This window comes from Medicago truncatula, chromosome 4 (assembly GCF_003473485.1).
Source record: "Medicago truncatula cultivar Jemalong A17 chromosome 4, MtrunA17r5.0-ANR, whole genome shotgun sequence".
In the NCBI taxonomy this organism is placed as follows: Eukaryota; Viridiplantae; Streptophyta; class Magnoliopsida; order Fabales; family Fabaceae; genus Medicago; species Medicago truncatula.
The window spans coordinates 43,147,099-43,289,250 of record NC_053045.1 but is presented as its reverse complement, the minus strand read 5'-3'; the positions used below and the strand labels follow the sequence as shown (position 1 = coordinate 43,289,250).

Sequence of the window (142,152 nt, the reverse complement as noted above, 5' to 3'; positions counted from 1 at the left end):
ATGGGGAAGGAGATGAAGATTTGGGTGTTCTTGTGGTTGCTGCACTTGTTGTTGTTGGGTAAGAGAAAGAATGATTCTAATAGAGAGGAGAGAGAATGGGAAAGTGAAAATAAGACGAAAAAAATATTCAGTGTTGATGGTGTAAGCTAAGAATCATAGAACTTCATTATCTAATGGTTAACATCCATTTTGCCAAAAAGAGAGAAGAAAAAAAAAAGGGCAAGTCTCCTACGGTAGGAGACCTAAAGAGGTCGCCTACCGTAGCCTTTGCCTGAGTTTGATATCAAGTTTTCATTCTTCTCCTTTTTCGGTGTAAGGGTAGTTAATGTTGTTCGCGGTGCGGTTTGATTTGATTATGAGACAAAAAATTATTTGATCTCAATATTAAAATATTTGCTTTTCGGTTCAGATGTTTCTCTAAAACAATTCGATCCGACCTAATTTAGTCTAATGCGATTTAATTTGGATCGATTTTCGATTATCCTAATTAAAATTACAAACAAATTGATAAATCATGCATGAATTTACAAGAATGCATGTCATATTGCAAAAGGAGATTGATGCTTCTGAATCATTGATCTTTCTAAATCATTGATCTTTGCGTCAGAAACGTCTATTATTATAGAATCAAAAGAATTTGGCAACGACAATCTTGTGATATATATGCATATTTGCGTTGACAGAGTACAAGAATCAAACTTTTTTTTAAGAAGATAAATTAGTCCATCCAAATTGACATCGGAGAGAGTCAAACATGAAACCTTGAAGAGGAACACGCTCTCAGGTTACAAGAATCAAGCTTAAGGAGACCAAGTTGAAGTATAATTTGTTAAAAAAAATTAATAGTATACGTAAGAAATTACAAGATATATTCAAAGTTAAAATACATAAAAAAAAAAATAAAAAAAAAATAAAAAAATCATAAGAAATTCAAAGGATATAAGAAAAATAAGTATCTTGAGGCTTATTAGATAATTAGCAGATAAAGATTTTTGAAAAGCGAAGAAAATATGGAACGAAAATGTAAATGTAGGAGGGGATGAATTCATCACGATGAAATCACGAACAATGAATTTTGGCTAGTAGTCAAGAACATGCAAACAAATCACATGCAATGAGTTGAAATTTCTAAGAAAAATTGCAATGAAAAATCCTAAATTGAGATTCTAGTTCAGGAATAGTGCTATTTTGTAAATTGTAGACAAAATCTCATTTTCTTTTTGCGTTTAAGAATTCGAGTAAGAATTAGTGTAATTAAACCTAAAAACTTAAATGTTTGAGTTCCACAATATTGAATCAAAAAAAGCTCATTATACCGTATATGTTCACGAAATATAAAGACCAAAAAATATAACACATACTCTTTCTTTTCTTTATTTTAAGAAAAATATAACACATACTTTTTTTTTTGAAAGATTCTTTTTTAACACATACTTGTATCCTTAAAAAAAACACATGTATATATATATTTTTTAAATGATTGGGGGGTTTACTCATTATAAATACTTTTAGATTATCTTTCAAAATGTAACCAAAAAAAGATTATCTTTAAAAAAAAAACTTCAATTAGATTTAAAAAAATATATATAACTTTTCAACAAAAGTGACAACTAGGATACCTATGGAAGAATGGTGGATAATTTACCAAACCAATACACATTAGCCACATAAGCACATTTTCAAGTGGTATCCATGAACTATCTTCAAAGGTAATTTAGAAAAAACCAAATTCTATGTTTAAGGAAGTTGTTTCCTGAGAGAAATAAGAAAGGTTGTTTCGTAATTAGAGGAAAAAAGGGAAGTTTGTTTCGGAAAAATACCAATATATAGGCTCTTTTGTTACACTCTTAAAAATTGCTTGGAATAGGCTTTTTCATCGTTTAGCAGCACCAATATGGCAACAGCAGTTAAGCACCTTTCATCGATGAGATTGAATGACAAGTCGAAGAACTCAAAGCACCGTGGAGGAAAGGTTACTGCGATTGAAACATCTGAGGATAAATGGAATATTGACCTCTCTAAGCTCTTTGTTGGTCCTAGGTTTGCTCATGGAGCTCATAGTAGGCTTTACCATGGTTTGTATGAAGACGAACCTGTTGCCGTCAAAAATATCAAGGTACCAGATGACGATGAACACGGAACAATAGCTGCTACATTAGACAAACAATTCTTCACGGAAGTCACGCTTTTATCTCGCCTCCACCATCCAAATGTTCTTAAGGTAATTAGATTCAACTGTTTCTCTTCTTTTGTATAGTTTTTATTTATTTAATGGAATATAAATATATAAGGAAAGTTAGGTAAACCATACAGAAAATTAGGGATACTATTTTCTACATCCTATGGGAAATTGGTCTAATTATATTATGCACTTCATACATACTTCACATCATGTATAGAGAAATTTAGTATTACAAGGAAGGTGTTTTATACATGATTTCTCATATATATATATATTGATCTGATTGTGCAGTTGGTAGCAGCATGCAGAAACCCACCTGTTTATTGTGTTATCACAGAGTATCTATCGGAAGGTTCGTTGAGGAGTTATTTGCACAAGTTGGAGGGAAAAACGATTTCTCTACAGAAACTAATTGCTTTTTCTTTGGATATTGCTCGTGGAATGGAATATATACACTCTCAAGGCGTCGTTCATCGAGACCTTAAACCAGAGAATGTCCTTATTAATGATGACTTTCACCTTAAAATTGCTGATTTTGGCATTGCTTGTGAGGAAGCACACTGCGAGTTACTTGCTGACGACCTTGGTACCTACCGTTGGATGGCACCTGAGATGATCAAGAGAAAATCCTATGGGAGAAAGGTTGATGTCTATAGTTTTGGGCTTATGTTATGGGAGATGCTTACCGGTAGAATACCATTCGAGGATATGACTCCCGTCCAGGCTGCTTTTGCTGTCCTAAATAAGGTATGTTCCTTTGCAATTAAGTCATGTCAATTTGCGATATGAATGGTGAAACCTTGTTAATATTTATAATGACATATCATTCTTTATGTTACAGCATTTTTTTATGAAGATTCCTTCACTTAATTATATGACAATTACAAAGATTTGTGTTTTTTTTCTTTTCAGAATTCAAGGCCTGTTATTCCTTCAAACTGCCCACCAGCTATGCGAGCTTTAATGGAGCAATGTTGGTCCTTGAATCCGGACAAAAGGCCTGAGTTCTGGCAGGTTGTTAAGGTGTTAGAACAATTTGAATCTTCGCTTGCTCGCGATGGAACGTTGACCCCGCTACAAAATCCTTGTGGACTTGATCATAAAAAAGGGCTTCTTCATTGGATTCACAAGCATAGTCCTACACATCAACATCATAGTAGTGGTTTTGTGGCTAAACCAAAATTTACATGTATATTCTGAGTGTTCTGACTTGTGTAGTACACTAGATCCAATATTGTAATTAATATTGAATGGTTAATTGAATACCAACCCAATGCAGAAATAGGTTGTTACAGTTTCAGTCTTAGTTAACATTCATTTGAGAGTAACATTGATATATAGGCTTTGTACATTGAGGCGAAAAGCATACTTTAGTTTCAGTCTTAGTTCTCTTTTTTGAGAGTAACATTGATATATAGACTTTATTTGTTTTACAAGTCTAATAAGGTTATTTATCTTTTCTCCTATGTATACTCAGTGAAAGTTGGTTCATAACTGCTTATTTTGCTTTTTCCTAATTGCAATCTATGAGAATTGCATAATCAACCATAAGCATAACATTTGATTGTACATGTACTAAAAAAGATGGTTTACACTATATTAAATGTGTAGATAAATAATAGTATGCAATTTTTTCTTATAAAATTGTTTAGATAGTGGAGGCATTCTTTCATGTAAGACATGAGAGAACTGGTTTTTAAAATTTGAATTCAAGTATTAGGTCCATCCGTATATTGCAACTACCGATTCAGTTAGCTTATAACTTATAATTATGTTAGAGTAAGATTTTTGTTAAGATTCATGGGTATTAAAGTAATTGGAGAGGATATTTGTAGCTGACATGGATTAATGCTTTTTACTTTTATACTTTTTGAATGTCTCTTGGTACATAAAATGAATGCACTGGTAATCTACTGTATACATGTGATTTTAAAGGTTAATGTTACTGGATTTTTCACTTTTAGTATATGCAGTGTTCTTTGCCTTCAAGTTTCAACTACTTGTGGTTTTCAACCAACATGTTATTCTGTCATTCAATGCTAAAATATCATAAAATTCAGTTAGTTGTTTTTTTGTTAAACTTTGTGAACAAGTCACATTCATTACGCTTTCAGTGTAAATAACACTGTAAATGTTGTGATGGTATTGGTTTTTAACACTTTTACATGTGTGTCTTAAGTATGTGCATTGAATCTGTAGGAGGTTGCATCATGCATGTGACGTCGTCCCTTATGGATCAATAGAATTTCGATCAAATTATCATGTACAAAAACAAGAGCAAGAGCTTGTTTGTATAATGTTTCATACTGTATGATGTAAAATTGAATACGGTGTTAATTAGACCATAGGCTATGTCAATGTCACGATGTTATTATTTTGTTGAAATGAAACGTATTTGCTGACCTTTTTTTCTTTCCCTCCATAAGAGGCATTGCCAGCATTATTTATCACGTTAAATGGAACCTTTTCTATTTATAGACTAGACTAGTAGACTTTTCTTTTTCCTCATTTGGACCATCTTAGACGTAGACATTATTGAATTGAAATTTTCTAATTGCGCCTTCTTCCAAATGACAAAACTTCTAAAAACAAAGACAACAACCTTCTAAAAACTAAGTCAAATTTTGATATGACCAAAAGGATTTGACTAAATCAAATATTATTATATAAGATATCTTTTCATATTTCTCATTTAAAAATATGGGACACTATATTTAAAACTTTTGAAATAACACAAAATTTGAGTTTAATTTTTATAGAGATGAAAAGTTTTACACCGTCAGCGAATCACAATCAATTATATATGTCACTTTAAAAATAGTTATGATTAAAGTTAAATGTTTTTAATGATCTGTTATGATTGATTGACAATGTAAAAGATCTTTACACCGACCGTGTATATAAATTAAATCCCACAAAATTTAAAGGCACATGACAGTTTTTAATAAAATATCTTCTCATATTTTTCATTTAAGAATATAAGACGCATATATGTAAAACTTTTGATCCGAGATCGGAAGTCAGCTCTTTGGCTCAAGTTGGTTTTTGGCCTTTTGTTTTGTGCTCTTTCGGTGGATCGGAGTTCGAGAGGTTGTGGAAGCTGCATGTTCATTCAGTTATGAGCTTTTCGAATGTGGCTCAGTTTGGTGTTGAAGTTTGGGAGTTTTATTTTGAGGGGTGTTCTCTGGGGTGAGTAGTGACGATGGGTGGTTGCGGATACTGTGTTTACAGTGTTTGTTTTTGTTAAGGTGGTGATGTGTTATGGGGGTTATCTTCAGGGGCTTTGTCCGGGGGTTATGGTGTACCGTCTATATGTGGCACCATTTGTATCTTGTTTCGTCCATACATTGCGTCTTGCGGGGGGATGACGTTTAATAATATTTGTTGATTAAAAAAAAATTGTAAAACTTTTGAACCCTTAAAAAAATGTAAAACTTCTAAAATTACCCCAAATTTACAACAATACTTCTCTTTTGACACACCCCAGCCTTCATTTTGTACCAAAAAACTCACTCTTGTAATGCCAATTGCCACCTCTTAGTCATTTCACACGTATAAAGAATTGTAATTAATTTTGTATATGAAAGAGATATTATGAATTGTTTTACAAAATTGTTCTTGATAAATGGTATAAGAAAGATAAATTAAAGAATTGAAAGAAGATAAAATAATAATTTGTCAAGGGTATAATAGAAAAAATATTATTAATGTTTCATTGGTATTGTAAAACGATTTATAATTTAAGACAATTTTTTCTCAAATGAACTTATAATTTGGGATTGAGGGAGTAGATGGAGCAGTTGTTTGGACATTTCTAGAGTCATGAATTTTGTTGTGGCGATCTCACATCTTTAGGGAGGGTAACCATTATGCAGGTAAACTAGTTAGCATAGGTATTAATACTTTTTGTTATGCTTGCTAGATGAATTTGCCAATTGTGCAGTGGAAAACTATCTTAGAAATAAGCTAGGTTTTCCTAGTTTTAAATTTATATCTTTCCTAGAAGGTTTGGTTCAGGCCCTTCTCTTTATGTTTAAGTGGTCAATACATTAAAAGACGAATCTTTATAGAAAATATAAGTCTAATTTATTGGCAAACCAATTTTTGTTCAGACTTTATTTAGCTATTGGTCAAACTCCAGATTACTAGACTTATTCTCTGATAACCGAAGGATTAACACACAAAAAAAAAAAAAAAGTGACAAGGAGTAAGAAAAGAAAAAAGAAATAATCAAATTGGCCAGACCTTTTTTTTTCGTTTGTTTAAATGCACTTTTGATGCACCTATTATAAAAAATTGGTTTTTTAGTCCCCCTATTTTCCTTTTTGTTTTGTGAATTTTGGTCCTTAATCTCGTTTTTGGGTCATATTTTGATTATGTGATCTATTCATTTGAGATGTAGAAGCGCTTATTAACCATGTTTTTACTTACGTGTATATTCAATGTGACCTAATAAGCATTGTGACGTTATAAGTGAATAGACCACAACATAAAAAAAATGACCAAAATAAAATAATAAATCAAAATTCATAAAGGAAAAAAATAGGGGATAAAAGTTTTTTTTTTATGGAATAAATATTTTTTTGGTTAGATATAAATATTTAGTTTGAGAATAACTCATTGCATTATTTTTTACGGGAAATTAACGAGTTTTTCTAATTACACCATGTTTAATCCTGGTTGCACCCTAAAATGACAAGATTACCCTTCCATAAAATTTAATTTTCAAAAAGCATCTTCATTTTTTCTTGGTTACACCATAAAATCCCTCTTCAGTTTAAATAGGTTATGTAAACTGGATTTAAGTGTACATACTTAAACTCAGTTTAAATATGTTATGTAAACCGAGTTTAAGTGTACATTTAAAAGTTCAACCTTGTTCAATGATTCTACGTAATCTCAGTTTAAGTAGTACATGTAAACTTATTTTAAGTAGGTCATGTAAACTAAGTTTAAGTGTACATACTTAAACTCAGTTTAAGTAGATCATGTAAACTTAGTTTAAGTAGCTCATGTAAACTGAGTTTAAGTATACATATTTAAACTCAGTTTAAGTAGGTCATGTAAACTGAGTTTAAGTGTACATCTAAAAGTTCAACCTTGTTCAATGATTATACATAATATCAGTTTAAGTATGTACATACTTAAATTCAGTTTAAATAGGTTATGTAAACTAAGTTTAAGTAGATTATGTAAACTAAGTTTACATGAACCTACTTAAACTGAATTTAAGTTAACCTCAACAATGTAAAACTGAAACTGTCGTACAGTGCAGTTGAACAAGAAGAAGAAAATTGAAACCAGCGTTATTGAAAAAGAAGAAAAAATTCACTTATTTATATGCAATCGGGTATGAATGAAACATGTTTTGATTCACTCTTTAATCTTCCATAGAGATTAATTGAACATCAGGATTGTTTGATCGTTGGTGGGTGAAAGAGAGTGGAATTTTAGAGTGACAATGAATGAAATTAAGATTTTAAGAAAATTTATATAAAAGGACAAATTTGGTATTATCAAATACTTTTTAAAAAAACTGGATGTAACCAGAAATATACAGGGTGTGAATAGAAAAACTCGAAATTAACTCATTACATTATTTTTGTTTCCTTTTACAATTATTTTATTACTTTTTTTTTACAAAAATAAATTATATTCATTTATTTAAATTGATAGAGTACATTGATACAATGTAAATTTATTAAAAATAAAAAAGATTAATCCCCGAACAAACTCACAACATGGACGACGAAAAAGTCATTAATTGAGTCTACATTGGATCGAAGTTGATCTGACAGAACCGAACAAATATCTGAACAAAACAAGAAAGACAAGTAACGCCGCACAAAGATGACGAACAAATTGACGTCCCACTAAGACGATAAAATCATAAAATAAAAAACGAAATACAAGTAAACATCACTTATTTCAACATAAGGGAAAGAGAAGAATGAGTTACAGAGGTGATTTAGGGTCAAAATTTGACCCTAAATCATCATCTTTGGTAGATGAAGGAGAAAAAATTAGGATTTTGGTTACGATCGATTATTTTATTACTTTTTTTTTATATAGACAAAATGGCAAAGTCATCATAAACTCAGACACACAAAGTGGATGTGTTGGGGTTCGAACCACAGTAACGATGATTGGCCTAACAATTTCGACATTTTTATCCTAACTTATGAGACGGCCTATAATTTTATTACTTATTAATTCAATTAAATAACCATTACGTACTAATATGATTTCCTTTTATAATATAGGAGCATGTATTAAATGTTATTACCTTTCAAAGAAAAATGTATTAAATATATTATCTTTTTGCAACAAAAAAAAACTATTAAATATTATTAATTGACACGGAAATACATCATTTGATTCATGCGTAAAATAATTATATACTTACTGACATACTATATAAATTAATATCTTAAATGGTTTTTTTATCAAGTAGTCTAGTGGTTGGAGCTGACAAATTTTAAATACGGAAAAGTGGGATGATTAGGGTTCAAATCACGACTTTTACATATATTATGAATTGTCCTACCAATTGTTAAACTCAATCAGACCAATATTATTTATGAAGAATAATATTAATGCATAGGTGCCGCATATATAATTTACTTATAAAATAATTGGCAAAAGAATAAAAATAATTTATCTCATATAGTTAATTCCGTCCCTAAAAAAAATCAAAATAGTTAATTCCTTTAATTTAAATAATTAATTCCTCTTTTCATCACAATAAAAATTTAAATAATTACATTTATGTTCTTATTTTGAATATTTATCCATTTACTTCGTGTATTTTTTTAAAATAAGAAATTCACTTCATGAATTTAATTTGAACATTTTTTTTTAAATACGTCAGTTCAAAGTTCCTTCATCATTTGGTCAAAAAAAAGGGTCCTTCATAATAATTTATGTCAAAGAAATTACAAAAATTTATAAACTAAATAAAAAAGGGAAGTGTGTAAACTCACGATGCATAGATAAATTATGGTTGCAGGAAAAAAAAAATGCACGTTAGTTTTTTAGGATAAAAAATGTCTTCTATTGAACTCGACATGAGAGTTCTGATAAAAAAAATTGTTAGTCGTTTTTTTGTTAGGGAAAATTGTTAGTCATTTTAACCATAACTTTTTTTTAGATAGTAATTCAATTTAATGTGGTTTAATTTGTATTTTTTTTATACCGCTAACTACAAACAACTAGGAACCGTATGATGTGAATTGGATGCAATTTTATTTTAAAATTTTAATACCATTACCCCATATTTCGTGTGTGAGTTGTGCTTTGATTTCTCTCGCAAGATATATCGATCCTCTTACTAAAAACACTTGAGGTGTTGACTTTTTTTTTAATCAACAAAATTTTATTAATAATCAGATCCATGCACAAGACGAACAGAGATCAGATAAAAAGTACAAACAAAAGGCGCCGTATATAGACGGAACATCCGAAAATAAAACACCAACAAAGACACATATGCAATCAACACTCGTAAGGACAACACCCACCAAAATAATCAACCCCCTAAAAATGACTCCTAGAGTAACCAACTCCTGAAAAACGGCATCCATAGTTGATTAAGTATAAAATATTTGTCCAGTGTTAAATGACCATAATGTCACTTTAAATAATTAAATGTCACCATTTCCTCATTGTTTATAAATATTCCTTAAAAAAAAAATTAACCGGTGAGTTAAAAAAAAAATCATCAATCTCTATTAGTGCTTATTTTCAGCACTCCCGTCCCTTCACAAAATGCGTTAATAAGAGGTAATAGAGATTGAATATATTTTTTAACTCACTGGTTTTTAGAAGAAAAGACTCTAATAATCTAAAATCTTACCGGAAGGTAAATAAAGTTTAACAAAAAATCATTTTTACTCGGAGATTGAACTCGAGTTCTTTCAAACGATTCGTTGGGTTAATTATTTGGTAAAAATTTAATTTATGTTTTTTGAAAGTCTTTTAAAATTTATTTATGTTATAAACAAAAGTGCAAAAAGAATTACGACATTAACTACTATAATTTTCATATTCCTATTCAGAATAGGAGTATAATTTTCATTTCCTATTCTGAGTACCACCCTTTCCAAATTTCAAACTGGTCTTTAACTCCTATATATAGTTTTCAATTTCCTACTTTCGGTACAATTTCGACATTAACTCCTATCGTTTTCAATTTCCTATTTTCAGTACTTCTTCCCCTAATTTCAGCTAATATCTTGCGCTAAAGAATCAATTAAATTTAAGAAAAATTGTTTGTCGAATCAATTAAATTTAAGAAAAATTGTTTGTCATGACCAAAAATTGCAATGATTATGGTGATCAGCTCCTATATAAATCAAGTCTCACACTCGGTCACTCTCACAACATCATCCCTTCCTCTCTCATTTCCTCTCTTTCTAGGTTATTTTCTCTTACAAAGAAAATGGCCAAAACTCTTGCAATGTTGCTACTCTTACTCCAATTAACCTCGTTCATTGCATTTGCTGAAGAGCTTGAATCTCTTCACACACCAACACAACTTCACCCACCGGCTAAATCCCCTCACCACTATCATCACAATCCTTCACCAACCCCTTCTCGTTCCCATGTTCACGCTCCTTTACACCCTCCTCATCATACTAAACCCCCAACCCATCGCCATCATCAACATCCTCCTGCTCACGCCCCTGTTCAACCTCCAACACATCACCACCACTCTCCTGCTCATGCCCCTGTTCACAAACATGTTCCAGTTCATCCTCCTCACCATGCTAAACCTCCAACCCATCACCGTCATCAACACACTCCTGCTCATTCCCCTATTCAACCTCCAACACATCGCCATCACTCTCCTGCTCATGCTCCTATTCACAAACATGTTCCAGTTCATCCTCCTCATCATGCTAAACCTCCAACCCATCATCGCCATCAACACCCTCCTACTCATTCCCCTGTTCAACCTCCAACGCATCACCACCAGCCTCCTGCTCATGCCCCTGTTCACAAACATGTTCCAGTACATCCTCCTCGCCATGCAAAACCTCCAACTCATCACAACCATCAACGCCCTCTAACTCATGCGCCTATTCAACCACCAACACATCACCACCCTCCTGCTCACGCCCCTGCTCACAAACACATTCCAATTCACCCTCCATTCCACGCCCATGTACCTACTAAATCTCCAACTCCCAACCCTCACCCCCGCCATCATCACACTCCTGCTCTTGCCCCTGCTCACACACCACTGCGTTCAATTTTCCATCCTAGAAGCTTAATAGCTGTTCAAGGTGTTGTTTATGTCAAATCTTGCAAGCATGCTGGAGGTGACACCCTTTTGGGTGCTACATCTATAATTGGTTTGTCTCTTAACTTTCATGATTGCTTTGTTCTTTCATATCATTTTTTTTACAAATTAGTTTTTTTTATAGATCTTTTATTATACACCGAGCATTTTTTACGCAATTTTCTTTCAATTTTAGTTTTCTTCATCAAATTTTTAATAAAGTTGCATGATTACCGAGAATGGACATATTTTGTTGGATCCTTTTTCATTGATATGACAATGTTATGTACCCTTTTTAAACAATAATGATCATTATTATTAATGTTATGGTGTTTTGAAATTGAAGGTGCCGTTGTGAAGCTCCGATGCAACAACACCAAACAATATGTGGTCTTAAAAGGAAAAACAGATAAGAACGGTTATTTCTATATTAAAGGCTCAAATAACATCTCAAGCTATGCAGCTCGCAAGTGTAATGTTGTATTGGTCAGTGCACCAAATGGACTAAAGCCCTCAAATCTTCATGGCGGTATCACGGGTGCCGTTCTTAAGGCCAAGAAGTCATTTGTATCTGAAGGGCATCCTTTTATTCTCTACAATGTTGCGCCCCTTGCGTTTGAACCTAAATGCTCTCATTAAGAAAATTAGAATTCAAGAAATTTTGGATTTATAAAGATTGATGTCTTTTAGTGATAGGAGCTTTGTTTCCACTTTCATAATAGTGACATCATGAGTGTGTGATGGATGGTTTTTGTAAGAATGCAGCAATAAAAAAATGTTTATCGTTTTTATTTAATTTGTTTACTCCAATTTATGTTATTCAAGAAGTAAGAATGAATATCCAAGAGCGCTTTAGATGAGATGGAACAAGTCTCTTCTAGCTTAACCAAGGTTCTTGGTTCGTATTCAGCCTTGGGCATGCAGCAGAGTTAAAACTCTTAGAGAGAGTCCGCCGCCCATTTGGGTCCCACAATACTCGAGGGATTAGTCTCCGCAGTTGCGCGTGAAGGATATCCGGTTTATAAAAAAAAAAAGAAAAAAAAAAAAAAGTAAGAATGATGAATTCAAACAGTTTTTTTTAGTATTAAGTTAGACGACTATTATTTATGAATGACCTAACATATTTAATCCATTGTCATAAAAATATATTCTGAACTTGAATATTGTCATATTGACAACATCTCTACAGATTTCCTCTAGAATAGTTTTTTTTTTTTTAATAAATATTAAGAGACTTTACTTTTTTTTTTTTGAATCAATTGAGCACCTTTGCTTATTACTCCAAAGTTAGGATATTTTGAGAGGACCGTTAATAAGACAACAAAGAAATGTTCACATGAGTGATAATTTGAAGATGCCCATATTTTAAGACAATTTTGATATCGTAGGTGTTTATAATGTCGTTATTTTTATTTTTTTGGTACAATATAATGTCATTAATATATCTTATTTTATCTAACAATTTATCATATCTTGTTGTATCATATTCTTCGCATCAAACAGGAATTTAAAGTTTTGAAAAGTTTTTTAGGTTTAGTAAAAAAAGATTTTTTGAAGTTATTTGTAACATTAATCTAATAACACCCGCAATAGAGAGCTCTCACATTTGAGTTTATAAGCGGTTCTTGCATGTGCGCTTTATTCATTTTATGCCTAATAGAACTTCATTTCTCAAACTAAGCTCTTCAAAAAACAAAATGAGCCCTACTAATAATTCTATATATTATATATATTTTAAAATTCATTCATTTTAAAATTTTACTAAATGTGGTCAAAAAAAAAAGTGAAGAGATAGAGAGAGTATTAAGAGTTAAGACGGAAAAAAAGTTCACATTAGAGATAATTGAGTCAACACAATTTGAAGATGCACATATTTATATGTGAATCAAGAACCGGTTGTTTCCATAATTATCGTTACTATTCATATATTTTTTTCAAGGGATCGTTACCATTCATATGATAAGCTAACCGAATATTATCATTATTTCTTTTTAATGGCAAATATAAAAAAGGAAGAGTTCCGTGAGCCAGTTGGTAGGACAATGCATTATTATATGCAGTGGCCGGAGTTCGAACTCCGAACACCCCATTTATTCACCTTATAAGATGCATTTTAACCACTAGGCTACCTAAAAAAAAAAAGGAAGAAACACGTGATAGAGTACATACATATGAAGAAGTACTCAAGCCAATCCATAAATAAAATAAGAGTAGAGTAGTGATATATGTACCACCATTGGTGACAACTTTGATGATAACTATTATTTTCTCTCTTTTCACTGGTCAAAAACAATAGAGAGAAAAAGGTCCAGAGAGAATAAGAATATAATGTGAGTATGAGAGAGAAAGTTATCAAAAAATTATCATAAAGTGGTTGTACAAATATCATTTCTCATAAAATAATAGCCAAACCAAAACAACACAAGAAAATTGTCTAACATTCTATTAGAAACATCCAACCACAATCAAACAAGAGGAAGAATAGGATTAGAACCCCCACAGTCAACAAACCTCTAAACAAAGCCATCACGTTACACTATCGATGTCAACACAAAATGGATTCGTGATCGCACTCATAGAAATAATAGGTGTGGCCGGAATACTTTCCTAAAAACCACTTCTAATAGGTGAGTTTAACCATATCTATCATAGGTGAGTTTAACCATATCTATCAACTAGAACACGAAAGTTCCCTACCCAAAAAAATGCGAACATACAAGAACTTTATAAGGACCACACAACAGTTTGACATAGTAGTAAGAAACCCAACCTCTCTTAACATAAAACTAAGAATGCTTGCTAAATTCGAAGGTAAAACTGACCCTCACTCCAATCACCCAAGCACATAAGACCATCTCCAATGGGAGGGTCTTAACTATTTAAGACCCGGTACCTATTAGGTACCCCCAATTGAGAGAATCTTTTTCAGGGTCTTATAAGACTTGGGGTCTTACTTAAGACCCAAACTTTTAAGCAGGACACGCACTCTTTTAATATTAAAAAATTGAAATATAATGATATAAAGTTATTGATAGTTGATTAGTGGATCCCATTTAAGAACTTTGTGTGAGATCTGGGTTGGAGTGATTGAGTGCTTATTATGTACTACTATTAAAAAAGTATAAATAAGTAATGTGTATACGTGGGACTCATTTAACAACCAAAAAATGGATATCTCCATTGTGGATGCTCTAATACCACATATCTCACATAGATAAGTACACCTAACAAAAAAGGTCATAAGTCGACACTATAGGTTCATATAGAAAACACAAAAAAATGCCCCTAAGATAAACTATAACCCTTATAGGAAAGAGATTATGGTGATTCGAAATCCTATCATAAAGCGGTTGTCAAGATAAATTCTTCACCTTGAGACTCCCACATCCTTGAAAGAAATCTCTCTCAGCCACCTATCCGCCTCGCTAGCTCTCCTATGAAGGAACCTATAAGTAGACCTCACCGAGTAGATACTGGAACAATTATTACTCCAGACCCAATAGCGCAAGCTCTATGTATGGGAGAGATGTGTCAGGTATTTCATGTTGGTAAATCCCTTGGCCATAATTTGTACGTTAGTTCGTCATATTGGAACGTTTACAATTCGGTGTTTGAATCATAGCCGAATAGTATCTGTTCCAAAGAAATTCAGCCTAGTTTTTTGGGCCCTGGACTACGGACAAAGGTTTTTGATCTACATGATTTATAATCAATCTAATGAAGAACTTTTAAACATATCATGTTCTAAAATTCAATTTTAATTTTTGAGAATCATGTTTTATTTGTTGGGTTTTTGAGAATCATATTGTTATTCTCCCAAAAATAAATCCAAACACGATTATGTGCTAGTATATAAAAAATTCTCAATACATAATTTATATACGTAATGTGATTTTTTTTTTCTATAAATTTCTTCCACTTTGAGTAATTCTATCTGAGATGTATTCGATCCTAAATGTGTATGCTTCTCTCATTATGTGTTTAAATCTTAATTGTCAAGTTATGAGAAATGAGAATCCAACCTTTCTTACTAGACTTAATTAATCTCCACTGGTATTCTAATTGAAAACTAACATATCAAAATTCATACGTACTATTAATTTTTTATTTCATATTTAATCCTCCCAAAACTAACTAATTCTCAAAAATTTGATTTTCTTTTCTAATTTGAAACCATTGATCAGCATCTTTTCTTACTGTTAGACTCTCAAGAAACCAATGAGGTGATTGTATCCATCAACGTTTGAAGTTGAGAATAATGATGAAAAGTAAGCAATTTTTGGATAAAACTCAAATTTCAAAAAACTGGCTTTTTTAACGGGGTTGCCACAAAAGCGTCTGGTCTACAAATTGTGCCCATCATGAATCACATTATCACAATGGGGATATGCAATTCGTAGGCTTATAGGATAGTATAGCATCCTAATGTATACTTATGTTACGAACATAAGTATAATCCTTAATTAAACATTTTCACTTCGCATGGAGGATTCTTCACAATAGTCCCCAGGTTAAAAAGAAGTTTACTAAAAAACATGTGTTGATCGATCCCCTATGTCCCCTTTGCAAAGCAACAGAAGAATTAGATCATATTTTCATGAATTTCTTGTATGCTAAACAAGTTTGGTTGTGCTTCTCTTGTATTTTGGTTGAAGGGCATTTCGATATCTTTCATTGATTGCTTGTGAAACATTATATCAAATATCTTTGTTATGGATTTTGATATGCTCATAACAAAGTTTGTTTTGAAGGAGAAATCTTGAAGCGAATGTTGTACAAAAAGCTTGGAATATCATTAATAAAGATCACAAAATATTTTAACAAAAGTAGATAACCACCAATAAGTACAAAATACATGGAGTAAGTTAGCCCGTCCACGAGAAAAAAAACATACCTACAAAACCCCAAAAATTAACATTAAGATGCTGGGATGGTTCAAGATTTAAACGTACAATATACTATAAAAAAGGTACAATATCAGGAACATTTTTTTTTTTTTAGGTTTTGAGAAGGATGATGGAGTACTGACAATAAGTAAGCCAAGCACGAGGCACAAAAATATTCTCACAGTTCTTAAATGGAGATTGGTTTGGAGTGCCCGCCAAGAAACGTAAATAAATGTGTACAGTAAATAAACAAACACTGTGATTAGTTAATGTTATGAAATATATGACTAATTAATACTCGTTGAATAAAAATATCAAGCATATTAAATGAAATTCTATCTCAAAACTCTTCAAATAAGACAAGACGAGTGTTTATCCCAAACCCCCTTCAAATAAGACTGAGTGTCTAACTATTTAATACATCAAATCCAACAATTAGAAAAATTTGTAAAGAGTCTCTTATTAGATAAAACGATGTATGATTATAAGTTTATAACTCGGAGCAATCCATGCATTGCAAACTAATTTTATAATAGTTGAGTTAGACCCAACGTAAATTTTGAGATGGTATTAGATCACTGTTATTGAAAATGCTTTAGATGTCTAGCTTTAGGTGTGAAAAAGTGTGTTAGAGTCTCACAATGGAAGAGATAAGTTATGGACAAGAGTTATAAATGCATACAATTTTAATCTTACAAAGTTTGATAAAATCTGAATTAAATCCAACCTATATTCTATAAGAACATCCAACGGTATGGAAACCTTTTTTTTTTGAATCGGCAAATATTAGTAAACGCCATCCCCGCAAGACGTAAGGTATGGACGAAACAAGATACAAATGGTGCTGCATATAGACGGTACACCATAACCACCTAAAAATACCCATGAAGATAAACCCACCAAAACACATCATTTTGAAGAATTATTTTAAGTTTCCAAATGACTTTCAGTTCAAAAAAAGAAAAACCAGATTCTTTACACTGGATTATTCAACCATTTCTTTCGTGATTATTTTTTTCCAAACAATTTATTCTGTGATTTTGTGCTACATTTTATGCTCCTAGCCTCTATAGTATTCCCTCACTCCCTCCGGCCCTGTTTACAAGAGAAAGATCACTTTTTAGGTACTCCCTCCGGTCCTGTTTACAAGAGAAAGGTCACTTTTTAAATACATTGAATAATGTATGTATCTAGTCAAGAACCTAAACCAAATACATAAATTATTTAATGTATCTAAAAAGTAAATTATTTTTTGTAAATAGGACCGGAGAGAATATTAGTATTACAATAGTACATAATAATAAAACAAGTTATTAACCTTTAAAAAAAGAAGAATGCTATTACCAACGTTCTTGGAAACTTCTACATTTGCCTTGCAAGAAGTGCGAATTCCAGATATTGGATAACCAGTACCTATGCATGTGCTCTTCTTCAGCCGTTTGTCTGTGCCAAGCCAGAATAGTTTTCTTTATCATCCTTCTTTTGTACTACTACAAAATTATTAAGATTTTCTTCATTTAATTAATCTTTTCAATAATGATTCAACAAGTGTTCAAATTTCCACAAAATAAAACTTTCATAGTAAAAGTTTGGTAAAGAACTTCAAAGTGTTAAAATTCTAACAAGGGTGGTTTGGTTAACTTATAGTATAACTTGGGGAGACTATGACAATACCCAAGACAAGGCATAAGGTGTTAAAAACATTTTGCTTTATTGAAAGCTTGATGAACGAAAAAAAAAGAAAAAGTGTAGAGTTTATATATTGCAGAAACCAACATAAACAAAATATATATAAAGGTAAACCTAATCGATTATGATGAAAATCGTCTTTAATAGAAATCTGACGTGCTATCGCACAAGCGAGACTAAAGATAAAAATACATATATTAGCAATACGATCAATACAACAATTTCCTTCTCGTAAATGTGAGTGACCTCAAAGTTATATTTCTAAGCAAATCAAAACAGTTTTTTCAATGATTATATAAATTCTAATAAATGATCTTAGACGGCATAAAAGTCAAGTTGACAAGCTAAGAATCATATTCAAGTCAAAGATGAGTCAAATATTTCTCATAAGCTAACTCAATAGCAAGGATAACATCCATAATTTCAACATTTAAAACGTACAAAATACCAATATTAGAAGCAAAATATCCAAGAATTAAGGAAAAAATAGAACAAGTGTTAAAATTTCCTTAGGTTATTTCCAACAAAAAATACTATTGTACATAACATTTCTTATAGTTAGTGTAGATAAATTGGGTCTATAATACTTATTCAAGACTAAAAAGATGTTCACACCAGTGATCATGTAGACAACACAATTTGAACAATGCCATAAATATTGAACGCGAAACCAATTAAACATAGCATTAGAGCATCAAAAATTTCAAGTTAAAAAAATGAAAATTAATTTTGTAAGTTTGAAAAAATAGGAGACAAAAATACAATTAAATATTTTTAACATTTACCCATTGTCCTATTGTTTTCCTAGTTTTCGGAACCCCTTCCCCAAATTTCTGCTTATATCTTGCACTAAAAAGCAAAAATAAAGAAACAAAATTATTTTAAAAAATAACTTGCATATAAACAAAAACCACAATAAATTTGGGCACTAGGTCCTATAAATCAACCCTCACACTCTCTCATAACACCAACATCACATCCTCTTCCTCTCTCTTTCTAGGGTTACTTTCTCTTACACTTTGAGAAATGGCTAAAACCCTTGCAATGTTGCTACTCTTACTCCAACTCATCTCTTTCACTACATTTGCAGAAGAGCTTGAAACTCTTACCCCAACTTACCCTCCTCACACAACACCAGCTCCACTTCACCCACCGGCTAACGCCCCTCACCACCATCACCACCACCACATTCACTCACCAACCCCTGCTCCTACTCCTACTCCTTCTCCTTCTCCTATTCACACCCCTCTACACCCTCCTTACCATTCTGCTCCTGTACCTGCTAAACCACCAACTCACGGCCACCACCACCATCATCCTCACCCTCCTGCTCCTACACCTGTCCACACACCTGTTGCTCCAGCACATCCACCACTACACCCACCCGTTCACACCCCTGTTGTTCCAACTCACCCTCCATTACACCCACCTGCTCCAGCACACCCACCATTGCATCCTACTCCCCTCCCTAGAAGCTTTATAGCTGTTCAAGGTGTTGTTTATGTCAAATCTTGCAAGTATGCTGGTGTTGATACTCTCTTGGGAGCTACTCAAATTCTTGGTTTGTTTCTCAACTTTTATTTTAACTTCTCTCTCTCTGCTTAAACTCTATTTTCATGCTAATGTAGTTTTTTTATGTCTTTTTATTTCATAAAGTAGTTTTTTTTATATCTCTCAGTTGTATCATTTTCATGTTCATTTTTATGTTTTTTTTCTAGATCTATTAAGATAATTAGCATTTCCACTGTTTAAACTATGAATATTGGATATAAATTAGATTCTTAAACTTTAGCATATAGATCTAAAATATTATTATAGCCGTAGATCTACGAGATTAATGGCTAAGATTCTACGAGACGACCTAATAACTATTCCCTTTTTAGGTTTATTTGTGATGTTAGGGGTACTCTAGGAAAAGGTTATAAATTCAAATCCCATTTTTTTGTACATCTAATATTACAGATCTATGTCTAGCTTTTTTTTTCTTGTTAATCACCCACCAAGATAGAATAACACTTTTTCAAATCCAAAATTTAGATATATATTGGCGATTTTTTTATTTTATGAATGATCTATATCAGACTAAAAAATTTTCGAAGTTACAAGTGTCATAAAAGAAGCCATGACTTGTCAAAAAAATAAGTAAAACTATGACAGCACACTGTAAGCAAAATCTACTTAATTGACAGGAAAGTATGTTTAATGTTTCAATACAAGATTATTTTATGTTGTGAAATTTTTTTTTTAGGAATTACTTCGGTCCTCCATATTTTTTTAACGTAGTACTACATTATAAAGTAATTAATGTACTTAATATTTTACTATTGTATAAATATCTCTAGATAGTAGTACGGTAGTACTTTGGGTAGGGGTATTTCCGAATAGAAAAATAATAACTTTGTCAAAGTTACTTTGACGAAGTTTGCTTGACCTATTCTCGAGTTCGAAAAGTTTTAAATATACATAACTGTACTAGTGCTTTGAATTTGAAATTGAAATAGAGTTATGGGACAATTTTTTAATCTGAAAAAATAGACTTATATTTTAAGGAATTTAATTTCGTACGAAAAGAAGTAAACATAATGATTTAAATTAACTTAATTACGTAAAAAAGTTATGTTCCCCGGATAACTTTAATCATTGTTTGCAATTAAGGGAACAGTGTGGATTTGTGTGTTAAGAGAGGAGAATCCAAGAATGGTAAAGAAATAAAAAAAGCTTTAAGCCAAAGCTACTTTGTCGTTTTAGTAAAGCTGCACGCTTACTCATAATAATACATTATTTTGTTGGGTCCTTTTGCATTGATATGACAACGTTATGTACCTTTTTGTTACTAAACGACACTAACCATCATTTTTGTATTTTGAAATTGAATTGTAGGAGCCGTTGTGAAGCTTCAATGCAACAACACAAAGTACAAGCTGGTCCAAAAAGTCCAGACTACTGATAAGAACGGTTATTTTTTCATTGAAGGACCGAAGAACATTACAAGCTATGCAGCTCACAAGTGCAACATTGTTTTAATTAGTGCACCAAATGGACTAAAACCGTCGAACCTTCACGGTGGTCTTACTGGTGCTGGTCTTAGGCCCGAGAAGCCGTTTGTGGCTAAGGGTCTTCCCTTCATTCTCTACACTGTTGGACCTCTTGCATTTGAGCCAAAATGTCCTCGTTAGACTATTAGAGTTTTAAAATTTCGAGTTTATATAGATTGCTGTTTTTTAGTGTTAAGAGATTGGTTTCTACTTTCGTGTTAAATTATGGTGTTTGGAGCTTGAATTATCAACGCATAATAAAGAGTGACATTTATGTGTGTGATTGATGTTCTTGTAAGAATTCAGTATTAAAAAAAAATCTTTTGTTTATCTAAGTAATATGTTTTCCTATACTTAGAAAACTGTTATGTTCTCACTTCTCAGAAATTATTTTAGTTGGGTATACTTATTGGGTTTAGTTTATGTTAGGAAAGCGCTCTCACAATAATGTCTAGAACGGCAAGTAAATACTTTTTTTTTTAAAGAAATCAAAATGAAATATATTAAACGAACAAGAGACTATCTTTCACAAGATGTACTACAGAAGACAACCAACCAGAAATACAACAAATGTTCCACAAAATAACAATTAACCAATACCCGCACATAGAAATAGGATTTGACACCAATTAACAACTTTAGCCTTAAACCACCATAAGGAGATAAGCTTAACATTCTCCAAAAGCTTAGCTGGAGCGTTTTATGTTAAGCGAAACAACCTATCATTTATTTCCTTCCATATTACCTATAAACTAGCAAACCAAATCAATTATATCAGAGAGCACCGAGCTCTTGCAAAACCTGAAGATGTGTCAAACAAATAAAAATGATCCAGTATATTAGCGGGATCCGTTGAATAAACAACAAGTCATTTCTAACCAACTGTTAAAGCTGACCAAACATAGGACAAGTCAAAAATAAATGGAACTCTAATTGTTGATGCCCACAGCCTGAAACACATGATTGAGCCTCAGAAGAAATAATGCCTCTACGGAACAGGCTGGTCTTGGTAGGCAACCTGTTCCGAAATAGACGCCAAGCGAACAGTGAAACCTTCGAAGGAACATCCTTCCTCCACAACTGCGCCGCAGGGACATGAGTAGTGGGGAGCAGCCCTGATGTGAGTAGGCGATAAGCCCCACTTACAGAGTACCCCGCAACCGGGTCAGGATTCCACCTCCAATAGTCATCTGAATCAACCTGCAATAAAATATCTGACAACATATTCTTACACTTCACTACCAAATCCTCCTCCCAAGCCCACAATCTCCTACGCCACTTCCAAACCTCCCCTCCCTCATCCCACCCCCAACGAGACATCTGAGCAACATTTGCCAATATATTCTGACAACTCATACAAACGGCAGAACCTAACACATAAAGGCACCTCCCCTATACACCTATCCAACCAAAAACAGAGTACTAATACCATTTCCCACATTTAGACCACTAATACCAAATAACTTGTATAACTACTTTACTAAAAAAAAGGTAGTATAAATACTATAAGTTAGTAATAACTATAAGCTGGTTTTATGATCTTGCCAAACAAATCTAAAAACATTATGATTTCTGATGAGTTTGTATAACTTCAATGAATCTAGGTCAACATATTTCACATTACTGTATTTATCGCAGAAAATTGCATTTTTCTTTCTTTTGTTTTGAATCTTTTTAACATGTATAAAATGAGCAAAAATGTTACTCATTTTAAAACCTAGGCCATTACATGTTTCATAGAAATCCAATATTCATTCTACATTTTGGGAGAGAGAAGAATAGAGAATGATGTAGAATGAATATTGTTTATAAAATTTTAATAATAGTATAATCTTTAAAAATGTTAAAATCCTCATCACTCAAATCGGATGAATATCAAATTAATAGTGGGTTTCGATTGGATGTCTTGTAAAGATCAACATTCATGTGGTCTCTGAACACTAGCGGAGCCAGGATTATTATAAAACGTGGACAAAAAAAAGATTTAAATGTATGTTTAGTTTCTGCATTTTCGTCCAATTTTAGTGTTGGTCCCTGCGCTTTTTTTTGTTTGGCATTGGTCCCTGCACTTTCTAAAACTTTTGGCTTTATTCCTTCTGTTAACTCTCAGTTAGAAAAAAATCCAAAACTATTAAAAAAGCTTATAAAGAATAATTTGTTAAAGAATTATTAAAAAATCATTTTTGAAAAATGATTCGTCCACGTGATTAGTTTTTTTAATAAAATAAACTTTATTTTATTTTTTTATAATTTTTCTCAATAAAAATAATAAACAAAATAATAATATCATTGATCGTTGTTTTGTAAAAAAAATTCTCAATGACCAATACCAAAGTGCAGGGACTAATATCAAAAAGTATTGAAAGTGCAGGGACTAATGATATTTTTAGATAAAAAAAAATAATGAATAAAATAATAATAATTTTTTTGATATTATTTGTCTTTTAGTGTGCCACGTGGCGTGGAATGATTGGTCCACGTGGCACCCCGTTAGTTTTGGATTTTTTTTTTAACTGAGAGTTAACAGAAGGACAAAAGGCAAAAGTTTTATAAAGTGCAGGGACTAATGCCAAACAAAAAAAAAGCGCAGGGATCAATGCCAAAATTGACTGAAAGTGCAAGGACCAAACACACATTTGAGCCAAGAAAAAATTGCAACACTTTTATAGGGGTTTATATAAGAAATTGCAAGCAAATAATCAAAAAATCTAAAGAAATTGTTCAATTTATAGAGGTTTATATAAGAGATTCAGAGAAATTTATATAAAAAATTACAAAAAAATTGGGTCGGAGACTGGACAGCTGTCCGGGCTCGTCGGACCTTAGAACCGCCCATGTCTGTGATCCTAGAGTTGTATGTTCTTCTCCACAGAAAAAAGGATTTCAAAGGATATAAATAATTTTAGAGATACAATCAAAATTAAAGACGATTTAAAAACAACAAATATACGAAGTTGATATTATAACAGTTAGCACACTAATCAGTACAAGACTGCACAAATGCATGGTTTTATTGCGTACTAAAAATATCGATACTACGAGGACTATGTTGATTGCCAACTTTTTTTTCATAAGATGATCAGCTAAAGAGATCAATATTTAGGGATTTGACTGCTTGTATGAAAATTTAACAATAAATAAGGGTAGCATAGGATTTTGATTCATCCGAATGATAGAAACTCCAATCTCAATTCTTTTTGTTTTTTACGAAAAACAAATTTCTATAGGTGAGATAAATTGATGTAACCAATTTTCCCTTTCAGTGATACATAAGTATGTTTTGAAACTCTGTCACCGCCCATAGGAGTTACAACAACAGACATAAACCCTGCATCCTCCATTCTTTGTTGTAATGACAACGTAGAATCCCCTTCTAACACCGAGGCTACCATGCCGGACTTTACCCATTGTCGATCAACCAGTTTTGATGTGTAAATTGGAATGAAACTTGATGTTGCATCCGGTACTTTTTTGCATATATCAAAAACCCTTGTAACCTCCGCTCGACCCTCCATACATACCCGAGGAAGAGGTTTGACAGGAACCTTCCCTCCCATCTCAACCTTCCTCACCTCACACTTTACTCCCTCTTCCTTCCCTACCGTAATATCGTCTTCCACCTTGTGCGGTGTTTCCCTAAGCACACCTTATGCGGGGGACTTCATCGTTGTTTGTTAATATATATCTCATTTTGGCTTGTGCAAAAAAAATAAAAATAAATAAAACATCTTATTTTCATCGTGAAATCGTTGACAAAACCCATTAAATTATGGACCCGTTTGTTATAGCTTTTTTAAAATAGATTTTGGTAGTGTCAGATGTTTTTGTTATAGTTTTTTTAACAAAGAAATTTTTAAGGAAAGTTTCAAATGAAAAATCTGTTTGAATAGTTTATATTAAAATGTCATTCTAAATATTTCATCATTTGGTTATAATTTTTTTTATACTAAAATTTTGAAAAAGTCTCTATCAAAAGCTATTTTTCGTAAAAATCATTTTTGAAAGATGTCATTTTAAAAAAATATGTGATTTTTACCATGTAAAATCTCGAACAATGAATATTTAACTTAGTGAATGTTAAAATATCTTTTTTAACTTATATCAAATGAGTTTAAAATAACTTTTACTATTTTTGAGTAAATTTAAAAAAAAAAATCCATTTTTAAAAGCTTAAAGGAAAATGCTTTTTTTTTTTTAAAATCTAAAACAAACGGACACTGTATTATATATCCTATATCATTTCAAGAGAAATTAGACTATTTTCAATGTTTTGAATCCCTTGTTCTATCTTATAGGTCTAACACCAAACTTTCATCTTTTAGTTCATCATTAGAAGTCAAGAATTATGAATCATAGTCTTTTGATTATCCCAATCTCATTTGCTAAAATCAAATTTCACCATTCGGTCATTTGTTCGATATCTAAGAATGGATAGTTATAATTCTATAATGCGTACTTAAAAATGTTGCTTAGTAACAATACGATAAAATTAGAAAGAGAGAAAGCGAGAAAAGGTGAATGACTTCACAAAGGCAAGACGAGCACCAACATTAGCACAACCCCAAAATATGAGAAGACGATGTGGCATGGATAAAATTTTGTCATCTGCAACAAAACGTAAAATAACAAAGAGGGAGGTTGACGAGAGAGGCCAACCAGAGGTGGACGGGATAGAATGGTGAAAGCTAAAACAATTTTAGTGTAGAGAGGCGGAAAGCATGATACACGAGCGATGCATGATTTTGTAATTCTATCAGGTTTGTAAACCACCAAAAACTAAGGATTAAAATAACAAAGTGAGAGTGAGATAGGATTAAAAATAGGTTAAACTTATCCTTTCATGTTGCTGCAGCAAACAACTTATTAAGCCATGATGAGATATTTTAATCATATATTGTCTCCTTATCTTGGAGTTCAGGTATGCTCCATTTACCTCATGCTTCATTCAAGGACTTGGATGAAAAGACATGTGACAAAAAGATTCGAGGGTTGAGATTTAAAAATAAATAAAACTTGTATTTTTTTAATAAAAAATCAATTTTTGAAGGATAATAAAAAAAATTAAAAAAATTAAAATTCATAAGAGGTTCCCTCTTTTAATATTCGTTGTACTGTTACTCTCCCTTCTCATCACCACCAATAGTGCTTCTAAAACATTTAGACTATTACTTTTACCACCTTGGTGCCTTCTCGCGCGCCCTGCAAAATTTCCAAAAATACCCCTGGTCCGGATTATATAATCCGGACCAGATTGTTAGTGATTTTTGGATTATATAATCCGGACCAGATGTTATGTGCTTTTTTGTGTCTTTCTTTTATGTCAAGGGTATCTGTTGACCGTTGTATGAACCCCACACAAGCTGCAATGCTATTGCAGGGTTTATATGAAAGGTCAACGATGATCATGACACCACCAACACCTTAAAAAACTAAAAACATTTGAAGAAAATGGAAGAAAAGAGGTGAAGTGGAGAATGAAAGTATTTGTTGAAGATGGAAGCCTATTTATAGCTTAAAACAAGTCATAGGTCATTACTATAGTTAATGAAAACGTGTTAGTAGTTGTAACCGTCCAAACTCACATTAATGACTCTCTTTCAAAAGAATCCAATGCTGAAGCTTTCCGGATTTTACATTCTGGAACCCCTTAGCCCTACAGGAAGTGTCAACTTTTCTCTCGTTCACCATTATCGCATTAATCCGGAAAATATATTTCGAAAAACAGATGTGCATTCCGGATTTTATATTTCGGAATGCATTAGTCATGGCTGGTGGTCTGCACCACACGTTTTTGTCGGTGGTCAAGTCAAAAAAACGCGTTTTACCACGTTTTTTGACTGCATTTATGGCCTCCCGTCCGTTTTTGACCCACCCCTCCCTATAAATAGCCTTCCAAACCCCACCATTTCTCACACCATCCTCTCCCACTATCTCCTCCTCTTCTTCCTTCTACAACTATGGTTTTCCATCGTTGGCCTTTCATAGATAAGGGCCTCGTTGAAAACTTTCAGGGTTTTTATGAACGGTCAATGAGGATGGAACCGCGCTACAATGAAGTGCGGTTCATCTGAGGGTCATGTGGGTCAGTGTGATTGTTAGCTTGGTCTGTCTAGGCGTAAGTTTGAGCTCCCCCCACCTCCTTCAGGGGCATTGTTCTCTTCTTCCTGCCCTCCTCTTCCCTCCTCCTCCGGTTTTCCTCCAATAGGGAAGCTACTGCTATGTCCTATCACATAGCAGTGGTTAGACTCTTAGGATATTCGAATTAGGCTCTTAGGAGATTAGAAATAGATTTAGGATCTTATGTAATAAGCTTAAAAAACTTGAAAATTATTGTAATGTATTGTTCAAATATTAATAAAATGAGTTGTTTTTATGTTTGTGTCTTTTTATTTCTGTTTTTGATTTTATTCGCATTTTATTTTACGAATTGTAAAGTTTAAAATTGCAAAATTTCTAGTAAAATATTATTCCGGATTTTCAACTCCAAAAACATCTGCAAAATTCTAACAATACAATCAAGAAAACGAAATCCGAATCAGAGGTAAAATGGGAAAGAAAAAAAAATAGGGCACGCGAGAAAAAAGTAAAACTCAAACATTTATAGCTTAAAAAATTAGTTACGTTTTTTTTTTATTATCAAAGGCAATAATACTTTTGTTTCTCTCAATTTTATCACGGTCGACTGTATTCTACTATAAAATAGTGACGAAAACATGTTATTAAAAGTGAAAAGTAAAAAAATCTAAGCCAAATAGTTTTTTTTTTTTAATAAATCTAAGCCAAATAGTTGGTAGAAAAGATATCGTATTTTTTTTTATTTGGTAGATAGACGAAATGGCAAAACCATTATAAACTCACACGCACAAGTGAAGGTACCAGGATTCGAACCCCGGTCATGATATCCGGCCTAACAATTTCGGCATTTTGCCAGTTGAGTTAGGACTTCTGGATGAAAAGATATCGTATTTAGTTTATGTATATATTAAATCGTTTTTAGTTTAAATTTTCTCAAAAAAAAAGTATTTTTTTAAATTAATATATATATATATATATATATATATATATATAGGATGTATAATATGAGAATGACTATCTTATATAAGAATGGTGAGAATGATCATCAACCATTAGATTAAAAATAAATGGTTGAGATTAAAAAGTCACATATGCACCTCACTTTATTATATAAATTCTCATAAATTCATCTTCTTCTCCCCTTAATCATAGTTAAACGAAATTAAATTAATATTCCAATCAAATTAAAGAACACACATGCCTCCATTATTCTATCAATTCTCATCATCTTCTCCAACTCACAGTTTCATTTGTTCACTCACCATGTTCATCAGTCTCGAGCTTCGATTTCAATTGATAGTAAACCGGCCTTCAACTTCTTCTAACTTCATGAAAATTACAGAGATTTTAAAACTGTTTGTATCAATTTTAAAAATTTTAACAATTATGATTGGATAATTTAAGATAAACCCACATCAATTTTAACAATTGAATTATTTGGGATTATATGCTTTGAGAATCAACGGACTAAGAACGTTAATACAAAAGGACGAAAGCTATTTCTTTTAAATTATTAGAAACCAACATAAAATATTATGATCAAATATAATAGAAAGAAAAAATAAAAGGAAAGGTAAATGAGTTGTTTTCCGAAACCCAGACTCAAGTAATTTGTGAAAAATGATTGTAGATATTTTGGGTTGAAGAAGATGAAAAGGGAAATGAATTCATGAAAATTGATATAATAAAGTGAGGTACGTTTGTGACTTTTTAATCTCAACTATTTATTATTGATTTAATGGTTGATGATCATTTTCACCATTCTCATATAAGATAGTCATTCTCATATTATACATCCTCAATATATATATATTAACGATGATGTGTTGACAGTTTAAAATAATTTTACACTTACAACCATTCAAAATACGTAGAATTGTTGAACAGAACTTTACTTGGCACAAAACTTTTGGAAAACATCACAAAATTTGGTTTCCCTCTTAACCTAAACCTTTACTTCCCACAAACCCTATACCCAATCTGAGAAAGCACAATCTTCCTCACACGAGACAGCAATCCGCTCTCCATCACCACCTCTCGCCGCCGCCGCTCTCTCTTAATCACCACAATTGAACGGTGTTTTGTTTACCCCAATCGATCCGGCGATTCTCTCTCCAGGTGTCGATCTTTATATCTTTTTACTCTCTTTCTTTGTTGTAATCAGTATAATTATCTCTTTCTTCATACACATTAGGTACTATCTGAAGCAAAACCTCAACGTAGGTTGTGAAAGTTGAAACAAATAGCTCGTTGATTGCAACCTATTATGCTATTGGAGCATCGAAAAAACACCTCTATCTTTCTCACTTGCATAATTCCAAACACTGAGTTGTGTCTATCTTATTTATATCTTTGATACACCACTTCACTCTGTCACCAATTTGCTTCACTCAATTTTTCGGTTCTTCGCGTTTGACATTGAAATTTTAATTTTGAATTTTTATATTTGTTTTAGCTGTTTTATGTCGGTTAGTTATTTCAGAATGAGTGTTCATCTTCTATTCGCCATTTAGGATTTTGGGTTGCAAGATTTTGAATTTGTGCAATTTCTTTTACCAGTAAAGGTGCATTTAGGTTTTCATGGTGATTATATGCAGTTTCAGCATGATCCCAGATTAAGCTGAAGTGTTTCCTTTTGGATTTACAGGATACCCGTTAACGTGTACAGTTATTTTTTCAGATTTGCTCTTCAATAACGATGGATCCTGGAAAATTTGACCCAAGACACACTGGAGAGTTGTTGAAGTACACTTCCTATCTCCTTTCTGTGTTTTTCATAATGAAACTTATCTGCTCATTCTTTGACCTGTTTTTTTGAACTGATTCTATTTTTATGTTTATGGTGAATAGGCATATGGATAAGCAGAATGAGGTCCTTATGGACGCATACAGATCAATGTTGCATGAATTGCAAACACTTCAGGTTGTTTTATTTTCACACAATCTACGAAGCACTAACACAGACACACGACACTGAAATGGACTCATCGAGAACGTTAAATTTTTTAAAATAGAATTAGTTGAACGTAATACATGTTTCGGTCTTGTGTCACTGTCGGACATCGGAAATGCCTTTCTCGGGTATTGAGATTTGTAGTCTTACATCACTGGGTGTGTGTATTTTGCCTCTTACTCTTGGTTTTATTCTCCTATCAATTTAGGAAATGGCATATTTGTTATACTGCTAACAGTGGCAACAAGAAATGTGGCTGACATTTTCGAGAGAGAAAAATGATGTCATTAGAATGTGATACAGTTTCCTGTTGGAAAATACACAACTTCATGATTTTCGCTCATTTGGTGTCAATCTTTTGACACATAATAATCATGCATATTGATTTATCTGCTCTTTGTCTAATTTATTTTCTACACGAGATTGAGATGCTTATACCACAGTTTAGACAGCTCCTTTGTCTTTGCAATGTGAATAGTAATCTCGTGGTAAGTTGTATTATTCCAGGGATCTAGACCACTTGATTCCAGTCTCTTGCAGTAAAAGAGTCTTCCCTTTTGATTTATCACATATTTGTTGATTTATCTTCTGTATGATATGTTTATGACACATTTTAACATATGATTAGAACTTCATTTGCAATTTTTCAGTTGCCTTAGTTACTAATATATTAACTCAAATGAGGCGGAGAGGAAAACCTTTAAAAATTGATTGTTTTCTAGCCTCTGATTCTAAGCTGGCTCATAAACTTGATTGTGATTTTGTGATTTCACTCTATCTCTATTTCCACTTTTTTGTTGTTGGATATAATGTGAATAGGATAGTTTTGTTTTCATTTGTTGTGTAATGTATATCAATATCCATGAAATAATTAATTAGAGTCATACTTTTCTTTGGTGATTATTATTTTGAATACATAAATCACATGACACCTACAAAACTTGAATCCCCTAATTTTGGAGTTCTGGTTGTTAGGTGGAAGAAGAAATGCTCATGCGAAAGCTTTATGAAGTTATGTCCGTTCATGGTCTCACTAAACAGGTAAAGCTCTATCTGCTTTATCGCTGATTCTCAGTAACCAGCCTACGAATGATAATCCAGATATTTGTCCAAAGAATTGAACTAAAATTTGTATTAACCTTTTTGGTTTCTGGTTACTGATGATGCTGCAATTGATGATGTTTGGTATTTGTAGTCCTTGTGCTGCGGCAACATGTATAACGGTAGTTTGTACCAGCACCCTTTGTTGGGGAGTTGTTCATAATGTAAATTTAAGTGTCACATATATGTCAAGTATTTAAAAGAATCATAGGTGGCTGGCGATTGAAAATTTGAAATATTTGAATTGCATAATTCATTAAATGCACTGTTCTTATACATCATTAGTTACTAAACGTTTGAATGATGATGAACAATAAATGAGTTTCTCCTCAACTGATAATTTTATGAGGTGGTTTACCTCTTTTTTTTTCTTCTGTTTTTTTGGAGGGGTGGAGTGATGATAAGTAAAGTTTATCTCTTATTCTACAGAATAAATGCTAAAGTTTTTCTTTAACATACTAGCCCAAATTTAAAGTATATCTCACGAAAAATATGACTTGTTTAAAGGCCTGATTTCCGTTACTTGTTGTGATTTGTTTACCCTCCCTTACATCTCACCAATGAAAAGAGAAAGAGGCAGGGTTGCATCGGATGTGTGCTCAAGTTTTGGGATATATTCTAGCTTTTAAGTGGATTATTTAGGTTGCATTGACAACTCCTTTATTTAACCTTTGTACAGAATGAAGGCAACTCCAACACTTCCCATAATAACGCAGGAGCTGAACAGTCCAATAATGAAGTCAATACAACTCATGAGGAACAGTAAGGACAGTTCTGGTTCAACACAGATCACCCACAGTTCTGATGCAGTTAAACATGCATGACATTGTTGATGTATCATTTAGTGGGTTGAGCATTGTATGGAGAAGACTTATAGAAGCATCAGTGAAGAAAGTAGATTAGGTGACAGATTGTCGAATAGTTATTGGAAGACCAAAGTGTTTGCACTATTCTTTTTACTACCGCAAAGAACCTTCATCCATCCTGGTCAATTTTCTCGTAGATTTGGGACGGTGTTTTCTTTTTTTGTAAATAAAAGCACAGTTTTTTTTTTCTTTCTTTCTGGGCTGCAAGAATTAAAAGATTTTTATCTTCTGTTGTTGACACTTGACACCAAAAAAATGTTTTATGTTTAAGCTTAATGATTGTGGAGTGAAAGTCAACATGTTTTTTGTTTAAGAGTAATTTCCTTTGAATTATACCCTTTTAAATAGGGCCTAACTCTGCAAAATAACCCAATAAATTGAACATTGAGTATTACACGAAATTGAAAATGAAAGTTACTCTTTAGGCTTCCAAATTTTTGAATTCTGCACCCAACTGAAAATACAAAATTACCCCTACGTGAGTTAACTCATGCTGCGTGAGTTAACTCACGCTAGTGTAAATCTCTACGTGAGTTAACTCGCGTTAGTTTTAATTTCTAAGTGAGTTAACTCACTTTAGTTTTAAACAATCAAAATACAAGTCTTACCAACCACACAGTGTATGTCCAAGTAAGTGAATGAAAGTGACTAAGAATGAGGGAGGGATAAAGGTTTTGGTCATTGGTGGTGCTTTACTGTTGCCCTCTGTTATACGTGTAATATTTATTGCTATCGAATTTATACAATTGAAGGTCAATTGGAGAGCTCAAATTCTGTTTGTTTAAAACGAATGGGCCATGTTAATTGAAGGAGATGAAATAAGAATTGTATTTGAGAGCTTACAAACATGTTGGTAGTTTTGTAGGGCATGCACCTCTGTGAATTTTAAATTAATGAACGGAACATAAGTTGCTGTTGAATCCATGTGAATGAAGAAACTTTTGTCTCTGATCTTCTACCTCCCAAAAATGACTAGCATCCTGAAAATGCTATTTTATGTCAGAATAAGAAGAGAATAATTACATCCATTTTAGGATTAAATAGTTTTTTAGGTTATTTTTGCTTTTATACCTCAGAGACAACATTTGATGACCTTTGCCCTTGTAGAAAAATTGAAGCTGAAGTATCCAAAAGGTAGTCATTAGCAGCTTGAAGATGTTGGTTGGAGTCATGCATGGTTGTTGTATCAGCAAAAGGGGTGCCTTGGAGTCATTGTTTAAAACCAACGTGAGTTAACTCACGTAGAAATTAAAACTAGCGTGATTTAACTCACGTAGAGATTTATGTTAGTGTGGGTTAACTCACGCAGAATTAACACTAGTGAATTAACTCATGTAGGGGTATTTTAGTCTTTTCAGTTGGTAGCGAGCAAAAATTGTTGGATGAAGAGCAGAATTAAAAAAAAAAATCAATCCATCCTGAAACTATCCATTTACCATAAGTGATTCTTTCGATCTAAAAAGTGCCGAGTAACACTTAACTACTGTTGGAGAAGTGTTGGTCAATCAACGCCAGTTGCAATAATGAGAAATTTTGAAAGTGAGAAAAGTAATTGTCAATTGAAATAAGCCAAAAGCCAAAAGTAACATTTTTAACGAAAAAAAAAAGCCAAAAGTAACATTTTCCTCATTAAATTATATTCTAAGTTTTTATTGTAACATTTTCCTCTTTATATCCCCCTCTTCTTAACATTTTTTACTTAAATAGAGAAGAAAGTATTCATGAACTAAAGTGTAAGTTTTTTTTTTTTTTTTTTTTAAAGGCGAACTAAAGTGTAAGTGACATTTGATTAAAAAGAAAGTGTAAGTCAGCTAAGTAACAAATATTGGAATAGTCATTTGCCTAAAAAAAAAATATTGGAATAGTCACTTGTAAGTTATCAAACTATCAGTTAAGATTTGTGTAAAAGAATTTGAGTTTAAATTCTTATTAAAATAATCATCAACAAAACTTTATCATAGCTGAACTCCAAATAACCAAAGTCTACTTCCATTAAAAATCAAAGGATTGAGACATACTATTTATATATTTTTAAATAGCCAAAGAGAGACTTACAAAATTAATGTATGAAGGGGACTCGTTAATTCATTGGATAAAGCTATGGTAAAACGTGTTTTGTGGCTACATGTAGCTCTAAATATAGTCTATTTCTACGATTAGAGCACCTCGACATTGTGCTAAGGGTTGCACTTGGACTGTGGTCCCTTTACCATTTTACTACATTTATTATATAGTCTTTTAGCTTTTGGTTTATATAAATAGGGGAATTGGATCCACCACTCACTTTCACTTTTTCTTGCTCTTCTTTGTAGCTTAGGATTCGGGGCATTGTGCATTAAGTATCAACCTCAATGTGGGCATCAATAAATCTGACTTATGAAAAAGCTAGGTATTTCAAAAGAATGTCATCTATACCTCTCAACGCCCTCCCCTCGATGCCATTAATAATTAACAAATTGTTTGTTTTCCCCAACAGTCAAAAACTTAAATTTTTTTTTTTTAAGTTTTTGTAAAATATTTTTTGTCATGTAATCCATATAAATATATCACTTTTTGATTTTTGGATTGGTTGTTTTAATTTTTGTAAAATTTGCTCTTATTAAAATTTATCCCTATAGTAGGTATATAATATTTGGTTTTTTGGTACAAGTAAAATATTTGATTTTAGGTCGTCAAAATAAAAACTTAAAATTAATATTATAGGGTCAGTTTGAATATGAAGGACAAAAAAGGCGTATTTATAAGGTTTAAAAACAAAAAAGATTTCAAAGGACTAAAAATAAAAAATAGTATTTTGCAATGACATCATATTTAAATCTATAACTTTCCAACAATATTATATTGGTCCTATAAAATAAGTAATATAATCTCCTTGAACTTAAATCAATTGGTAGTTAGTAGAGATATTGCATATTATATGCAGAGGTCGGATTCGAACCCCTAACACCACACTTTAATACATTTAAAACATGTCAGTTCTGACCCATTTCACTCTAAATTGATCTTCTTTTTGTTGGACAACTAAAACCATAGGATACTCCCTCCGTCTCACAATTATTGTCTCTTTAGCATGTTTTTTTTTCTCAAAATAATTGTCACTTTACAATACCAATGCAACATTTATTATTATTTTTTCCAATATTATACCTTTATTTATTGAATTTCATCCAACTTAATTACTCCACTAACTACAATTAATAAGAGTGTTCTAGTAAATGCAATTAATTTTACCATTGAAATTAACATAATTAATCATTTCCTTAATAATCGTGCACAAACCTTAAACGCTTAATATTGTAAGACGGAGGGAGTAAAAATTAGAAAGAGACCATTGTGTACATCGACACCCTAACTAAATTCTTGAAAATATGCTTATTCCATTGGAATTTGATTTGCCCCTTATGAATTTACTCAAGGTAAGAAAGGGGCAGAACTAATAATAATCATTAAAAGGAATTTACTAATACTCCGTTCCGAAATATAAGCAAAAAATACTCATTTTCTTTGTCTTAAAATATAAGCAAAAAAGACAAACTTTTATTATATTTAATCTTGTTTTTTAAAAAAATCATCTTTTTCAATAAAAACTTTTGTTTATTCTCATGAAATTAAATACAAATTACATTTAATTTTCTCTCTCTTCCATTTTTTCCATAACCAATAGCCAATGAAAATTGTTTTTACATCTTTCCATGAAACTTATTCTAAAGAAAACACAAAAAACTATGCTACAAATTCTTATGTTTTAGTTTTCTTAATAAATATGATTTTTGTTTTTTTATTTATAATTTAGGATGGATGGAGTACTGTACTACTATTTAATTCTAGGAAAGTGAATGCTACTACTAGCATTGACATATTGACAAATAAAAACAAAATCAGAACTCCTCATGTGTAAGACCTTAACATGGACGGATAACCAAAACATTTGTCTAATCTAATCTTTATAAATTTGGAAAGGTTTTAACTTTATATCCCGATTCACATCCTTTTTCTTCTCTACCAAAGAAACCAGATATAGTTTTATTTACAAACTTTAGCAACTAGATTATGCTCTACATAGATATCATAGAGGGTGGTGGGGACATTAAATAAAAGAAACTTTAACTTATGAACATGTATGTACCAAACAAATTTATACAAGACAGGACACTGTAAGAGTGGGACATGTATTATGAGTACTAGTACTAATTGTTAGGGGTAAATTTGGAATTACAATGGTTAATTTAATAAATGGATTTTGAATAGATGTATCAAATCAAAATATTTTTTTAGGTGGTATCCAAAGTTCGAATCCCACACTCTGCATATATTATTCAATATTCTTATCAACGGAAGTAAATTCACGAGGACAATCAAATTAAAATATAATAATAGGGTACCATTAATGTAAAAGTGGAAGATGATATAATAAGAGTCGTCCCAAACAAGGCACAAGGATGAAATTGCCCGTGCTTTGGCGTAGTCAGATTCATGATAATGTCATGGGTTCAGCCTGAGAGTCAATGGAAAATATTAAACTATTTTTTGACTCTTTCTGTTCAATATGTCATATTATAACAACAGGCCCCCACTAACTCATGTTGCCCTAAAATTCTTAATATCACCAATGTGACCTAACCATATGGAACTCTTTCAAACAAAACCCACCCTCTTTGTAGGCGCGTTTAATATGATGTAGTTTTCTTGGTTTAAAGCTTAAGATTAACCTTAGTTGGAACAAAGAACAAACTCATCCCTAAAGCACATACATAGCTCGTACCATTTAGATGGATGCCATGGCATCCCTTGGGTTTTCAATATATATCATATTAAATATGTTATTTTAGTAAGTTTTCAGTTGTCGCAACGGTAAGCTAGTCTCCTCGCGAGTTTGACACTCACGCCATCTTTTTTTTACATTTTTTATTCTAAAAAACTGCTAACAGGGATTCGAACCTGCACCCACTTGGTACTTTCAAACAATTTAAACCACTGCGGCAAGTGATTATTTTTATATACTTTTTGAAACTGATTTACATATATATTTTATGGTGGTTTAACACCTCCAATAAATTTACTCAAGATCCGCCAGTGATTATAGAGTACTATGGCACAATGAATAAACCTCATATATATATAACTTAATATAGTGCAATTACATTATGTTAGATTCTCCATCTAAAGATACGACAATATTTACTATAATAAACAAAAGAGTTCAAGCTGATAAAAGATTGAATTAGATTTATTTCACACGTGAGACTTAGACCATCTCTAATGGAAGGGTCTTTAACATTTAAGATCCAATATCTGTTAGGTGCTTCTATTTGAGAGAAACTTTTTTAAGGTCTTATAAGATCTAAGGTCTCATTAAGACTCTCAATCTTAAACGGGACTCACACTAATATTAAAAAATTAAAATATAATGATATAAAGTTATTGATAGTTGATTAGTGAGTCCCATTTAAAAAAATTGTGTGAGTTGCTAGGCTAGAGGGATTGAGTACTTATTAGATATTACTATTAAAAAATTATAAATAAGTGACGTGTACGCGTGAGACTCATTTAAGTATTCAAAAATGAATATCTCTATTGTAGATTCTCTTATGATGTGTTTAGTTTGGCGTTGAAGCAAGCTTTCTCATGTTTGGAACCCAATTTTGCCGTGACCTTATGAAGCTCAAATTTCTAACTTCACCTCAAACTCACCTTTTTTACTTTCCCACCGCTAGAACAAACATATACACTCGAAATCTCTAAAATTACAAAGCCAATAATCGAAGCTGACTGATTTTCTTACAAACTACATAAAACATTTTCCAAAGGGTTGTTCCCTTTCTCCTTATGAATCACATATTGATGGAGTTAATTTTTATATTATATGAAATGAAACTCGTCTATCAATAACCATCAACAAATAGAATGTTAATGTAGAGTCTTGACAAGTTAAAAAAATAAGATTGCAACGTTTCCGGTCTAAGAACAAGTTATTACGTGTTATCTCGTTGCTCTCATATATCATGAAAAAATTATGCAATATAAAGGACTTTTTTTTTAAATAGTAGTAGCGTGTAAAGAAAGGTAAAATGCATAAAGTCCATGAGAAGTAAATGCGCTGAAAATTAAAGTGCAGGTAATGTAAATGTTTAAGAAACTAGTTTGGACACCGGTGCCAAGCACGGGCTAGATTGTCGACTATTTACTTTTATTATATAAATAATAATTAAATGGAAAATTCATTGTTTTTATACATAATATATTAATAACACATATTGTTATTGTGTTATTAATTAAACATTGTATATTAATATCTCTCCATTAAGTGTCAGACTCTTCGTGTCTGTGATCCACCACCTAGAACACTCCCGCTCCCCTACAACGTTGAACCAGGATATCATACTATAATTGGACTTTTTGGAGGAGCAACACTAATGTGGATCGACACTTCGGAGAAAGGGCAACCACACAGTGAAAATGAGACTACAATTTCATCAAAAATTTATGGCTTAAGTATGATTTTTTCACACGTTTGATGTTCAACTTGCACTCTTTCATCTAATGTTGAATTTTAACTGACTTTTATTACATCATAATATCACCTCCCTTAAGTTTGACGGAATTCTAACCCGTGCTTGACACGGGTGTCCATGCTAGTTTACATACCAAGTCATCAGGCTTAACTCCACCTCACATGCACTTGATTGCTCCTTTCCATTTTTATGATTAAATAACATCTTTGGTCTGTTAAGTTATTTTTAGGTTTTGTTTAGGTCCAATAAGTTAGTTTCGATTCATTTTGATCACTTTAGTTAGAAATTTTATACAATTTTGTCCATAAAATTTTTTCCTTTAATTTTGGTCTTAAAGTTATGAACATATAACACTTTAGCCCATTAAGTTACAATTACTAAGACATTTTGGTTCTAGACCGGAAGGACTTAAGTGTCTAAATTTTGTAACTTAAAGAATTAAAGTGTCTGATATTTATTTAAGTGACCAAAATAAAAAGGAAAAAACATAGAATTAAATTGTCTAACATTTATAATTTAAAGAAGTGACAATCACATCTCAAACTAACATATACATAGGAGAGATCCCAAGTTTGAACTCGATAACAGCACAAAATATCAAACAAATAGATTTGACTTTATCAGTTATGCTAGATTTTGCAAAAAGTTAATCAATTATTAAAAAAAAAAGGTTATATTATTGATAAGGAATGATGAAGTGGTAAAAAGTTTGATTTTTTTTTTTCTGACCCTCTTGTCAAAAAAAAATTCATGTCTGACCCCTATGAATATTATTCACCAAATGATCCACTTTCTTTTTTTGTCCTTTTGTCTATTTCCGCCTTTCGAAACGGCGGGAATGAGCCGCTCTCTGACACATGTCAAATCCTGACTGACCATGCAGGTTTGACTGTTTTTTTTTTTCCATTACCGCCATTTGAAATGGCGGGACTGAATTTTTTTTTCTTTTTTGTTTTTTTAAAACACAAATAATAATGATAAATAAAAACATAGTAATGATAATGATGATATATTTAATTTAAAAACACTAATTATTTTATTCATAAGAAATAAAAACAAAAACAAAAACTACTTTCTCCGCAGAAACCATTTATGCCAATGTAAACTATGACCTCCCGTAGCACATAATTTATCTTTTTTATTTTGTACGGGTCGTTGGTTTTGCTCTTCCTCTTCCTCGTGCTCTTCCTGTTCCACATCCTCGTCAGGAATTTCAACATCATAATTAGTTTCCATAATGACTTCATTTTGCACTTGTGAAGCTGAGTTGGTCCAGATTTCATTAACGAGATCATCGTCATAAACCCTGCTGCCAAACTTTCTATGGTATTAGTTTGTGAATTTGGTCATTGAGGTGCGTAGCTTGTTTGGGGATAGTTTACAATGTGTGGAGGGGTTGGTAGGTTGAACGAGGAGTATTGTGATTGGTCTGGGTAACTGGTTTGTATGGTGTACTGAGTTGGATTGAAGTCATCAAATGAATAGTTTGATGTTCGGGAGCTTTCTCCATGATGACTTTGTTGAGAATAACTTGGATATGGGATTTGGGTGTTATGTAATATATGGGATTTCAAGGTGGACCTACGAGCGGGGTGATGTGATTGTGGGAAATTTCAAGCTTTACATCTGCCTTGTTTCCATGTCATAGCCGCGTGTTCTTCGTTTCGCCATGACTACACAACCCTTATTCCAGCTGTGTTCAAAAACGAGATTATTTACTCCATCTACAACACAACCTTCAAAGTAGTCCAGGACAAGAGTTATTGGCTCCCATACGACGGTCCCGTGCTTTGCCATAATCCAAACATGCGAAGACTAAAGAAAGGTCGACCCAATAGTACTCGCATAAGGACTGAAATGGACGAGGTGGTCATAGAGAGGACTCCGACACCGAGACAGTGTGTGTTGTGTCGGCATACCGGTCATATTATGAGAAATTGTCCGAGTATAAAAAATCGGTAGTTAATAACGTTATGTATTATGTGTTTAAATAAATTACTATGTTTTTATTTATCATTATTATTTGTGCTTTAAATAAACAAATGTTGCCTAAAAAAACAAAAAACGAAAAAAATAAATTAAAATTCAGTCCCGCCATTTCAAATGGCGGTAATGGGAAAAAAATAAAAGTCAAACCTGCATGGGCAGTCAGGATTTGACATGTGTCAGAGAGCGGCTCATTCCCGCCGTTTCAAATGGCGGGAATGGGGAAAAGGACAAAAAAAGAAAGTGGGTCATTTTGGTGAATAATATTCATAGGGGTCAGAAATGATTTTTTTTTTTGACAAGAGGATCAGAAAAAAAAAATTCAAAAAGTTTAAGCAGATGATAAAATTGAAAAAACAAATGTTGCGGTAAAACTTAATATATTTTGTCCTCGAGAGCTTAGCTCAGTTGGTAGAGACATTAATGCATAATATATGCTAGGTCCGAAGTTCAAACTCCGCCCGTCATAAACAAAACTTAATATCTTTCTCTGTAAACAAAGATTAAATTACAAATAAAATTGTTTATACAAAATGGTAAAATCGAAAAGAGAAAACACTTAAAAAAAAAAATATTTCCGTTATACATAGTAATTAAATTACAAATAAATTTTATATACAAAATGGTAAAATCGAAAAGAGAAAAACACATAAAAAAATATATATTTCCATTATACATAGTAATTTTTTGTGGTGGTCGGGGTTTGAACTTCAAACCTTGCATATATTGTGCATTATTTCTATCAACTGAGTTGAGCTCATGAGGACCGTTATACATAATATAAATACACGCATTGTTATTTTTTTCTTGTGATTAACATAATAATTTGTTATGCATGTAAAGAGATGATTTGTTCAAAAAAAAAAGATGATTTTTTTTTTTTACAATTTTTTTTGTCAAGTAGCCTAGCGGCTAGAGAAAATCACCTTAAAAGTGAATAAATTGGGGAGTCCGGGGTTCGAATACCGATCCCTGCATATAATATGCATTATCCTTTACCTAGCGAGTTAAGCTCATGGGTAGGCATGACAATGGGGCGGGGTGGGGACGTGTTTTATCTTTCTTGTCCCCATACCTTACTTCCATATAATTATTCGTTACCTTATCCATACTCAACGGAGATATATATATATATATATAATAAAAGTATTTTTTAGCCCCAAGTGCAATGTTGTAATGCATTATCCAGTAAAGAGATGTTGGCGATTGATGACTATGGTGAAAGAGAAGAAAGAGGCCGAGAGTGTGAGATATGGAAGGAGAAAAAAGAGAACTGCGATAAGTGATCATCACCTGAAAGACTGAGACTCCGGCTCTGTGGGTGAAATGATTTAGAGTTTGAGTTTCTTTTTATATAAAAGGGTAATAAATTGATTTCCTACATTCTTTGATGAGTTTGGGTATGAGTTTGGGGTAGGTACCTATATCCCCGTTACCCGTCCCGTACTTATGTTTTAAAATTAGAGAAAACCCAAACCCATATCCAAATCCAATCAAAACGGAGAAAAGTCCCGGGACTTTTACAATTATTATTTAAAGAGATGACTTAGAAATTAAGAAATTCTATTCATTGCATTCAAACTATATTTCTTATGTATTGAATGTTATATATTTTAAAAATGATATTTAAAATATATTGTTTGAATAGATGGTCAAAGTAATGAATAGTATACACAAAAAAAAAAAGTTAGTAATAGTATGAATATGGTCTCCTTCAAAAAGTATGAATAGTACAGTTATTATATTTTGGCAATACTATACACATGATAAAGATACAACTATATACAGACTGCCAACTTTCATTAATATATACATAAACTAGCCATTGACCACTAATTATAACTCCTAGTCCAACTATGACTTTTCTAATAAAAATATATAAAACAAGTAAAAAGGATAAATTAAATATAGAAAAATATCATTACATGCAATAAAATATTCTAAACTTTTCATGTCTTTAATTCGAATAAACCAAATCTATTTTATTTCTTTTCACACATTTAACAAATATGACCAAATTTATTATTTTTCAAATTTCTCGTGAATCAATACAAAGAAGTAATAATTTCATATTACATTCAGTCAATAGAAACAACTTTTTTTAAAAAAGAAATTCAATACATGAATAATTCCAAATACGTATATGAAATATTTTACTAACAAAATAGAAGATTTAATATAAAAAGTAAACAAAACTGACATTTACAATGACACTATTACCCTCCCTTGGTCTTATGATCATTAAACAAATATGACCAAATTTATTATTTTCAAATTTCACATAGATCAATATAAAAAGTAATAATTTCATACTTCATTCAGTCAAACAGAAACAACTTAATTTAGTACTACATGACTAATTCCAAATAAACATATGAAATATTTTACTAACAAAAATGAAGAATTAAATATAAAATGTAAACAAAAATGACATTAACAATGACACTATTACCCTCCCTTGGTCTTATAATGCATTAAACAAATATGACAAAATTTATTATTTTCAAATATCACACATGAATCAATACAAGAAGTAATAATTTTATTCTACATTCAGTCAACAGAAACAACTTTTTTTAAAAAAGAAATTCAATACATGAATAATTCCAAATACGTGTATAAAATAATTAACTAACAAAAATAAAGATTTAAATATAAAAAGTAAACAAAAATAACATTTACAATGACACTATTACCCTCCCCTTACAATTTATATATATGTATCTATCTATAGCTCACTCACTACAAAGCGCGTAGTTAGATGAATTAGTTTTTCAAGTCTCAACAGAGGGTCCTACAAATACATTTCTTACCAAACCAAACCAAACCAAACTTACAAAGGGTACCCTTCAACATAGTTTCATTCTACCCTCTCTCTCTCTCTCTCTCTCTCTCTCTCTCCAACAATGGAGTCAAACAAGAATAACATGAAATCACCAAGAAACAACACTTCTCTTCCTTCACCACGCTATAGCCACAGTTCATGTAGCAGTAGCAACAGTAACAACAACAATCATCATCATAACCCACCTTCACCATACCCACCAAAACCAGTCACCAGATCCGAACCGGGTAACCCATACCCGACAACATTTGTTCAAGCTGACCCATCTTCATTCAAACAAGTTGTTCAAATGTTAACTGGATCCACTGAAACAACAACAAAACAAACATCATCAACTTCCTCAAACAACAACCTGCGAAACCATATTCCACCAAAAAAATCTGGTTTCAAACTCTATGAAAGAAGAAACTCTTTGAAAAATCTTCACCTAAACCCATTACTTCCTGTTTTCTCTTCAAATTCAAACAACCCTTCAAGCTTTTCACCTAGAAAACCTGAAATTCTGTCTCCTAGTATCCTAGATTTTCCTGCGCTTGTTCTTAGCCCTGTTACACCTCTTATACCGGACCCTTTTAACAGAACCACCGTCTCTGGTCACCGATGTGGAAATGGAAGTCCTAAACCAGTTTTGAACATTGAAGCTGAAGAAAAAGCTATAAAAGAAAAGAAGTTTTTCTTACACCCTTCACCTTCAACTACTCCAAGAGACTCTGAACAACCTCGTTTGCTTCCTCTGTTTCCAACTACTTCTCCAAGAGCTCGTTTGGGTCCTTCTTCTTCTTCAACAAGTACTTGAATTGAGTTCAATTGAATTTTTCTTATTTGTTTTTTTTTTTTTTTTAGATTTTGTTTTAGATTTTTATTTAAATTAATGGCATTGATGAGGTTGAGAGAGAGAGATAAATTTGTAATACAGAATCGAAGAATCTTTGCTTCAATTGTATGTAGAAGAATTATGCCTTTTTTTTCTTCATCAATTTTCTTTACCTCTTTTAATTTTTGTTTTTTATTCTATTCTCTGGTTTTTTCTCTGTTGGGTAACTGAAAGGTTATATATAATTAAGAGAGATTTAAACAGAAATTTTGACTCTTTAATCTTTCTCTAAATAGTGCACTATTTAAGTATTGAAATTGAGAAAAGACCGAGTCCAAATTGAAAATTTGGTCAAACTAAAAAATGTTCAATTTGAAAATGTGAATGGTAGTAGTAATTTTTTTTTTAACTTAGCTACATTTTCAATTGAACCGTTGAGCAAACATTAATATAAACATGGAGCATTACATGTGGCCACATTTGTTTCTTGATAGAGGCATGTTTGAATTTTGTTGATCCAATTCAATTTAGTTGATTCAACTAGAAACCATTAATAATGAATAATGACACCAATAAGAAAAAAGTGGGTTGATTCAGTTAACGTCAATGGGAAAAGAAAGTAAGCATTGGACTAAATAGCTAGCTGTCAAAGAGTAGAAGAATGGGTAAGGAATCTTGACCCTTTTTGTTGTCTTTCCAAATGAGGGGAAGGTGCCAACATGAAATGCAGTGAGTACAGGCATTCTATGTGATTGCGTAGAAAACATCCACTACTTTTCATATTACTAGCAACTCACTTCATGACTCTCTTCCCATCTTAACATGTTCAATTTAAGGTAAAGTAGATCCATAACTCCGGTTTTCTACGTAGTGAATATGAAATAATAATTAAAATTACCCCATTTGTGTAGTAGGACTAATACCAACATGATGTGAGTGTGACCATTTAAGCAGTTCAAAAATCGAACATGAGATTTTGAAGAAGAACATACTCTTAAGTCTCAGGTTTCAAGTCAATATTATCAGATCAATTCAAGTGAGTTTAAATATTTTTCAAATACTAGTATGATGGACCACTTAGGAAGGTGATCCATAGTAGAATTTATTTTAGCATGTTAATTTTATTTTTTTTTGATGATGTAGCAGCATGTTCATTTTTAACTTTCAATAAACCTTCAAATTGAAGCAATGTTAAGGAGTAAGTCAAAGTACTACTCCCCCTATTTTGTTAGTAATCTGTAGGTTAGACTAGAGTAATAAATTCCATTCCATTCACTCTTGGTGTGAACTGTGAACAGAAAATAAGTACGATGTGTGTGTGTGTGAGCCGTTATAGTCTACTCTTTTATTTTTGTAGGGACCTCAATTTTATTTTGAATGGAAAAAAAAAAAAACTTTTAAGAGACATGAAAAAAACAATGATGCAAAGATGGTTCGTCTTTCTCCGATTAAGTATTTTAATTACCCTTTTTGACTCGAAGTAGACCACAAGTGTCGTGAATGGGGACATGAGAAAGTGAAGGAAGGAAGGGAAGTGGGACTTGTGATGATGAGAGGAAAGAAAAAGATGGGGATGTAGTGATGAAAATGGAGAAAGCCTCCAAACATTGTTTTGAGATTATCTATATGCGTTGTTATTTTGTTTGTTTGTGTCTAGTTATTGTGTTATGTTTACAAATATGTGATAAATAGTACCATCTTTGAGGACTTATGTTTTTTTTGTAATTGAGGACTTTGTAAAGTTTGATTGATTATGTCGTCAGAAACTTATCTCAGTTAATAAAGATAATATATAAAATATATGTAAGGACTGATGTTCAAACTCCAACACATAAAAGCTTTATTATTTTTTGACAAAATTTCAAGCCTTATTAGTATTGATTTATAATGACCTCTTTGAATGTTATTTTTTTTTTGGGGGACCTCTTTGAATGCTCTTTTTTAGATAATATAAACCGTTCTGTATATCTTATTTTACGATGAAGAAAATTCAAGCTTGGCATCTTTGACTATATAACCTAATTAAACCTTTTAATTCATTGGAAATGGAGACACAAAATGCATATATTGGCCAATAGAATTGTTTGTGGTATGTCTGTGAACTTATCTTAGTTGATAAAAATATTGTATAACATATATATGAGTCGAGGTTTGAATGTTGCACAGTATATTTATTCATTTTAAAATGATTACATTTTAATCACTAAATTGCTTGATAAAAAAAAATAATCGTTTATGGTTTTATGAATCGATTTTTGGGTACAAATTATTTAATTCAAATTACTAACTAAATGTTGCTTGCTAAAGTGATAGTAAGTTCCCATGAACTTAATTCAGTTGGTAAAAACAATGGATAATATATGAACGGAGTTGAGTTCCAACTCAAACATACCACACATTTAAAAATATATGAGCTCTAAGCATTAAACTACTTTAAAAAAGAAAAGATATCATGTATCATGTGTTAATCAGAGTTTGACCATAAGAGAAATTATTTAATAAAATATAATTATTTTTTTCTTGAAGTACATTAAAATATGTGATCTTAAACAAAGTGACAGGTACACTGTGATGTCTTAGTGGTCAATATATTAGTTTAAAGGTATATTCATGTTGACCAAAATGTAATTAATTATAGCAGTACTTTGAGACCGTGTGAAGACAAGAACATGGACACATAGTTGGCACCATTGTTTGGAGGTGTAAGGTAGAATGCAATTTTAGATTGGATTCATTCATGGTGATGACGATCACTTTAAAAACTAGTAGCCCACTTGGTGGTGAGTCTTTATCTGCCGCCAAAGCAGAAATTTTTCCACTTTTCAGAAATACAACATGGACGAACAATAAGGAAAGGGACAAAACAAAACTTCATGTGCTATTAATGTAAGGATTGAACTCTTTTTTCTTTAATCGAATGGTGAAGCTGTTAAAGTATAAGAAGAAATGACTTGACTTACCTTTGCAATAATAGTTAGAAATTGTGGTGGTTGATTAATGTTTATTTTTATTTTTATGCATACCTACATAAATATTAAGTATAAATCACTAAAAAAAGAAAATATCACCAACCCATCTTGTATCGTCACTTTGCAACTGTTTTTCTTCTTCTCTAAACAAAATTAACAGATCGCTAAAAAGGATTCACTCTTATGTGCATTTTGACTTGTGTGGTTATTAAACCTTATTGCTAACAAATGTTTATTTTTATTTTTATGCATACCTACATAAATATTAAGTATAAATCACTAAAAAAAGAAAATATCACCAACCCATCTTGTGTCGTCACTTTGCAACTGTTTTTCTTTTTCTCTAAACAAAATTAACAGATCGCTAAAAAGAATTCACTCTTATGTGCATTTTGACTTGTGTGGTTATTAAACCTTATTGCTCCATGATGTTATATGAGTGCTTCATGTTGTAAAACTTGTGTTAGTCGATTTAAGACCACCATTAAAAGTACCATGTATAGGCTGCATCATAAGTAATGGTTATGTAAATTGGAAGCAAATAAAGAAAACAAAAAAAGAAAAAACAGTTTTCCACCACATGAGAGAGAAATGCTGCACGATATTTCCATTTTTTTTAACATAAATAAATAAAAAATGAGGTGTTAAGTTATTAGTGGTTGTTTGTAAAATCTTATGTGTTAGGTGTGTTTGCATGCAATAATTTCTCAAGTTTATAAACCTTTATCAAAATAAAATATACAAATTTCAACATTTATCAAACATCCAATCAAATTTTTTTTTTTTTATCAGGATTCAGGACTTTCTCCGTAATAAATATAAAAAAAATGCGGATTCTTTTTCAAAAAAGTATATCTATTCAGTTTTTTTATCAATGAAAAAACAAGAATAAATTAAAGCAAACGAAAAATTACAAACGAGGGATCTTAGTTTTCGAAGTATAAGCTATATAATAACTCGAGAGGGAATCCCTCAAAAATTAAAAGAATAAAAAAAACATATCTCGAGAGGGAAGAATGATAAGTAGGGATAATCGTGAGTTCGAGCAAGTCTTGCATATGCACAAACCCAAATAAAGTATATTTGAGCACACACGTTATTGATAAAATTTAAAAGAGAAATAAGTATTTTTCTTTTAAATTTTACCATTCATGTGTCTAAATACTTTTGATTTTGGATTGTGCCCAACCAAGTATTTCTCTCGTGAGTTCATGAGAAGTGAAACTCCCAATTTAGCTAATCAATCAACATAAAACTAGGGTTTTATAAAACTGGAAACTGGTTTAATTTAGCTAATTAATCAATCAAATGTACTTGCAGAAAGTACGATTTTGTAAAACTAGGGTTTAGTCTGTTTAGGTCATGCCTTAAGAATGCTCTCAAGGAGGGTATTTATAGTTGTAACTGGGCCCATTTATCCGCTAACTTAGACCGTTAATTTAGACCGAAAGTCAGCTTGTCTGAGGTAAGCATTTAACGCGTCTAGCAGCTTCTAAAAGGGGTTAAAGGTGGTGCCCACGTGTAGGCTCGCCTAAGGGCTTTTGAACCCTTATGAAGGGTGCTTTAGCCCTAATGGAGGGTGTTGTGCCCTTATCCGGGTTTTTCAAATCTTATAGGTGGAATTATAAAGAGCGTAGATTTGGCTAAGTATAAACCAAAGAGGGTGACCACTGTAAGAAAATACTTCTGTGTTTCTTTTTTTAAAATAAACCAGTTTCCAATTTGAAATGGGTAGCACTTGGGTGATATTGGGGTGTCAATGTCATGTGATATTAGTCAACCACAATGTTACAAGTAACTTTTCTCTCTCTCTCTCTCACAAGGTTTTTTTGTTTTTTTGTACACTTGTGATATTGTGGTTGGTCAATGTCACATGTCATTGAAACCCAAATGTCACCTAGGTAGCATGAGAAATAGAGTACAAAATATTGTATAGTTGCATGCATCTTGAACCATCAATGAAGACCACCTTCATTTGAATCATTATGAAAATTAAATATGAGTTTATGCCAAACCCGCATGGCCTTAGGGCAATCACGCAACATATGTAAAATAGTTTATGATAACAAGAAGTACTACATCTATAACAAGAAGCATCCAAAGACATATGTTGAATGCAACGAAATTGATAGATAGACAACCTCACATGCATAACAATCCATGTAAAATGACATATATTATCATTAAGCTTAAGTTTTCATATTCAAGACCAACTCATAACGACCTTTAGATTAGGTCCCGATATAGTGGTTAACCAGTAATATGTTGATTTAGTGGTATAAGTACTTGAAATAGATGACTCCTACACAAAGATGTCATCAAAGTCATCACTAATAAAAATCTCCATCTTAATATCTTAAAGAAGAGGCGTGAATATGATATCAAAATTTCAGACCCAATTGTAACAAACCTCATTGATACGAAGGTTAGGGTGTTCTGTTCCACAAGAGAAACTTGCTCACAATGCCGGTCATGAGGAAGCTATTTATCTTATCAAATAGAGGTAGAGTTGGCGTTGGTATTCCAAACAATGAGGAAGAGGAACTAATTTATAGCAATTGGAATACTAACGCCAACTATACCACTATGCCGGTCATGAGGAAGAGGAACTTGCTCATAGTGGTAGAGTTGGCGTTGATATTCCAATCGACCAAGGTTCAACTTCCGAAGACTCTTTTAATTAATTGTTTTCAGCATGATATGACCTCAATTTGGGCTTAATTTATGATGGATTTGAGGTCCATATGTCATCATCGATACAACACGGATCTCACTCACGTGAATCTATTTTTACGACCCCCACTTGCATAGTTTTATGTCCTATTTCCATTTCCCATCAAATCAAATTTGGCATTTTGGGCGAAGTTTTTGGTTTCCTCTTGTTGCAACTTGGGTTATCAGAACAAACAATGATTTTGATCGAGATGAACGTGTGTTAAAAGCCACCTTAAGCAAGTACATGATGGAATCTTTGCAACTGATATACTGCTAGTGCTAGCAGTATAGTATATTGTTCCCCATTTTCAAACACAAATTTATTACTACATTAATTCAAGTTGGATGTGCAACAAAAATTTAAGGTATTACTACATTATTTTTTTATAATTGATTCTCTAAATTAATCGATAATTTTTAATTCACTAATGCTCCTTAGCACGAAAGCAAAACACAAGAAAGCGACGAAAAGCATTACCATCAATTTGTTTTTACATTTTTGTCCATCATTTAAAATGGAATTTACCAATTTACCCCTGTAGGAATATTGAAATTGCACTGCTCGTGTGTTTCGTAGTTTGCTCGCTTTGTACAGTATATCATTGCTCTTTTTAATTATGTCATTGAACTCCCCTAAAAAATTATGTGAACTAAATAGTTTTTAATCGGGCCCTTAAACTTTTAAATACAGTGATCAGATTACAAAGAAAGTTTTTCATGGACACATCTCAAATAAATATTATTTGGGCACACTCACATAAAACTAACAAAATTAAATAAAAAGTATTCAGTCACATCAATTGATATATTGTAATTTTTTTTTTTTTAATTTTTCTTGCTTTTGTGTGTGCCTAAATATTTTTATTTGGGTTTGTGCCCAACCAAGTGTCGCTCCTGATTACAAATCGTTTCAAATTTTAGATAATTGGTTAGAAATCACCACTAAAAATTTGTTATTTAGTGACCGATTAATTTCAGTCTTCATAGCAACCGATTTAGCTATCAAATTTTGTAACCCCCTACTGAATGAGTTTGTGACCGATTTAGAGATCAATGTAGAAAATATTTCTACCAACTGCTATTGTTGGTATCAGATTTAGTGAACGATCTGACATTTATGATATTTAAATTTGTCATTAAATGACAAATTTTTTACACTGAATTATTTAAATGTTCATTGACACAATTTTTTCCCTACCTTGTTGTAGTTTGAGTCTAAAGACGTTGGTGCTATAAGAGCAGAGAGATGTATACAAAGAAAGAATCGTGTTTATGTTGATTTTGCGTTCATTGAGCATTCTACAAGATACAACTTTGTTACCAACATATCTATTTTACTCATACATATGAAGATTGCTTTATTCATGATGATGGATTTTTTTTTTATGAAAAACATGGATGAGAGAATGTCGACGTCTCGTCTAAGATAGAGAAGATCCACAAAGAGATTAGCATTTACCTACCTTTAAATGCACTAGCACGACTCTACCTCAAAACCTCTTGATCCAAGACCTTTTATCACTTGACCAAACCTTTAAAGTTATGAATTTGAGACTTCTGTTTGTGAAAATTATGAGATACATTTTATATGAAGAAGTCTCAATATGAATGTTTATTCATGAGTCTTTATATCAAGTTAAATTGTAACTCAAAAACATATTTGAATCTTAAAATATAAGTTCAAATAGAGTCACGAAAAAAGTTCAAAAATTCGAAACCAGATCTTTCAAGCTCTCACATAGTTGCTTCTCGTTGAGACCATCAAGAATTCTAATAAATTTTATGTTTCAAATTAGAGCAATGCTATTTGCAACGAACTACAAATTTACGAACATATCACAAAATGGTTACCATCGTTGGATTTCGTTTGGCAGAAAACATAATAGTCGAATAAAAATAATAAAATCCTCTACAATTAACATTACAATGTGGTCATGAATCTTGATCCTTCATGAACATATATATTTCGTGATCCTGCACGAATCGATAACTAGTATCCGAACGTACATTGAACAAATAAACAGAAAAATAATAGAAGAATGCATAAATAAAACTTGGGAGATTCTCAATTTCATCTTCAATATAATATATAATATAACAAAAAGAAGGGAAATAATTATATTCAATTATTACAATATTACATACATAAACAAGAACAAACCACTTTGTTCCCTTAATTCATTAATATCCCACGAAATTAGAACAAATTATTTTCAACAGATAAAAGAAAATTACAATATGAAAACTGTAAGTTGTTCAATGGATGCCTAGGAAACTGTGGCAAGAAATATGTTATTCTTCAAGATCAGCCACAATATTATTATGAAATTTATTATTATATTATATAAATGTACCATGAAATATTTTTGTTCCTGATTTTGTTTGCACCATTTAATCAGAGTGTTCTGGCACAATGTGTGATGGCAGTGCAACCACGGCGGTAAGGGTTAGCCTGACCTCTAGCGTTGCAATCGTAGTAAGATTGTCCCTTTTGACCACATGGGATATTATTAGCCTTAAGGGCACCATAGCTAATGTATCTTCTTTTCCTGCCGGCCAATGTTCGACGATTTGATTCAGAATCCATCAACATTTCATTGTCATCTCCGATTAAATCACCCACGCGCACGGATGCAAAGGTAAAGTCATGAACCTTAGAAGCTTCAGCAGATACCATGGCAATGAGCATGGCTAGAAAGAAGAACATAATCCATGACTTGATGTTTAACATTTTAGATAATATGGGTAAGGTAATGAAACTTTTTTGTTTGTTTGAAATGTAGAGAGAATAGAGAATAGAGAATAGAGAATTGCCTTTGCCTCTACCCTTCTTGATAGAAGTGGGAAATAGGAGGATAAAATAGTATGCAAGTTAGAAATTAGGTTGTTGTGTTATTTGTGACTTAACGTGATTATGGGTGAATGTTGATACATTTCCCCATTTATTTCTCCTACGTTTTCTCTTCTAAGTTTGGTGAATGGATCCGTTGTTGTTGCTAAATATAGATATGTCCTGGACCTTTTCTAGGTCACTAGTTCAAATGCATGATGCATGTATTATCTATAAGTTGAAGCCCACATGTTTCTCTAACTGATAGGAAAAGGTAATACCACCAATACATAGCTAAATTTACAATGTAGGATACTAAATTTGTATGGGGACTCCAAAAGTCCTTCATATCCATTCATTATGTTCTACCAAAGGAAGTTTATTCGATCAAAAGTCCTTTATATCCATTCATCATGTTCAATTGATGTCCAGAATAGCTATGGAGTATTATTTTTTGAGGGGAACTATTATTGATTTATTGTTATTATCATTATTTATTTAAATTATGGTTATCATTTTCTCTCTTAAAACACATTAATATTCTAATTTCATGTTAATTCAACATTGACCAAATACCACGTGTAGTCATTTAAGTTAAATGTTTATAATAAGTTAGTCATTTAAGTTATTTTTGTTACAAATTACTCCTTTAAGTCAGAATATATCTGCACCAATATTCTATTTTCATTAAACTCAGTTAAAAATGTATATGAACGTTTAATGTTAAGTTGGTATGTCTAAATTCATCGCTCTCAAAATTAGGGTTCATAAATGTATTATTCAGTCTTGATTTGAAACAAAATTGATCGATTACTTGATTTATAATATTTATCTTCAAAAACAAAAGAAGAAAATGTGAGTGCGTAATCATGTTTGATGTCAAAAACACTTTTGAACTTACCACCTCAATGCTAAATTGTCCATAAACACTTTTTAACAAAGTTGACTGAAAAATGGTAACAATATAAATATTCTATAATTTAGGCTCTGTTTGGATAATCTAAAACTAACGGAGCGGAACGGAATGGAGTGGAATGGGACGGGACGGAATGGAACGGCATGGAATAAAAATTTCATTACATTGTTTGGATATTTCAAGACGGAATGGAACTAATTTCCCACTCCATTGTTTGGAAAGTGAACAGAACGGAACATGTTATAACTTTTTTATTCCAATTTTACCCTTTAGTTTAAAAATATTAATGTGTAATCAATATATGTTTATTTTGGCATCAAGTAACACCCTAATAAACAAGTACATAATAAATATGGGTAATTGAAAAAAAGATTCAGTATTGATTAGTTAGAATAAACAAGTCAATACATGTTCATAATAAGCATAAACGGCAAAAAAAAACGTATAATACTAATTAGTTAGAATTGAAGATAATTGTGCAGTGCATAATAATGATTCTTACATAATTTACAATTGTTGCATGGTAATTTGCCAGTCAATTTCTCTGCGGTAGTAAGTAAACATGTCGGAAACAAAATGAGGAAGTAGTATGAATGAAGTATGGGAAAGGCAAGAAGAAAGAAGGCAGTGAACAGAAGAAGAAGAAAAAAAACGACGAAAGGAGGAACATTAGTTGATGAAATAGAAAAGGCAGGGGCATAGTTGTCATTGTATTATTTATGTATTCCATTCCATTGGATACACCCCAAATTGGAGGAAATGAAAATTTGGCTTAATGGGTGGTATTGGATTGAATGAGTTACATCACACTCCATTCCATTCCATTCCTTTTTTGCAAAACCAAACAATGGAATATGGTTTTATCCCACTCCATTCCATTCCACCACTCTCCATCAATCCAAACATAACCTTAAAGAACCAACAATCTACAACAAAAAAAGAAACTTAAAAATTAACTTGGTATAAATGACCGAAGACGACATTTGATTTTCAATATTTACCAAATGTTTCTTTTTTCTTCTTCTATTATACATTTGTCTATTATATATAATTTTTTATAAAATGTTTTTTTTTGTTCTTCTATTTTACATTTGTCTATTATATTTACCTAATGTTTAAAGGACCAGACAACTGCCGTGCTCCGCTGTCGATCGTCGAAGATCCATTTTATATCGGCGGGATTACTATACGTCAACACTGACTGGTGTTAACCACCACCACTCCATTATTTTCATATTTTTAATTTTAAATATTATTTTTTAATCAAGATTTGGGGTCTAGGTGCCAACTTAAGGCAAAAGTTATGGTGCATAAGTTATTTCCTTATGCACCGTGCATAAACACATCACAACCATAAGATTTTTTTTATTTTGAACAAAAATGGTTTTGGCTCATTTTGGGGGTGTAGGAAGCAATTATGTTGGGATTTATGCACGGTGCATAAGGATTTCCTTATGGTGATTTGTGGGCTAACATGATTGGAGACCTTTTAATCTGATGATTTTTAGCCCCCTACCGTGTGGGTTGAGGACATAATAAATGCACACGGTTTTAGATCTCGACCGTTCATTTGAGATCAAATGGATAAGATTAAAAACTGTGTATTTTTAATAAAATGATACCGGCCACAAAATTTTGATTGGACGACTCACATAATTTGTTGTGACAATATAAAATCTGCTTCTTCTTAAAAAAACAACATAAAATCTACTTCATGAAATGGTAACGGGGCGGGGTGGGGCGGAGACGAGTTTTAACACACCCGCCCCCGTTTTATAGTACCCAACCCCGCCCCGCCCTCAGACCTGTCCCGCCCCCACCTACGAAAAGTCGAAAATTCAAATAATCTATATATACAAGACGAAAAACCTATTTAAACAAAAAAAAAAATTATCTACTCGTGAGCCGTTCCGAGACTAAATTTGAATTTTTTATTTAGGGGTAATTTTAAAATTGTATTTGTTTAGTAACCAAAAAAAAAATAAAAAGTTAAGTATTTGTTTTTACACTATGAGCGCTTCACAATTTCGCTGAATCCAAAAGTTTATGTGCTTAATTAATTCCTTCCCGATCTCTAATTCTCCATGCTTTTGCACTGCAAAATAAAACCCTAACTTACTTCAATTTGCATTACAAAATGGACCAAAATCACAATTCAGAATCACAATCAAGCTCCAGTGAAGTATCTTCAGCAACAGCAGTTTTCCTAGGAGCTCTAGCTCCTGGTGTTAACGTCTCTACTCTCTTTCAATTTCCTTTTTTGTTCCTATTTTCACGAACTTTCTTTATTTACTCATTTTTTTCGCTTATTGTTTCAGGGGCCAACATGGAATACATTAAAGTCTGCGTTTTTAATGTTGGGTCTTTGTCTTGCTGTTATGTTGGGTTTAGCATTCTCTTCCAGTGATTCTTGGTTGGTGTTTCACGTTGTGTTCCTTGTTCTTATTTCTGTTACACTCTTCTTACTCCTTAGCTGGTAATTTCATTCTTACCCTTTCACAAATTATCTCTTTTTTTCAATGTAATTGTTGTTAAATTGAAATTGGGATTTCGATCATGATTCATGTTTGATATGCAAGGTTAACCAGAGTATAGACGCCTATCATAATAAACGAAAGATAAAATAAAGTTAAATTGTATTCATATAAGTTAGAAGCTTTTTTCATAAGCTATCTTTAAGAGCTTACTAAAATAAGCTGAAAACAGCTTATGACCGGAGGATATCCGGATCCTGAAGAAACTAATCTAATTAGCCAAAATGTAAGGAATGGGATACTATGCAGTCACTCGTCTTTGGGTGAAGATCAGATAACTAATTTTGAATTGTAATTATTTACTCAATTTTTGAACTGTATTATAAAGCTGGTTTGTTGAAACTAGGTTTGTGTCATCTGATCTTTCACCCAACAGTTGAGATCTCATCTCTTTTTACTGTGTGACTACATGTTTTCCTTGACTGGAAGAAATCTGGATCCACAAGAAACTAGTTTAATGTAGCTTTTGATAGACATGTTAGATTGGTGTAGAGGGGGATGTAAGTTCTATTCTATATTTGCTTGCTATGTTTGAAAATTGAACAAAACAGAACAGAACAACGACAACAATCAGGGAAGTGCTTTTCTCATATGTAATTTACCATGAACCATCTTTAATGACAAATCATGTAATCTTAAATGGTTTAACTTTTCCTAGGTCTCCACTATCTTTAACTACTATTCTGTCCACCATTTGATCTCACTTAAATTAGCACATCTAGGAACATGATGTTTTTAAAGGCAATGCATCCCGGCTTCACTAAAAGAGCAAGAACAAAATAAAGCAACATATAGAACCTCTCTATTCCATTCCATCTTCAATCCATGTTTTTTTTTCTTTTTTCTTTTCAACTTGTAGGAATTTAGCATGTAATGTAACATCCTCTTTTCATGTTGATGCTGTGCAAACATTTTGCCTGTATTAATTCCTAAATGTTCTAGCTCAGAAGTAATGTCATTAGAATGTGTTCTTATCTTGAATACAGATCTAGAAGTCAACCCCAGATTGGGTAATAATAACCTAGTATTTCGGGGAATATGTGTAAAGTCTACCTTTGTTCCTAATGCCATGATCCTTTTATAGTGTCCCATTGCTAGGTTTTGGAGGTTTTGGGCCCCTGTTAGGCTCAAACCTAAATATGGGGTGTGGCCTCCGTCAGATATTCCTTCCTTGTATGGCATGAATTGGGTGATGTATGAATGGATAACACGTGGCGCGCTAGGACTCCTCTGGTGCTCCTGGTCGGTCATAGACAACTCGTTTTTTGGGTCAAAATACTCAGCTCCTTGGCTGCTCCAAGTCCTATTTGGCTGTATCTACCTCTCCTGTTGTTGGGACTTTCTTCACGTTCTTGATTGGTCGCCTCCAATTTCTCTGATTGTGTTCCTTCCTTAGCGATCATAAGGTACTGAACATGGCCCTTGAGCGTCTAGTCTAAAAGGCAAAGGCGCTCTAACAAGTGTTGGGTACCGAGAATAAGGTATCAAACTGAATGGGTGTGAGCTTTATGTTTGATGTATTAGTTAAGTTTTTTGTGTTTGTTGCCCTGTGCATTGCTATGTCAACTGCTTTGTGATGGATTGATAATATCATTATTCATGGGGCAGTGATTTTCCTCTGTAGCATTAAATAGGAAGGAAAATGAAAGCGTGGATAAGATTAGTTGGTAGATCATGATTGTGCAGACGTTTTATTTTTTGATGAAATGATCCATAGACCTTTTGGGTTTCCTTCTGCTGAAAATTGCAAAGAGAAAAACAAAAGAAAAGGAAATGCTTGTTGTATCATATATCAAAGTAAATGCATGAAATGCATTGGGTTTCTTGTAACATCTAATTATGAAATCATATGTTGGTTAGAATCTGTTCTAGTGATCTTCCTATGCAGTACTCTATTTATTTTATGTTTTTTTTTTTTTATAGGTTTCTTTCAGAAACTGGTCTAGTCTCCGTCGAACATCAAATGCGAGAGATGGGCTTGGAAGCTAAGGATCCTCTAGAGGCAAACAAAAAGAGCGAATAACTATTATCTTGTTTTTTCATGATCTCCTGATACATGACCAAATTAGAGTACACGGTCGAAAAGCATAGAACACTAAGCTTGATTTTTTTTTCCTCTTTCAATTTTTGTAATTGTACATATTTTACTCTTCTCTATCTGATGTGGCTTCTGCTGCAAGTGGTATATATTTTATTTTTTCTAGTTTATAATGATCTTATTATTTTGAATTAAGACTGTTAGATCTGTGTAGCATGCATGCTTTTTCACACACGTGTGTGTATGTGTAAAAAAAGATTAATTAGGCAAGATCTCTAAGTATATTCATTGCATGTTTTAGATCCCTATGCATGTTATGCATGTAATGGGGTAGAAGCTATCTTATTGCTTACGGTAAGTTTTTTTTGGCAACCCATGTCTTACATGTATAATCTGGACTTGCCAGTTTCTATCGAAGCAATATTGCGTATTGCGATTGTGTGACTGCAGGATTCCTTCGATTTCCAACTGTAGAGAATCCCAGATCAGTTAGTTGTCATGTGGCAGCATGATGCCAAATGACTCTTGAAGAGTGTAATGGTCAATGTAATCAAAACTTGATTGAACATTGAACAGACACTGGTTTAAGATTTAAACGGTTGATTAGGATTGATCAGATATACTTTTCAAAATTTCTAAGATAATATAAAGATTAAATCTTTCCCTAAAATTAAAATAAAATTAAATCCATATATAAAACAATAAAAATGAAATTACATTAAGTGTACAAGACTAAAGTTAGAATAAAAGGGCTAAAACCCGTCCTCGTGAGCTTAGCTCAGTTGGTATGAACAATGCATAAAATATGCAAGGTCCGGGGTTCCAACCCCGGCCACCACAAAAAAAAAAGGGCTAAAACCCAAAAAAAGTGAACAAAAAATGGATATAAACGCATTGAATATACTTTTGCATGACACTAGAGTACGCTCAGTAGCGTCACATTTATCTACTATCTTCGATGTTAGATTTAAACCAGGTTCAACTATATTTGCAACATCCTCTGCTGATAAAACAGTAAAATTATGGGATGCAAAAAAAGTGAGTCTCTTTCTTTTTCACATCCCCCTTCTACTCACTCTTCTGCATTAGTCCTTCCTTTGTAACTTGAGGATTGATGCCTTATGTCTTGCTGTTTCATGATGCACATATATATAGCCTGCAAGAATGTTCTTCATTTTTAGACATAGTGGGATAGTAAGATCATTGGACTTCCACCCAACAGAACAATTTCTATGCTCATCCTATTCCCATGATGGAATTCAAGTATGGGATCTCAATCGGTGTATTAAGATTAAAAACTGTAAGGTGAGTCTTACACTCCTCTTTTTGTATTCAAAACAGAATAGTTACTTGCCGGTCACATGAATACAAAGACTTATATAAAAATGAATTTCAGGCAGGTGTAGGCCAAGTGAGATTTCAGCCTGTATCTGGGATGCTTTTGGCAGTTGCTAATCAAAATGTTATCAACTTGCTTGATTTTAAGACTTTTACTGTTGTTTAATGTCTTCAGGTGAGCTTGACATCTCATTTATAAATTTGATTAAAATGTAAGTTGTGTATCATGAAATAGTATTACTACAGCATGAGTCTGAATCTCATTCCCTATTAGGGCCACGTCAAATATATTTGTTCCTTATGTTGGGATGTCACTGGGCAAATGATCGCCTCTGTCAGTGCAGATGGTGTACGTGTCTGGACGCTTTCTATGGACGGACAGTGCTTATATGAGTATCCATCGAAAGGGAAGATGTTTATGTCCGTCATATTCCATCCTCGATACCGTAACGTCTTAGTTGTTGGTGGTTTTCAGGTAAACTCTTCCCTGTGCTTCCATTATGTTCATGGTGTTTCTTTTATATATACTTTTATGTAACTGTTACTGAGGTTACATTTAGCCTCAGTCATAGTTGAACCTTTTAAAATAATAAAATAAAGATGGAAAAGTTTGATTACATCTTGAGTATATTTTCCTCAGTCATAGTTGAACCTTTTTGGATTGAACTCTTGTTTCCAAATATGGGCTCTGTTAGAATAATTATTATCTTTTATTCTGTATGCGAAATCCGGAAATTTTATGTGCATAATCTATAACAAAATGCTTCAGGCCATACAGTCTATGTTATGCTGATAGATTATAGAGGATAGGGTTACTTAATAGTAATACATAATAGCTATTGATTACTTATCTGATAGCATATGCTTCCTCCTACTGGTTAATGTGAAAATATAAAAACTTCTATGTTTATGTATTTCAACATAAAGTTGTTGTCTTTGATTATTATGTTACAAGTACAAAAAGTTTATTGCAGTGCATGGAATTTTTTATTCTCGAGTGCAACGGGCAAATTCGTAGCATTCCTTCCTCTTGTATATCAATTACTGGACTAGCAGCTTGTACACGAAAGGAATTATTTGCATCAACTAGCAACAACTATGCGCCTGTGGTGAACATATGGAAATGAAGTTCTAGTTGATGTCTCTATTCTTTGGTGTAAATTCTCCCCTGCAGCCATGCTTCATTGTAACCAGTTTAGTCTCTATAGGTACTACTATAAAATGTGAGAATGGGCTTGGAACATAAGGATTCTGTAGAGACAAACAGAAAGAGTGAATAACTCTTACCTTGTGTTTTCATGATCTGCTGATATATATCCAGATTAGAGTAAATGGTCCACATAGAACACTAGGCTTAATTTGTTCTTTCTTTTTTTCTTTAATTTTCACTATTTGTACATTTTTTACTCTCCTCAATTTCAAGTGGCTTTTAGATGCTTTGTATAGTTGTACTGCTGCAAGATGTGCACATGTTTTTACAGCACAAATGTCTTTTTTTCAGGACAAGCCTCCTCAAAAATGAGTTGCTCCATTTACATGGTAAATTGTGTAATATCAATTGCTGATAAAAAGTGAATGATTGATATAATATAACATGCATAACAAATCTTGAGTGGTTACAATACAAATTCTCGATTTTTTTCACTTTAATAACTTATCACTTGAGGACCAAATTAACTACTTAAAGGCATAGTTAAAGATTGAACAGACTAATAAAAGACAAATGAATTCAATTTTGTTTTTCTAATTTTAAAACATTAAAGACTATTATATCAAACCTCACACATTCAAAAAATTATCAAAACATAGTGGAGGCACAATCTATAATATAGATCAATTTCATTTCTTTTTTGTTTTATCGAGTACTAAAAATTTATTTATTTTTCAGAATCAAGTGTAGGTCATGGCCCACACATCCTTTCAAGTGGGTCCGTCCCTCACCTTAGTGTATTTTATGAGAGAAAAATATAGATAAAATACAAGATAAATCAATATAAAAGAGAGATAGATACAAAGTTAGCAAATCGCTTATGCTCTTTCATGTGATTAATATTTTCATTTTCCTTTTTATAAAGTTTCCTTAGCTTTGAAAATATTTTTTTTTGTTCCCGCTCATTTTTATGTCGGTTCAAAGATTAGATCAGATAAAGATCCGTTCTGGTTCAACCGTTTGAACTGGTTGGTCCGGTTCACGAATCATAACAAACACAACACTACTCAATGAGAAAAGCAAAATTTAAATGTAGAGTTATTCATTCGCATGCTTGCTCACTATTAAATACATGCGAGGTATAATTCAAAATGCAATAGTTAGTTGAATCTGTTAAAAGGTAGTTAGGAAGTTGGTTACTTATTTGCAAAGTTCACAGTTCCAGCTTAGTTTACTCACTCACTGTCATTTGCTTTCTTCTAATTGAATATTAATCTCTTAGTTGCAAGAACTTCTCTCAACCTATCATCATCATCATCAATCATGAACCCAAAACATTCCCCTCAAGATATGTGAGTACAATGCTGTGAGATTCTTTCATTTTCTTGCGCTGTTTTCTTTTACTTTCTTTCTTAAACGGCCTCTTATCCGTATTCTATGGCATGCATGTATATCTCTATAGGCAACAGATGCAAGGATCCTCCGTATTCATATATTACTCAATTTTCAGGCCCCAAACATTGGTGCTATAATGGACAATACCTATCAAATAATTCGGGATGGATATTCTATTCGACATTGCTCACGTAAGTTTCTATTCATATACTTGTTCTATTCCTCTTGGTTGCATGTAGTTTATCTTTGTGGCATTATGTTTGCTAGTTTTACCATAAAATCACTGTTACTATCTTGTGAAATTTTAGAGATTAAATGGTCATTTTAATTTCTAACACAAGGTTTTCCAAGCCGCCATCCATGTCGGAAGCTTTTGTCCTGCGATTTTTCATCAGATGGAAAGATTGTAGCAAGTGGTGGGGAGACTGCGAAGAAGCATGGGGCGAAGGTGAATTACCAATGCAATAAGTTTTCAAATTCAATTTGTTTACTGTCACTTCCTCTACATCTCTGCACGTTGTATTTATGGTTATATTGTGGTTAATATAGCCTTTCATTTGCAACGTGGAAAGTCTTGATTCTGTTACTACGTCAGAGTCACATTCGTCTACCATCTTTGACGTGAGATTTCAACCAGGATCAACTATATTTGCAACATCTTCTGCTGATAAAACAGTAAAATTATGGGATGCAAAAAAAGTGAGTCTCTTTCTTCTACTCACTCTTCTGCATTAGTCCTTCCTTTGTAACTTGATGATTGGTTCATTATGTTTTGATGTTTCATGATATATATGTATTGCTCGAGAGAGTGTTGTGCAATGTTGTTGGACATACTGGGACAGTAAGATCATTGGACTTCCTCCCATTAGGAGGAATTCTTTGCTCGTCCGATACCTGTGATGTAATTAAAGTATGGGACCTCAATCAGCGTGTCATGATGAAGAACTTTATGGTGAGTTTTACACTCGTCTTTTAGTATTCAAAACTGAATAACAACTACTCACAGGTCACATGAGTACAATGACTTATGTAAAAATGAATTTCAGGCAGGAAGCCTAGTGAGATTTCAGCCTGGATCAGGGAAGCTTTTGGCAGTCGCTAATCAAAATGTTATCACCATACTTGAATATCCGTCTTTGGTTTTTACGAACAGTCTTCAGGTGACGTCACATATGACATATCATATATAATTGATTAAAATGTGAGTTGTGTATCATGATATAGTACTACTAAAACATGAGCCTTAATCTCATTCTCTATCAGGGTCATGTCAAAAATATTTGTTCCTTATGTTGGGATGTCACTAGGCAAACAATCGCCTCTGTCAGTGAAGATTGTGTAAGTGTCTGGTCGCTTTCTATGGACGGGAAGAGGTTTCAGTCTGTCATATTCCATCCTCGACACCGTAACGTCTTAGTTGTGAGTGGATTTCAGGTAAACTCTTTCCTCAGCTTCCATTATGATCATGGTGTCTCTTCTATATCTCCTTTTAAATAACCGTTAGAATAATAAAAATAAAGATGGAAAGGTTTGATTACATCTTTAGTATGAGTAACGAAGTATATTTTTTCTCCAGCAGTTTATGCTGCATAGGGTTGTTCATGGTTTCGTTCAAGAAAGAAAACTGAACTGAACGAAACTAAAAAATAATTTGCTTGAAACATAAGTTATTATCTTTGAGTGTTATGTAACAAGTACAAAAGTCATTGCATAAATGGAAAGCAACTAATCTGTGTACAATTTATTGCAGTGCATGGAATTGTGGACTCTTGGTTACGGGAAAATACATCATATTAGGGCCTCTAGTTCATCATTTACTGGACTTGCAGCTTGTACCGGAGATGAATTCATTGCATCAACTACAACTAGCAATGATTCTGAGTCTATGGTGAACATATCGAAATGAAGTTCTAGTAAATGTCAGTTGTTCTTTGGTGTAAATTCCTCCCCTGCTTCAGTTTTGAGGATTTGTTAGATAATCTGCGTATATGTACAACTGGTGTTTTGAAACATCACACGCGAGAGGTGAGCTTGAAATTGTTTTTTTCTTTGTACATGTTTTACTTTCCTCTATTGTTGCATGGCAGCGATGATATATAATGTTTGAGGGATTCCTGATTGCAGATTATGTTTCAAGAATTGCCAAACGGCCTACGCTAGGGCTTTAGACCTCAATTTTATGCCAAAAAAAAAGGCTTCATAATTTTTCAATTTAGTTATAAATGTACAATAGGACAAATTTGTTTTAGACCTTTGAATATATTTTAGGCCTTGTACCCAGCCATCTGCACTCCCTAACAAGATCAATGAAATTTTGGTCAGAAAGTATCACTTGCAAGATTAAAACAAAGGAAATAGAAAGCAATTCTGCAATTAATAAAATAAAATTGGGGTACAGGTAACAGCATCCTTTGAGGATTTGAAACACATGAGTTCATTCAATCTTGTTTTGATAGGTGAGCCTGATACGCAACGACATATAATAGAAAAGGCATAAGCTTATAAAGGTTACAATAGCTTAATAGATTTCTGCTGCCATAGTAATTTACAAACTATTAAACTTTGCAATCATTTAATGGAATATTATCAGCCAAAAGTGTCCCACAACCAAATTGCAAGTGTTCAATATCTTTTGATTTCTTACAGGCAAGTGCTAGACAAATTCACAAAGGGAGATTGAAAAATGGCAAATGCCAGCTGCATTGTGATCATACTTTTTACCATTGCACCTTTTCTTTGAAAATTTGTTTGGCACCATACTTGCTGAAGCAACCATTGCTTTTGCTACCATAATTTGTTTGTGAAGTTATTAGATAAGGTACTCTGAGTAGTGAGTTCAAATGAGGCACCGTGTAAGTCGAGAGTGGAATTGATTTGCTCCTTATTTGGAAATTCTGATCACCAAATACTTCAAATTTTGAGATATCAAATTAGAATGGTAGCTGATAGAGTATTTATAGACCCACACAAAATAACTGTTGATGATGAACCAAACTTTATCACACTACATAGGTTGGCTACATGGATTAAATTACGTTAAAATGATTTTTTATAAGCATTGTTTAAAAACTCATATCACACATTGGTATATAAAGCCTAAAAGGTTCAATAAACCATCCTATTTAAAATTTGTGGGGTGTTTGTTTAGGGCACAAGATAGAATAATATAAACAAATATGACGATGAGCTGGATAAGGATAAGATAAAATAGTGACACGATAAATGCTTATTATATCAACTATTTGATGCAAATGTGAAACAAATGTTTTTTTTTTAATATTATATATATTTTTGATAGATAGACGAAATGAAAAAACTATCATAAACACACACAAAGTAAGAGGCGTCAGAATTTGAACCTCCGTCATGACATTCGGTCTAACAATTTCGACAATTTTACTGGTTGAGCTACGACTTATGGGAACAATAAAATAAGTATAACAATTTATTAAAAAAAGTAGCAGTATAACAACAAAGTAACAAAACAACGATAAAACAATAATATGTTGTCAAACATTTGACCATATAAATCAAACAAACAAAACGGTTCTAGAATAATACAATTTTTTCAGATACAAAGGTATTAAATCCATATGAATCAAACAAACAAAAGGGTTCTAAGAATAATACAATTTTTTAAGATACAAAGGTATTCAAAACATGAATTTTTTTTTTTTTCAATCAATACATTATTAAGAGGCAGAGGGAGCAAATTAAAGATACAAAGATATCAATTTTTTTTGAACTAACTAGAAACTATAGTGATCGACAATCATATATTAAGATAGTAATATATAATAAATTTTTAGAAACTTGTTATAAAATATTACTAAGATATAAATGTAGTTATAGTGCATTTTCATGTAAAACTTATTGAATCAATAAACATTATTATTATTATTATATATATATATATATATATATATATATATATATATATATATATATTGTCTCGTGTATGTTTTGATAATAAATTATAATTTTTTACATTTTTATTTAGAAGAAAGATGATATGAAAAAACGATAAATTTAACTTTTTTGACTAGTGACAAACATTTGTCCGTATATAATATTTATAATAATTTACAATTATCCCATGTGCGATGTTGTATTTTTTTTATACATCAGTGATAAATATTCGTTACATATTTTTCATATAAGAGTAAAAGAAAATAGAAAAAAAGTTAGCAACAAATAAATAAAGAAAAGAGTAAATATGAAGTTGAGAAAAATAACATGAGAGAAAAGAAACATAATTTTTTAAATAAAGAGGTTGCAAAGATGAGAGAGGGAGAATGGGTTGGAGATGGGAGCAACAAGACCGGTTGCAGAGATGGAGTTTGAAGAAGAGGTTGTTCATCGAAAAAGAGGTCAAGGGTACGGGAGAGGACAGTTACGTGCGAAAAAGTGTAGCTAGCATGATAGGTTTAACGTTTCCTATCAAGTCTGTAACCCAACTATAATTAAGGATTAAAATATCAAAATGGCAACATGATGAGATTAATAGTAAGTCAATTTTTTTTTTCTTCCTATTGATGCGTCAAAATGCGAAATTAAGATATGATAGAACTGTTTTATCATATCATATCTTTCCACCATGTGCACCAAACGGATCTGTAGTCTAACTACGTAACAAACACAACATTTTACACTCGGATACAATGTCGTGCTTTGTGGGTCTAAATAACACAATCATTTTTAAAATTTATAGAATGATATAAAATACAATAATAATGACATAAGACTAATGTTAGGGCTAAGTCCTACATTAGAGGGAAAAAATGGATCTGATCCCATTAAACAAAATTTAAGAAATAAACTAATAAACAGAAAATTAAATCCGAAAGAGGGAAAATCAAAACGGTTACCCGCCACTATAAATTCTAGCTAGTTAATTTCTTATGATTCATTCTCTTTCAAAAATATAACCAATTTCTTCACTTTCATCATCCATTAATCTTCTTCTTCTTCTTCTTCATCTAAGTGCAATTTCCTTCATCATGGACCCGAATAAAACTGATCAAGAACTGTGAGTAGAGTACAATGCTGCATGCATGCATGCATGTTCTTTCAATTTTCTTGCGCAACTTTCTTTTATTTTCTTTCTTAAAATGCTTCTTATCCATATAATTTATCGTTCGTTCTGTGTAGTTTTGATATCTTTATTCATGATTACTTCAAGAAGAGAGGATTGTTACGCTGTGCTGAGCTTTTTGCAAACGAAGCTCACATTACTGGATCAATTCCCCCTGGTATGTATGTATATATGTCTACTTTTGCACTTTCTGCGAATCTTGATATTGCAACAAAATGCAGACAAATGTAGTTGAAGCGCAAATCCAGCTTATAATATAGATTCTTAAGCTTGTATGATTATGTTTTGCAAAGGGTGATGGTGATAACAACGGATACATATTCAGATCTTCTGCATATTCTTTTCTTTCTTCTAATATCATTCATTTCTTTGACTGATTATTTAACTGAATTTTTAGAATTCGATCAACACCCACGTGGAATCTTGTCCGACATTTGGAGTATAAGGCAACAGACTCAACTCACTCTAGGATCCTCAAGTCAGAGTCAGGTTATATATGATGGTTCAATTAATGTTAATTCATGGTTCTTGGTTTCACAGTGCTAAATAATCAAATCTATTCATACATTACTAAATTTCAGGCCCCGCAAATAATCAACTCTACCCGTCAAATAATTCAGGATGGGTATTCTATTCAAAGCATTACAAGTAAATTTCTATTCTATACATCTTTGGCATCACAATTCTGTCATTTCATATACTTCACAATTTTTTTGTTAGTATCTAGTGAATTTGAGATGACAAATAAGGAAATTTAGTTGATTCACTGTTTATTTTTATTTCTTACACAAGGTTTTCCAAGCGGTCAGACACTTTCGTCCTGCGATTTTTCATCAGATGGAAAGATTGTAGCAAGCGGTGGGAACAGCGGGAAGGTGAATAATCAATGCGATAAATTTTCCAATTCCATCTTTTTATGGTCTGCATAATTAACATATTTATCTTTATATTGTGGTTTATACAGCCTTTCATTTGCAACATGGATACTTCTACTTCTGTTACTGCCTCAGAGTCACATTCATCTACCATCTTAGATGTTAGATTTCAACCAGGATCCACTATATTTGCAACATCTTCTGCTGATAAAACAATAAAATTCTGGGATGCTAAAACGGTGAGTCTCTTTCTTTTCATACCCCATTCTACTCACTCTGCTGCATTAGTCCTTCCTTTTGTAACTTGATGATTAATTCGTTGTGTTTTGATGTTTCATGATACATATGTATATAGCCTGAAAGAGCGTTGTTTGATTTTAAATGTGATGGGATAGTAAGATCATTGGACTTCCACCCAACAGAAAGAATTCTTTGCTCGTCTGATACCTGTGATTTAATTAAAGTATGGGATCTCAATCAGCGTGTCATAATGAAGACCTTTATGGTGAGTCCTACACTCGTCTTTTAGTATTCAAAACTGAATAACAACTACTCACAGGTCACATGAGTACAATGACTTGTATAAAAATGAATTTCAGGAAGGTGGATGCCCAGTGAGATTTCAGCCTGGATCTGGGAAGCTTTTGGCAGTTGCTAATCAAAATGTTGTTACCATACTTGAATTTCCGTCTTTGGCTGTTAAGTACCGTCTTCAGGTGAGGTTCTCATACGACATATCATAATTAATTGATTAAAATGTGAGTTTTGCATCATGATAAAGTATTACTAAAACCAAGTCTGAATCTCATTCTCTATTAGGGTGGTCATGTCACATATGTTTGTTCCTTATGTTGGGATATCACTGGGCAAACAATCGCCTCTGTCAGCGAAGATTGTGTATGTGTCTGGTCGCTTTCTATGGGCGGACAATGCTTTTTCAAGTATCCATCAAACGGGAATAATTTTCAGTCGGTCATATTCCATCCTCAATACCGTAATGTCTTAGTTGTTGGCGGTTTTCAGGTAAACTCTTCCCTCTGCTTCCATTATGATCATAGTGTCTCTTCTATATCTCCTTTTAAGTGACTGTTATAGAGATTCGCTTAGACTCTGTCGTAGTTGAACCTTTAAAATAATAAAAAATAGAGATGGAAATGTTTGGTTACATCTTTAGTATGAGTAACGAAGTATATTTTCCTCCGGATGTTTATGCCACTTAGGGTTGTTATGGTTTTGTTCAAGAAAGAAAACCGAACTGAACAGAACCAAAAGACAGTTTGCTTGAAACATAAGTTATTATCTTTGATTGTTATTATGTAAAAAGTACAAAAGTTATTGCATAGATGGAAAGTAAATAATCTGTGTACAATTTATTGCAGGGCATGGAATTGTTGACTCTTGGATACGGGCAAATACATCGTTTTAGGGCTTCTAATTTATCATTTACTGGACTTGCAGCTTGTACGGGAGTTGAATTCATTGCATTATCATTTACAAGCAATGCCTCTGAGTCTGTGGTGAACATATGGAAATGAAGTTCTGGTAAATGTCAGTTGTTCTTTGGTGTAAACTCCTCCCCTGCTTCAATTTTGAGGATTTGTTAGATAATCTGTGTATTTCACAATTGGTATTTCGAAACATCAAACGCGAGAGATGAGCTCGAAATTGTTTTTTTTTACATGTATTACTCTCCTCTATTCGATACAGCTTCCGAATGCCTTGTGCTGTTGCAAGTGATATATATTTTCCATTCATGATGATTATATTATTTTTTTGGGTATTAGAAACTTATTTATAAGACTTGTGGCTTTTTCACACACACGTCTTTTTTCACACGCAGAGATGATTGAGCGTTTGTGTGTGTGTAAGCAAAATTTGGTAAGAATTTTATGCATGGCTAAAATATGGTAAGATTTTTAAGTATAGTCATCACAGAAACTAAATCTCTAGGCATGTTATCCATGTGGGTGGGGGGAAGAAAGCTATCTTGCTATTTACAATAATTTGTTTTGGGTGGGCTTATGAAGCGACGATTCGTGTGAATATATTGTCCAAAGGCTACATGTATGATCTGGACTTGCCAGATAGATTATATTGTATTCTACTATTCTATATCCTAACATATTGTACCAATATGTGCCATCAATATAGACCATGTTGCAGATTATGATGATATATAATGTTTGAGGGATTCCTGATTGCAGATTATGTTTCAAGAATTGCCAAACGGCCTACGCTAGGGCTTTAGACCTCAATTTTATGCCAAAAAAAGGCTTCATAATTTTTCAATTTAATTATAAATGTAAAATATGACAAATTTGTTTTAGACCTTTAAATATATATTTTAGGCCTTGTACCCAGCCATCTGCACTCCCTTACAAGATCAATGAAATTTTGGTTAGAAAGTGTCACTTCCAAGATTAAACTAAGGAAATAGAAAGCAATTCTACAACTAATAAAATAAAATTGGGTACAATCGATCCTTTGAGGATTTTAAACACATGAGTTCGTCCAATCTTGTTTTGATAGGCGAGCATGATAATAAATACAGTGACATAATAGAAAAGGCATAAGCTGTTAAAGGTTACAATAGCTAAGTATTTTTATCGAATTTCGTTCATGGGATTGATAATAATGTTATGCAGACCTTACCATATCAAAATATTTGGTTGATGGGATTAATAAATTTTCTAATTCGATTTGTTTACTATCACTTCCTCAACGTGTTTGTGCAGTTTATTTATCCGTATATTGTGGTTTGTGAATTTTATATAGCCTTTCATTTGCTACATGGAAATTGGTAATTCTGTTACTTCAATAGAGTAACATTCAGATGCCATCTTAGAATTTAGATTTCAACCAGCATCACCTATATTTGCAACTTCTTCTGTAAAACTATGGGATACAGAAAGAGTGAATCTCTTTCTTTTTATATCCCCTCATACACTACTCCTTCCTTTGTAACTTGAGGATTAATTCATTATGTTTTGATGTTTCATCATATATATGTTTGATCTTGCTGGGCACAATGAGATAGTAAGATCATTGGACTTCCACCCAATTAAAGAAATTCTTTGTTTGTATAGTACTCGTACTCATACTCGTGATGCAATTAAATTATGGGATCTCAATCAGCGTGTCATGATTAGCAACATTAAGGTGAGTCTGACACTTATATTTTAGTATTCAAAACTGAATAAATACTCACAAGTCATATGAATAAAATGACTTGCATAAACATGAATTTCAGGAACGTGGAAGGCAAGTAAGATTTCAGCCTCTGTCAGTGAAGATGATGTACGTGTTTGGTCGATTTTTATGGGCCAAACACTCAAGGCCATATATATGTCAGTGAAGACGATGCATATACGAGTATCCATCAAATGGGAAGAGGTTTCAGTCCATCCTCGACAATTCCCTCTATTTCCGGGTAAACAATTCCCTCTATTTCCATCTCAGATAAGTAACTGTTACAGATGTTATTGCAGCTATACAATCTATAACAAAACACTCAAGGCCATAAAATCTATACTATGTTTTAAGTATTTTCAGCTTAAAGTTGCTGTCTTTGATTGCTACGTAACAAGTAATAGTTAATGCATAAATAAGAAGATAATACTATGTGTACAATTTATTGCAGTGCTTGGAAATGTTGATTCTTGAGATTGGCCAAACACGTAGTGTTAGAAGTGCTAAACGTAATGTATCAATTACTGGACTAGCAGCAATGATTCTGTGGCCAACATATATGGGAATGAATTTTAGTTAATGTCTGTGTATAACATAACTGACAGAAGAAAATTAAGGGCTTCTCATCATGCTTTTCTATATTATAGGAGGATATCAATGAATGTTGTGACAAATTTATTTTACACTAAATTTGAAAGTTATATTGTAAGTTTTCTAAACATTATTATTATAATATAGAAATTTGATCTATTGAGATGATAATATTATTTTCAATGACATATAAAGATGTTTGTCCTGAAACAAAATGTATTAGAATGAGACCCTCACGTTGCACGGCGATTGTGTATTTTGTATTGAATTATAAATACATGTATTAGATTTGTTATATGTAATTTATAATGTACTAATATGCTAAACGTTTATTTCATGAATGCATATGTGAATTAATTTTATAGATTAAAGGAAAATTATGGTTTCAGCTTGTATTTCTTTTACACTTCAGAAAAATTGTTGTTTTAAATCAAGTAGACACCGACCACCCAATTGTATAAGAAAATAATTGTTTTTACATATTTACATGTTAGATGTATATGCTTGATATTTGTGATTTGGGAGGTTATTTGCTTCTTTGTCCTCTAGAAGTAAAAAAATGTTTGTTTGTTTTTATTAGGTTGACTTTGAAATATTGTAAGTAATTTACCCAACTAATAAAAATCACTCCACGACTAAATTAGTTTGTTGGTACCACTTTCAAATTTACTCATGAGACTAATTCTCATTGGATGTTGAGTAGATTACCCTCAATTCTTAAAAGACAACATAGGACACACCAAAATGTTTTGGTCAAGCATAATGTTAAAGAGAAATTAGTAAAGACACAAGTATTATTGGTATGGTTAAAAAGGGAAAGCATTAAATATTGTGAGAGCAGAACAAGCATGATTACCTGAATGCCAACATATTGCTCAAAATTGATAAAAGGGGAGTTGGGAAGGATTTAGGAAGTGCCACCTTGGATTTTAAGAGGATGTGGCAAGATTACGTGGAGTATGATTGATAAGTTGTAATCAAATGAATTTGAGGGTCTACTTTAATAGATAAAATATAATAGATAGACATGGACCATGATAAAGAAAAAATAATCTATTATTTTATTAAATAATATAGAAAATCAATAACATATATAAAATTGATTTCAAGAGGCACAAAAAAATAAAAACTTTTTATTAAAATAAATTCTTGAGGGACAAAAAATCTAAGGAATATTGTAGGGGAATTAAAACCAAAAAGTATGTATATTTACGAGAACCACTTGCTTATTTAACCCTAAAATTTGTAATGATTATTGCAAATAGAATGCACCTTAAAATCCACAAGTCCTAGCTCAACTGGCAAAAATGTCGAAATTGTTAGGCCGTATGCCATGATCGGAGTTTGAATCCCGGCACCTTAAATGTTGCACCAAAAATATATGCAGCTTAAATCAACAACTTAAATAGAGGTTGGTTTAGTTGGTAAGAAGTTCAACTTGCATAACCGTTAAAAAAACGGTTACCGGCCATTGGGTTAATGTAGGAAAGAGATGGGTTGCGAGACAGAGAGAGATTGGCAGCGGTATGTCGCCATCAACGGTGGAGGTCTGACTTGCGAGCTGATGCAAAGGAAGCAACCTCACTGCGACGCTACGGACCGTGTGCATGGCTGTTATTTGTGTGCTGAGGCAGCCTGTGCCAGCTTAATTGGTTTTATCCCGGTTCAAAGGATTGGACCGCACAAATATCTGGTTCAAGGTTCAACTGTTTTACCTGTCAGTCTGGCCCGGTTCACTAATCGATCACAAAGTAGAATATAAAAATGAAAAGATTTTCTTATTTTGTTTGACTCTGCATACTCACACTATTAACTCCACCTTAGTTCAACATTTTCATCATCCATTAATCTTCTTCTTCATCTAAGTGCAATTTCCTTCAACATGAACCAGAAAAATCCCAAAGAAGAACTGTGAGAAAAACGCTGCATGCATGCATGTTTTTTCCTTTTTCTTGCGCTGCTTTCTTTCATTTTGTTTCTTATCAGTGTGTGTGTGTTCTGTGTAGTTTTCAAATCTTTCTGCATGATTACCTCAAGAAGAAAGGATTCTTGGAAACTGCACAGATTTTCCAAAATGAAGCTCAAGTTAATAATGGACAAACTCTTGCTGGTATGTATATATGTCTGATTTTGCTCTTTCTTTACCCATTAATCAGTTCTTGATGTGCAATTTCGGTAGTAATGTCAGTTCTAAAATCATTCATGTCTGTTTTTTTAGTTTTTTCTTTAATCATGTTTCCCAAGAATGGTTTCTTCATTGATGCCCCTTGCATTATAATATTTCTTTCTTTATCTTATTATTGTATATTCTTTTTTATTCATTTCTGTGACTAATTATTGTTCTTATATTATTTATCTGTGTTTTCAGAATTTGATCAAGAACCACGTGGTTTCTTGTACTACATCTGGACTAGATTCTATGACTCTAAGCTACAGATGTCAGGAACTTCCAGTCAGAGTCAGGTTATATATGATGGCTAAATGTTCAATGTTAATAACTGGTTCTTGGTTTCATATATAGTGCAACACAGTCATATATTAATTACTCAATTTTCAGGCCCAAAACGTTGGTCCTATAATGGAAAATACCCCTCAAATAATTCCGGATGGATATGCTATTCAACACCTTGAGAGTAAATTTCTTTTCTATACATCTTTACAAAGTCCTTCACAATCTTGTCATTTCATATACTTCACAAAATCTTTGTTAGTGTCTCGCGAACTATATATTGCATTTTGTAACTTCCGTTCTAAATCGAGATGACAATTAAGGACATTTAATTGATTCAATGTCTATTCTAATTTTAAACTCAAGGTTTTCAAAGCGGTCAGAAGCTTTTGTCCTGTGATTTTTCATCAGATGGAAAGATTGTTGCAAGTGGTGGACTTGGGAAGCAGGTGAATAAATAATGCAATAAATTTTCCAATTCAATTTGTTTACCCTCACGTTGTGCAATGTACTGATCCTTATATTGTGGTTTAAATAGCCTTTCATTTGCTACATGGAAACTGGTAATTCTTTTACAACATCAGAGACACATTTAGATGCCATCTTAGAAGTCAGATTTCGATCAGGATCACCTATATTTGCAACTTCTTCTGCTGATAGAACAGTAAAACTATGGCACGCAAAAAGAACAAGAGTAAGTTTCTTTCTTTTCTTAGCTCCTTCTACTCACTCTTCTGCAATAGTCTTTCCTTTGTAACTCATGGATTAATTCATTATGTTTTGATGTTTCATGATATATGTATAGCCTGAGAGAGAGTTGCTTGAACTTGCTGGGCATAATGGGATAGTAAGTTCATTGGACTTCCACCCATTACGAGAAATTCTTTGCTCGTCTGATACATGTGATGCAATTAAAGTATGGGATCTCGAACAGTGTGTCACGATTAACAACTTTACAGTGAGTCTAACACTCATATTTTAGTATTCAAAACTGAATAACCACTCACAGGTCACATGAGTACTATGACTTGTATAAACATGAATTTCAGGAAGGTGGAAGGCAAGTGAGATTTCAGCCTGGATCTGGGACGTTTTTGGCAGTTGCTAATCAAAATGTTATAACCATATTTAATACTCAGGATTTGAGTGTTTTCCACAAATTTCAGGTGAGCTTCACATATCATATATAAGCTGTGTATCATGACACCAGTATTACTTCACCATGAATCTGAATCTCATTCCTAATTAGGGACACGTCAAAGAAATTAAGTCTATATGTTGGGATGCCACTGGGAATATGATTGCCTCTGTCAGTGAAGATGATGTACGTGTTTTGTCAGTTTTTATGAAAGAGTCCATATATGAGTATCCATCAAATGGGAAGAGGTTTCAGTCCGTCATATTCCATCCTCGATACCCTAACGTCTTAGTTATTGGTTGTTTTCAGGTAAACACTTCCCTCCGCTTCCATTATGATTGCTGTCCCTTCTATATTGATTATCCTGATTTATGGAATGAAGTCCTGTTTTCATATATGGGCTGTGTCTATATCTCCAGCTGCTTATGCTGTTGTGATGATTTGTGGATTAAAGTCCTGTTTTCATACATTATGCAAAACCTGAAAATTTCATAGGCCTACAATCTATAACAAACGCTTAAGGCCATAGAATCAAGCTATTGTTTACTAGATTATGGAGGATATGGTTAATACATAAATCCATAGCTATTGATTGCATATCTATCTTCTGACAATCAATAGAATATGGCCTCATGATTCATCCTCAACCAAATCTTTTTAGTTCTTTTGATTGGATCTTAACTTCTCTTTATATAGATAGAAGGTAAACAGTTTTCAATTTTCAATGGTTTGGACCTATTTATTGACTAATTAAGGTTTTCATTATCCCCAATGGACTTATACTGGCATCTATTCATGAAGCTCATAATCTCTTGGTAGTACATGACTTGCTAAATTAGACCATATAAATTTGGGCTCCCTAAATTGAAATAGAATAAGAATCGAGTTTGTAACAAAAAAAAAGAGGATAAAAATAAAGATTTCCAACTGGTTCCTCTGAAAGTAATAAATACTTTTATGTTTCAAGTATTTCAGCTTAAAGTTTTTGGGTTTGATTGTCATGCAGCAAGTAAAAAAACTTATTGCATAAAGAGAAAGTAAATAATATGTGTACAATTTATTACAGTGCCTGGAATTGTTGATTCTTGAGAATGGCCAAACACATAGCAGTACACATGCTTCTGATTTATCAATTACTGGACTAGCAGTGGCTCAAAATGAAACCATCACATCAGCTAGCGATGATTCTGTGGTGAAGATATGGAGATGAAGTTATTGTCTTTGTTCCTTGGTGTAAATACCTCCCCTGAAGTTATTGTCTTTGTCTCTTAGCTAGTCACGTAGTGAGAAAAAAAAAATTCCTGTTGATTGAGTCCAGTAGTGCAGATGTAATCAAATAAAAATGTGTTAGTTTCTTGAGGCAAATGTTCATGAAATTATGATGTAATCAAATAAAAATGTACTCATTCGTTCTATTATAGGAGAGTATCAGTTTTTGGATTATGTTTGATCATACCTTCAGTAAACTTTGAAAAAATTAAGAGCATTGATCACTGATATAAAATTCTGAAGTAGTTTTATCAGTAAGGATGAACCATTTTTTGAGGGTATATTGGAAGAGCCGCATAACTGCATAACTGTTCATATCTGTTGGTTAGTCCACATTCCAATTTCATTTGAATCAAGAAAATAATGTAAACGAATGAAATTGAAACTGTAGCATAGTCGTAAAACTGAATTGAAACGATTCTCTAAATAAAATGATTAAGTCAAATTTAAAATAGCGTAAACGAATGAACATTTAACAATGTTCTTAGTGTTATGCAGTACAGTTTTAGATGTTCATGGAGAGTATACGAGAAAATCGTAGTTCAACGCGTGGTATACAAGGGATGAATGATTCCCGGTGCCTTTGAGCCTTTTGAGTGAATGCAATTCTGATTTTAGTGATAAGAAAAAGTTGTATTTTACTGATTGATAAGATGCCTTCTTTCATTGATATCAATCACACCATATAGGTGCCAAACTGTTAAATTATTGAAAGAAACAAACGTCTTCGTGTCACAAATTATGGGGCCTAACTCATCCTTACAAAATCAGCTTGTAAGGTGAGGAGTGCTTCCTCTTTATAAACTCTTCTCAAGAATCTTATCTATCCGAGTGTTGGCTGCTAACAGTTTGATCATCAAAACAACACCTAAGAACCATTATCAAAGTATAAATTTGGTTCATATTCACATCATAACAGAAGTAACTTGTTCTCCAAGACTCTGAAGTCCACATTAAAGAATGTAGTGTAACGACTATATTTGGAGTTTGTTCTCCATGATTCTAATGTCCCCACCTCTATAAAAACTCAACTATTCATAATTCACAAGGTTAAGAGATTGCTCACAAACCTTGGACCAAGGTAGTAAGAGTTTTCACATCTAACTCGAAACCTCGATTGAGATATTTTTCAACAACTGAAAATGTAAAACCCAATTGGCCCAATGAAATTCAACTCCAACAAAGAACAGAGCGATATCTTTGCACATCAGAAGATCTATTTCAGGCCAGTGCTTCTTCTTAGGTAAATCCCTCATTTCTTGGCGCACAAAGAAGCAGTTGCTTGTATCTAGATCCTCATCCAAAGTTGAGTATATGGCACTTGCAGCTGCTACTTGTGAATTGCAGTGGCTTCTATATCTCATTCAGGATTTGCAGTTAACTTGCACCAAACCACCTGTCATCTACTGTGACAATCAGAGTGTCCTTCACATTGCAGCTAACCCAGTTTTTCATGAAAGAACAAAGCACTTAGAGATTGACTGTCACTTGCTTAGGGAAAAGCTGCAAGCTGGTGTCATGAAATTGCTTCCAATCACTTCTCAGGCTCAGATTGCAGACTTCTTCACAAAGGATTTGCTACCTCAACCTTTCCATACACTCTTATCCAAGTTGGGATTGGTAGACATTTGCCAACCTCCAACTTGTGGGAGGCTATTGCATAGTTAAGACATTAGTGATGATAAATCCTAGATATAGAGATAACTTGATATACAAGTTATCAGTTAGTTACATTTACCTAACTGTATTAGAGTGTTTGTTAATATACAGTTAGTGTAGCATAGTTCCTATTGTATTTCACTTCTCCTATATAAGCTGTACTATCACTTTGATCACACTTAATGAGAATTGATTCATTCATTTGTTCCATCATAATAAGCCTTTGATATAAAACGAATGAAGAAATCTACACACCATAAGATTTGCAAAAGGAAACAAGTTGTATAAGATTGATGCAAGTTGAGCAACTTTTTGAAGAAATTTATATGATTTCGGATAAATATCAATGAAAATGAATTGCTGTTTTCACTTTCAGTAGTTTTACGAACGATGAATCATCTTTGTGAGGGTATAATCATATTGGAAGAGCAGCATAATGGTCCGTATATGTCACCCACATTCCAATTTCATTTCAATCCATTAGTTGTATCAAACTACAGCATAGTTGTATCAATTCCTTTACGATATGTCTCCTCTCTTGCAGTCCTATTTGATAAGCTCAGCTTGGCCAACCAACTGAGCCACATCCATTAGATTTTACAATGTTCAACATTTTACAAAGTCCTATTTGATGACAGGAAGAAAAGAGCAAGAAGAAAACTCCAATATCAGGAAAGAAGGAATGGATATGCATATGTAAGTCAATGTAGTTCCTCTCTTTGCTTATAGCAGATAGCAGGAAGAAAAGAGCAAGAACAAAGATCCAATATTTAAGTAAATGTAGCTCCTATCTTTGTTAATAGGTTCACACAAGAATAATTGTCTTTTCTCTAAAAGTGTGCTGTTTATCTACAAATTATTGTTAAAGCATATAGCAAAATTATTTATCAACTCGACATATTTTGTTTGCATGTATATAAAATAAAAAAAAAATAACGATCATTTTTTGTGTGAAGAAATAACGATCATTTATTGTTTATTCTAATAATAATTAGTAAAATGATAACATAAATGTATAAATGACTTGTTATGTATCCTAAGTTAGCAAAGGAGTTGCATTACTTAACAGATAGTAATATATATCCTAAGTTGTAAGTCCTAGGAAAGAAATTGCTTTACTTAACATATAGTAATAAATGACATCCTAATGTGTTTACTTATGAAACCTATTTTCATCAATTTAACAAGCCTGCATTAAATTTTGTATAGTGACCAATGTTGAAGAATCTGCAAAAACAAAGAGCTACATCAGAAGCATGATCTGAATAAAGCAACATAGAGATAATTTGATCTAATCAAAATGGTTAAATTAAGAGCATTTTCGTTTTTTGTTTAACCTTTGGTCACAGTATATCATTGATTCATCATGAGTACTAACAAAATACAAAGACAAAAATATTCTTACCTTTGCAAGTAGTCCTTGGTCTATACACAGAAACTTAATTTATTTAACAAGCCTGCATTAAATTTTGTATAGTGACCAATGTTGAAGAATCTGCAAAAACAAAGAGCTACATCAGAAGCACGATCTGAATAAAGCAACATAGAGATAATTTGATCTAATCAAAATGGTTAAATTAAGAGCATTTCCGTTTTTTGTTTAACCTTTGGTCACAGTATATCATTGATTCATCATGAGTACTAACAAAATACAAAGACAAAAATATTCTTACCTTTGCAAGTAGTCCTTGGTCTATACACAGAAACTTAATTTATTGAAAATTTGATATTCTTGCAAACACATAAATGTATCCAAACACGACATTGGATCCACGGCCAAAACTCTCAGACCACATCTCGCTCCTTCCTCAGTACTACGCACTTAACAAATATGCCTTTGAGCTTTTCGTGTTTAGTCATCTCATCAAGAACTCTATCTTCGAAGTTCACAGCAGAGCTCTTGGACTTATCACCATTATTGGCAGCATTTTTTGCTGAAAAAACAAGCTCAGATAACCGGTCTTTTTCGGCCTGTTTACCATATTTTTCTTCCTCAGTAGTCCCTTCAGCGAGCAGATGGTATGTGTATACTACTCTCTTCTGACCAATCCTATACGCTCGGCTGATAGCTTGTCTTTCGACCGAAGGATTCCATACAACATCCAGAAGTACAACCCTTGAAGCTCCAACTAAGCTAATTCCCTCAGAACAAGCTTTTGTAGATGCAAGTAAAACTTTTGCTTGGCAATTTTCAACGTTGAAGCTATGGATTACGGATTGCTTGACCTTTGGAGGATCCTCGCCAGACATGACCAGCACTTCCTTTCCCTCAGACCATTTAAAAGCTGAGTTTAATTGGTCTTTTATTAATTGTAAAGGAGCATGGAATTGGCTGAACACAAGAACTTTCTCGTGAAAAGCATCACATAGCCGAACAAACTCGAACAAAAATTTTGTTTTGACACCTTCATGTGGGTTCAGTCTAAGCTTTTCCAGCTGATCCTTGTCGAGAGCAGATTTTTCTTCTTCTGAAAGAGCACATTCAAGGAAAAGCGATGGATGGACAGATGTCAACGCTACCTTACGTTCAAAGTTAAATATTGTGTTCTGAGAACGTTTAATGCTCTTCAGAATTTCATTCTGCAAACTACCAGCCTTCAAAGTCACCAAACTGTCCCTTAACCCAGGAAGCTTATTTTCAAGGATTGCGCCTTTGTGCACATGAACAAAGGGATCCATTAGCAATTTAAACTTCTTGATCTGATCATCAGAAGGGTCTCTTGTTTTGTTGAGCAACGCTGGTTCCCAATTCCATTTTTTAGATGATTTAAGTCCCTGATTTTGGCAAAAACTTTTTAGCTCAGGCGGTATTGTGTTAGGAAAAGAAGGCTTCACTAAGCTTAAGGTGCTGTAAAGCTCCCAGAAATTGTTCTGGAATGGAGTTCCGGAAAGGATAATACGCTTCTGTGTTTGAAGCTTCAAAAACACCTTCCAAATATGACTTCTTTGATTTCTTGGTGTGTGTCCTTCGTCTAGAACTAACAACCCAGGAGAATTAAGTAGAACCTTTCGCATATCACAGTTTCCTTCTCTCTCATTCACATTTTCATGCTTTCTCTTATCTTGGCATTTTTTCCCAAACAAATTATAGCTGATTCCAAGAATGCTTGGTTCTTTGAACCACGAAATCAGTTTTGCCATCCGCGTTTCATGAATATTATGCCGTGCATTAGACATATCAAATGTTTCAACCGCATCAGGATGCTCTTTACCAGATAACTCGGGATTGTTTAAATTGTGAAATGGAACTCCGATGTCCAATTTCTTGAATTCATCCTCCCAAGTTAGTAGTATACTAGCAGGAGCAACAATAATCGGCAAGCATTTGGGAAAGGCTTTCAAATATGCCTTGAGAAACACTATGGTCAGCCTTGTCTTTCCGGTTCCAGGAGCATGAGAAATAATACAGCCACCTTCGCTGGAAGGATCGGCATTCTTTAACTTTTGAAGCTCAGTGTGTCCTGCCATGTTTTTCCAAATGAATTCAAAGCCTTCTTGTTGATGAGGATATAATTTTTGTTTCACACCAGGAATTAGGTCCCAAACTGTGCCTTCATTGCGAGAGAAATTAGTCTCCGAATCATTATCAGAAACATTTAACTGAGATCCATCAACATGTGAAACATTTACTCCATCAAATGATGCTTTTTTTCCTGAACCTTCACCGGGAAATCTATCAATCTGTGTCACGTGAAAAACAAGTATGCAAAATTCAGTTCCTCTTATCAAACCTTATATCAGCATGATGTCAAAATATTAATCTAACAGCAAGAAAATTTAAACTTAAACTTGTTTTCAAATAAATCAAATCAGCATAAAACAAAAGATACAAACATCAATGCCTCCCACCACCAACGGATCCCATTATCAAATCAGAACAAACATACAACTAAGGTCCTTTTCCATTACTACATGAGTACTAAATGTCATTATAATGCCATAAATCATAATAATACATTGAATACCACAGAAATTGTTTCTTTCTCTTCAGTTTTAACATATAATGCGAATTTTAATGTATTGAGAATGAAAAAAATAATGTGAATCAGTTTGTCAATCGAGGATCACAAAATAAAGCGGTATGTTCAAAATAGCGCCACTTTAGCCACACAATTAGACAACACTTCATATTGAATCGCCGCCTATTGCGGAACAATAGCATTTTTTCAAATTTCGCTATCCAGATCAAAATTAAAAAATTAACCAGGTTATTTTACATAAATAAACATGAAACGGTGCTTACCACAGGTGGTGAGATATATTTGATCTCAGTAACAACCTCATGACACAATTTGCAAAATAGACCAATCTCTTCATCGAGAAAACTATCATGTTCACAGCGGAACGATGGACCTCCGTTTTCTCCTAAATTTCCAATCTGCAGAGAGTAACACGCTATGTCACTGATTTTTCCTTACGAATCTCATTGTGAATCTTATAGATATCATTTAGATCACCAAAGTTTAACATATAAACAGTTTAAATTAAAAATCAAAATCAGCTTAAGCACTAGTCCTATTAGTTCACAAAGCTTAAGCACTAGTCCTATAGTTCACAAATTAAAATTTAAAAGCAAAGTTCAAATTTATATGTTCTTATAGAGGAGGATTACCATGGATTCAGCGTCAGATTCTCTACGGGCTGTATCAAATTCATCCCATAACACTTCCTCCTCCTCTTCCTCCTTGGTCTTTTCTACTTTTTCCACCTTTTTAAGGCTCCATATCCGTTCACGAGGTGTCTCCACAGAGACTGGTGGTGGCCATGTATCTTGCTGACCAACACCATCGTCGTTATCCTCTAACACAATTGAATCATTGTTAATGGTATTCTTTCTTTCCCAATAGCATTTAACAAGGAGTTCGAGTGAACGCAACTCCTTCCGCGTAAAATGTGTGCTTTTGACGCTTTGATTCAAACCATTGGTATCAATAGATTCCTTCTTCTCACCATTACAGATGTTAGCTCTACCTTTATAATCCCTTCTTTTGTTCTCCATTGTTTTCTGTTTATCTGATTCATTCATCTTTTCTTGCTTTCTATGAACTGAAGAAACTCCTCCAACATCTAAGCCTTTAACAAATTGATCTTTTCCTCGATCAGAATCACCAACATTTTCTTTGGATTTGGCTTTTGACTTGGCATTCACTCCAACATCCACACTCATTGGTTTCAGTGTCTCTGATACTCCATTCAGTTTAGAAGAAGAACTACCCTTCTTCTCAATGATACAGGAGGAAACACTAGCATGATCTGCATGCTCCAACTCATCAATATTTGTGGAAGATGGAACATTCTCATTCTCTACCTTCTCGTATTTCCTCTTAAAAATTCCACTTTTTTTACGCTTCACCTCTCTCACCATTTCTTCATCATTATCATAAGATGGACTATTCTCAACATTTACTTTCTCATTATTCCTCTCAGAAATTCCACTCTTTTTATCCTTCCCCTCTCTCACCATCTCCTCATCATCATTATCAGAAGATGAACAATTCTCAACATTTACTTCCTCATCATTACCCTCAGAAATTCCCCTTTTTTGACTCTTCACCTTTCTTACTAATTCCTCCACCACATTGAAGTCTTTTCTGTAACCCTCTTTTTTCTCCTTCTCCACCACCTCCTCCTCCTCCTCCTCCTCCTCGTCATCATCATCATCAACATAAGAGGAGCTAGAAGAACTGTCATCATCATGATTGTCTGAAATTTCATTCAGTTCATCAACTGCAAAATCTTCATCACTAGAGTCATTTTCTTCACTCTCATCAGAATCATCCTCCTCCTCACTCTCTTCAGAATCATCCAAATCAATTATAACCTTTTCACCTTTATCAGAAAACCTACCAATTCCCCCACTTTCATCACTTTTTACTCCCTCTTTAACAGCATCATCTTCTTTTTTTTCTTCTTCTTCCTCTTCTTCTTCATTATCAGCATCAGAATCAACAAAGTGTTCTTCATCACTTTCACCATACTCATCTGAACTTATCGAAACCGGGTTATCTTGTTCCCTCTCACAATTTTCATCAACAAACTTTCCATCTTTAGACATCTTGTCATCACTATGCTCTGAACCTTCTTGACCAACATCTTCATATTCATCATCATCGATGGAAACTACCTCAGCATCTGCAGGAACAACAAAAGGTTCTTCGTTCATCTTCCTTTTTTTAGAACGAGAAACATAGTCCAACCCCTTATCTTCTTCATCACTCTTTCTCCGTTTTGATGAACCACCAAGTAAAAGAGAACCAAACAACGGAACATTCTTGCTACGAGTTCTGCTAGAAACACCAGCCATCACAAACAACAACAAAAAAAACAAACAACTTCACTTGTATTCTTTTAATCTCTCTGTCCGTGTTAGGGTTTTTAATGTATATTTGTCTGTGTTAGGGTTATATTGAAAAAGGTTTCAAGATATATACCGAAAAAAAGTTCACAAAGGAAAAAGAATCACAAGTTGGTGTGAAAGAAATAGAAATAGAGAGAAAGAAAACGTATGAAAGAAGTATTTTCCGGAAGAAGTAGAGAAAGAAAAAAGTGAGAAAGTGAAGAGAATGCTAAATATGTAAAGTGCAATAATGGCGCCAACTATAAGAGGGGAATCGAAAACTAAATATTACTCCAAGATCTTCTTCCAATATTCACTCTTTATTTTATTTATTTACTCCTATTTTTTAGAAATATAATAAATGAGTAAATATATTCTTTCTTTTTTTATTATTGATTTGAATGTATATTTAAGTTTTTTTAGGTGATATTTAAGATATTTTTTAGTTTTTTTAAGAAGAATTTTTAAAACAAAAAAGTCTTTTAAAATCCTTTGAAATCTCAATCCAATACACCCCACTAATTTTAGTTCAGATTAATATATATATCCCTATATATATGTGTGAACATATCTTTTTATTTCTAGGCAAATTGTAAACGTGCCTGATATTTTTATTTTATTTTTTTTTTAAAAAAAATGATATTCATTCATTCAAATCGATGAGTACATCATTCAACACTTCTAAAAACGTAAAGGATGAATCTGCAAACAAACTCACAACATCCAAGTTAATAGCATATAAGTGCATAATGTCTACAAACATATCTGATAAAATTAAAATGACCGAAATACCATGTCTCCGGATCTGCAACGTTGAAACCAATTCTTTGATTGAATGAATAGTTGATCTTTTAATATGAATCAAATGAACACCGCAAGAAGACGGAAAATCAAACAACGCCGCAGAAGACGACAAACAACACACCACCACACTTAGATGATCAAATCACGAAGAAAAAACCTAAATCTATGTGAAAATCACTTATTTAGATTGCAATAAAGAGGAAAAAGATGAAGAGGGGATGATTATTTCAGGTCAAAAATTGACCCAAAATCACCCTCAATGAAGAAACGAGAAGAGAAAACCTAGAGAGAAAACAAGGACCGATTTGTTGGAGAAGGAGCAAGTCTGAATTTATTTTTGAATTTTAACAATTGAGTTTTCGATTATATATTTTTTAGGTAATTACTTTAGTTTTTTTAATTGAGGTTTGGTCAACTAATTATAATTATTATCTTCCAAAATCCATATTTGTTGCCGCTATGTAGCATCAATCGATGGTGGTGCGACGAGGGTCTCGTTCCTCCGCACCATTGTACCTTTTTTGACGGAGTTTCTTTCTCTGTTTCCTTCTGGTGGTCGTAGATCCACGTGTTTAACACTTTTCCGTTGTCGTTCCACTGGCTCTCCGTCGTTAATAGGGACATGATGGTTTGGTCGGCTTATTGGGAGGTTTATGGTTTTGATTGTTTGGAGACAGATCTGGTTTTTTGGACCAGTTTCTCTTTTTGTTTGTTTCCTTATGTACTGGCGGGGAATGAGCGTGATTTTGTCATCGTAAAGGGTCTTTGACTTCTTGGTTTTGTGTTTTCAGGTTTGGGTTGGTGCGCCTTCTTTTGGTGTTGTTGTTGTTCGCGCCGAAGGTTGGTTTGGTAATTGGTAGGTGGAGTTTCGTGGCTGGTGGTGTGTGCACCAGATGTTCTTCATCGACGTCTGGTATATTTTTCATTTTTTGTTTGTGATGTTCGTGACCAGAGACTGAGTGGTTGAAGAATTTTGGCCTCGTTTTGATGTGGTTTGGTTTCTAAACCTGAAGGGGTATGGTTCTGTTAACCTGAAAGGGTTTGAATACTAACATATTGGATTCATCCATCGATTTGAGTTCTTATGCGTATGTTTGAATCATGTTGTGTTTGATGGCCCGACTGCTTCAATTGTATGTTTTCAGGTCTGTTGAGATCTCCAGGTTTCTAGTCATCTTGTCTGCCTACACTTTGTATTTGATGCTCGAAAGAGCTTTTATGCTTGCTGCTTTGTTCAGGCAGCTGTTGGCACTTGAATTTTCGTGTTGGCGGTCAATTCATTCGACGTTTTTAAACCATGACTGTTATTTGCAAAGGCTTACTTTTTTTAAACCTGGTTTCGCGCCCGTATGCAGGTTCTCTGGATTGCATCGTGATTAGTGGATTTTTGTTATGATAGATTAGAGTTGATCCACTAGGTATGCTTTATTTTGATGCATCCCATTTTGAATTGTACTTTGGTCAAGTTTCATGTCTAGTTGTATCTCTATTTTTTTATTTATTTTAATTTTCCTTTTGTCTAAAAAAACTAATTATAATTATTTAGAATGTGTTTGGTAAACTCTTTTTTTTAACGGGTGTTTAGTAAATCTTAGGTACCTCTCAAATTCATCCAATTATGTCGTATTTTATATTATATTATGTTATTTTAAAATAAAATCAAATTTTGTATTAGTTTTAATCAAAATTCATGGTAAGAATTCACCTTATTTAATTGTTTTTTTAGGCAAACCATATTTAATTGTTTAATGTGAATGATATGTGGTGAAGTTTTCAAAGAAAAAAAGTTCAATATAATATCTATGTTTTTGTTTAGAAAAAAGAACTATATCTATGTTTGCATGCTGTGATATCATCTATCTTCGCATGCTAAATCGCGTAAATAGTTAATAGTTTTTTTTTTAAAAGATTTTTTTATTTTTTTTAACAAGTAAAAATGGAATATAGATTACCACCGATAATTCATCTCGTACAAGGTGTGCAAAAGATGATCACCAAAACAGAGTACAACAATAAGTCACTGATGCTTAACAACGAGCACTGAATTGAAAAAACGGAAAAAGAAAATTACAGATTAATGCCTATACAAGACAGAGGGTGCCGCCACCACTCATGATAGTTAAAAATAGGGGTGGGCAAAATTAACCAATAACCGAACCGAACCATATCAAAATTAACTGAACCATTTCACAAATTTTTGAACTGAACCATTATTTTGATAACAGTTAATTAACCGAACCGAACCATTAATAACCACAGTTATCCAAACCGAACCGAACCAAACCATAACGATACAACACAATTTCACAACACCTCTTATTTTTCAGAGAACCAAATGAAACCAATTGAAAAAACCTTGCAAACCCTGCAAACTCAGCACAGTTTTTCAGACAATCTCTATAAGTATTTCAATTTTTCTGACATGTTTGGTCCAAAACTGACATTGTTTTGACGTGCTACCTGTTGTTAGATTCTTGTGCTTAGAAGCAAATAGTTGAATATATCTATCTATCTTACGTCTACCAGCTTTGACTTATATATTTTATGGAGGGATTATATATCTATTGTTTGCAATTGAAGTATGGTCCTAGTATTGAACCTCCAACATTTTGGAACATGTTTTGTAGGCAGGAACTGTAGCTTGGTTTTGATATGATTTCATGTGATAAGCCATACTTACCTCTTAACAGTAATTTGTATACAATTCTAGCTCATATGTTTGTTTAAGAATCACATATGGTTCAGTTATATGGCAGCAACAAGTGTGTAAACTGAACATCTATCGATTGCATATTTTAGTTCTAACTAGTCTATTGATTTTTTGATTACACGGATGTCAGATGATATAACACTTATCAATGGATTACACTTAATATATCAATAATGTTTTGAATACCCTGCAATTAAATTTAAAAAGACAAAAAAAAACACAATTAAATTAGCAAAAGGATAAAAAAATATATTTCGGTTCAAAATTTTGGTTTTAGTTCGGTTCAGTTCGGTTAATAGACAAGCAAACGGTTAACCGAATTATAACTTTGGTTCAGTTCGGTTAGTTCCAAACCTTAAACGGTTTGGTTCGGTTCGGTTAATATGGTTAACCGAACCATGCTCACCCCTAGTTAAAACCAAAAGTAATCATATTTTCCTTTAGCCACTGAAATGATAACAGTTTGACCCTCTCTGCAACCTTTTGATGAAATACCATGTTGTTTATTTCCTTCTAAATAATCCAGACACAAGCAAATCAGATTATCCGAAAGAATGTATGTGAAGAACGCGGTAATTATATATAAATTAATTTGGATTACAAGGGAAAAATATATAACTCAAGTGAAAAATATTTGCTGTCATACATAATCGAGTTAATTTATATATAATTCTATGTTTGCATGTTGTGATAACCATCTATGTTGTAGAAATATTTTTCAAGGGAAAAATATATTTTTTTGTCATATAATAATTTAAGCAAATTGTGGAAAAAAAAAATATCGATAAACAATTATTTGACGATTTACTTACCGTAAGTAGTATGTTTTGTAAGTTGAGTTACGTCTTAATAGATAATTTCTCAAATGTAAGGTGAATGATTCGACGAGATGGGGAGTCGGTAGCATAATTTTGTGGTTAGTTTGAAAAATCATTTCTTGATTTTGTGGTTTTTTTTTATGCTAACGATCCGGTTTTCATAAGAAGAGGGTTCTGGTAAACCAAAGTTCGACTTCGACTCTGAGGTATGTATAATCTGATCAAGAATTGTTCCATCTAAGAATCAAAATTCGGATTCCTCCAAACAATTCTTTCTTTGATGAAATTCATTAACCATTTGAGTCCAATTGTTTGATTATTTTGTGGTCGTTGAAACACTAGATTTTATGGTTAATATTAAAACATCATTACTTGATTTTTGTCCCTGCAGTCATGCATCACCAATCATGCGATGTTGGATTAAGATCAAATGACCAATGATGTTTGACCGGAGTAAATCCAAGTTGTAGCTTTATAAATAGAAAAAATCAAATATCATTTTATTGGTATTTGGTGAATTGGGCAAAAAAAAAAGAAATCAACCCAAAGCTATAAAAATCAAATATCATTTTATAGGATATCATTTTCTAAAAATTTATAGACTAAACTTAGACTAAATGCAATAGCTATAAAAATTAGCACTCTCTGCAAATATGTAGGCTGAGATTTGATGATGACGTAGGAATATATAGGACCACAAATAGCTAAAAAATAGGAAATAATCCACAATCTTTATCTTTATTGCATTACATTCAGACTGTATTTTGAGAAACAAAATTGACATGTACTTTAATATAGGAAATGTGCGAAAGAGACGGCAAAGGAATACAATGATGTATCAAACATCCTTGAAAAAAAAAATGATGTATCAAACATGTTTGATGGATTGAGTTGATCAATTAATTTGAATTAAAGAATAAGAAGTTGAAGATTTGGGTTCAAATTGACATGTACTTTATTTCTTTGATGCTCAGTAATAAAAGTCAATCAAGACAAATTGTTCTCAATTTCAAGATACTGATAGTTAGTTATATGCAGGATTCTTTAAATACAAAATATGTAAATACCAAATAAGAATCTGAATATAATGTTATATGCTGATCCAATCAAGTTTGGACATTATCCATATGCTCTTGCAAACATTTTAGTCCCCTGGAAAATCAAAAAGCATAATAATTCAAACCATAATAATTCAACTTAGGCTTAATTATGTACCTAAGATATAAGGGCTTCTCATCATGCTTTTCTACTTCAGGGTTTTGATAAAGTAATGTTATGTTTGATCCTTCTATGAATAAAGGTCAGGAGTCTCAGATATAAAACAAATGAAGAAATCTACATACCATATTAGATTTCCAAAAGGAAACAAGTTTTATAAGGTTTGTTTAGTTTGAGCAACTTTTTGAAAAAATTGATATGATTTCAGACAATAATCAACGATCCAAATTTGTACATATCAATCAAAGTTGTAATCTTACCTTGGCTATTTTCAAGAATAGAGTAGTATATGTGTTGCTTTATTGAAAGCCATATTTTCTAATCATTGCCAAGTTTAATTGACCTTTCTATCTTGTGTATGTAAATACTACTAAACATATGCATCCAAACTCTAAATGGAGTAAATGCAGCTTAGTCTAAATAGAGCATACCCGAACTCAATGTGAAGTGCATTTTACCCAAAAATCTTACATATATAGTAGGAGAAGAAAACACTAAATCATAGTCGCATAATTCTCTTGAGATGATGTGAACCGCGAATCGGTACGTGTGCACCAATTTGTGGTACTTCTGCGAATTGGTTCGCACGAATTGTAATCCGTGGAAATCGAAGAACGAGTTAAATGAGACAAGTGAGTGAAGATCGAAGAAAGAGGAAGAAGATCTCGAGTAAAAGATAAAAGAGAAAGGAAAATATTTTGTGGAGCAATTAAATTTTGCAAGAAAATTTCTTTGAAGTTTGGAGAAAAATAAATGTTTTGCAAAATAACACCTATAAATAAGAAAAAAAAGCTAAATAAAAGTGAATGTTAAAAATGGTTTTGGGAAGTGGCCACTGGTTTATTGCAGCTGAATACTTAATCATTCTAATTTTTTTTGCACTATCAATCAACTTAATATTAATAGGTTTTGAGTATCAGAGCGGAGACGAGGGGCGGAAACATTTAGAGGCTATGTGGAGCTAAAGCCCCACATCCAACTTCCCTATTTTTTTTTTCATTATAAACAGGGTAATAGTTATTTTGGTCCCTAAATATGTAACGAGTAGTCACAATAGTCTCTCAATGTATTAAAATTTTAAAATAGTATCTGATTTTGCACTTTATTAGTCAAAATAGGTCTGAAGTGACAATAAGTAAAGTATATTAAAAGACTAATATGATAGTATTTATAAATTATTTTGACTAGCAAAGTGCACAATCAAGGTCTATTTTTAAATTTTGATACATTGAGGGACTATTATAGTTACTCCTTACATATTCAGGGACCAAAATAATTATAACCCCTTATAAATAAAACACAATATGTTAAGAACCAACACATTTGTAAAAACTCATCAGTTCGAATAAGATCAACAAGTCAGCCAACAACCTTGTGCAAAATTTATGGAAACAAACAAGTGTAACACATTTGCTATGATTTATAAGTTTTTGAAGTTGATTTTGCTTTTGTCGATAACAAGTGCCAATGTTAGCAACTTAACTAGATTTTATAGCCCCACATGCACCAAACGTCTAGATCCGCCCCTGGCGGAGATAGAGTTGAGCAATTGAAAAAGACTCGTACTCGTGCTGCGTATCAACAAGAATTACGAACTATGTGACTATCCACTAAACAAAAAAAAAAAACAAAAAAAAACTAACCACACACTTAACCGCCACAGTATAAAAATGAAAAGATTTTCTTGTTATGCATGACTCTGCATGGTCACTCGCTATTGTCTTGCAGTACTTCACTTTCTCTCCTTTTATTTTCTTTCATTAATCATCTTCTTCATCTAAGTGCAAGAACCATTTCCTTTAACATGGATCCAAAAAATCCCAAAGAAGAACTGTGAGTAGAGTACAATGCTGCATGCATGCATGTTCTTTCCTTTTTCTTGAATTGCTTTCTTTCATTTTCTTTCGTAATATGAATCCTGTGTGTTCTTTGTAGTTTTCAAAACTTTCTGTATGATTACCTCAAGAAGAAGGGATTGTCAAACACTGCTGAGATTTTCAAAAATGAAGCTCATGTTACCGGACATTTTCCCCCTGGTGTGTATGCTTCTGCTTAATTCATTTTACCTAAAAATCTTTATTTCTTTGATGCTCCTTGCATTATTTCATTGGTCTTATATAATATGGATAATTCAGCTTGTGTGTGATTCTACATTTTCTTTTCTTTATCTTATTATATTTTCTTTCTTTTTCTCATTCATTTCTGTGACTGATTAGTTTTATTTAACTGTGCTTTCAGAATTTGATAAACAACCACATGGATTGTTGCATGATTTCTGGAGTTTATATAATGACAGTAAATCTAGGCAACAGATGCCCGGACCGTCCAGTCGCACATTAGCCGGTGTGCTAGATTCTTTGAGGAAAACTACCCCTCAAATAATTCTGGAAGGACATTCTATTCAAGAGCTTGCATGTAAATTTATATTCTATACATCGTTGGCATCACAATTCTGTCATTTCATATACTTCACATGATATTTGTTAGTTGTGAAATTTAGATGACAATTAAGGAAATTTAGTTGATTAAATGTTTATTTTTATTTCTAACACAAGGTATTTCAAGCGGTCAAAGTCTTTTGTCCTGCGATTTATCATCGGATGGAAAGATTGTAGCAAGTGGTGGGATTGGGAAGAAGGTGAATAATCTATATGATAAATTTTTCAAATCCATTTGTTTGTTGTCACTTTGTCTATCCAATGTATTTATCCTTCCTTATATTGTGGTTTATATAGCCTTTCATTTGCTACCTGGAAACTGGTCTTTCTGTTACGGCATTGGAGTCACATTTAGATACCATCTTCGAAGTTAGATTTCAACCAGGATCAACTGTGTTTGCAACCTCTTCTGCTGATAAAACAGTAAAATTATGGGATGCAAACAGTGTGAGTCTCTTTCTTTTCACATCTCCTTCTACTCACTCATCTGCATTATTCCTTCCTATGTAACTTATGGATTAATTCATTATTTGTATATGTATAGCCCGAGAGATCATTTTGCAATGTTGTTGGACATAATGGGACAGTAAGATCATTGGACTTTCACCCATTAGGAGGAGTTCTTTGCACGTCCGATACCTGTGATGTAATTAAAGTATGGGATCTCCATAAGAATGTCTTAGTTAACGAATTTAAGGTTAGTCTTAAACTCATTTTTGCAGTATTCAAAACTCATCTTTTAAAGTATTCAAAACAGAATCACAGAGTAAAATGACTTGTATAAAAATGAATTTCAGGCAGGAAGCCTAGTGAGATTTCAGCCTGGATCAGGGAAGCTTTTGGCAGTTGCTAATCGAAATGTTATTACCATAATTGATACTCCGACTATGGTTGTTATTGACCAACTTCAGGTGAGCTTCACATATCATATATAAGTTGTGTATCATGATACTATTATTACTGCACCGTGTCTCTGATTCTCATTCGATATTAGGGACACGTCAAAGACATCAATTCCATATGTTTGGACGTCACTGGGAATATGATTGCCTCTGTCAGTGAAGATGAAGTACGTGTCTGGTCGGACAGACGATGCATATTCGAGTATCAATCAAACGGGAAGAGGTTTCAGTCTGTCATATTCCATCCTCGATACCCTAACGTCTTAGTTGTTGCTGGTTTTCAGGTAAACACTTCCCTGCGCTTCTATTATGATCATTAAGTCCCATCTATATCTCTGTTAAGTAAATGTTACAGAGGTTATACAGTTAGACTCAGTCATAGTTGAACCTATTAAAACTATAAAAGTATACGAGGTGGTTGCATAAATAGTAAGTAAATAATCTGTGGACAACTTATTGCAGTGCTTGGAATTGTTGATTCTTGAGACTGAGAAAAGACGTAATAAAGGAGGTGCCTCTGATGTATTAATTACTGGACTAGCAGCTACTACGGCGCGAAGTGAATTCAATATTGCATCAGCTAGCAGTGATTCTGTGGTGAAGATATGGAAATGAAGTTCTAGTAAATGTCTCTGTTCTTTGGTGTAAATTCCTCCACTACTTCAGTTTCTAAGATTTGTTAGATGATCTTTGTGTATATGTACTCCTTGTCTTGTAAGCTCTAGTCAGTGAAAGAAAAAATTGTTGTTGATTGATAGCAGTATAGATGTAATTAAATAAAACATGTCTTTGTTTTTCAATTGAAATGTTGATGAAATTATGATGTAATAATCAAATGGAAATGACTAATCTATAAGTAACAGAAGAAAAATAGGCGACCAATATATGTACAAACAATCCATCTCTTAATGCTCTTGTTATCATTTTAACAATGTTCTTCATCTCTCCTCAAGAATTGCAGTCTTATTTCATATGCTCTTTTTTAGTGGATAGTCACATAATTCACAATTCACGGCTGTATGCGATGCGAGTACGGGTCTGCAATAGGCGACATGAGAAAAATTCATTACGTATGAAGATATAGAGCTTCAATTTGTTTCGATTTGTATCACTGAGCTATCAATATGTTTTTAAAAAAAAATATATTATTTTTTACTAGAAATTTGAAACTAAACTTAAAATTGATAAGTAATATCTCCGTCTCAAAATTATAGTCGTTTGAGATTTGTGCATGATTTTCAAGAAAATAATTAATTGTGGTTATTTCAATGATAAAATTAATATCATTTACTAAAATACCATTATTAGTGGAGTAATTAAGTTAGATGAAATTCAATAAATAAGGATATAATAATGAAAAATAATAATAAATGTTGTTTTGGTATTCTAAATTGATAATTATTTGGAGACAGAGAAAAAAATGTTAAAAAGACAATTATTTTGAGGAGTATTATATATATCAGAAAAGTGCACATGACACTTTAGCGAGTAAACCACCAAATTGGTCCCTGTCTTTGTACCAAATTCTCAATTTGGTCCCTAACTCTATTAATAACTTATAATGGTCTTTGTCTTTCTCAAATGTTTCTCAGATTGGTCTCTGACTCTATTAGTTGTTTTTTATTTTGAGTGTTAATAACTCAATGTCTTTTGGATATTATTTAGTGGTTAATGACGTAATGTCTTTTGGATCTTATTTGGTATCTTAATGACTTAAAATGCAAAATAACTAATAGCGTCAGAGATCAATCTAAAAAATATTTGACAAAGACATAAACCATTTTGAGTTATTAATAGAATCCTAAACCAATTTAAAAATTTAGTACAAAGGTAGGGACCAATTTAATAGTTTACTTCACTTTACCATTGTGTTACATTCAATGTATGATTCTTAACTAGTAATTAGTTAAAAGTGAAAACGTGGTGGCATTTCCTTAGATGATTTTTTATGATTCTTACCTTCACTAGAATGGAGACATATTATAGTGAAAATAATTGCTATGGGAACATATTATAGTGAAAAAAATTGCTTTTTTAAATTAAAGAGTCAAATCTCATAACTTTTATGATAAAATAAAAATATATTTTTATTTTTTTATATAAAAAAAAATATATAAGAATTTCCCCAAAAGAAAAAAAGAAAGATTATAAAATGAGTTTAATTTCCTAAAAAAAGAGAGTTTTATATAGAGAAATAAAAGAAGAAGAATGTACCTAAACTAAAGGAACCGCTTGAAAAATAATAGCAGCAATTCTCAATGGCACGGATTGATTAGGTGGCATGTTTAGACTCGTTGATTGCTTATTGAAGGATTAATGGCACGGATTAATTGGTAATAGATATATAAGCAGCAATTATACGCTCTCCCTCTCAATTCAAAACAAACCCTATTCTGCTAGGTACTCTCCCTTCCTTCATGAACAAGAAAATGTCTCATAAACCAAAAACCAATGCCAAATACCCTTCTTTCTCTTTCATTGAAACTAATCATGCTGGAAAACAAAAGATTGCATGGTTTTTTTCTTATTCTGTTCCTACTCATAATAACAATTATGTTGGAAAACAAAATAAACACTCATGTGATGTTTGCAACAAGGTTTTTACTTCTAACAAAGCATTGGATGAACATAAGAGGTGTCACTCTCAAAACGGTATTACTAACACACCAACTACAGCACCGTCTTCCATTGATGATCAGTTTCTACCACCCAAGAAACGGCATGCGCTCCCATCTTCCATTGATGATCAGTTTCTACCGCCCAAGAAACGGCAGGCGCTCTGGAGAAAAAGATATATGGATATTGATGATGATGATGATGAAGTTACTGTTGCTGAAACTCTGTTGCATATATCTCGCGAGGGTTATGAAGGATCAACTGCCAATATCGATGTGAATCACAGCGGCGCTAAAAGGCAAAAAATTCCAAACAATATGGATTTGAACGAGCTTCCAAGTGATGATTTTGAAGATAATGAAGAGAAGAAGATTAATGAAGCTGAAACTGAAATCGGGTCAAAAGTTGTGAAGAATTTTGATTTGAACGAGCTTGCAAGTGATGATTTTGAAGATGAATCCAATTAGTGTCTCGTCTTGGTTTATATCTTTTTAATGATTTTGAATGATATTATGGTTTTTGTGTGGGATGAATACCCTTGATGTTATCATGTAATTTTCCTTAATTGGAAGTTGTTTAGTTAAAATATCATCATGAATTATTGAGCAATTTGCTTACAACATATATATAGAGTTTAGATTATCAATTATTACCTTTTACATTTGTCTTAGTCTTCTAATTTTGTTTGAGTGAGAAACTAAGTAGGTTATTTGCATAAACAGAATAAATCAAGTTTTGGTAACAGAAATTGATGATAAGTTCCACCTTTGAATGTTTTAGCGACAAAATACATAATGGATTAGAATCTTTTGCTATGTGTAATTCTTTGTAGTGTATTTATTACAAAGCCTTGTGACTAAAAGCTAAAACACAAAAGTTGCATGAAGGAAGGGGATTTTGTCTATTGTTCCTGAGAATTCTCTATGCTTCTTATTTTAAATGACAATCGTGCACTTTATGCAACTAATTGAAAAAGATTCTTGCACATGAAACAATTATGCACTCTAAACTATCACATATATATTAGTGCTACACAATAGTATAACTGCATAATTGTCCATATATGTTGGTTTCGAGTTTTCACATCTAACTCGAAACCTCAATTGAGATTTTTTTCAACAACTGAAAATGTAAAACCCAATTGACCCAATGGAATTCAACTCCAGTTAAGAACAGAGCGAAACAACGACATTGTATCGTTTGAGTCTGACCTTTGATGATAAGAGCTTGTTGAACAAATGTGCCGAGGTGGTGTTTGTTCCTCTCCAATTTCAGAAATTTACAAACTATGTCGGTCATTTAAAAATTATAAATGTTGACTAGATTCCATGTAGACATAATATTTAATTCCACATCACTTAAACTATTTCCACATCATCAAAATTTTGGTCGAAATTAAAGGTTGGTAAAAATTTGACTTTTTAATATTGTGTACAAGTGAAAAGGTTTGGTAAAAATGGTGACTCTAACAATGTTTAACTTAGCTACAAATGAAAAGGCTTCTTGATAATCTACGCCATAAGTTTGGGTACAGCCTTTGGACACTAATCTTATACCGATTTGCAGTTTTGGTCTCCTAAGTATCACAATCTTACGATTTCTTGCACGATTAATTAAATAATAATAGGTTTTTAGTATCGGAGCAGAGATAGAGTTGAGCACTTGAAAAAGACTTCCATTGGATCTAAATATTTAGTGTGTTTTGGATGGAGGGTTTAGGAGAGGTAGGGAGGGGAGGGTTTACTTTTCAATTTTAAATTATGGACACTCAAGAATATTTTTTTAAAAGTTAACGTATTAACATGATAAATAATCATATAATACTTCAATCACACTTAATTTATTTTAGAAAAACATGTTATATAGTCCGTAATTTAAAAAAGAAACTTCTCCTCCTAAACCCTCAATCCAAAGAAACCCTTAGTGATTTCTTTTTAATTTTAAGTTTTGTTTCAAAATTCTAGTAAAAAATAATCTTTTTATTAAAAATGTATTGATAACTTACTTTACTTAATTAGGTAATACTGGTACGACAAACCGACACGAACCGAAGTTCTATATCTTCCTATGTACCGGATTCTTTTCATGTTGCTTCCAATAAACTAGTACTTATAAGGCGTACCAACGGGAATTGTGAATTATATATGTGACAATCCAAAAACAAACCAACAAAAAAAAACTAACCACACACTTAACCGCCACAGTATAAAAATGAAAAGATTTTCTTGTTATGCATGACTCTGCATGGTCACTCGCTATTGTCTTGCAGTACTTCACTTTCTCTCCTTTCATTTTCTTTCATTAATCATCTTCTTCATCTAAGTGCAAGAACCATTTCCTTTAACATGGATTCAAAAAATCCCAAAGAAGAACTGTGAGTAGAGTACAATGCTGCATGCATGCATGTTCTTTCCTTTTTCTTGAATTGCTTTCTTTCATTTTCTTTCGTAATACGAATCCTGTGTGTTCTTTGTAGTTTTCAAAACTTTCTGTGTGATTACTTCAAGAAGAAGGGATTGTCAAACACTGCTAAGATTTTCAAAAATGAAGCTCGAGTTTCCGGACATATTCTCCCTGGTATGCTTAATTTTGCACCCTTTTGCTAATTTTTCTTTATTCATTTTACCCAAAAACTGTTTCTTCTTTGATGCTCCTTGCATTATACTATTCATTTGCCTTATAATATGGATAATTGAGCTTTTGTGTGATTCTACATATTCTTTTCTTTATCTTGGTATTATATTTTCTTTCTTTTTCTCATTCATTTATGTGACTGATTAGTTTTATTTAACTGTGCTTTCAGAATTTGATAAACAACCACATGGATTGTTGTGCGACTTCTGGAATTTAAACTATGGAACTTCCAGTGAGAGTCAGGTTATATATAATGGCTAAATGTTCAATGTTAATCAATGGTTCTTGGTTTCATTCATAGCGCAACACACTCATATATTACTTAATTTTCAGGCCCCAAAAGTTGGTGCTACAATGGACAATACCCCTCAAATAATTCGGGATAAATATTCTATTCAACACCATGCAAGTAAGTTTCTATTCTTTACATCGTTGGCATCACAATTCTGTCATTTCATAAACTTCACAAAATCCTTGTTAGTATCTTGCCAACTATATTGCAATTCGTAACTTCAGTTATGAAATTAAGTTATTCAATGTTTATTTTTATTTCTTACACAAGGTTTTCTAAGCAATCAGAAGCTTATGTCCTGCGATTTTTCATCTGATGGAAAGATTATAGCAAGTGGTGGGATTGGGGCAAGTGATGAGAATGGGGCGAAGGTGAATAATCAATGCGATAAATTTTCCGCTTCCATTTGTTTACTGTCACTTTTTCTATGTGTCTATCCAATGTATTTATCCATATATTGTGGTTTATATAGCCTTTCATTTGCTACGTGGAAAGTCGTGCTTCTGTTACTGCATTAGAGTCAGATTTAGATATCATCTTAGAAGTTAGATTTCAACCAAAATCAACTAGATTTGCAACAACTTCTCGTGATGGAACAGTAAAACTATGGGATGCAAAAAAAGTGAGTATCCCCTTCAACTCCCTCTTCTGCATCAGTTCTTCCTTTGTAATTTGCCGTTTGATGTTTCACTAGATATATTTTTTATGTATAGCCTGAGAGAGCATTGTTCAATTATGTTGTACATAATGGAAAAGTAAGATCATTGGACTTCCACCCAACAGAAGAAATTATTTGCTCATCTGATAGCAATGTAATTAAAGTATGGGATCTTAAACAGCATGCCACGATTAAAGAATTGCAGGTCACTCATCTTTTACTATTCAAAACTGAATAACAAACAAGTACTCACCACAGGTCACTTAAGTACAATGACTTGTATAAAAATGAATTGCAGGCAGGTGGAAGCCTAGTGAGATTTCAGCCTGGATCTGGGAGGCATTTGGCAGTTGCTAATCAAAATGTTATCACCATACATGATTTAAAGGATCCCAATGTTCGGATCAATCTTCAGGTGAGTTTCAAATATCGTATATAAGTTGTGAATCATGGCACTAGTATTACTGCACAATTCTGTCTGAAACTCTGAATCTCGTTCCCTATTAGGGACACACCAAAGACATCTATTCCATGTGTTGGGATGTCACTGGTAAAATGATTGCCTCTGTCACTGAAGATGATGTACGTGTTTGGTCGGTTTTTATGGTGAAACAATGCATGTATAAGTATCCATCAAATGGGAACAGGTTTCAGTCTGTCATATTCCATCCTCGATACCCTGGCGTCTTAGTTATTGGTGGTTTTCAGGTAAATACTTTCCTCTGCTACTATTATGATCGTGTGTGCCATCTATATCTCCATTTAAGTAACTGTTACAGAGGTTACACTTAGACTCAGTCATAGTTGAACCAAAACCAAGGTTTCTTTATTTGTTGGCTAATTAGGGTTTCCATTATCCCTAATGAACCATTTCTGGTATCTATTTATGAAGCTCATAAGAATATAGATTTCCAACTGGTTCCTTTGAAAAAAAGAAAACAAAAATCATGAGAATTTCAGCTTAAAGTTGTTCCCTTTGATGCTTATGTAACAAGTACAGAAGTTATTGCATAATATTAAGTAAATAATCTTCGGACAACTTATTGCAGTGCTTGGAATGGTTGATTATTGAGAACGGGCAAAGATTTAATAAAGGAAGTGCCTCTGATATATCAATTACTGGACTAGCAGCTTCAACGGCGCAAAGTGAATTCCATATTGCATCCGCTAGCACTGATTCTATGGTGAAGCTATGGAAATGAAATTCTAGTTAATGTCTCTGTGCTATGGTGTAAATTCCTCCACTACTTCAGTTTTTAAGATTTGTTGGATAATCTTTGTTTATATGTACAAATTACGATGAAAAGAGTTTTACTGTTGATTGAGGCCAGTATAGACGTAATCAAATAAAACATGTCTTTGTTTCTCGATGGAAATGTTCATGAAATTACGATGTAATAATCAAATGGAAATGTACTGCATGTATAGTAACAAAATAAAGATTAAGGGCTTCTCATCACGTTTTCTATATTATAGGAACGTTATCTTCAATAAGTAACGTTATAATTTATCATACCTTCCCTAAACATTTAGTAGATATAAAAACGAATGAAGAAATCTGCATACAAAATTAGATTTCCAAAAGGAAACAAGTTTTTATAAGATTGATGCATATTGTATAACTTTTTGAAGAAATTGATATGATTTCAGACAAATTTAAATGAAAGTGAATTACTGTCTTCACTTTCAATAGTTTTCCCTATAAGGATGAACCATTTTTGTGTGAGGATATCATTACATTGGAAAAGCAGCATAATGGTCTGTAGATATATGTTGGTTAGTTCGCATCCCAATTTTATATGAATCCTACAACAAACTATAACATAGTCTTAATACCGAATTGAATCAATTCCTTTCTGTTATGTCTCCTCTCTTGGCTCTTGTTATCATTTTGCTCATTAAAACATAACTGACTCTTAAAATATGAACAAATCAAATATTTAACAATGAAATTTTAACAATTTTCGTCATCTCTCCTCAAGAATGTGTTATGCCAGAATCGAATTGCAGTCTTATTTCATAAGCTCCGCTTGCACAACCAACTGCAGGAACAAAACTACAATATTTGGAGAAGCATTATTCAGAATCCAAATTATTCTGCTTATATCCAAGTAAATGTTGTTCCTCTCATTGATAATAGGTTCACACAAGAATTGTTTCTCTCTAAAAGTGTGATGAATATCAAAACTCCAATCTCACAAATATATACGAAATGTCAAGCTAAAGTACCTATAAAAATGTAAAAAAAAGTTATATTAATATAAAATCCAAATTTAACAAATAAGCCAAGGTCATTAACGCATGATTCATTTTCCATCCCTTCTAGTTCCACGAATAAAATATACACTACATTATGTATGATGTGAATGAGTGCATAACGCATAAGAGAAAAAATTACCAATGTGCAAAATCTTGCAATTTATTATAAGATAATTAGTTTACATTTAAATTTGGTATATTAATTTGATTAAAAATAATGAATTACTTCAGAAGGAGCATGATATATACAGGAATTTGAGATACCTAAACTTGGAGCCCTATCCTACTTTATAGGAATGGAGTTTGTAAATGACAAAAGAAAATATGCAAGAGATCTACTGAAGAGGTTCAATAGTGATTAAAATAATTGAATCATTGAGATTTGTGTGTCATACTAGGCTTGATATAGCATATGGAGTAGGACTGATCAGTAGGTTCATGGAGACTGGAGATTCCTGTAACATCTCATTTAGTATGTCAAAGGAAGAATCAAAACAACCAGAAACAAGAGGTGTATCAGTGTAAGGATAATATGATTCAGATTGGAGTGGTGTCAAATGTGATAGAAAGAGTATATTGCAACTTCAATAGTTGCTTGTCAAGCTCAATGGTCGATCATGTTAATGTATGAGCTGAACTTGTAGGAATACACATATAGAAACGAGATTTCACTTTCTAAAGGATCGGGTGAATGGAGAGAAACTTGAGCTAGAGTATTGCATGACAGAATTGCAAGTGGCGGACTTGCTGACAAAGCCATTGAAGAGTAGCACTTTTTAACTAGTTTGAAATAAGGTGTATTGGTCATTGCATTTCAAATTAGCTTATTAGTTATTGTGATTATTATTGTAACTTGTGTGGTAAGAAACAAGTTAGTTTGTTAGTTAGGTTACTTCAATAACAAGTTACGAGTTAGTTTTGAGAAGTTAGTTGTGATTTCTCTTTGTATAAGTAGAAAGTAAGTAGTGATCCTAATGAATACAAAAAAAAAAATCTTATTATTCATTCTCTCAACTTTCCACAATTCCTAAAAAGTAGTTTTATTCAAAATTACCAAAGTGTTCTATTAGTTTGACCTGGACTTACCAGATAGATTATATTGTATTCTATAGACCACCATGTTTGTAAATTATGATTGTGTGATTGCGGGATTCTCGACTGCAGGAAAATCGGCTATGTTTCTGTTACGTCGCAGCATTGTGCTATATAATGTTTGTAATTCAGTGTAAAGTGTAATCAAAGAATTGATTAAAGTTGGATTGGTAATGATCAAATATAATTTTTCAAAATTTCTGGATGATATATAAAATAATAAATAAAAAGGAAATATATTAATGGTATAGAACTAATTAATGCTAAGGCTAATCCCAACAACAAACCATGGATCTGAACCCATTAAACAAAATTTAAGAAATAAACAAAAAAAATTAATAAATTAAAACAGATACAAAAAAATAAAGAAGCAATGAAAAAATTGGGTCAAATGCATTCTACCACCATAATTTATATGCTTAGTTGCTCTATCTTCTCTGAATTTTATATTAAGCATTCAACGATGAAAATATATACGATGAAAAATAAAGAAGCTTTAACATTTAGCATTTCTTATTTGGGCCTTAAGTCTCTATTGTTTATGGGCCTTTGGAATTTTTCAGCTTCTCTTAGTTTGTTAGACAGTTAGAATTTCTGTTTTGTCAGTTTTTATAGTTGGTTATACTAATCAAGTATATAAGTAATCACTTGTAATCAAAGTTAATTGATTCATTGAATAAAGATATCAGTTTCTTGTGAAGTCTTGTTCTAACAAACTCACTATTAATTCCACCTTAGTTCCCCACCTTTCCATTAATCTTGTTCATCTTCCTTTATCAAAGATGAACAATCCATATCTGGACCCGAAAAATCCCAAAAATGAACTGTGAGTACAATGCTGCATGCATGTTCTATCACTTTTCTTGCGCTGCTTTCTTTTATTTTCTTTCTTAAAATGCTTCTTAATCTTATCCATATAATTTATCGTCTGTTCTGTGTAGTCTTGATACCTTATTGCATGATTACTTCAAAAAGAGAGGACTGTCAAACACTGCTGAGGTGTTTCAAAGTGAAGCTCGAATTAATGGACAAACTCCACCCGGTACGTATGCTTTTGCATCCTTTTGCTAGTTTTTTCTTTAGCCATTTTACCCAGGAACTGTTTCTACATTGCAAATCTTGATATTGCTAAAAAATGTATACAAATGTAGCTGATAATACCGCCATTGCGGTGGCAGTATCATTGCCGAGACCTCTAAAATCTTTATATATTGTAGCTGCACTTGTGGTAGTGGACCACAATTATTTGTCTTCTCGGTTTTTTTGTTCATTTTTCCCAAGAATCGTTTCTCTGTCTTTGCATTATACTCCTTGCACTACTATTCATTTTTCTTATAATATGGATAATTTAGCTTGTGTGTAATTGTTCTGTGAAGGATACATAAGTTTCTACTGTTCTACATATTCTTTTATTTATCTTATTATTATTATATTTTCTTTATTTTTTTCATTCATTTCTGTAACTGATTAATTTTATTTAACTGTGCTTTCAGAATTTGATAAACAACCACATGGATTGTTGTACGATTTATGGATAAAATCTATTCCACAGATACCAGGACCTTCCGGTCAGAGTCAGGTTATATATGATGGCTAAATGTTCAATGTTAATAACTGGTTCTTAGTTTCATATATAGTGCAACGCAGTCATATATTACTCAATTTTCAGGCCCCAAACATTGGTGCTATAATGGACAATACCCCTCAAATGATTCGGGATGGATATTCTATTCAACACTTTATAAGTAAATTTCTATTCTTTGCATCTTTGGCATCACAATTCTGTCATTTATATACTTCACAAAATCTTGTTAGTAGCTTCAGTTATCAATTTGAAATGACAATGATGGAAATTTAGTTGATTCGATGTTTATTTTTATTTCTAACACCAAGGTTTTACAAGTAGTCAAAAGCTTTTGTCCTGTGATTTTTCATCGGATGGAAATATTCTAGCAAGTTGTGGGAAAAGCGGGAAGGTGAATAATTAATGCGATAAGTTTCCCAATTTCGTCTGTTTACTGTCTCCACTACGTGTCTGCGTAATGTATTTATCTTTATATTATGGTTTAAACAGCCTTTCATTTGTTACATCGACACTGGCGATTGTGTTACTACGTCAAAGTCACATTCATCTACCATCTTAGAAGTTAGATTTCAACCAGGATCGACTATATTTGCAACATCTTCTGCTGATAAAACAGTAAAATTATGGGATGCAAAAAAAGTGAGTCTCTTTCTTTTCATATCCCCTTCTACTCACTCTTCTGCATTAGTCCTTCCATTGTAACTTGAGGATTGATTCATTATGTTTTGATGTTTCATGATATATATAGCCTGGAACATTGTTGTCCGGTTTTGATGAACATGAGGCGCAAGTTAGATCATTGGACTTCCACCCATTAGGAGGAACTCTTTGCTCGTCCGATACCAGTAATGTAATTAAAGTATGGGATCTCAATCAGCGTGTCAGGATTAACCACTGTATTGTGAGTCTTACACTCATCTTTTAGTATTCAAAACTGAATGACAACTACTCATAGATCACATGAATACAATGACTTGTATAAAAATGAATTTCAGGCAGGAAGCCTAGTGAGATTTCAGCCTGGATCAGGGAAGCTTTTGGCAGTAGCTAATCAAAATGTTATCGCCATACTTGAATTTCCGTCTTTCGACGTTAAGAACATTCTTAAGGTGAGGTTCACGTATGACATATAATTGATTAAAATTTGAGTTGTGTATCATGATATAGTATTAATACAGTATGAGTCTGAATCTTGTTCCCTAATAGGGTCACGTCAAAGACATAAATTCCATATGTTGGGATGTCACTGGGAATATGATTGCCTCTGTCAGTGAAGATGATGTACGTGTCTGGTCGGACGGACAATGCATATTCGAGTATCAATCAGACGGGAAGAGGTTTCAGTCTATCATATTCCATCCTCGATATCCTGACGTCTTAGTTGTTGCTGGTTTTCAGGTAAACTCTTCCCTCTGCTTCTATTATATGATTGTTGTGTCCCATCTATATCTCCGTTTAAGTAAATGTTACAGAGGTTACAGTTAGACTCAGTCATAGTTGAACCTATTAAAACTATAAAAGTATACGAGGTGGTTGCATAAATAGTAAGTAAATAATCTGTGGACAACTTATTGCAGTGCTTGGAATTGTTGACTGTTGAGACCAGGGAAATACGTACTAAAGGAGATGCCTCTGATGTATTAATTACTGGACTAGCAGCTACTACAGCGCGAAGTGAATTCGATATTGCATCAGCTAGCAGTAATTCTGTGGTGAAGATATGGAAATGAAGTTCTAGTTAATGTCTCTGTTATTTGGTGTAAATTCCTCCACTACTTCAGTGTTTAAGATTTGTTAGATAATTGTGTATGTTTTGTAAGCTAGTCACGTAGTGGAAAAAAATAATTGCTGTTGATTGAGGCCAGTATAGATGTAATCAAATAAAACATGTCTTTGTTTTTCAATGGAAATGTTCCTGAAATTGTGATGTAAATTGTAATAATCAAATGGAAATGACTCATGTGTAACAGAAGAAAAATTTGGGGCTTCTCATGCTTTTCTATATTATAGTTGTACGGTGTTTCAATAAAGTAATGTTATGTTCGACCATACCTTCAGTGAACTTGTAGTTCCTCTCTTTGCTAATACATTCACACAAGAATTGTCTTTTCTCTAAAAGGGTGATGAATATTAAACTCCAATCTATCAAATATATATGAAATATGAAGCTAAATAACCTATAAAAATATAAAAAAAAATGAAATGAAATGAATATAAAATCCAAATAAGTCAAGATCCTTAATGCACGGTTCATATTCAATCCCTTTCAGTTCCAGGAATGAAATCTACATTGTGTGCAAAATGTTACAATTATTAAAATATAATAATAATTAATTTGCATTTAAATTTGATATATTAAAGGATAATTAGTTTGATTAAAAAAATAATGAAATGGAACAAAAGAGAGAAATAAGACACGTTGAGAAAATTGATTACTTGTTTATTACTCATGTACAAGTAACAACAGTGAAAAATGAGACACGTTGGGTCAGTTAGTCAATAATCACAACAAACACACCACAAACCTCGTTCATCACAAACAATAAATAACGTAAAATATTTCTTAATTCTTCTTTTGCATGATACTACATGCTAACTCTGTTAATTCATGAACCCTACACGTTCCCATGAAGATGTGTGAGTACAATGCTAGATGTTATTCTTTCCTTATTCTTTGATTTTGTTACTTAAACTTCGTTTTATTTTCTGTAGTTTCCGAATGTACATGTATGATTACCTGAAGAAGCGTGGATTGTCCTATACTGCTGAAATTTTCAGAAAGGAAGGCCATGTTACTACACAACCTCCCTTTGGTATATATACTCCCTTTCTCTTTATTCGTTTTATCCAAAAATATATAATAACGTATGAGGCACGGACACTCCTCGGATTAGACGTGTCCAGGGTCAGTGTCCGACACCGACACATATAATTGTTTCTTCTACGTAATATTCATTTCTTTATATCATACTGTTGTTACTATTATAAGTTTCTGTGTTTTCAGAATTTAATCAATATCCACATGGATTCTTGCATGAATTTTGGGTTAAACTCCATGATGACATGTATAAGCCTAGACTACCAAAAAAGCTACCATCCTCCAATCAGGTGATTATGCCTAAATGCTCATTAATGTTTCTTTTTGGTTTTGTTTGATTCATATAGTGTAATTAATTAAACACATGTCATTTACTATTTATTTATATGTATAATCAAAATTCAGGCCCTAAACGTTGGTTCTAAAAGAGACACTACCCCTCAAATATATCAAGAAGGATATTCTATTCAGTCCCTTGCAAGTAAAATTCTATTATCTACAAATGTATTTGAGAAAACATTTATCAATGTTACGAATTATATTGTTGAATCTAATTGTGTTTAGTTTAATTTCTTGTACAAGCATTTCGAAGCATTGACTTGCTTTCGGCCTGCGATTTTTCGTCTGATGGAAAGGTTTTGGCAAGTGCTGGGTTTGGGAGGAAGGTGAATAATCAATTTGATCATATTTTCCAATTTTAATTTCTTAATTACTGTCTCTGTAGTAATGCTTATTTTGGTTTATGATTAACGACATGCAGCCTTTAATATGCTACATGGATACCTGTGATTGTATTACTACATCACAGTCACATTCAGCTCCTATCTCAGAAGTTAGATTTCAACCAGGAACAAATATATTTGCAACTTCTTCCTCTGATAAAGCAGTAAAATTATGGGATTCAAACAAAGTAAGAGTCTCTTTCTTTTCATGTCATATATTTTCCCTTTCCTTTTGTAACATGAGCATTCATTCCTTTATAGCCTGGAACAGTGTTGTTTGATCTTGCTGGGCACAATGGTGTGGTAAAGTCATTAGACTTCCATCCATTTGAAGGACTTCTTTGTTCATCTGATAGCTTTGATGTAATTGAAGTATGGGATCTCATTCAGGGTGTTAGGATGAAAAACTTTATAGTGAGTAATTCTAACTCATCATGAATTACTTCACTGATTAATGATCCATATATACTTAACAATGAATTTCAGGCAGGTGGGCAACAAATAAGGTTCCAGCCTGTATCTGGGAAGTTTTTGGCAGTTGCTAAGGGAAATACTATCACCATACTTGATATTCAGACTTGGAATGTTCAAAACCGTTTTCAGGTTAGGTTCACTTATAAATTGATTGAATAATGAGTTTGTGTAACATAGCATGACTGACTAAATATTGATAATCTCTATAAGGGACACAACAAAGAAATTTTTTCAATGTGTTGGGATGCAAAGGGGCAAAAGATTGCCTCTGTCACTGAAGATTGTGCACGTGTCTGGTCGATTGCGGTGTGCGGACAATGCCTACATGAGTATCAATCAAATGGGAAGAGGTTTCAGTCCATCATCTTCCATCCTAGATACCCTAATGCACTAGTTATTGGTGGATTTCAGGTAATTAAACTATCCTGTTGTGCTGTTTTATGGATTGAAGTCTCTTGTTTTCACGTGTTGTATTCCTCTGAAAATGAAAAACTTTTATGTTTTTAAATATTTCAACTCTAAGTTGTTGTCTTTGGTTGTTTTATGTAAGAAATAAAGTTGTTGCATATTGCAGAACATGGAATTGTGGATTCCTGAGACTGGACAAGTATATCATATTCATGCCCATACTAATGCAACAATTACTGGACTAGCAGCTTGTCCTCAAAATGAATTCATTGCATCATGTAGCAGCGACTGTACTGTGAAAATATGGAAATGAAGTTCCAGTTAATGTCTTTGTTCCTTGGTGTAAACTTCGTTCCATGCTTCAGTTTTCAGGATTTGTTAGTTAAATTTGTGTAAATGCAAATTTTTTCTTGTAGCTAGTCATATAGTGAAAGAATTATTTTTTGCTGTAAACTCACACCATCTACTATAGACATGTAATCAAATGAAATATGTCATAAGTATGAAACTTCTGGTCTTTGTTTCTCGATGTGAATTGGCTACAGAAGCAGACGACAATTCATGTGTTGAATAATCGAGTCACATATTGTGAGGAAGTGCAGAACTTATACCAAGTTCATTATAACCCTAATCAATTTTACAAATCAAACAATGACACAGAACAAATTTTTCATTCTATGACATATTTTTAAAGGAGGCTATTAATGTCGAAAACATATCAACATATCATTATTTAATTAGATAATTTAAAAGCAAAAATACAAGGAACATGATCTAAGTTTTATCAAAACCAAGCATAAATTGGACAGTCATAAATACAGATCAAACAGGCAAGTGAAGAATGTGATTCAGGTTGAACAAGTAATATTTTGAAGTTGTTTACTTCCAAGAAACTTACAACAACAGTTGGAACACTTTCTGAGGTACTAACACCAGTTCTACATCACAATGATTGACGTATGAAAATCACATTGGCTTCAAAAAATTCACTACTTCCATAATTCTTCCATAGGGATCCCACGCTCCTCAGCGACCTCACTGTACTGCTTCATTTTCTGCACGGCAGCTATAGTTGCTCTGGCATTGTTGAGTGCATTGTCACTTCCTAGTTGTTTCCCCAAAGCATTCTCAACACCGGCCATTTCAAGAACAATTCTCACAGACCCACCTGCAATAACTCCAGTACCAGGAGAAGCGGGTCTAAGCATCACCTTTGACGCTCCATAATCTCCATCAGCTCTGGAAAAAACATTATATACGACATAAAATTAGTGGCAATTTGCAACTCAAAATTCATATCTAACTAAAATTCTAGCATCTTAGAACACGAGGAACTCAATCGAAGTTATTGATATGCTTCTCCTTTGAAATAAAAGTTCCATCTCTCAGCAAGAGACTCTGCTCTTCGGCTCCTATTTGAGTTAAGGAAATCTAACAGGGAACATCTTAATAGGTTGCTTAAGTGACCATAAGTTACTTAGGCATTCATCAGTAAGAGCCCTTTCAGCTGCGATAAGCATTCACAAATAGGCACCAAACACGTATGCAGCGATCTATGGAAGGGCATTGCTAGTGGAAAATGCATGATCCAACTACAACCTCAATCGAATACTATATATTCAGCTCTGGTATCCCTCGGGGAGAAGGGGACTTCAATCCATCAAATGTTCAAATGAAGGCCAGTAAAATCTTACGATGCTAATAGCAAATTGAATGTCCATATTTCAACCTATTTCATATTCGTTTCTCATTTTTACATAGAGCATACGGGTAGTCACATGTCAACGTATAATTTCAGCATAAGTGAATAATCCACAAAGCAGATTCTACTATATAGGCCACAATGTCATATTTACATGGAGGCCAGACAAAAATTCACCATATTAAAAGGGCATTGCGGCCTATAGCAGAAAGTCGGAAACATAGTGATAATGATAAGATAGTCGCTGCTGCCTATGGCACCTGGCACAGAATCTGTCATGACATAATGCAATGCTGACAATTTGACAATGTGAGACACATGATAATATTAGAATGAAGCCTGATTATATTGTGAAATGAAGTTTAATTAAAAAAAAAAATGATAAAATGAATGAAAGTTAGAGAAAGTTACCTATGAGGAAAAGTCAAGTACTTAGTCATAGGAACTCTAATAAGATTCCTCCTAGCATTAATAGCAGATTTCTGAACAGCAGAAACAACTTCCTTAGCTTTCCCAACACCAACACCAACTCTTCCTTGCTTATCACCAACAACAACAATAGCCCTAAACCTCATTTGTTTCCCTCCTTTAACAACCTTAGTAACCCTCCTAACTTGAATAACTCTTTCTTCCAACCCATCTCTTATCTTTTCCTTCTTTACACCCGAACCGAATCCGGTATCTTTCCTCGCCTTCTTATCCATCACATTTATATCATTTCCAAGCACACTAACACCACTGTACGCAACACCGTATAGCTCTTCATATGCGGCGGCGATTTCATCTTCGTCTTCGTCTGGGCCGTCGTCTATGGAAGGTGGTGGAATGAAGCCTTCCGGGATTTCCGGTGGGTTGAAGGGAAGGTCTTCTTCTGGGATGGTGATGTCGAATTCATCGGAGGTGGGAATTGCTTTGACGGTGAAGGAAATTGTGGAGAGAGTGAATGGGGTTTTAGTAAGTGGGAATGTGAGTTTGTGGGTTGTGGGGAGGAGAGAGAAACATGAGGAGGAAGAAGAGGATCGGAAAGAGAGAGAGGAGAGAGAATTGAGTGCTGAAGAAGGTGAAGCAGCCATTGAATATGAAGATGATGTTTCACAGTGAGAGGAACATGAATGAAATGAAATGAATTGAATTGAAAAGATATACAAATTATACAAAACTGATGCAAAAACTAACTAGAGATAAGGTTTTTGGTTTCAGTAGATAGATAGACTACTATATCTCATCTTATACTCTTCATTTTTTTTTATTTTTTTTTTTGGTACAAAATACTCTTCATTTTTATATCTATATTATTATATTGTAACAAAAAATAATTATTATTATATTATCTGCATTAAAAAGATTAGTATATTAAATATTTATATCTGTAATTTTAATTAAAATTTCACAAAGCTAATATTCATAGTCTATACACATAAACATATTAAAAAGAGCAAACAGTAATATAAAATTAAAAAAGCAGTCCCCAAAACAAAAACAAAAATATATTAAATTGTCATTTTCATCTCTAAGTATACAAGGTATTTGGATCATCTTCTTTCTTTCATTCTCTCTTTCTCCCTCCTTCTCTAATTTGTGTTCATCTCTCTCGTAGGGTTAATTTGATTCGAGAGTTTTGAAGGGGAAGGGAGAGAATATTTTTAATTTTGCGTGTTTGGTTCAATTTTTAGAAGGGAATGGGAGGGGAGGGGGAACAAAATCCCTTCAAGACTCACTTTTTGCTTCCCCTCAAATTGGAGTTTTTTGGAGGGGAGAGGAAATTATCTCTTTCAAATTTTATTGCACTATCAAAATTATCCGTAGATTAATTTAAAATCTCAATATTATCTTTGTAACAACATTTATTATTATTAGGTTATATATTATCCGTGTAAGGTTGTAACAACTTTTATTATTATTAGGTTATATTATTTTGTAACAACTTTTATTATTATTATTATTATTTGATTATATTATCCTTGTGACAACTTTTATTATTAGGTTATCTATCACTCTAATTTGTTACCTGTAAAAACCACTCTTCCAACACTATTGTTATCATCGTCTACATCATGTTATTACATCGTGTTGTTATCGATTACATCGTTATTGTTATGTTGCCCTATTATCCTTCTTTGATTGAGTTTAAGGGTAAACCTGTAAATTAATTTTAAATCCCTTCCCTCTTCTTCCCTCCACTCTTTTGAACTAAACATACATTTAATTAAAATATTTCCCCTTTTCACCCCTCCCTTTCTCTCCCCTCCATTGAAATCTCTCCCCTTTGTTGAACCAAACAGACCCTTAGGGGGTCTAGCAGACAACCAAATTAATCCTCAAATATGTTATCTAAAGGTCAAGTTAATTTGTAAAATTATTATCAAAAATGTTATCCCATCTGGTTTTAAATATAAACAAAAATAAATAAATTCACTTTCAATTAGTTAATGAATCTATAATTTTTGTGGGTTATTTTGACTTAAGAAAAAGGTATTTAATGATTTAAACAAGAATTGTTGTTTATATTTAAGACCAAAGAGAGTGTTAAGCATGTATTTGTAATTTCTACATAGGTTGAGACTATGGATATTCACGGTGCGGTTTGGTTCAGTTTTGAGCATAAAAGTCATGAAATTCGATTTGGTTCGGTTGGCTTTTAAAAAGTCGTCCAAACCAAACCAAACCAATACGGCTTGGGTTGGTGTAGTTTTATTTGAGACAATTTTTAAGGAATAACACTACAATTTTTTGTTTTCAACATTAAAATCAGGTTAAAAAGTTAAAACACAGCATGTTTTCAACAAAGTTTTATATTTCATCCAACATTACAATTTCATTCTCACTCAACAACATATAGACCAAATTAAAACGTGGACAAAAGGTAATTTTATTATGTAAGAAATGTAAAAGATTAAGATTTTATCATTATATGACAATTCAATTAGCACGTAAATAAATTTTTGAAATAAAAAGTAAATAATAAATTTAACAAGAAAAAAAAAATGTCATTTTATAGAAGTTTTCATTGAGTTTCTATGTGTATTTGTCTAGGTGACATAAGTTTAATTAGTGTTTTTCTTATGTTGCGGTTTAGTTCGGTTGATAAAATAAAAACCGCAAACTAAATCATGTGGTTGAGTAAAAAATTATTTTAATACATATCAAATGTGATTTTTTCGATTTCGGTTTGGGTTGATTCGGTTTGCAGTTTTTTTATTGAATTTGTTCGATTTTAAGCACCCTTAATATTGGCTTCATAACATTAGGATTTTCCGCTTTAGATTTTCTCATATTTATAGAGAAGGGGATACTTGGACAGCAAACTAACATGTGTTGTCTTCTTTGCTGATGGTTTAGTCTGGTGGGATCACTTACCTAGTTGTTCTATATAAGGTTTCTTTAGAGACATATTTAGTTTTGTTTTTTCATTTAAATAATACTTCCTCCGTTCCTTTTTAAGTGTCATTTTGGAGAAAATTTTGGTTCCTATTTAACTATCACGTTCAAAGTTCAATGCAACATTAAATGTTGTTTTACCAATATTATCCTTACTTATTTATTGCGGAGAGAGAAATATATGAAATGAGATATTAAATGAATAAGGTCATTATAGTAAAAGTATATCTTATTGCATCAAAAGCAGTATCAATTGTTGATTGTCTTGGTTTGTGTAAAATGTCAAAATGTGACAATTAAAAAAGAACGGATGTAGTACCTTTGGAGAGATCATATAAGATTGAAGGTGCATTGGGATGCCAACATAATTAAAATGTCAAGATGTTACCATGATGCAATCATCTTCAATTTTTCTTAAAAAAAACATTATATTTAATCATTTCGAAATCGCTAAACTCTTATCCTTGGCATAGCAACATACACCAACAGCCCAGAGAAATTCTAACAATCTAGATAATATTATTCAACATTTACCAAGTTCAAGAACATAATTATCCTATCATGAGAAATTCTTAAAGGGCGCATATATCAAAGCAACATTTCCAGCTCAATAGTCATTAAATAATAAAAGGAACCATCAAACTAATATGATTACCTCCGTTCCTTTTTAATTGTCACATTTTGACATTTTACACAAATTAAGACAATCAACAATTGATACTACTTTTGATGCAATAAACTATACTTTTACTATAATGACTTTATTCATTTAATATTTTATTTCATATATTTCTCTCTCCGCAATAAATAATTAAGGACAATATTGGTAAAACAACATTTAATGTTGCATTGAACTTTGAAAGTGACGGTTAAATAAAAATAAAATTTTTCTCCAAAAATGATACTTAAAAAAGAACGGAGAGAATATTAAGTACCGATCATCAAGTTCAAGGACTAACTAAAACCTAACAAAAATTCCTGAAAAGATACATTTTCTCTTTCCTTTGTGATATACTAGTAGATTTTGCTAACTTTAGCCCATTAATTTTTCTTGAGAAGAATTTAACATTCTAATCAATCATTGTCTCTGGATCATTTATTTATGAACTAGCTATACATAGCATGAGGGTTTCAAGAGAGTACTAATTTCCTCATACATACTACCACATTTCATTTCTACTAGTCAACAATTCAACTTTATTTAATTACTCAAGCTTAACCGAGAACCCACCTTAATGACCTCATTTATTTTTATTTTATTAATAAATACAATTATTTAATTATTGTATAAAAATATACTAACTCAAGTATATATAAAATGACATTCCATTAAAAAATTGTTTGAATTTGCCACATTGACATGTTTGTGTGGTCAAATTTCACCAATGACTACAAATGGAAGAATCTCAAATAATAAGGATGAAATAAAAAAATAAAAGTGCAGAAACTAAAACTAGATTGATCTTATATTACAGAGAGAAAACACATTGCTAAATTGACCTTATATTACAGAGAGAAAACACATTATTAGCCCAGGAATATTAATGCCTCTAAGAAACATCAAAAATATTGTCAAGGCTCTCATAGAATTCGTCCAAGCTGCTTTCTTGTTCATCGTCATCATCACCACCACCATCAGTACCATCTACCAAGATAGGTGACATTGGAGTATTATTGGTTTCTTGGGCGACTGATTGGTCTGGTGGTTCTTTTTCCTTGCCTTGGTTTGCACAAGGAAAGAGATCCACTGTCGATAGATCACAAGCCTTTTTTGTGCACAGATACTGCACCCTCGCACAAAGAATAGTTCATAAGAATCTAAAACATTTATTTATTACTGTTTTACAACTCACAATGGAGATTATTATTAGTTTAATTACTATAACAAATGTAACTAGAGTATATTGTATAAACATACAAACATGCTTCATTCATTCAATTTCGTTATGGATGAGAAATATGATATTAGAGTGTGTACTACACTACAATAATTTTTTTTCATTTGGGAAATGTGCATTGACTGGAGTATAAGAAACTCAATCTTTGACGAGTATTAAAAATATAACTCTGAGGCTTATTAGATTACTTTCAACCTCATTCTAAAACTTTTTGCTCAATGAAATGCAAACCATATTATTCGGACATAAAAATAAACTGTAATAATTAGTATTATTTGCATATATATTATAGAATAGATAATGAGCCCCCGCCGAGCATAGCTCAGTTGGTAGGGATATGCATTGCTATATGCATGGGTCGGGGTTCGAACCTCGGACACCCCACTTATTTACCTTGAAATAGGTGAATTTTAGCCACTAGACTACTTGACGAAAAAAGAATAGATAATGAGTATTTCTCAAAAGATTTAAAATAAAATAAAAATTATTAAAAATATATCAAAGAGATTAAATTGTAATAATGTTAATAAATTTTATAAAAGGAAGTAATACTAACCAAATTTTTAAGTTCGTCCTCATAAAGGCCTAAATAATCTTCCATGCATAGTTTGTAATGGTTTACCAGATCCCCTGTTACATTAAAAGAGAAAATAACAATTTATGAACCCAAAATCATAAGAATTGAAACAATGAAAATTAGCAACACTAAGAAGTGGAGTTCTACCTGTATTCTCCAGAATATACATTCTAGTTGTACCATTAATCCAATACCTATGGAATTTCCAGTCTATACCCATTAGAGTTTGGAAGGTGACAAAAAATAAATATACAAAAAAAGAAATGCAAATTAGATAAACAAGAATCATCATTTTTGCTTACTTGAGTTTCAATTTCCATTCACGACCAGAATATATATCCTTGAAAATGACTTCAATCCCTTCTCTGCTAGGGGCTGGAAGCTTTTCCTCCACCTCCCTCTATTTGAATTTTGGGAGAAAAAAAAATATTACTTTTGTTAACCAAAAGAACAAAAATAAAAAAAAAAATGATTTTGATTTTCCATGAAAGATTTTATGCTTTGTGAATGTGTGTGCATGCGTGTGTCACTGTATTTTCGAAAGGAATGTAAGACATGTTTGTTATAGTTTCTTAAAAAAAAATCGTCTTTTTATTTTCATTATTGTAAGCAAACACAAAATAGTCTATTTTAAAAAAAAAAAACTTCTAAATTATTAAAGATCAAAATCATTTTTTTTATAAATCATAACAAATGGGTAGATAAAAAGAACATAACCAAGCAATTAAAAAGATTTTTTTTAACAAATAGTTTTTTTTTAAAATTCGGTATCCGATCCAAGAATCGACTAATTCGAGGGGACCAATCCCACCGCTCACTTGTGGGGGGACCCGTTTAAAGTCAGAGCAAGCTATGTATGGACTTAGCCCACCGAAATTGGCATAGAAGGAATCGAACCTGAGACCTCTGGAGGAGCAAACTCCAAGATCCCAAGCCAACCACTAGGCCAACCCAAATGTGTATTTTTTTAACAAATAGTTAATATTAACTTTAATTCAAACATCACCCTTTGACGAAGAAACCCTCACCTTTGGGAGGACAATGCGACCATAGTTCTTAACATCGCTCTTTCTCAACTTCTTTGTTAGAATTTCTTCAAATCGCTGTTCTCGTAGGTGACATTAAATAACATCAGAGACCAAAAGAGTAATAAATACCACACACACACACACACATATAATGCATGATGAATCGAAATTAATTAAAGTTTACAATCACCTTTCCATCTGGGCTGTAAAAAACATGTGGAGTTCTTTCTTGGATCTCTCGATAAATAGGCGATCTCTTTGATGTCTCTTCTGTGAACTTAGAAGCTGATTTACTTCTGATTCTTTTTAGTATTTGTTTCCTTTGTTCCCTAGCAATTTTGCACCTCTTTGCTTCAAAAAATTTCTTATCCTCTTCCCTTTCAACTACAAGTTGAGGAGTAGTTTGAATTATGAAAGGAACATGACTTTGTCCCATCAAAGAAGAGGAATAACCTTCATGAGGTTGATTCATCGAGGGAATTGTATGCATGGGATTATACGATGTTGAATAATTATGTGTGGGGTGAGTTGAAGGAGAGAGAAATGGTTGTTCATTATTATTAGAGAAGTGGATATTATTAATTTGGGAAATATCCATGGTTTGTTGGGAAACATCTATGTTTGACGATGGTATAGAAGAGGAGATAAGAAGGTGAGCAGTGGATGATGATGGGTTGGTGGAATATTGGGCAAACAATTTATCCATTATGGAAAAAGAAGTTAGCCAGTAGGGTTTGAGGTTGTTTGTTTGATTTATCGTTGAATGATGTGAGAGTGATGTGTGGTAATGGAGGTTTTATAGGAATGATTTGAGGTTTTAACACGTGAAAGAGGCACAATGAAGGGAAGATAGAGTATGGATCATTGTTGATCGCAATTGTCATGTACTCGTGTAGGGATTTAGATTTATTAGATCATATTACGAATAAATGTGTTCGACTCTGACCTTAGATTCAATTGCTTTGTGGATGATGAATTGTGGAGTTGCAATAGAGGATCAAAATCCATAAAAACAAGCAAATGTGTATGGCAGTAATATTAACGTAGTGTGGTGTGCATGTATTGTGCCAGTTGTGTATGTACTATTACAGTAGATGAGTAATTTTTGGCATAGGGAATCACATATGAGTTGTGAATGAAGACAATAAATTAATTAACACATATATAGACAAACACGAGGAGTGTTATCAACACTCTTATTAACATTAAATTTTTAATTTGTTGAAATTAAAATGAGTCTCACTAAATCATGTACGAAGAGACAGATCTATAAATCTATTGGTTGGAGGATAAAAAGGTATATAATCATAAATATTGTATGAAAATAAAATAAAATATTTGTATAAAAAAATCATAAATATTGTATAAAATTTAAAATAAAATAAGTTAGTTGCATAATTTATGATAAAATAAAATAAATATTATTTTGCAAACTTATATATATATATATATATATATATATATATATATATATATATATATAGACACACACATATACATTTTTTTAAAAAGGAATATACACATATATACATATACATTCAAATATCTATTATCCAAATGTATGAGTGTGCTAGTCGGGGGCCTTGAAGCCCTTGGGTTTCCCCACACATACATCCTCGCATGTAGGCTCCACGTAATGAGTATCCTTGCGGAGGAAGAAAAACAAATGTGATAAGGATGAAAGGCCACAAGTTGGAGCCTCCCTTCAAGCGACCATTTTTGTATAATAAAGGTGCCATCTAGTTTGATGCAAAGGTACATGTATATGAAAGGTGCCAGAGGGGCTATAATTGTCTTTATCTAAAGGTATAAAGCCAAAACATAAGCTACAATTCACGTAGATGCTAACTTGTGTGGGACCTAGAAAAACCGGAATTCCAGTTATAGAAGTTAAGAATTGGTAAAAGTATGTAAGAAAGATATGAAAATTGGTCGTGGTTCGCCTATTTTGTCTGTGAACAATGCGTATTGGTGGTGTTTGAGATATTTAAAGTATTGTATATAAACATTTGCTCTAATATATTATTTTCAAAACACTCTATTATTAAACTGAATTGATGTATGTCACACCACTTTTATGTAGAATTTATTCCTAAAATGGTGTATTAATCTCAATGGATTTTATCCAATAAGATAGACTGTGTTAAAAATAGTGTAGTAAATGTTACCAACACTCTTCAACATGAAAAATGAAACGATAAAACAATAAACTTTGAGAGAAATTAAGCTACCAAATTGTATGAATAAGCAACAAAAATTCTCATACCAATTAAGAATAGTAGTTAATTTTGTTCCTTGTTTTAATAAAAAAAAAATTAATTCTCCAAAATATCATTTATTAATATATGTATCTTAGAAATAAAAAAATAGTAAATTTTAAATTAATTGAAAAATATTTTATGAATGATGTCATTGTACATAGTAGAATTAGATAGTACTTTTTTTAAGAAAAAACTAATATATATATATATAAAGGCCAAGGACACAACAGGATTGCAAAAGAGACAAAAGACCTAGGCTATCTCTAATAAGCAAAGGTTGGCAATGAAAACAAAGCAAAGAAAACTAAAAGATATTACAAATAGAAAAGACAAAATAACAGTGTAAAGTTATGTTATGTTAACCCTTTTTGGAACATATCCTGATACATTTTAACTCAAATCCACACTATGAGCCTCATAAGTTTGCTTTTTCCTGGTCTTTTGTTTCCTATTAGATAAGGCAATTGATGGGGTGTTCACCCGACTGTTGAAACTGGTTTCCTTCTCGTGAACAATGCTTACTTCCTACATCAAGTTCCTCCATAATTCTTTAAGGATTTGGATGTTCTTGTCTTGCGCACACACATACATATATATATGCTGAACACTTAAGGTAGTTGAAGTATATTAAAATGTTCGACCTCTCCCACATATGACTTTTCATACACAAACGGTGTATGTTTATTTATTTAATAACATCAAACTTATGACTTTTTGGAATATAGATATTTATTACAAAATAAAAAATCTTTATTTAAAATTATAATATTTAATGTATTGAAAATATTAAATGCTACGCTTTTGAAAACACAATTAGCTTTAAATTTTTAACTATTGTATATGTTTGTGTATAATTTTATTGTTATTTTTTTTCTTTTGCAGAAAATTATTGTTCTTCTTTATGTATTTTGAAGGAGACTTCACCTTTTACAATAAATTCTACATTTAATGCAACAAAATACTATGGTAAATATTTATTATTAGTCAAAAGAAAATTATTAAAATGGTACTATAGTTAATATAGAAATAAATATTTATACCTTGATTTAACTTATTATTCATAGATATAAATATATAAATAAGAATAGATAATTTATTTAACTCAATCACTTCATAAAATAATAATGGACTATTTATTTATTTTTACTTGGGTCAAATAATGATATATATAAAAAATCAAATATGTCAATAAATAATTAAAAATAATTTTAATAAAATAATCCTAGATCTTTCTTTTGGGTCAAATAATGATATAACATTTTGAAGAAATTATATAAATTAAAATCAATAAAAATATGGACATGAAATTTCAATTTCGTGGTAAAGTTTAACTTTTTGACATCAAGAAGAAACTCAAATACCTTCATGAACATTAATGAAAAATTCAACACTTTGATGCTTTCACAATTTGAATTTTACCTCTCACTTTATATATTATTATTTTTTTGAAGGAAACTTTATAAATATGATTATACTTTTATACACTTGTAGTTTTTTCTTTAACAAATGGGAAATAAATGGTAAATCAACTACAACACTCTAAATATGTATAAATAAGATAGTGGAAAGAACAAAAATAGAAGGGAACATAAACCAAAACCTTCTTAAACGATAAAAGCAAAGCAAAAGAGGGGACCAAAGTTAAACTCAGAAAGAGAAGAAACAAGAAAAAATGCAAAACAAACCAAAAGGAAGAAAGAAAGAGCATGAGAGAAACAAACCCAAGCAACTACAATAACTTATCCCTGGAGCGGGTTGAAGGGATTTCAAGAGGGGGTTTTCAAAATTTTAATCCTCTCAACGGAATAAATCCCATTAAAATGAAACGGATCTTGATTAAATCATCAATCACAAATCAAACACAAACTTAAACACTTTAAATTCATGTGTTTACCTCTTGAAGCGCAGAAATTTTGTAGCCGAGTTGTTTCTGATCACGAGCAAAGCAAGATATCGATGCCTCTACTCAGTCCACACGAACAGAGCTTCTTCGATGACCCGTGCTAGTCAATTCCAACGGATATTCAGAAAGAATAGGGTTTAGAGAGAGGCGGCTAGGTTTCTAACTTTTAGAATTAGGTTAAGCGTTTCGACCACCAAAAAAGTTTCAGCACAAGGGTTCTATTTATAGAACCACTTGTGTGCTCATAAAGTCAAGCACTTAAGTACACCGTACCTTACGGTGGACCGCGTTTCTCTATTTTAGTAAATTAAAATAAAAGTCTTACTTAATTATTTCATTACTAATAAGTCTCACTTATTATTTTATAAATAAGTCTTGCTTATTTATTTCTCTCATCTATTTGTCCTTTGTGTGTGACCATATAGGTTCTCGTTACGTTGGCAATAATATTAAATCACATATTTAATATTATAAACAGTGAGCGGTATCTAGCAACACATCACTGCTACCCAAGTGACGAGAATGACACGTGATCTGATGAAACTTTTCCGTGATAATGATCATGTGTATAGTTATCCTATTGCCCTCATGTTTATATTGAACACGATGCATAGTATGTCACCCTTGTCTAGTTCAATATTGGGCCCGTAGACATTTCTCCTATTATGTAGGAGGGGCAAATTCCATCTAGGTCACTCATGTCCCTCAGCATGATTCGTGGAGTACACATCAACCAACTTTATAGTCATCTTGTTACAGACAACGTTTGAATGTTGATAAAGCACTCGACTCCAACATCTAAGGTACATCGTGGTTTCAGGTCAAAGGGTGGAATACAACACTATCACTATGAGAATATCTTATGACACTATTCATAACTTTTACTATATAGTATTCTCATGGTGGTTCAATCCAGTATAAATATTACTCCTAATATTTATACATATGTAAAGACATGATAACTCTTTATCTATGATCCGTGAGATGTGATCATCCGTCTACCCACATAATAGTCTATATGCTTTAATGTTATCCTTTTTTACAATAAAGCTTGACTACGAATACTTTAAGAATAATGTCCTTTCGTTTTACGATTAAGTCACACTTAATGCTCCATTAAACAGACTAATTATTCTAGGGACTTTATTATTTTAAAACAAAACAAAATCAACAAAGAAATGTTTTAATATTATTATATATATATTCACAATATATATTTATATCAATGGTAGCACTTGATCCAATGTCACCTTTCTATAAATATTTAAAATCTATATCTACATTTTGGATCTCATGGCATAGTATGCACAACGTCATAACGCTCTTTAATTACTATCCTCAACCAACTTTAATTACCCTTCATGTAATTTCTTTAATCAATCAATTTTCATCATGTAATGATAAGAGGCACAAAAAATGTTACTACAGCTATGTTGGACTATATCTAAGCGATATATCTAAGAATTTTTTTTTGTTGAGGGAATATCTAAGAAAAAATAACTACTACATTATTCATTTATCCATTCTAGATATTAATCTTTTGTAAATAATTATTATAGTACTATTGCATATTCTATCGATATGTACTTTATTTGGATTGATATATCAACTCGTCACTAATTTTTTTGGTAAGCCAGGAGAAATACAAGCATTAGTAGGAAACAACAACATCACAATTAGGTTCATCCGTAAAACCTCCATCCAATATCGTCAAATTCGAAAAAGAATTTATTAAAAAAAGGGAAAATATGTACAAGAGGGGATTAGGTCAAAAATCCTCAAAATCTGAAAATAAAAGAAGAAATAGATTATGAAAATCTGTAATTAGGTAGACTGTTCACAAAAGAAATCAGAGTCATGTAGTTTCACGCGGTAAATAAGCCAACCAAACAGATCCCTAAACCAAATGACCATATTGGCCAACCTGCCAATGCAGCAACCAGGAAGGAACTTGTGCAAAAGAAATCATTAGTTTTAAAGCAACTCTTGTGTCCGAGTTGCTAATACCTCGAGCATTCCAATATAGGACAATCATTGAGCATTTGGAGATGAGTCACCCCTTGAGCGGGTTCAATATGGCGGCTTCCCAAGAATTTGTTGTTGCCGCAATTTCTGTTTTTGCTTCTTGGACAAAACAAGAGTAAATGGATCTTCCTTTCCCTTTTGATCGTACTCTCGAATTCTATTTCACAATTCCATATCATGTCAAATATTTGGGTTGCTGTGTTGGATTAAAACTTATGTTGGTTGATGTTATTACCTTCGTGTATCAAATCAGAACTTGTGGCATCATTGGCATGTTGCGCATCTGCTAAACTGTCAGCTTGCATCGTGAGCTTCTCATTGGTTATGGACGAAACAATAGAAACTTAAGCAACTTGTGAGAGGTAGAAATATTAGGAATAACTCGTCACTAATTAAGTTTGTATTATAAAACAAAAAAATTAATATAATATGATCCTCTTAACCAACCTTGACTGCTTAATGAACATAAAAAGAAAATCATTTATATTTCTTTAAGGAAAAATTATTTATTGAAGTAGTTGTTATTAATGAGCTCAATACTTTAAATATTATAACTTTTCAATTATAAATTTTATATTTATAACAATTTGATAAAATTGTACTTTTAGTCACTTAACTTAACTTCATGTAACAATTTAGTCTTTAATCCTTCTTTCATTGTAGTTTGTTCTTTTGGTCCATTTGCATATGGATTTTCATGCTTCAAATCTAAGATTCACATAAAAACATAGATGAAAGACCATATATTTAAAGATTTGAGTGTCCATAAGAAAAAATCATAGATTTAAAAATTGAAAATTCATATGCAAACAAACTAAAAGGAAAAAAAATGCAATGAAAAAAAGGATAATGGACCAAACTGATACATAAAATTAAGTTAAAGGACTAAAACTCTAATTTTGCCGACCATTCCTAATTTTTACGTACATTTTTTTTTCATCCTTCCTTATCTTTTATGGGTCTCGAACTCACAATTATGTCAGTGTTATTTTTTATTTTTTTTGCATTCACAGTGATAGTATTGGCATGTGAAAATTTAAAACTACACACATTATCATACTATTTAACCCCTCAAGAACAGATTCAAATCATAACTATTAACGTAGTAATTTATATATTACAACTGAAACTCAACAATTTGGTATTATAGTGTTTACTTTTATCATTAGAAATAGCATGTTCATTATTAGTGGGGAAAAACTCAGACTTTAAAATAAACCAAATATGTAGGTTGTATTTGTCTTTCTTTTAGAGATTTCTATCATCTTGTTTGAACAATACACAATTTTAAAATGAATACAATATTTGATAAAAACACATAATGATACAACATCGTGATTAACTATTGACATCAACACTTATCTTTCTAATCCAATTAATAGCTTGAAGTAAGTCTACTACCTCCTCTTCATTGAATCATCTCATATACACATCCTCAAACCAACTAGATTATTAAAAATCACAATATCAACATTTCATTTCCATGAATTTTTGGAATATCAATCCATTTGCTTATATGAAGGACAATTGTATGCTAGATAGGCTAACCTACTGGTGACTCTTTTTTCTTGTAACCAAACCCTTGTTGGGAGGCGGTTTCTCAACATATGCTCTAAATGAAGTTTTTAACTAAGGCTAGTGTTTTAAAAGTCTCACATAACCGCCCAATTCCTAAATACCTTTAGAGATTTATTTATAAATGAATGGTATCATTCAATTTGGTTTTTGAACTCTGCCCATATAATAATATTTATCCTTTTTGCATTTAAATTTTAGAATTTAATAATAAATCTAAGATTACTTTGATATAAATAAATATCCATCAATTTTATTATTTATTAATGTGTGCAAACATCTTAAAATATAAAAGATTGCAAATAGATGCAGGGGAAAACATCCACCTCAACCAATGCAGGTTGTGTAACACCCAATTTTTTACATGTTTGCGTGTATTGTGAAGGTGAAAAAACATGAGAAAGGAGATTTGAATTGTGTTTGTCGCTTTTTGAGCTCTTTAAAAACTTTCAGTTTGGATTACTTTCGGTCCTGATTGCACTTCCAAGATTTTTTTCCACTATATCCAAACCCTTACAACAACAATATTAAGACAACTTTGTTCTAGATTTCCTTACCTCAATTTAAAAGACTTCCTAATCTCATCTAGAGATATAAAACAACAATTTGTTTACAAAAAGATAGCATTTACACAAACTCTAGGAGTAATAAACATCTATGGAGCGTAATACACTCAAAGTGTTATCCTTACAAACGTTTCCTTTGATTTTTTTCCAAACAAGGTATATAGTACAGACAAGTATGTATATAATTAAACTTGGTCATGAGTATGTTCCTTAAACATGGCAGGCAAAACTTTGTATGTATGTGCATGTGTCATGACATTCACTTGATCCTTTATTTATATAGAGCTGAGTCTGAGATGACCGTTGTTAAATAAATCATTGTCTTTGAATGCCTAATTAAATGTTGAGATATCTTGGAGAAATATGGTTTGTGCATTAGTCATTTAATTTCATCAATAATGTTATTAATGAGCATAATTCCCATACTTGACTTAGAATAAAGTTTCATTCTTTAAACAAACAAGTCATTGTGTGAATCAATGATAACTTCTTAAGTCAGGTGCTGGTACATAGGAACTCATCATAGAGGGTTGTAAACTAGCTTTGACCGGCAGTGCGTAAATTTGACTTTATATCGAGAGCTTTGTTTGGGTTCAGAGCTTTGACTTTCTGCAAAGTGCTTTGACTTCTTGGTCCAGAGGCAAATGTTACCTTTGTGTTTAGAATTTCTTGCACACTTAGACGCACATTAGTCAATCTTAATTGTTCGAAAAAATTATATATATTTTTTTCTGCACAATTATGAAACATCTATACATATTAAATATAAATTATCAGCATTAATCTAACATTTCAGTTGATTATTTTTTTTCTTTTATATGAAAAAATCCAATAAATATTAAAAAAAAACTCTTCATTACGTATTTTATTTGCTTATATATGTTGAATCAAATTTTGATGCATTAATATGTAAAAGTCGATATACTAAAGTTTTCAAACCAGCGCGAATAATGGAAAATAAAATTTTAAAAACAATACATAGAATTTTGCTTTCGTTGATACATATAAATAAAATCTATCCCCGTGAGCTTAGCTCAGTTGGTAGGGATATTGCATATTAATGCAGGAGTCGGGGTTCGAACCCCGGACACTCCACTTCTCCACTATTAAATTGTGTAAGCTCTAGCCACTAGGCTACTTAACAAAAAAAAAAAAAAATCTACAACGACAATGCATATATTTAACCGATTTTTGCATTAAAAATATTATACTAATGTTGATAATTTCTCTCTCAAAAATCTAAGGTTGATAATTTTCATTTACTATCAGTAAACATTTCAAAATATTATCAATTTAATTATTTTAATATTATTATGCTTTGCTATACAACCCGTGCGTTTTGCACAATTACACAGAAAATTATGGAAAGAATGTGCATCTTTACTACGTCATACTTTTAAGGCACCTACTTTTTCCACTCAAGTTTCTCCCGAACGGTATAAATATTAAATACCTTATAAAATCCACCTTATAAAATCCTCCAAGACACTTTAAAATATTTCAGATTTTAGAATCCAAACACGATGCTAGAGAAACTCATGAATAGAAAAAGTAACAGACTATTTTTAATGAAAATTGTTTTTCTCACATGTGTTTTTTCCTAAAAACACATGGAAAAATTGTTTTTTCCCTGAAGAGTAGTTAACTACCGTCCAGTCTTTCCAACTGCAATTAACTACCACTGGCTCAGCTGATGTTAATGTTGTTCCTGACAGAGCATCAATTGTGATTTTGCATGTTTCGGTCGATAATCAAAATAAATTGAGGCTTATTTGAAATGCTACGAAATTCTGTAGATCCTCTATATGTATTTTTATAGAGGTGTCTCTAAAGTTTCGTAGCATTTCGAGTAAGTTTTGATTTTTCGACTGAACCGTGCAAAATCACAATTTTTTTCCAAGTGCGCGTCCGGAAAAGTGACCGAGAGGTTAAATTTTTTCACGATTTTTTGCACGCATGTTTAAGACAAAAAACAACATCTCCCACAAAATTTTTGAATTTTCTGACAAAGGGCGGATTGAATATGCATTTTTAACGCGCCTAAAACTTAAGACACCAAAACATCGACCTAGAAATCAAATTTTGAGTTGTTTTTATTGCAGACACCTCTATTAAAATACATATAGATGATCTGCAAAGTTCCGCAGTATTCCGACTAAGCCTCGATTTATTTTGATTTTTCTACCGAACCGCGTAAAATTGCAATTTTTTTCAAGTGCGCGTTTAGAAAAGTGACATAGATGTTGAATTTTTTCATTATTTTTTGCATGAATCTTTAGGACATAAAAACATCTCCCACAAGAAATTAGAATTTTCCAAGGACGAATTAAATATGAATTTTTAATACGCCAAAAACTCAAGAAACCAAAACATCAACTTAGAAATCGAATTTTGAGTTGCTTTTATTCCAGACACCTCTATAAAAATATATATAGACGATCTGAAAAGTTTCATAGCATTCTGAATAAGCCTTAATTTATTTTGATTTTTCGACCGAAACACATAAAATCACAATTGATGCTCTACCAGACGCATTTTCCATGTGTTTGTATGGGAGTGAGTAATTTTGTATGGGAGAAGAGCAATCTTCTACTTTTAATTTTGATCCAATAGAGATGAAATAAAAAAAGCCCAAAATGTGTGGGTTTGGGTTAGTGCAGCCCAAGCTGAAATGGAGAAGGAGTGTATAAAAGGCCAGAGTGTGTAAAACCCTACCTCTTCCATTGTTGTTGAAGCTGCACACGAGAGTTTCCGCGGCTGGATCAGGAGAACAAGATTCCAACATGAAGGTTTTGTTTTCAAACTCTTCAATTCTTCGATTTCAATGTTGTTGTTTCATTAAACTGAATCATCATGATTTTCGTTCTGGTTTCAGTTTAACGTTGCGAATCCAACCACTGGATGTCAGAAGAAGCTTGAAATCGATGATGACATGAAGCTGTAATAATCCATTTACTCTCTCTCTCTTTTCATTTTCGCATTTTTTTTTTATCATTTTAAATTTATTGGTTAGGAGAAAAAAATCATTACTTTGAATTGACCATGTTCATGAATCTATATTGGTTTCTGTTCTTTATGTTTGTGGCGAAATTCTTTTCAATTTTCATTGTAATTGTTTTTTTTTTCTTTCTTTCTTTCATTTGTACTTAACTGTAGTGCTAATCTGGTACTTGTTTTCACCATGTTTATGTTTAATACCGACATTTATGTGAATTTGGATTTTACTGATATTGGGTCTGTTTGGATTGTTGTTTGAGTTGAGAGAATTTATATAAACAACTTATGACATGTAACTTGTTTCGATAAGTTCTCCAAGATGGTTATTGATAACAGCTTGTAGATTCAAAAACAATTTGCCTTTATTTCATTATTTTATCGGTGTGTACTGTTTGATAGGAATAGACTATTCATTAGTGCTTATATGATTAGCGCTTATGCTATAAGCTGCGAACTTAAGTTGTGTTTATCCAGACAAGGTTTCAGTGTAGTGCTATACGTGGGTTTTTGTGAAGTTAAGTCATGTATATGGCTTCTATTTGATTATTTGATCACATTGTGTATATTGCAGTCGTGCTTTCTGGGACAAGAGGATCTCACAGGAAGTCCTTGGCGATGCCTTGGGAGAGGTATGATCTTAAGCATGAACTTTTTGGTGTCTGCTTTCTTATTTTGAGGAGCATTGTAATTAATCTATTTTGCTTTGTGATTTTGCAACCTGCAGGAATTCAAGGGTTACGTCTTCAAAATTACTGGTGGGTGTGACAAACAAGGATTCCCAATGAAGCAGGGAGTGTTGACACCTGGCCGTGTTAGGCTCTTGCTCCATAGAGGTAGCATTTTTTTTCTTTAAAGCTTCAATCTATTTGCCATTCGGCATATGATGAACAGATTATAGTTATAGTTGGTGTTGTCTGTGCGGCATAGTGGTACAACTACTGTATATTGCATTGAAAATTTTGCCTCTTAATATTACTATCAGGGACGGTTATAAATTTATAGTAATGGAGGCATTATAATTATAAGTAAAGAAACAACCATTTAACTATTTATCTCATGTGATTTTGCATTTAACTATATAGCATACGTCGTTATTTCAGTAGGTGCAATTTCCACATGTAATATTAGAGATAACTTTAACCTCCAATACATCAACGTCTCCACTAACTTTATAAAAAGAACTTTATTCCCTCCTAGTTAAATAGTTTTGGATGTGTGGGAAACATCGATCAATAAGTCAAACTGTCTATATTTTATGTAGAATGCATATAGTATGAGAAAAAAATCCATGACATAGTGACGGCCAAGGCCCACATGTCCATGATCACAATGATTGTTGTTTTAGAGATGCAACACATAATGTTTTATGTTTTTGTGCAATGATTTTTGGGCTCCCCTTAGAAATTCATTATTTGCAGGAGTCTGAGTTCATAGTCAAGCTTGTTTTCTACTTGGTTAAGTTTTATGCATTTTGCGCTTTGCAGGAACTCCTTGTTTCCGTGGACATGGAAGGCGCAATGGAGAGCGAAGAAGGAAGTCTGTTCGTGGATGCATTGTCAGCCCTGACCTCTCTGTTTTGAACTTGGTTATTGTGAAGAAAGGTGATAATGATCTTCCAGGGCTTACTGATGTTGAGAAGCCAAGGATGAGAGGTCCTAAGAGAGCATCCAAAATCCGTAAGCTGTTCAACCTGTCAAAGGATGATGATGTGCGAAAATATGTTAACACCTACCGTAGAACTTTCACCACCAAGGATGGTAAGTTTCTGATTCCATGAATATAGTATCCATTTCTTTATATATCCTTATATTAAAGGTAGTGAGGGAGATGTAGAATTAATATTTTTTTTTTATTAAAAAACTGTTGTCCAAACTACAAGGGGCTTCATAGCCACCGCTTGTATTCATTGTTCTAGCAGAAACTTGCTGTATTTTTCTATGTTTTAAGTACGAAGAATATTACTTTCATTGAAGGCAGTGATACTTTACAGTATACATTGTTTAGATTGGGGTTTAGAGTACCCAATTGAAGGAAGTGCTGTTTTCTCACAATTTGTGATTGTCCTTCAGTGACATCCGGTAAAATTGTACCAATACAGACAGTTGTAATGAATTGTAATCTTAGTGGTTGTTGTTTGATTGCAGGGAAGAAGGTTAGCAAAGCTCCAAAGATACAGCGATTGGTCACTCCTTTGACACTCCAAAGGAAGCGAGCAAGAATTGCAGACAAGAAGAAGAGAATTGCTAAGGCAAAATCAGAGGCAGCAGATTATCAGAAACTCCTTGCATCCAGATTGAAGGAGCAGAGGGAACGCCGAAGTGAGAGCTTGGCTAAGAAGAGGTCCAGACTATCGAGTGCTAAGCCATCTGCCACAGCATAAGCAGCTTACAGCTAGAGATATGGTGAAGTTTGAATTTTGCAACAGTTTTCATTAGTCTTGTTCCATGAGGGTGTTAATGACAAACTTTTATGATGTTTTAATTTAAATACATTTGAGTTTATTGACTTATTATTAAATGTTTGTTTGAGATTTCATTTGAATTGAATTTTGTCTAGTTCAAATTTATCAATTTGATGTTATGTTGGCACAATAGCCAAATAGGGTCATGTTAACCCTTGCCCCCGGGTTCAATGATACTTAACACCTCGACAACTGATTATGAGAATATTCTACCAATTTTTGATGTTTATATCGCAACTGAATGCCAAGTTAAAGTTAGACATTTCCCTCCTTTGCCTTTCAAGCCAAAAGAAATAAATGCCTTCAACAAAATATGTAAATCACGTGGCCTAACTATCACCACTTCCGGCCATTTCCACAATATGATTTTATGTTGATAATTGTGTGAAACTGATCTTATGTTGGATACAACTTGATTTTGGTTTCTTCGAAATCTACATTTCCACCTCATTTTCGGAAATCTAGTGATTGTTTTATTTTGATTAAAACTTACCCTTACAATGGGGATCAAGATCCTCCATTTTTCAAAGAAACTGAAAGGATCTTTACCCGTACAATGGTGAGCTAGTAACCTAGTCAATTACGTAGTTATCACAAGAGCATATTATATTACCCAAGCTTAAGAACCAGTGTAGATGGATTTCAAATTCAGTTAACGAGCTAAAGTAGAATCAGTGCAAGTTTTGAAGAATATTTAATTGTTATCTACGAAGATCAAACTTAGGGTGTTACATCACTACTTGAGTTTGTATTCAACTGGTTTGGTAAATGATAATGACTTGCGATCAGATATCCAATCGAAATTTTGAAGGACAATCGAATTGGTGACTGAGTTGAGATTAATGAACTCCCTAATGGAATACAGTGGCATTTTGTAATAATAATAAAAAAGCAAAACACAGCACAATTTTTAATCCAAACAGGCCTTAACTTTTCATGTATTTACCAAGTAAAAAACAAGCCAAACTGGTCCCTTAAGCAATGTATGCCCTCTTAACTGACCAGTATGTTTCGATAGACTAAGCAATACAACAAAAAGGAAGAGAAATACACTACAAACATAGAAAGATAAGTATGTCCTTCACCAGAAAAATATATCAAAAGTTAACATTTCCTCTATAGCACAGCTACACTACCTCCATCATAGACGGTATGCAGCCATGCACAGTCAAGATTTGAATCAGAAAAATAGACAAAGAAGATCCCAACCAACAACAACCCGATGAAATTGGTTCATAATCTGCAGGAGTATCCCACATTAATTGTTGATTGAACGATAAACTTGAGCTCTACTTCAAAGATATGAAATCCATGGGAGGTAGCGGAAACATAACACATAGTTTCATTGCAGCCAATCTGTCTGTGCAGGAGGTGTTGGATGAAGCAGAGACACCAAACCACAAATGTGAAGAGTGGTTTTGTGATCTTAAACATGCTGTATATAAGAGGTAGGCCAAATGTTAAATTATGTTGATGCATAAGGACCAAAGAAGTTGAATGTACTACTAGCAAGGTAGTAAGCTTCTCAGCTTTTACCAGTCCATTTGAAACTAGGAAAGGAAAATTGCTAGAGATGCTAGAATTTCTTTAGGAGTAAAAAAAGAGAAATGTGTAAAAAATGAAGGTTGAGTCAGTTGGAAACCCTTAAAAAATTGCCAAATGCCAACTACATTTATGGCAAACAAAATAATGAGGAAACAATCAAATCTTCATCATCAGAGATTGACAAGATGAGAAATCACTTTCAGAAAATGACAACAAGATGAGTAAGACCACCCTTGCCCAATCCGAGTACTAAGACAGTAAAACTTGGTGCATCTCGGCTGCCACTATCAACGGAACCGTAATTCTCCACTACCCACGACTGCATCCCTGCCTTCCTCGTATTAGTTTTCTGGTTTTCTTCCGGCTCTTCCTCAACTCATGTGTCATTTACATTTCGGCGTTTCCTCTTCATTCTACACTTGCGCTTTGGTTTGCTCTCGGTCCGTCCCCATAATTTCTCAAATGCCAGGGCAAGTGCTGACTGACCAAGAGCGATTGCTAATGCCATGAGGAAAGCTTTTGGGCCGGTAGAAAGCAACCATGATGCAAGGATGATGGGCAGCGTCCAACCATAGGATTTAAAAACCTGCACTGCGAAAATGAATTCAACATCTCACACCAATAAAAATGTTCAATGCACATGTAGTAGCTTAATAATTAAATAAAATGTTTTATAGAGTATTCTGCCACAATGCAACACAGCAATTATGACATAAAGCATGATAAGTTATACAAGTGACATGAACCTATGACGTACTGACACAAACATTGGACACGAGCCACAACACTAACACTAACACCGACACCAATAATAATTTGAGAAAATTAAATAATTGAATGTAATCACTTGTATCGCTGTTGCACCAATGTCGGTGCTAGAGAAATATGAACCACCGAAGGAGGAAGTTATCTGGAAATATTGAGCCTTCAATTCTTCTGATGATACACACAAATACACACACACACACAAAAACTTTACAACCAGCATTGTTAAGGATACTGAAACTAAAATCAGCAGCAAATATGCAGTTCCTTATACTTTAATAAGAGAATACAAATAAAGGTTCCTTCAAAAAAAAAAAAGAATACAAATAAAGGAAACTGAGAATGAAAAAAAATAGCGTATATCCATATTTTGAGATAATGCCAATTGTCAAAACCATCTTTGAGAGATTTAGAAACTCTTACAAAACAGTGCTCTCTCTACATTCTCTATGAAGGATACAAGATTCAATGGAAACAATGATCATTAGTGCGATATGGCTCACAATGTGAACTGTTGTATGCCTGTAATATAACAGTAACAGAGCAGATTACAGTCCCCTGGTCTCAGCATTTTGAGTTCCATTTTCCAAGATTCTACTGAAAAATGGTTGGATCCATTAACAAATCATCATTGATTTACATCTGAAGAAACATTTGTTATTTGAGCAGTTTGAACTTTGAGCTTAGGTTTATGTTTTGGAACCTTTTCATGCTGTTTGACTCATCCAAGCAATTCTTGGGCAAGGGTGGTGTTATCCATTCCATCCAAACTTACTAATGCTGATTATTGGTACCTAGTTCCCTTGGGCAATATCTGTAAGTAACATTGAGTATTTCCTCGTTATCAGCCTCGTATATGCTAGATGTAGCTGGCCATAAGGCTCACTGCCTTCTTTCAATCCTGACATATCCTTTAACATTGCAAGAAATTCTAATTATTTGATCCTAGACTCAGACGAACTAGTAAAAGCTGAAAACAAGCCTACTACCTTACTGGTATCAGCTAGAGAATCAGATTCTTCAGTTGTGCAGTGGCAATCTCGTCTAACAGTTGGTCTGCCTCATATATGCCATGCTTTAGATTGACAAGCAACATCTTCATGTTTATGCTTCGTTATTGTTTTGTCTCTGCTTCAACCAGTACCAGTTCATTGCTTATCTCTGTAATCTACATTTACACCATACACCATAATGTGGCAAAAGGCCCGACTAACAATAGTTCTTAAGCTGGTGCACCTTGATGACAAGGGGAAAATGACCTTCACTCTAGAAAGACTGAGATATGAAATAATAATATCAAAGCACTCATCTGGGTAGTTCAATGAAGTTAATCAAAGTACATGATAGAATTCATCAGTACATAAAACTGATAACAGTGAAGCGGCTACAACACAAACACTGAAATCAGCTATGAAAGTTGCAATTAAAGATGTTTGTGAGATAAAAAATCATTATGCATATTAAGATAATAAAAAAGGAGAGTATAAAAACAGAATAATTTGTAAATACTTGTTTTGATTGAAGATGAAAACATGTTAAAATCAAATAGAAGAAAGACAAACTATAACATCATTCAACCACACCAAAACATTTCTTCCATTTTCTAACCAAACCGTCTCGCAGAGACATTACACATGAACAATTCCGTTTCAAGGGGATGAATCCTATAAGAGCTGAACTAAAACAGTTGCCAAATTGAAATTAATTGGCCCAACTATAAATATAATAAAGCATGTAATACAATCACAACAACTTCGTCCATTGGATCAAGGAAATGAGTTCAAAAACCATTATGAAGCTTCCATCAAAAGCAGCAAGAACAATCAAATGGACACAACGGGGTATTTCCAGCATCCCCTTTACTAAGACCTAACTCCTCTTCCGTATAGATGGTAAGCCCATCTTCTGTTTTCTTTCTTGATCGAGAAGGCCGGTCCACAAACTCACTCTCATCTAGCCGTTTTGGTTTCTTCTTGTTAGTTTTATCATTACTTTTAGTTGCTTCACGGGCTTTTCCAGTCTTTTTCACATCAGATTTCTTTCTCTTTTTCCCAGCGAATATTTCGTCAATTTCACTAACTGTTTTTTTTGGTGCAGAAGAAGGCTTTGGCTCTTCCTTAATGGCATTATTCTCTTGCAACTTTTTCGGGGTCGTTGGGGATTTCTTATTCGTCATTGGCTTGAAAAGAAAGCTGCATTTCATGTTACATAATATTAAGAACGGAACTGATAATTAAACATAGAAAAGACAAAGTATTGCACTTTGAATAAGTGCAGAACAATGCATCTAAGCTTAGACCCTAAAATCGATGGACCGGATCACTAAACCCTAAAAAAAAATAAAAAAAAAATTAACACCAACAGCAGCTCAGCAAGAAGCAGGAAAGGTATCAAGCAAGCACTTAATTATGTGATAATGCAAAAAGTTAGTGTTCATTATGCGAAAAACTCTAACAGAAGAAGGTGAAAAAAAACAAAAATTCATGATTATTATTGGTACTTAGGTCTTGTTTGGATAAAAAAACTTATTCACAGCTTATAGAAGAAGTGCTTATATATAAGCTTACATAATCTATTTTGCAGGGGAGGCCATCGAAAATTATAATGGAATCAGATCTGGCGGGAGCAAGAGGAGAGGGGAAGGAAAACTGAATATTAAAAAAAGAGGAAAAACGTTTCTCACCGCTTCTAGAGAGGCCGATGAGCAGCTGCGGCGGCGTTTTCCGGGCAGTTGAGAGTTCAGTTCAGTGCCACAAACGAACGGCTGTATTTTTTTTCTTTCTTTCCTCCCCTTCAATGGAGCCCCTGGTGAGTGTTTTGTTATCTCGTGAATGATACGGGCCTTTTTTCTTTTTTTTTTTTGTTTGTCAAGTTGATGAGGGCATCGTTTTTTGATTATACATATTTTAGTTCGTATATCAATATGTTAATTTTTCATTTTATTTTATTTAAATTTTATCTTAGATTTTTAGTTTTAAAATTTTTCCATCTTTATTTTTGATTCATTCTTCTAAGTATCATATGAGAATTTATATTTCTGAAAAAATATTTATAGAAAAATTTATAATATTTTAAGAATCTTTTTTGAAAAAAATTAGAATTTTTTAATAATACATGAATTAAATATGAATTTTTATATTTTTGAAGGTTAAAAATTTATATTTAATTTATGTTATGTTAAAAATTCTAATTTTTTTTAGAGAATTTAACAATATTCTACACATTTCTGCATAATCTCATTAAAAAATACAAAAGTTTACTTAAAAATAAAGACAAAAAATAGTGATTGAAAATTTTATAAAGACTAAGGGTTAAAGGAAAATTTTAGAGAAATTAAAACGAAAAGATGATATATTCATAGGGATCAAAAACATATTTAACCATTTAGAATATAACATTATTAAATAAAGATTTAACTTATATTCTCCGTGACATTGTTCATATTATAATGAATTGTTAAAAAAAATCATAATAGAATATATTAAAAAAAATAATATTATTCACAACACAAGAAATGCAAGGATAGAACTTTAGATTTCAAAAAATTACTACCAAAGCTAACAATTTAAATGACAAAATGCAAACACATAATAAGAATAAGTCACCAACGATGAAGAACAAAAGTTAAATTTATATTTTTAGTTTTCAACCACTAAAATAATAAGCTTTACTTTATCTAACAAATGAGATATAAACTCATTCTTTTGCGGGAAAAATGGTAATCCTTTCTATTCAATAACCCAAAGTTATTTGAAAAGAAGACTGATTTTTTTTTGAAGAAGCCTCCTACGTTACCAAAATGCACAAGATGATCAAAAAGATGCAACATGTTCATTGACCGGACTCATAGCCATTGCCTAGCTAAGAACCAAATGCACCCAAAAAAGTCACAACCCAAAAACATACAACCAATGCATTCCACCATCCCACAACCACTCATACACGTATTAGAAGTTGGTTGAATGATTTCCTGCCTTACCAAATTGTCTTTTGTAGGAATTTGATTACGTAATAAACGTAAAAAAAAAGAAGGCACTTTTAACAGTATTGTTTTATTCCAAATAATATCATTAGTTTCAGCCCGAGCAGTCGGCTCTATCGCATCCGACATATGATAAACATCACTGACAATGTAACATTTGTTTGACGCGAGATGCCAACTCCATCTATCTTTCACACGAACATGCAACAAAATGTTATTTAGTATCTCATTTTGCTTCCCCACCTGCTCCTCCTCCCATGCTAATAATTGACGTCACCATATTCAAACATCTCTTGCACCCAAAAAAGTCACAACCCAAAAACAGACGACCAATGCATTCCACCATCCCACAACCACTCATACACGTATTAGAAGTTGGTTGAATGATTTCCTGTCTTACCAAATTGTCTTTTGTAGGAATTTGATTACGTAATAAACGTCAAACAAAAATAGACACTTTTAACAATATTGTTTTATTCCAAATAATATCATTAGTTTCAGCCCGAGCAGTCAGCTTTATCGCATCCGACATATGATAAACATCACTGACAATGTAACATTTGTTTAACGCGAGATGCCAACTCCATCTATCTTTTACACGAACATGCAACAAAATGTTATTTAGTATCTCATTTCGCTTCCCCACCTGCTCCTCCTCCCATGCTAATAATCGATGTCACCATATTCAAACATCTCTTTCGACCTCCAGTCTAAAGAACACGTCTCAAAAATTGACAGCAATCAAATCTTATTGCAATCAAATATACATCTAAACCTATTACACAAAAGATCCTCCCTCCATCCATGCATCCAACCAAAAGAACGTCTAAACAAACATTCATATTTTAATGACATTTATCTATTTTTCTAATTAAAGATTTTAATAATATCATACCTAAGTATAATTGTAAGTAGTATAGTTTAAATGAAGGGTATAATCAAAGCATAAAATATTTAGTTCAAGATCATATATCTCCTTTTTAAATAGGTATAAATAAAACAAAGTATATGACTATAATAATATATTATTTAAACAAATCAAAAGTGATTAGATGTTTTTTTTTTTAAAATTAATAGTTAATCTTCTTCTTAAAAAAAAAAATCAATAGTTATATAATTGTTTTATTCGTCAAAAGTAAACATTTGACATAACTCAAAACATTTATGATATTTTTTGTAATTATTTTATCGAGATCATCGAATAATTAAGATAATAGGGTACATCTAATATGAACCTTTACAAATGGTCTAAGGAGTACTCCCTCCGTTTCAAAATATAAGCAAAATTTACTTTTTAGGTTCATTCATTTAAGGATGTATGTGACTCATAATATGAACCACATACATCATTAAATGAATGAACCTAAAAAGTAAATTTTGCTTATATTTTGAAACGGAGGGAGTATTCTTAATATTTTACTAAAAAATGAATTTGACAATAAATTTTTTGGAGAATATATGTAATATTTTATTTTAACTTATTAAAAAAAGTAAGACCCACATTTGAATCAAGTCTATCTTAGACCCCCAAGAAAATATTATATCAAATTAAAATGAAAATATGAATTTGTACCCGAAAAAAAAAAGTGAAAATATGGATAATAAAGAAATATGTATCTCCGTGAGCTTAACTCAGTTGATAGGGATATTGCATATTATATGCAGGAGTCAGGGTTCGAGTCCCGGACACTCTACTTCTCCACAATTAAATTGTGTGAGCTTCAGCTACTAGACTACTTGACAAAAAAAATAAAAATATGTATGTTATGAAGAAAAAAAAATATATGTCATAATGTCGTGGAGAGACCGAAACTCACTCGTGTTTTCTTGACACTCGGACATGGGTCCTCAAATTGAATGTGGATGGTGCTCATTATGCTCTTACTGGTTCCTGGACTTGTGGTGGGATAATGCAAGATCAAAATGGCAATTTTGTGAGAGGTTTTTTTTTTTTTTTTTACTCCAAGATGAGCTTTAACAATGGCATTTTTATAGGAACTTAGGCCCTTCATAATGGCAGCTTGCTTGCTCGAGATACGGGCACGAAAGACATCATTTTTGAGACGGACTCTCTATCTCTTTTTCACATGCTCAAGAAAGACCATATAAATTATACTTCCTTACTTCTTTTGATCAATGAAATTCGTGGGTTGCTTCAAAGTAGAGATTGTAATAATACAATTTGCTTTGCTCCTTGAGAGACAAATCCGTGTGTGCATATACTTGCACAATGTCGTCATACTACTCTTTTCTATATCACTTTAGTTGACTATGCTCCCTCCCCCTAACTTGGAATGAGATTTGTTGTTGTAGAGAAACAACACAATTTTTAATTATAACTATTGAATGGTATTATCATAACTTTTTCAAACTCATCCAATAGTTGGGATAAAAATTGTGTCCAATACCCCCTTATTTGCATTCTCTTATAAATTTTGACACTCATACGGCGTTTTTTCCCAACTCTTGATGTTGGGTGTTTGTCTATGAGTAGTTATATTTGTACAACTAATATCAGACAACTATGGTGATAACCACTTTTCTCCTCTTGTGATTGGATAAAAACAATGGAAAGAGAAAGAAGAATAGAGAGAATAAAAACACATGTGAGTATAAGAGAGAGAGTTGTTTCAAAAGTTATCAAAAAGTGATTGTACAAACATCATTTCTCTTTGTCTATTGTGGGTAGAGTATTCCTCCAAACACATAAGCTTCGTGATTTGTTCGCGGTCAATTTGTAAGCTAGTGGTAGTCAACACTATTGATAGATTAAATAACCATTATGTATTTGGCAATATCATGGCTACATGTAGAGCTATGTTACAATAAAATACAAATATAAGTTTTGTATGTTCATCACCAATTCTTTGATTTGATTCTATTTTGTATTACAACTATTATGCTGAATGAAATAATATAAGTTACTTTTTGGAGAAGATAAATAAACAACTCACGTAACAACCAACAACGTATTTCCCTGTGTATACATACGATTTTCCGTTTTTTAATATTTTTTGACCGGCCTTGAGTTCCATGCATATAAGTTACTTGAAGAGAGAATGATATATATGTTGTCACAAAGGTTGGTCTGATTTAGTGGTACATGTAAGCACAACTCTTGTAAAAATGTGCATGGCATATGGTACCGACACAATTTCTAGAAGGAAAAGCGTTATTATTCAAGCAGGCTAAATGCTTGAAGTGGGTAGGGTGGTGCACTTGAAGAAAGGCAAAGATTCAAGATGAATTGGCGATTACTCAGCTGGTACACTAAAAATCAGTAAGTAGAAGAATGCTTGGATCACGTTAGCATTAGCAATTCATATTCGTATTAGGCGACGGAATAGCAGTGTAGTATATATAAAGTGTTCGAATACCGATCTAAAATAAAACCGTAAACTCATCTAAAAAAATCGAGAACCATAAAAAACTGAATAATTTTAGATGCGTTTGGATGTTGTTTTGTAAAAACCACTAAAATTGGATCAGATCTTGGATCATTTTTTTAAAACCGAATCAAACCAAAGTGAACCACAAAAGTAAATTTTATTACTTATTTATTCTTTTATAATTATTATATAATTGTTTGTTGGTTTTTAATCTTATATATTGCTTTAATTTAACCTATATTATTATTACTTTACATGTTTTGAATATAATCGATCATTTTTATTATATAATGTTAATTTTTTAGTATATTTGTGTCATATTTTGCATCAAACTTATTACTTTACGGTGTATGTGTAATTTTATATTAATAAAAAAGAATTACATGTTGTATTTTAGATATTCAAAAATCAATCTAAGCTAACCCCCACATATTTGGATCAAATCGAGCTTTTTTTAGAATATTCATCTAAACCGAATTGAGCCGATTTTTATTTTGAATCGTATAATTTTTTTTACCTTAAAACCCGATTCAAACCGCACCACGAGATGAATTGACATGAACTATAAACAACAATTCTTAGATGCAATTCGTATAGAGTGAATTAACACGTCAAATAATATTTTGTATGAAATGCATGTAGTGGTTGGTTATTTGAAGCTTAAAAAGGATTATTTGACACCGCTTGAGAGTATGTATACCTTGGGAAAAAGAGAGTTCGAATGAAAAGAATGAAAAACAAAAAAGAAGAGAAATTAAATCATAGATGCAGTAGATGAAGTGGAGGGAAAACAAGGAGTAAATATCCAATTTTGTCCATAGAATTGTAAGACCGTAACAACTAAATTCATCACATTGTTAATATTTTAAAATGGGTCGACATTGCAAAATATTAATCAAATTCGTCTCCACATCTTGATTTTTTTCAATCAAATTTCT

The 142,152-nt window shown here is 32.5% G+C and overlaps 18 protein-coding genes and 1 long non-coding RNA gene across 19 annotated transcripts; 14 read left to right on the top strand and 5 right to left on the bottom strand.

Annotated features, from left to right (window-relative positions):
* The first annotated feature begins 1,770 nt into the window (after window positions 1-1,770).
* LOC25493151 (serine/threonine/tyrosine-protein kinase HT1) lies at window positions 1,771-3,561 on the top strand. Its single transcript, XM_013601571.3, has 3 exons — window positions 1,771-2,221; window positions 2,474-2,929; window positions 3,095-3,561. The coding sequence occupies exons 1-3, from the start codon at window positions 1,895-1,897 to the stop codon at window positions 3,380-3,382; spliced, it is 1,071 nt and encodes a 356-aa protein (XP_013457025.1). The 5' UTR covers window positions 1,771-1,894; the 3' UTR covers window positions 3,383-3,561.
* Window positions 3,562-10,579: 7,018 nt separating this feature from the next.
* On the top strand, window positions 10,580-12,104 carry LOC25493150 (non-classical arabinogalactan protein 31). The gene is made up of 2 exons (XM_013601570.3): window positions 10,580-11,538; window positions 11,812-12,104. The coding sequence occupies exons 1-2, from the start codon at window positions 10,623-10,625 to the stop codon at window positions 12,102-12,104; spliced, it is 1,209 nt and encodes a 402-aa protein (XP_013457024.1). The 5' UTR covers window positions 10,580-10,622.
* Window positions 12,105-18,987: 6,883 nt separating this feature from the next.
* On the top strand, window positions 18,988-21,410 carry LOC25493149 (non-classical arabinogalactan protein 31). Its single transcript, XM_013601569.3, has 2 exons — window positions 18,988-19,601; window positions 20,921-21,410. The coding sequence occupies exons 1-2, from the start codon at window positions 19,067-19,069 to the stop codon at window positions 21,214-21,216; spliced, it is 831 nt and encodes a 276-aa protein (XP_013457023.1). The 5' UTR covers window positions 18,988-19,066; the 3' UTR covers window positions 21,217-21,410.
* Window positions 21,411-29,019: 7,609 nt separating this feature from the next.
* Window positions 29,020-32,362, top strand: LOC25493147 (uncharacterized). Its single transcript, XM_024781066.2, has 5 exons — window positions 29,020-29,268; window positions 29,831-29,895; window positions 30,001-30,073; window positions 31,079-31,144; window positions 31,884-32,362. The coding sequence occupies exons 2-5, from the start codon at window positions 29,849-29,851 to the stop codon at window positions 31,968-31,970; spliced, it is 273 nt and encodes a 90-aa protein (XP_024636834.1). The 5' UTR covers window positions 29,020-29,268; window positions 29,831-29,848; the 3' UTR covers window positions 31,971-32,362.
* A 10,965-nt stretch (window positions 32,363-43,327) lies between these two features.
* On the top strand, window positions 43,328-44,409 carry LOC25493144 (VQ motif-containing protein 4). Its single transcript, XM_013601564.3, has one exon. It carries the CDS (start codon window positions 43,475-43,477, stop codon window positions 44,207-44,209), a length of 735 nt encoding a protein of 244 aa, XP_013457018.1. The 5' UTR covers window positions 43,328-43,474; the 3' UTR covers window positions 44,210-44,409.
* A 7,639-nt stretch (window positions 44,410-52,048) lies between these two features.
* On the bottom strand, window positions 52,049-52,702 carry LOC25493143 (protein RALF-like 4). Its single transcript, XM_013601563.3, has one exon. The coding sequence runs from the start codon at window positions 52,640-52,642 to the stop codon at window positions 52,307-52,309; it is 336 nt and encodes a 111-aa protein (XP_013457017.1). The 5' UTR covers window positions 52,643-52,702; the 3' UTR covers window positions 52,049-52,306.
* Window positions 52,703-55,659: 2,957 nt separating this feature from the next.
* On the top strand, window positions 55,660-58,405 carry LOC25493142 (uncharacterized). The gene is made up of 3 exons (XM_013601562.3): window positions 55,660-55,890; window positions 55,976-56,133; window positions 58,115-58,405. Exons 1-3 carry the CDS (start codon window positions 55,795-55,797, stop codon window positions 58,212-58,214), a joined length of 354 nt encoding a protein of 117 aa, XP_013457016.1. The 5' UTR covers window positions 55,660-55,794; the 3' UTR covers window positions 58,215-58,405.
* Window positions 58,406-63,382: 4,977 nt separating this feature from the next.
* LOC25493140 (transcriptional corepressor LEUNIG) lies at window positions 63,383-64,181 on the top strand. Its single transcript, XM_013601560.3, has 2 exons — window positions 63,383-63,546; window positions 63,863-64,181. Exons 1-2 carry the CDS (start codon window positions 63,472-63,474, stop codon window positions 64,016-64,018), a joined length of 231 nt encoding a protein of 76 aa, XP_013457014.3. The 5' UTR covers window positions 63,383-63,471; the 3' UTR covers window positions 64,019-64,181.
* Window positions 64,182-66,418: 2,237 nt separating this feature from the next.
* On the top strand, window positions 66,419-69,617 carry LOC25493139 (transcriptional corepressor LEUNIG). Its single transcript, XM_024780703.1, has 10 exons — window positions 66,419-66,489; window positions 67,264-67,364; window positions 67,605-67,696; window positions 67,789-67,855; window positions 68,000-68,082; window positions 68,172-68,321; window positions 68,438-68,587; window positions 68,682-68,798; window positions 68,902-69,105; window positions 69,462-69,617. The coding sequence occupies exons 1-10, from the start codon at window positions 66,419-66,421 to the stop codon at window positions 69,615-69,617; spliced, it is 1,191 nt and encodes a 396-aa protein (XP_024636471.1).
* Window positions 69,618-75,573: 5,956 nt separating this feature from the next.
* Window positions 75,574-76,814, top strand: LOC25493138 (transcriptional corepressor LEUNIG). The gene is made up of 2 exons (XM_024780702.2): window positions 75,574-75,758; window positions 76,516-76,814. The coding sequence occupies exons 1-2, from the start codon at window positions 75,609-75,611 to the stop codon at window positions 76,657-76,659; spliced, it is 294 nt and encodes a 97-aa protein (XP_024636470.2). The 5' UTR covers window positions 75,574-75,608; the 3' UTR covers window positions 76,660-76,814.
* Window positions 76,815-80,162: 3,348 nt separating this feature from the next.
* Window positions 80,163-84,681, bottom strand: LOC25493137 (SNF2 domain-containing protein CLASSY 3). Its single transcript, XM_039832772.1, has 4 exons — window positions 84,106-84,681; window positions 82,990-84,012; window positions 82,621-82,755; window positions 80,163-82,058 (listed from the first exon to the last, which is right to left on the bottom strand). The coding sequence occupies exons 1-4, from the start codon at window positions 84,679-84,681 to the stop codon at window positions 80,163-80,165; spliced, it is 3,630 nt and encodes a 1,209-aa protein (XP_039688706.1).
* Window positions 84,682-86,143: 1,462 nt separating this feature from the next.
* On the top strand, window positions 86,144-94,219 carry LOC25493136 (transcriptional corepressor LEUNIG). The gene is made up of 11 exons (XM_024780700.1): window positions 86,144-86,200; window positions 86,310-86,374; window positions 86,664-86,756; window positions 92,200-92,300; window positions 92,503-92,679; window positions 92,820-92,902; window positions 93,000-93,149; window positions 93,247-93,399; window positions 93,500-93,613; window positions 93,697-93,888; window positions 94,067-94,219. Exons 1-11 carry the CDS (start codon window positions 86,144-86,146, stop codon window positions 94,217-94,219), a joined length of 1,338 nt encoding a protein of 445 aa, XP_024636468.1.
* A 4,346-nt stretch (window positions 94,220-98,565) lies between these two features.
* Window positions 98,566-101,006, top strand: LOC25493135 (transcriptional corepressor LEUNIG_HOMOLOG). Its single transcript, XM_013601555.2, has 10 exons — window positions 98,566-98,594; window positions 98,697-98,797; window positions 99,024-99,097; window positions 99,188-99,263; window positions 99,417-99,517; window positions 99,619-99,768; window positions 99,860-100,009; window positions 100,103-100,219; window positions 100,312-100,512; window positions 100,854-101,006. Exons 1-10 carry the CDS (start codon window positions 98,566-98,568, stop codon window positions 101,004-101,006), a joined length of 1,152 nt encoding a protein of 383 aa, XP_013457009.2.
* Window positions 101,007-103,937: 2,931 nt separating this feature from the next.
* On the top strand, window positions 103,938-106,470 carry LOC25493133 (transcriptional corepressor LEUNIG_HOMOLOG). The gene is made up of 10 exons (XM_013601553.2): window positions 103,938-103,981; window positions 104,097-104,197; window positions 104,649-104,734; window positions 104,825-104,900; window positions 105,049-105,131; window positions 105,230-105,379; window positions 105,489-105,641; window positions 105,736-105,849; window positions 105,947-106,138; window positions 106,318-106,470. The coding sequence occupies exons 1-10, from the start codon at window positions 103,938-103,940 to the stop codon at window positions 106,468-106,470; spliced, it is 1,152 nt and encodes a 383-aa protein (XP_013457007.2).
* Window positions 106,471-106,627: 157 nt separating this feature from the next.
* On the top strand, window positions 106,628-109,475 carry LOC25493132 (transcriptional corepressor LEUNIG). Its single transcript, XM_024780699.1, has 10 exons — window positions 106,628-106,668; window positions 107,453-107,553; window positions 107,745-107,848; window positions 107,964-108,039; window positions 108,141-108,223; window positions 108,319-108,444; window positions 108,542-108,694; window positions 108,767-108,883; window positions 108,965-109,165; window positions 109,329-109,475. The coding sequence occupies exons 1-10, from the start codon at window positions 106,628-106,630 to the stop codon at window positions 109,473-109,475; spliced, it is 1,149 nt and encodes a 382-aa protein (XP_024636467.1).
* A 394-nt stretch (window positions 109,476-109,869) lies between these two features.
* LOC25493131 (30S ribosomal protein S5, chloroplastic) lies at window positions 109,870-112,057 on the bottom strand. The gene is made up of 2 exons (XM_013601550.3): window positions 111,276-112,057; window positions 109,870-110,401 (listed from the first exon to the last, which is right to left on the bottom strand). Exons 1-2 carry the CDS (start codon window positions 111,935-111,937, stop codon window positions 110,152-110,154), a joined length of 912 nt encoding a protein of 303 aa, XP_013457004.1. The 5' UTR covers window positions 111,938-112,057; the 3' UTR covers window positions 109,870-110,151.
* Window positions 112,058-115,610: 3,553 nt separating this feature from the next.
* Window positions 115,611-116,983, bottom strand: LOC25493129 (B3 domain-containing transcription factor LEC2). Its single transcript, XM_013601549.3, has 3 exons — window positions 116,865-116,983; window positions 116,697-116,770; window positions 115,611-116,026 (listed from the first exon to the last, which is right to left on the bottom strand). The coding sequence occupies exons 1-3, from the start codon at window positions 116,935-116,937 to the stop codon at window positions 115,793-115,795; spliced, it is 381 nt and encodes a 126-aa protein (XP_013457003.3). The 5' UTR covers window positions 116,938-116,983; the 3' UTR covers window positions 115,611-115,792.
* Window positions 116,984-128,712: 11,729 nt separating this feature from the next.
* LOC25493128 (40S ribosomal protein S6-1) lies at window positions 128,713-131,652 on the top strand. The gene is made up of 6 exons (XM_013601548.3): window positions 128,713-128,864; window positions 128,951-129,015; window positions 129,644-129,701; window positions 129,797-129,905; window positions 130,557-130,829; window positions 131,217-131,652. The coding sequence occupies exons 1-6, from the start codon at window positions 128,859-128,861 to the stop codon at window positions 131,450-131,452; spliced, it is 747 nt and encodes a 248-aa protein (XP_013457002.1). The 5' UTR covers window positions 128,713-128,858; the 3' UTR covers window positions 131,453-131,652.
* Window positions 131,653-135,389: 3,737 nt separating this feature from the next.
* On the bottom strand, window positions 135,390-136,710 carry LOC25493126 (uncharacterized). Its single transcript, XR_003011393.2, has 2 exons — window positions 136,527-136,710; window positions 135,390-136,035 (listed from the first exon to the last, which is right to left on the bottom strand). It is a non-coding gene; the product is annotated as an uncharacterized lncRNA (long non-coding RNA).
* Between the last annotated feature and the right edge of the window lie 5,442 nt (window positions 136,711-142,152).

What these genes read in the sequence shown, in the direction of transcription:
- LOC25493151 (XM_013601571.3), top strand. Translation starts at nt 1,895, where the DNA reads ATGGCAACAGCAGTTAAGCACCTTTCATCGATGAGATTGAATGACAAG. An exon ending in ACCATCCAAATGTTCTTAAG is followed by an intron (nt 2,222 to 2,473) that starts GTAATTAGATTC and finishes CTGATTGTGCAG; the next exon opens with TTGGTAGCAGCATGCAGAAA. An exon ending in CTTTTGCTGTCCTAAATAAG is followed by an intron (nt 2,930 to 3,094) that starts GTATGTTCCTTT and finishes TTTTCTTTTCAG; the next exon opens with AATTCAAGGCCTGTTATTCC.
- LOC25493150 (XM_013601570.3), top strand. Translation starts at nt 10,623, where the DNA reads ATGGCCAAAACTCTTGCAATGTTGCTACTCTTACTCCAATTAACCTCG. An exon ending in GGGTGCTACATCTATAATTG is followed by an intron (nt 11,539 to 11,811) that starts GTTTGTCTCTTA and finishes TTGAAATTGAAG; the next exon opens with GTGCCGTTGTGAAGCTCCGA.
- LOC25493149 (XM_013601569.3), top strand. Translation starts at nt 19,067, where the DNA reads ATGGCTAAAACCCTTGCAATGTTGCTACTCTTACTCCAACTCATCTCT. An exon ending in GGGAGCTACTCAAATTCTTG is followed by an intron (nt 19,602 to 20,920) that starts GTTTGTTTCTCA and finishes ATTGAATTGTAG; the next exon opens with GAGCCGTTGTGAAGCTTCAA.
- LOC25493147 (XM_024781066.2), top strand. Translation starts at nt 29,849, where the DNA reads ATGGATCCTGGAAAATTTGACCCAAGACACACTGGAGAGTTGTTGAA. An exon ending in CACACTGGAGAGTTGTTGAA is followed by an intron (nt 29,896 to 30,000) that starts GTACACTTCCTA and finishes TATGGTGAATAG; the next exon opens with GCATATGGATAAGCAGAATG. An exon ending in ATGAATTGCAAACACTTCAG is followed by an intron (nt 30,074 to 31,078) that starts GTTGTTTTATTT and finishes TCTGGTTGTTAG; the next exon opens with GTGGAAGAAGAAATGCTCAT.
- LOC25493144 (XM_013601564.3), top strand. Translation starts at nt 43,475, where the DNA reads ATGGAGTCAAACAAGAATAACATGAAATCACCAAGAAACAACACTTCT.
- LOC25493143 (XM_013601563.3), bottom strand. Translation starts at nt 52,642, where the DNA reads ATGTTAAACATCAAGTCATGGATTATGTTCTTCTTTCTAGCCATGCTC.
- LOC25493142 (XM_013601562.3), top strand. Translation starts at nt 55,795, where the DNA reads ATGGACCAAAATCACAATTCAGAATCACAATCAAGCTCCAGTGAAGTA. An exon ending in CTCTAGCTCCTGGTGTTAAC is followed by an intron (nt 55,891 to 55,975) that starts GTCTCTACTCTC and finishes TTATTGTTTCAG; the next exon opens with GGGCCAACATGGAATACATT. An exon ending in CTCTTCTTACTCCTTAGCTG is followed by an intron (nt 56,134 to 58,114) that starts GTAATTTCATTC and finishes TTTTTTTTATAG; the next exon opens with GTTTCTTTCAGAAACTGGTC.
- LOC25493140 (XM_013601560.3), top strand. Translation starts at nt 63,472, where the DNA reads ATGGACGGGAAGAGGTTTCAGTCTGTCATATTCCATCCTCGACACCGT. An exon ending in TAGTTGTGAGTGGATTTCAG is followed by an intron (nt 63,547 to 63,862) that starts GTAAACTCTTTC and finishes AATTTATTGCAG; the next exon opens with TGCATGGAATTGTGGACTCT.
- LOC25493139 (XM_024780703.1), top strand. Translation starts at nt 66,419, where the DNA reads ATGGGAGCAACAAGACCGGTTGCAGAGATGGAGTTTGAAGAAGAGGTT. An exon ending in TTCTATTCAAAGCATTACAA is followed by an intron (nt 67,856 to 67,999) that starts GTAAATTTCTAT and finishes TTCTTACACAAG; the next exon opens with GTTTTCCAAGCGGTCAGACA. An exon ending in TCATAATGAAGACCTTTATG is followed by an intron (nt 68,588 to 68,681) that starts GTGAGTCCTACA and finishes AATGAATTTCAG; the next exon opens with GAAGGTGGATGCCCAGTGAG.
- LOC25493138 (XM_024780702.2), top strand. Translation starts at nt 75,609, where the DNA reads ATGATTGCCTCTGTCAGTGAAGATGATGTACGTGTTTTGTCAGTTTTT. An exon ending in TAGTTATTGGTTGTTTTCAG is followed by an intron (nt 75,759 to 76,515) that starts GTAAACACTTCC and finishes AATTTATTACAG; the next exon opens with TGCCTGGAATTGTTGATTCT.
- LOC25493137 (XM_039832772.1), bottom strand. Translation starts at nt 84,681, where the DNA reads ATGGCTGGTGTTTCTAGCAGAACTCGTAGCAAGAATGTTCCGTTGTTT. An exon ending in CTAGTGATGAAGATTTTGCA is followed by an intron (nt 84,013 to 84,105) that starts GTTGATGAACTG and finishes GAGGAGGAGGAG; the next exon opens with GAGGAGGAGGAGGTGGTGGA. An exon ending in AATATATCTCACCACCTGTG is followed by an intron (nt 82,059 to 82,620) that starts GTAAGCACCGTT and finishes CACGTGACACAG; the next exon opens with ATTGATAGATTTCCCGGTGA.
- LOC25493136 (XM_024780700.1), top strand. Translation starts at nt 86,144, where the DNA reads ATGGTTTGGTCGGCTTATTGGGAGGTTTATGGTTTTGATTGTTTGGAG. An exon ending in TACCGGACATTTTCCCCCTG is followed by an intron (nt 92,301 to 92,502) that starts GTGTGTATGCTT and finishes CTGTGCTTTCAG; the next exon opens with AATTTGATAAACAACCACAT. An exon ending in TTCTATTCAAGAGCTTGCAT is followed by an intron (nt 92,680 to 92,819) that starts GTAAATTTATAT and finishes TTCTAACACAAG; the next exon opens with GTATTTCAAGCGGTCAAAGT.
- LOC25493135 (XM_013601555.2), top strand. Translation starts at nt 98,566, where the DNA reads ATGGATTCAAAAAATCCCAAAGAAGAACT. An exon ending in AAAAATCCCAAAGAAGAACT is followed by an intron (nt 98,595 to 98,696) that starts GTGAGTAGAGTA and finishes TGTTCTTTGTAG; the next exon opens with TTTTCAAAACTTTCTGTGTG. An exon ending in ATGTTCGGATCAATCTTCAG is followed by an intron (nt 100,220 to 100,311) that starts GTGAGTTTCAAA and finishes GTTCCCTATTAG; the next exon opens with GGACACACCAAAGACATCTA.
- LOC25493133 (XM_013601553.2), top strand. Translation starts at nt 103,938, where the DNA reads ATGAACAATCCATATCTGGACCCGAAAAATCCCAAAAATGAACT. An exon ending in TAATGGACAAACTCCACCCG is followed by an intron (nt 104,198 to 104,648) that starts GTACGTATGCTT and finishes CTGTGCTTTCAG; the next exon opens with AATTTGATAAACAACCACAT. An exon ending in ACGTTAAGAACATTCTTAAG is followed by an intron (nt 105,850 to 105,946) that starts GTGAGGTTCACG and finishes GTTCCCTAATAG; the next exon opens with GGTCACGTCAAAGACATAAA.
- LOC25493132 (XM_024780699.1), top strand. Translation starts at nt 106,628, where the DNA reads ATGTCTTTGTTTTTCAATGGAAATGTTCCTGAAATTGTGAT. An exon ending in CTTCTTCCTCTGATAAAGCA is followed by an intron (nt 108,445 to 108,541) that starts GTAAAATTATGG and finishes ATTCCTTTATAG; the next exon opens with CCTGGAACAGTGTTGTTTGA. An exon ending in ATGTTCAAAACCGTTTTCAG is followed by an intron (nt 108,884 to 108,964) that starts GTTAGGTTCACT and finishes AATCTCTATAAG; the next exon opens with GGACACAACAAAGAAATTTT.
- LOC25493131 (XM_013601550.3), bottom strand. Translation starts at nt 111,937, where the DNA reads ATGGCTGCTTCACCTTCTTCAGCACTCAATTCTCTCTCCTCTCTCTCT. An exon ending in TACTTGACTTTTCCTCATAG is followed by an intron (nt 110,402 to 111,275) that starts GTAACTTTCTCT and finishes TGTTTTTTCCAG; the next exon opens with AGCTGATGGAGATTATGGAG.
- LOC25493129 (XM_013601549.3), bottom strand. Translation starts at nt 116,937, where the DNA reads ATGGGTATAGACTGGAAATTCCATAGGTATTGGATTAATGGTACAACT. An exon ending in GTATATTCTGGAGAATACAG is followed by an intron (nt 116,771 to 116,864) that starts GTAGAACTCCAC and finishes TTAATGTAACAG; the next exon opens with GGGATCTGGTAAACCATTAC. An exon ending in AGGACGAACTTAAAAATTTG is followed by an intron (nt 116,027 to 116,696) that starts GTTAGTATTACT and finishes GCGAGGGTGCAG; the next exon opens with TATCTGTGCACAAAAAAGGC.
- LOC25493128 (XM_013601548.3), top strand. An exon ending in ATCGATGATGACATGAAGCT is followed by an intron (nt 129,016 to 129,643) that starts GTAATAATCCAT and finishes TGTATATTGCAG; the next exon opens with TCGTGCTTTCTGGGACAAGA. An exon ending in TTGGCGATGCCTTGGGAGAG is followed by an intron (nt 129,702 to 129,796) that starts GTATGATCTTAA and finishes TGCAACCTGCAG; the next exon opens with GAATTCAAGGGTTACGTCTT.